General features: G+C 43.7%; 2 protein-coding genes and 1 long non-coding RNA gene across 21 annotated transcripts in view; all 3 read right to left on the reverse strand.

Moving 5' to 3' along the window:
* The window catches only part of LOC119707274, a 6,242-nt gene extending 438 nt beyond the window's left edge, over positions 1-5,804 (reverse strand). Inside the window, exons 1-12 of one of the 13 annotated variants that reach the window (XR_005258739.1) lie at positions 5,744-5,804; positions 4,608-5,666; positions 4,476-4,517; positions 4,049-4,381; positions 2,755-3,967; positions 2,329-2,660; positions 1,177-2,251; positions 1,033-1,074; positions 898-943; positions 751-794; positions 631-669; positions 1-549 (exon numbers count right to left, since the gene is read on the reverse strand). The exon at positions 1-549 is cut by the window's left edge and continues 438 nt beyond it. This is a non-coding gene — a long non-coding RNA (uncharacterized LOC119707274). Of the gene's footprint in view, positions 550-630; positions 670-750; positions 795-897; positions 944-1,032; positions 1,075-1,176; positions 2,252-2,328; positions 2,661-2,754; positions 3,968-4,044; positions 5,667-5,743 lie in introns of all 13 variants that reach the window. The other 12 variants (XR_005258734.1, XR_005258737.1, XR_005258738.1 and 9 more) reach the window with 12 other exon arrangements.
* A 3,828-nt stretch (positions 5,805-9,632) lies between these two features.
* Positions 9,633-64,472, reverse strand: MMP17 (matrix metallopeptidase 17). 3 transcript variants are annotated; one of them, XM_038151959.1, is made up of 10 exons: positions 63,948-64,472; positions 31,463-31,595; positions 29,734-29,860; positions 25,387-25,670; positions 22,438-22,614; positions 22,206-22,305; positions 20,515-20,597; positions 16,869-17,021; positions 14,509-14,766; positions 9,633-13,292 (listed from the first exon to the last, which is right to left on the reverse strand). In XM_038151959.1, the coding sequence occupies exons 1-10, from the start codon at positions 64,074-64,076 to the stop codon at positions 12,967-12,969; spliced, it is 1,770 nt and encodes a 589-aa protein (XP_038007887.1). In that variant the 5' UTR covers positions 64,077-64,472; the 3' UTR covers positions 9,633-12,966. The 3 variants fall into 3 exon arrangements, with proteins under 3 accessions (XP_038007887.1, XP_038007889.1, XP_038007888.1); XM_038151961.1 differs by lacking the exon at positions 63,948-64,472 and adding an exon at positions 47,371-50,471; XM_038151960.1 differs by lacking the exon at positions 63,948-64,472 and adding an exon at positions 34,312-36,998.
* Positions 64,473-96,971: 32,499 nt separating this feature from the next.
* On the reverse strand, positions 96,972-134,057 carry LOC119707275 (splicing factor SWAP). Of its 5 annotated transcripts, none has more exons than XM_038151958.1 (19): positions 133,644-134,057; positions 131,002-131,171; positions 130,343-130,480; positions 128,859-128,944; positions 128,260-128,485; positions 127,712-127,827; positions 126,728-126,863; positions 124,850-125,087; positions 124,406-124,537; positions 123,937-124,030; positions 121,548-121,722; positions 119,468-119,701; positions 117,734-117,924; positions 109,879-110,144; positions 105,660-105,815; positions 104,650-104,775; positions 101,729-101,899; positions 101,093-101,165; positions 96,972-99,217 (listed from the first exon to the last, which is right to left on the reverse strand). In XM_038151958.1, the coding sequence occupies exons 1-19, from the start codon at positions 133,895-133,897 to the stop codon at positions 99,152-99,154; spliced, it is 3,048 nt and encodes a 1,015-aa protein (XP_038007886.1). In that variant the 5' UTR covers positions 133,898-134,057; the 3' UTR covers positions 96,972-99,151. The 5 variants fall into 5 exon arrangements, with proteins under 5 accessions (XP_038007886.1, XP_038007882.1, XP_038007884.1 ...); XM_038151954.1 differs by lacking the exon at positions 105,660-105,815 and adding an exon at positions 105,461-105,490 and having other exon boundaries at positions 133,644-134,054; XM_038151956.1 differs by lacking the exon at positions 105,660-105,815 and adding an exon at positions 105,461-105,490 and having other exon boundaries at positions 131,049-131,171; positions 131,556-133,786.
* Positions 134,058-144,179: the final 10,122 nt, after the last annotated feature.

The raw sequence follows: 144,179 nt of genomic DNA on the forward strand, positions 1-144,179 counted from the left end.
ATGATGCCAAAGGAAAGAAAGCCCTAGGACAGCACGTGATGATGAAACGTAACTCCTTAAAAGAAGTTAGTGTCAAAGCAGTTAGGAGGATGCTCAAAAGGCTCAGTATGCCTAGAGAAGGAAGCGAAGACTGCCGGGTGACCGTGGCTATAGCTCCGGGCCTGAAGGCGAGCTCCTCGGGGGAAAGATCCACGACGACGCTGAGAGTCGAAGAAGGCTGACGACGCAAAGTTCACAGAGAAACGTTCAAAGAGAATGCAGAGATGGATCGGAACTGCCCTGCCCGCCAAAGGCTCTGCTGAGGCTGAGGACAAGGCCTATCCCTTTACTTCCAAAGGGCCCCATCCCACTACAGACCTCTCCGCTAAGCTAACATTAAACTGCCTCCTGTGATAGCAAAGGTTTTTCCCCTTCTCCCAACTACTTGCCCCAACACTTAGCTTTTGGAAGATGAGCGAACAAAATCCATCGTCAGCTGGATGTGGACATCGAGACGTGTGCTTTGGTGCAGCCATTTCCAAACTTTGCCTACAAACCTCCTCACGGTACCTAAGAGAAAACAGAAAAGGTGACTATTGCCCTCAAAATGAGTTATCCCCGGGACTCCTCCACACCACTGTCCCAGCTCACCTCAAATCTTGATTCGACTCGAGGCTGGCCAGAAGATACCTGCAAAAAGAAAAGGTACACACTTAGCATGCTGCTGCGTAACACTCACCTATGAGTCATCCTGCCTAAACACTGACTCACCCGCTTGCCTCTGTTCCTTGGCACACCCAGGGCAGCGACAGCATCTACAAAGAACCAAAGCAAAAAAGAGTATGCTGAGATACTGTGAAAACACAGCCACCCTAATCTGACAAGTATGCCACACCTATACTTTAAGCTAGTACCCACCTGGCATCGGGCATCCTTGGCCAGGGAGAGGTCGCAAGTGGACGACCTAAAATAAAAACAGTGGATGTTTAGAGTTGCACCAGAAATTGAGACCTCAACAATAACAACTGCTTCTGTCCACGGCTCACTACTCACCTTGCCCTCTTCCATTTGACTGCTTATATCCAGCTTTACTGCCTAAAAAAAAAAAAAAAAAAAAAAAAGAGCTGTAACAGTCACCATTTTTGCTTCCCCTGCAAACACAGATGGTGACTGACCTGCTCAGGGAAAACTCCTCACCTGGGACGGGGCGCTCTACCAGGGATTCTATACTTCTACATCTGAAAGAAACACAAGAGTCAAAGGGATGCAGGATAATATCACAGCTCTAAACATCTTGTGTCAATCTAGGAATACCATCTAGAGTCCAGCTACACCCAACATTACAAATTTCAAGCCTCCTGGACTTGTTCTATTGCGCCAGGCTATGCAACAGGACAGAGCAGCTCCAGCACAAATATGTGCAGTCACCCGTGACACGGGACAGGACATGACAAACAACGGGGACGCAACAGGGACAGAAATATCTTGGCAAGAAGAATGACTGCAAGAACTTAGAGAATGCAAAATCAGATGCCCAAGATGAGACCGACGGCGAGCTGATGAGGCTCAGAGAGCCCTGGAGGAAGAAGATGATAACTGAATGATTTATTCCAAGAACTACAAAGATGGATGCCTGTGAATCCTACGTTCAGAATCCTCTACCTCTTCACATTCCTACATTTCCTAATTGGCCATAATGGATCCTTGCAGAGTGCAGCTGTCCATACAGCTCACAAGAAGACCTGCAGAAGACATCTACAGCTTAAAAGACATCGGACTGGATGCTTCTAAAGAAGAATGCAATTCTGATGCCTGCCTGAGCTCCCGAGTCAAAAGTTCTATGGCATCGGTGCCTGGGCAAGGAACACAGATCACAGATGCTAAGAATGATGCCAGGGTTTCTGACAGGCTCCAAAGGGCTAAGCTAGAAGACAAGAGATATCCGAACAACACAGAAGACATGATAGACAAGTGTCACGATACACACTGGGACTGCTCTGCCCTGCGCACACCTCAGCGCTGTGATCAAAAGTGACACTTTCCCTTTATTTGGCCTAAGGGGCCACTTCTTGGACAAGCCCATCTCCAAAGTGGACTCAAACCCCTCACGGTGACTCCCAACCCAGCACCCCGCTTTCATCCCCTCTGTGGGTCGTGGCCCTCTACTTATCTCTCGGACATCTGGTGACGCCGGTCCGTGCCAGGTGCGAAGGAAGGCCGCCTCGTTGGCTGGGAAGCTCCTGCTGTCGCCGGGCTGCTGTCTCATAGTCAGCTACATTAAAGAAAACCAAGCATCAATGCATGATCGTGGCAGCACATTGGCCGAAACCCAACAATTCTGCTACTCACTATTCTCCTAAGAATGCCCGTCTCCTTGGGTTGCACGCTTCTGCCGCGCTCAGAGGCCGATACCGTCATCGCAGGGTCTGCCTGGTTTAAGAGGAGACGAGGTGATGTGGCATAGCTGAAACCTGAGTGGATCCTTGCTCCTCCTCCCTACCTCCCCGACTCACCACAACTTCTCAGCAGTTCCTGACGGCTATCCGGAAGAGACCTTGGAAGTCAAAAGGCAAAGGCTTCATCACAGAGTCCTGTCAGACTTCCCGAGGGCTCACAAGAGCAGCAAACCTGGTCCATCGGCCACTGTGTGACAGGGGCTTGGCATACTCTGAATAGATTGCCTAAAGCACACAAACGAGAATGGATGCTTAGAGTTGCATCAGAAATTGAGACCTCAGCAATAACAAAGGCTTCAGTCCACTGGTCACTGCTCACCTTGCCCTCTTCAACTTGACTGCTGCTATCTGGCTCGACTTCGTAAAAATAAAGAAAAATAACAGTGCTGAGACAGAGTCACCATTTACACTCCCTCTGCACAGACAGACGCTGGCTGACCGGCTCGGGGGAACCCCCTCACCCGGCATGGGGTGCTCTGCCACAGATTTCATCCTTCTGTATCTGAAAGAAAGTTAGAACAAGAGTCAAAGGGCTGCAAGATGACTTCATAGCTCCAAATATCTTGTGTCAATCTAGGAATACCATCTAGAGCCCAACTACACCCCACATTACAAATTTCAAGCCCCCGGGAATGGTCCAAATGCACCAGGCTACGCAACAGGGCAGAGCAGCTCCAGAACAAATATGTGCAGACACCCGTGACAGGGGACAGGACATGACAGATAATGGCAACAGAGACAGAAATATCTTGGCAAGACAAACGACTGCAAGGACTGAGAGAATGCAAAAATCAGATGACCGAGCTGAGACCGACAGTGAGCTGATGAGGCTCAGAGAAGCCTGGAGGAAGAAGATGCTAACTGAATGATTTATTCCAAGAATAAAAGATGCAAAGATGGATGCACGGGAATCCTACGGTCTGAATCCTCTACCTGTCCTCACATTCTTATAAGTCCTAATCTGCCATAATGCATCCATGCAGGTCACAGCTGTCCATACAGCTCAGAACAAGGCCTGCAGAAGACATCTGATCGGATGCTTCTAAAGAAGAATACCATTCTGATGCCTGCCTGAGCTCCCGAGTCAAAAGTTCTATGGCATCGGTGCCAGGCCAAGGAACACAGAGATCACAGATGCTAAGAATGATGCCAGGGCTTCTGACAGGCCCCTCAAAGGGCTAAGCAAAAAGAAATGAGACACCCAAGCACACAGAATGCACGATAGACAAGTGTCACGATACACACTGGGACTGCTCTGCCCTGCGCACACCTCAGCGCTGTGATCAAAAGTGACACTTTCCCTTTATTTGGCCTAAGGGGCCACTTCTTGGACAAGCCCGTCTCCAAAGTGGACTCATAAACCCCTCACGGTGACTCCCAACCCAGCACCCCGCTTTCATCCCCTCTGTGGGTCGTGGCCCTCTACTTATCTCTCGGACATCTGGGGACGCCGGTCCGTGCCAGGTGCGAAGGAAGGCCGCCTCGTCGGCTGGGAAGCTCCTGCTGTCGCCGGGCTGCCGTCTCATAGTCAGCTACATTAAAGAAAACCAAGCATCAATGCATGATCTTGGCAGCACATCGGCCAAAACCTAACAATTCTGCTACTCACCAACCTCCTAAGAATGTCCGGGTCTCTTAAGAATGCTGCACGCTTCGGCCACGCCCAGAGGGCGATGCTGTCGGCACAGGGTCTGCCTGGGTTAAGAGGAGATGAAGTGATGTGGCATTGTTGAAACCTGAGCGGACCCTCGCCCTTCCTCCCTACCTCCCCGACACACCGCAACTCCTCGGCCGTGGCCAAAGGCTACCCGGGTGACACCTTCAAATAGAAAAGGCAAAGGCTTCATCACCTAGTCCTGTCAGACTTCCCGAGGGCTCACAAGAGCAGCAAACCAGGTCCATCGGCCAGTGAGTGACGGGGGCTTGGCATACTCCGAGTGGACTGCCTAAAGCACGCAAATGAGAATGGATGCTTAGAGTTGCACCAGAAATTGAGACCTCAGCAATAACAACTGCTTCTGTCCACGGCTCACCGCTCACCCTGCCCGCTTCAACTTGACTGCTGATATCCAGCTTTACTGCCTAACAAAAGAAAAATAAATAAAAAGGAAAAGGACAGAGCTGTAACAGTCACCATTTTTGCTTCCCCTGCAAACACAGACAGTGACTGACCTGGTTGGGGAACCTCCTCACCAGGGATGAAGCGCTCTGCCGAGCATTGTATCCTTCTGCATCTGAAAGAAAGTTAGGACAAGAGTCAAAGGCATTTAGGATAAATTCACAGCTCTAAACATCTTGTGTCAATCTAGGAATACCATCTAGAGCCCAACTATGCCCCACATTACAAATTTCAAGCCCCCAGGACCGTTCCTATCGCATCAGGCTACGCAACAGGGCAGAGCAGCTCCAGCACAAATATGTGCAGTCACCCGTGACGGGGGACAGGACATGACAAACAACAGGGACACAGCAGGGACAGAAATCTCTTAGCAAGAAGAATAACTGCAAGGACCGAGCAAATGCAAAATCAGGTGACCGAGCTGAGACCAACGGTGAGCTGATGAGGCTCAGAGAGCCCTGGAGGAAGAAGATTCTAACTGAATGATTTATTCCAAGAACTTCAAAGATGGATGCCTCTGAATCCTACACCTATCCTCACGTTCTTACAAGTCCTAATGCACGATAACGGATCCTTGCAGAGTACAGCTGTCCATACAGCTCACAAGAAGACCTGCAGAAGACATCTGACTGGATGCTTCTAAGGAAATATGCAATTCTGATGCCTGCCTGAGCTCCCGAGTCAAAAGTTCTATGGCATCGGTGCCAGGCCAAGGAACACAGAGATCACAGATGCTAAGAATGATGCCAGGGCTTCTGACAGGCCCCTCAAAGGGCTAAGCAAAAAGAAATGAGACACCCAAGCACACAGAATGCACGATAGACAAGTGTCACGATACACACTGGGACTGCTCTGCCCTGCGCACACCTCAGCGCTGTGATCAAAAGTGACATTTTCCCTTTACTACTTGGACAAGCCCATCGCCAAAGTGGACTCATAAACCCCTCACGGTGACTCCCAACCCAGCACCCCGCTTTCATCCCCTCTGTGGGTCGTGGCCCTCTACTTATCTCTCGGACATCTGGGGACGCCGGTCCGTGCCAGGTGCGAAGGAAGGCCGCCTCGTCGGCTGGGAAGCTCCTGCTGTCGCCGGGCTGCCGTCTCATAGTCAGCTACATTAAAGAAAACCAAGCATCAATGCATGATCTTGGCAGCACATCGGCCAAAACCTAACAATTCTGCTACTCACCAACCTCCTAAGAATGTCCGGGTCTCTTAAGAATGCTGCACGCTTCGGCCACGCCCAGAGGGTGATGCTGTCGGCACAGGGTCTGCCTGGGTTAAGAGGAGATGAAGTGATGTGGCATTGTTGAAACCTGAGCGGACCCTCGCCCTTCCTCCCTACCTCCCCGACACACCGCAACTCCTCGGCCGTGGCCAAAGGCTACCCGGGTGACACCTTCAAATAGAAAAGGCAAAGGCTTCATCACCTAGTCCTGTCAGACTTCCCGAGGGCTCACAAGAGCAGCAAACCAGGTCCATCGGCCAGTGAGTGACGGGGGCTTGGCATACTCCGAGTGGACTGCCTAAAGCACGCAAATGAGAATGGATGCTTAGAGTTGCACCAGAAATTGAGACCTCAGCAATAACAACTGCTTCTGTCCACGGCTCACCGCTCACCCTGCCCGCTTCAACTTGACTGCTGATATCCAGCTTTACTGCCTAACAAAAGAAAAATAAATAAAAAGGAAAAGGACAGAGCTGTAACAGTCACCATTTTTGCTTCCCCTGCAAACACAGACAGTGACTGACCTGGTTGGGGAACCTCCTCACCAGGGATGAAGCGCTCTGCCGAGCATTGTATCCTTCTGCATCTGAAAGAAAGTTAGGACAAGAGTCAAAGGCATTTAGGATAAATTCACAGCTCTAAACATCTTGTGTCAATCTAGGAATACCATCTAGAGCCCAACTATGCCCCACATTACAAATTTCAAGCCCCCAGGACCGTTCCTATCGCATCAGGCTACGCAACAGGGCAGAGCAGCTCCAGCACAAATATGTGCAGTCACCCGTGACGGGGGACAGGACATGACAAACAACAGGGACACAGCAGGGACAGAAATCTCTTAGCAAGAAGAATAACTGCAAGGACCGAGCAAATGCAAAATCAGGTGACCGAGCTGAGACCAACGGTGAGCTGATGAGGCTCAGAGAGCCCTGGAGGAAGAAGATTCTAACTGAATGATTTATTCCAAGAACTTCAAAGATGGATGCCTCTGAATCCTACACCTATCCTCACGTTCTTACAAGTCCTAATGCACGATAACGGATCCTTGCAGAGTACAGCTGTCCATACAGCTCACAAGAAGACCTGCAGAAGACATCTGACTGGATGCTTCTAAGGAAATATGCAATTCTGATGCCTGCCTGAGCTCCCGAGTCAAAAGTTCTATGGCATCGGTGCCAGGCCAAGGAACACAGAGATCACAGATGCTAAGAATGATGCCAGGGCTTCTGACAGGCCCCTCAAAGGGCTAAGCAAAAAGAAATGAGACACCCAAGCACACAGAGTGCACGATAGACAAGTGTCACGATACACACTGGGACTGCTCTGCCCTGCGCACACCTCAGCGCTGTGATCAAAAGTGACATTTTCCCTTTATTTGGCCTAAGGGGCCACTTCTTGGACAAGCCCGTCTCCAAAGTGGACTCAAACCCCTCACGGTGACTCCCAACCCAGCACCCCGCTTTCATCCCCTCTGTGGGTCGTGGCCCTCTACTTATCTCTCGGACATCTGGGGACGCCGGTCCGTGCCAGGTGCGAAGGAAGGCCGCCTCGTCGGCTGGGAAGCTCCTGCTGTCGCCGGGCTGCCGTCTCATAGTCAGCTACATTAAAGAAAACCAAGCATCAATGCATGATCTTGGCAGCACATCGGCCAAAACCTAACAATTCTGCTACTCACCAACCTCCTAAGAATGTCCGGGTCTCTTAAGAATGCTGCACGCTTCGGCCACGCCCAGAGGGTGATGCTGTCGGCACAGGGTCTGCCTGGGTTAAGAGGAGATGAAGTGATGTGGCATTGTTGAAACCTGAGCGGACCCTCGCCCTTCCTCCCTACCTCCCCGACACACCGCAACTCCTCGGCCGTGGCCAAAGGCTACCCGGGTGACACCTTCAAATAGAAAAGGCAAAGGCTTCATCACCTAGTCCTGTCAGACTTCCCGAGGGCTCACAAGAGCAGCAAACCAGGTCCATCGGCCAGTGAGTGACGGGGGCTTGGCATACTCCGAGTGGACTGCCTAAAGCACGCAAATGAGAATGGATGCTTAGAGTTGCACCAGAAATTGAGACCTCAGCAATAACAACTGCTTCTATCCATTGGACACTGCTCACCTTGCCCTCTTCGACTTGACTGCTAAAATCCAGCTTTACTGCCTAAAAATAAAGACAAAGAACAGTGCTGTATCAGAGTCACACTTTACACTCTGGCTGCAGAGACAAGTGGTGACTGACCTGGTTGGGGAGCCTCCTCACCCGGGATGAGTTCTGCTCAGGATTTTATCCTTCTGCATCTGAAAGAAAGTTAGGATGAAAGTTCACAGCTCTAAACATCTTGTGTCAATCTAGGAATTCCACCTAGAGCCCAACTACACCTCACATTACGAATTTCAAGCCCCCAGGACTTGCCCTATTGGATCAGGCTATGCAGCAGGGCAGAGCAGTTCCGGCACGGGTATGTGCCGACACCTGTGACACAGGACATGACAAACAAGGGGACGCTCAATACAAACAACACATTATGCTACAAACAGTGTGATGCAAGGATGAAAAAAAAGTTCCTGCCAAGATTAATAATGGCAAGGACCGAGAGGATGCCAGAAGAGATGACTGATGCTAAGGCGACAGTGGATGGAGGAGGCTCCTCTAAGGAGCAGAAGAAAAAACTGGAACAGAGTCACCTGTTATAAGAGCTGTTGGTCACGTTGATCAAGATGATACAATCTTACAAGCCCCAAGACTGTACAACTCATGGCTGGAAAGGATGGATGGTGATGCAACTGGGAACAAGGCCTTAAAAGACATCTGACTCGATGCTTCTCAGATGTGACTCGAAGACACGGCCGAGCCCGCCGGTAAAAGAACAAATGATATCAGCATCCTGCCGAGAAGTGCGAGAGTTCGAGAACCTAGAGATGACGGCTGATGCTTTTGGTAAGGGCCTCGAGGGGAAAAGGCAGAGATATCTGATCCAAGGCACCCCAAAGACACACTAGGTAACACAGTACACCAGACAACACAACACAGACCAGAACTGTTCTGCACTGCACACCCTACAGCTACAATCAAAAGTAGAGCCTCTCCCTTTAGCTGTCCTAAGGGACCCCTTGGAGGCCATCACTTTACCCTCTGCTAATTTTCACATCTGTCCCAGGAATTTCCAACCTGCTACTCTCCCATCATCCCATCTCCAGACCATGGCCCCAGACTTATCTTTTGGATGACCGGTGATGTGAATCCACATGGGACCTGAAATGAGTCTGCCTCAGAGGGCCCTGTGATCCCCTGTTAGCCTCTTAGTCAGCTACAATAAAGAAAACAAAAAACAATGTATGAGTTCAGTGTTATGTGGGCTAAATCCCATCAAGGCAGCTACTTGCCCTCTCCTGTGTGTGCCTGAGTCCTTGAGTCTCCAGCTTCATCCTGAGTCCAAGGCTGTGGCTGTTATTATGAGCAGCACCTGGGTTAGAGAGACACAAAGTTACATGGCATTTCTATGACTGCAGTAGATGAGCTTGTGTGCTTGTGACATGTGAATGCCTCTGCTACAGTTGTGAAAAGCCTTAGGGGGCCCTCAAATAGACACCATTGCTCACACTGCTGCCTTCAAAACCCCTCCACAGTAACTCCTAACTGGATACCTCCTCACCCTCCCTCTCCTAGTCACAATCCTCAACTTACCTGTAGCCTCAGTCTCAAACATTATCTTTGACACTGGGCATATGCCTTTTGTGACCTGATGAGTCTGCTGAAAAAACATTGTACTTGACACAACCTGGATTTTCTGGAAGTTGTGCTCCTCAAAAAAAAAACCAAACCAAAACAAAACAAAACAAACAAAAAAAAAACAACAAAACAAACCAAGAACAAACCTACTCCCTGCATTTAAGGCTGTTTTCTTCACAGCATCTTCAAAGCCTCTATGACTTCAGATGCCCAAAAGCACCTGCTGAAAACAAGCTACAATAAGCTGAAAGAGCCTCTTCACTGAAATGAGAGGAGACATCTTATCCCAGCAGATCCCAGAGAGGGAATGAAGCCCCTCTGCAAAAGCTGGGGTTAATATACCCCTGATGGTGCCCGCCTCTCATTCCCATGGCACCCAGGAAAAGGGAGGGGGGCAAATCCCACCAGGTATAAAAGCCCTCAGAGCAGCTGCAGCTGTTTGGCTCCTCTGCCTTGAATGCAAGGGGAGTAAAGGGCTTGAAATAGGAGAAAACTCTTCAGGGAAAGGACAAGTTTTTCTTTTTTGCTACAACTACTTAGAGCAAAAGGGCAGAAAACTGGTAAGGAATAAAATTTTGTGTTTTGGCAGCATAGCTAGATAAGTTGGATACTTTATTGTTGACTTAAATAATTATTCCTTAGTGTTTACTAAGTAGTACACCACATGTGACTAAGTAGGGTAGAGAAGAATAGTAATGATCGGAATGGCGTAAGTCTCAGTAGGGTCCCTAATTAAGGCTATCTACATTATAAATGAAAATAAGAATTATTTTGGTATTGGGAATCCTGCCCATATAAGAGATGTGAAAATTGGTATTCTGCAGTTTGATATTTTGATATGGGGTAATTTTGATCTTTTGAAAATTGATATTCTGGTATTTTAAAGTGAAACTATTTTATAACTTGGTTTTCTGATATTTTGGTACGGGATTATTTTGGAATATCTGAACTTGTTTTTCTGGTATTTTGAAACTAAGTCACTTTGGTATTTTGGAACTTAGGTTAGGTTAAAATTCTGGTATTTAAAATCTGAGATTTTGAAAGTTGGTTTTGTTTGGTATCTTGAAATTGGGTTTGCTATTATTTTGAAACTAGGTTGTTATGGTATTTTGAAATGTAGTTTTTTATAGGCTGGTTTGTTTGGTATTTTTGTAGGCCAAGTTTTTAGTATTTTTTTTTTGGCTGAGGGTTTAGTATATTTGTAAGCTGGGTTTTTAACATTGTTGTAACCTGTAGATTTTTTATTTGATAAACTGTGATTGGCAGGGATTGGGGGCATCCTAGTTCAGTGTCCTGATTTCATTTAACTTCTTCCACTACAATTAACCTGGTATGGGAGCTATTAAATTGCAGGATGTACTATGAGAACACTTCCTGAAAGAGATACAAATTCCAGCTGCAACAAAGCCCACCACCACATTTAGAAACCCTTCAGCAAAAACGTTAGAGAAGCATGTCTGCTTCTGATGATGTCTGGGGACCTGGAGCTCCAGAGGATTGAGGTAAACATGGGGAACAAGCAGACAATGAGCAGCTTCCGCTGCTTTTTGTTCCAGCTGCTACTGCAAGTGCAGCTTCCGTGCAATTTCATATCCGGCGTGTCTCTTCCAAGCTCAACAGAAGAAAAATGAAGTACTCCAGGACTGGAGAGAGGGTATCTTCTGCTACCTGGCTGCAGCTCCAAGAGGAATCTGTAACATGCTGATGTTTAGACTAAAGGACTAAAAGATGTGTCTTCTTGACTGAAGAGAAAGAAATACAATGGGAATCAATCAAAGGAACTTCACATCTACCACAGCCCCAGCAGCCTCTGCTTGGCCTGACTGGCAGAGGTGGGATGGGAAGCTGCTCTGAACAACAGAGGCAGCTTCACTCAGCAGAGGGAGCTGCTATGCCTGAGATTTTTTTGCTTGTATATTTTTTAAGGCTATTTAGTGATTTAATGGGATGTTTTGTTAACTCATGACCCATTAAATCACGTTGCAGCACGCCTGTGAGTGCTTGGGACTTATCAAAAGTGCAAATAGCAGAGGGAAACTCAAGGTGACCCCCTTTTTCTGTCAGGATGCAACTGTGCACTTTTTCTGCCTTTCCTGCTGTGCCACAGAGGGCTTTGTGTTACACCTGGTACCAGGGCCACCGGAGCAGCCTTGGATCATGCAGTGACACTGTCTGCTCCATATCTCCCCGAGAAGCTGGCCTCGGCAGGGCAGCAAAAGACATTTGTGCAGAAGCTTTGCAGAAGCAGGGTAGAGAAGAAGACAGCAGCCTCCACCCGTGACAACAGCAGACTCGAGGACCCTGGCTTCTTTGACATCATCCAAGTTTTCACTCACTATTTTCAAGGACTCTCAGATGCCCAAATCATACCACAGAAAACTGATAAACGGTGAGGAATAAACCCAAACAGGAGCATCCTAATGCAGCGTTTGACCTTGGCTTCTGCCACCCCAAACTCCTGTCAGAGGCATCAAAAGGAATTTGAGCTGACCGCACAACATCTTCCCTGCTCCAGCCCATCCTGTGCAGCACAGTCAGGTATAGCAGAGTCAGAAACAAATGCAATACACCTTGATTCCTCTCAAAACATAAGCCAACCCGACACAGGAATTCTGTGAGACCAAGAGTTTGTGTGTACAGATCAGTCTAGGGCAGTGGTTGCAACTGCATCTCATTTGGCAGCACTGCCCTCATCCAGAGGTGAGGCTGCTAAGAGCCTCAGCAGACAGTACCTTGCTGCAGTTATCAGGCTTGATCTGGCAGAGGACTGGGACATCCCCATGTAATCCATCTCCATCCATGTAATCCATATAGATCCATCCATCTCCAAGGTTTATTAGAGAAATTGTTAAATTACAATGACTCGTATACAAAGATAAGCTGCAGCGCCTTCTGAAAGGCAAAGGTGTTTCTGACCCATAGAAACTGATAAAGGTTACCCAGACATCAGTGACTACAGCAGGCTTGACAGTAAATAATGATCACCTTGCAGTTAATCTTAGTGGAGTCACAGTTTCTTCTACCTAGTACATCCAATGGGATGTGTACACTGTGTCAGCACGTAACTACTACCTCCTGCCTTCTCCCTTTCTGTCGCCATCTATCTCAGCGGCATCTCTTCTGTCCCCGCTCCATTCCGCGAGCTCTCCCCTCCCTCGTTTGCCGTGTTCAAACATCCAGAGCAACACATCTCTATGAAGCATTTCTAAATTCAACATGAGGTTGCTCTCCTCTTTAACTGGACGGGGGAATAAGAAGATGCAGAACTCACCTCTGTTATTAGACCTTTAAACTAAAATTAAGAAGCAAGAAAACCCCAAAACAAAATCACCATTCAATTCTCATGGAGAATTCAAACCCTTCACTGTCATGTTCCTAGGAATGTTTTTTTTCTGCTTGCAACAGTTAGCAATCACGGAGCTGTATCCCGGAGCACCGTGGTGTTGTCCTGCTGGTGAAATGAGCTGTCAGAGGGCCACACAGACCAGTGCTGCTGTCCACACAGCCAGCACGAGGCTGGCGGTCGGTCCGGGTATGGGGTGAGGGCGTAGGGATGGGGTGCCCGAGGTGCAGGAGCAGACCTCATAACCGTTCTTCGAGCGGCTCTCGTCGTGCTGTCCCGGCCTGGAGCGCGCCCCAGTCCTGCTGCTCCCGGCTGCCTCGGGGGCATCGGCCGGCATGTCACTGCACACCAGCCAGTCCCTGGCGATGGACTGTGGGTATCCTGGCTGCACCTCCAGCTCACTGTCCAGCACCTTCCAGTACTCCTTGCCCTTGAAGAAGTAACTTGCACCTGCAATGAGACCAAAACCCAAACACGAGGTGAGTGGCAGTGGATGCTGTCCCAGAGGAAGTTCAAAGGAGCACTTGGAGCAGCAGAGGAGCATTCCCACCCCAGCTGAGGCCCGGGGAGTGGAGGCACATGAGATATCACTGTTTGTTGTCAATATCCCCTCTCGCTGCAGGAGGGATGCTCCAGAAGGGAAGCTAACGCTGTGCCTGCCCAGGATCTCTCATATCAGCCAGGAGCCACCAGCAGCTGGAGGTGGATGGTGAGCCACTGCCTCTTCTGTGCCGAGTCCCGGAGCAGATTTGCCTCCCAGTACTGTGGGTGTGTAGGGTCGAAGCCCCGTGAACCCACACAGCTGAACACATCATGCACTACTCTCCTTCTTGTAACAGGGCATGGTAAAGCTGGAGACACCACTATCCATGAATGGCTTGAGGTGTGTGCTGCTGACCCTGGGCTCAGAAAAATAACCTGAGCCTGACAGGACCCTGGGAACCTTCTGCTTTCAGGTGCACGTTTTCCACTCTGAACTGGGAGGCTTGTGAATTCTCTAAGCAGGCCCCGCGCTCAGGAGGATTCCTACCTACGGGAATGTCACTCTCAATACTTTTGGAAATTCAGCTTGAAAAGTCTCTGGAAGTGGCCTTCTCCTCTGCCTGGTTTAATTATTGCTATTACACCGTTAGGTCGCCGGTAAATAAACCCCAGAAGTGCCACTTTGTTGCGAGTGAATAGCTGATTGTAAAATCTCCTGTGACAAAATTTTGGTGGTCTTTTCAGGGGAAAGAAACCACTGAGAAATCTCATCAGAAAATAAGTTGTAACTGGGAAAACATCTGTAGAAGTATTTTCTGTCTGCATCCTCATATATGCAGCTAAAAATCCAATGACAACAAGACCGGCGAGGAGCAAATTGGTCCGTACTAGGATAAAAATCACTGCGAAACAGTGACATCGCACGTCAGCTGTGTTCTTTTAACGAAGTGCAATAATTATCACCCCACGATATTTTTGTTGCCTGATTAAAATTACTAAGTCCTCTAGTGAGCAGTATGGGGAGCTCTGGCTAGAATCACACCTCTCTCTTCAGCTTCCAGTCACCAGGAGCATCCCATCAGGGCCTCAGCGTTTTTGTTGGTAGGCAGGGTAGAATGGGCTACAGCTCAAAAGACCACTGATTTTCTTTGCTGTGCTTTTTTAAACTGCCATATGGACTCACCATCTGACCACCTCATGGCATCATCTAAAGGGCTGGGTATTCCCTTCCACGGGATGGCCTCTGAAGGATAGCCGGGATCCATCCTCCGCTCGTGGTCATCGTAGCACCAGTAGAGATTGTCCTTAAAGAAGTAAGTCTTGTCATTGTGAGCCCAGGAGAAAGCAGCGTCGATTCCTCCCAGGGGCAGGCCAAAGTCCGAAATGGGCCGTGGGTACCCTTCCTCCACATTGTTGTCTTTGAAGACCCAGTATCTGTCTCCTGTGGAAAGGAAACAAGCACAGAATAAAATCACATTTGTTTCACAACCTAAACCAGTATTTCCCCACAGATGAGCTGAGCTTATGTTTTGTTATCTGCTGTGGTGACAAAGCCTCGGGGTTGAGCTCTGGGCACTTAAGGATGGGAATAGGAAGGGGTCAGCCCATGGGGGAACCTCTGTCCTCTCCCAGGTCATGAACACACTGACAGCATCAGTACAGCTCTCACTTTTATGCATTTGATGGAGGCATTTGGTTTTCTGCCCCCTGGATTTCTGCCTGATAGCCAGAGAAACAAAGCAGCCTTTGTGGGCAAACTGGGCACTTTCTGCAGACTATTTGGCTCCTGAGAAGCCAAGTGTAGTCCACTTTGGAAGAGACATCACCACTTTGTAGGGCCAGATGAGCCGAGAGACCTGTGCATTATGAGGATGCACAGGGACTGGATACATCCCATACGAGCAGCTCACTGCTCTTCAAGGGTCTTACGTAGCCGCCCCCTGGGCCTGAGCTTGGCCAGGAGAGAACAAGCAAATGAACCCAGATGTCTCAATTTCTTCATAGTTCTCTAACTACTGGGATAGTCTTTCTTCTGTTACAACACCTATTTAGGAACCTGCAGTGCCCTTTTGGCTATCGCATAGCCTATTTTAAGGATCAGTTTTTTCTCCCTTGGTTTTCTAGACTATCTGAAGAGGCCCTTAAATGCATGCCTATGTATCAGAAGCAGGATCTTAGAGGCCAAGGTAATTTGTGTTCTTTGGTTTCAGTCCAGGGATCAATGAAATAGCGCTGGAGGGAGAGAATGAATCGTATTTTTTAGCTGGAAAGAAAATTCTGAGTTTATGTTGGGAGCTAGGCAGGACTAACACACATCGAGAATGCGTGTCTTGGAACAAAACGCCAGCCGTGGCACATCTGGAATTCCAGTCTCCTGAGCAGCTGGGAGGAGCCCCTGGACCTGTGCTCTTGGTTGGTTGTCTGTTCATCCCCAGCAGAGAGAGAAGGGAGGGAGAGAAGGAAGTGACTGAGGACCGCTGTGGTCTGCAGACCTGACTGGGAGGGTCTAGAGCCAGGCATAAGGGGTGGCACGCTCCTTGAGCTGGCCCCATTCCCCCTCTAGGAAAGCAGAACAAGGCAGGCTGCCTGAGGCAGCTGGACACATATGGCACAGCCTTCCATATGCTGTTCCATGGCGAGATGCAGGGCTCAGCGTGCCGGCGTTCGGGGAGGGCGTCGGCTCCACTTGGAAAGGCCTTCTGCAAGCCTAGGGGCTTGTGTGGTACATGAGCCATCTCTCTGGCCTGGCTGGGGGAACTGAAAGCAAATTATTGCTTCCAGAAGTGCTTGGTTCAGCACTTCTGAAACCGATAATTGCGCCATGTTTCAAGCAGAACGGTCGGGAGACAAAAAGCAATTTCCAAACAGGAAAAATGGAGAGCTGGGATGCGTTCAGCACTTCAAGTGCACAACCTTGGTGAAACAAGAGTCAGTGCTTGCCAGGGTCTTGGGTGACATCGGGTGCACGGGTGGCATCTAATTGGCACCGGTAGATGGTCTGTGGGGACTCGGACATTTGTAGAGAAACCAAGAGCTAAACTGTTCCTACAGCTCTTCTGAAATAAAAGCTTACAAGTTTGTTTTTTTTTTTTTATATAAAAATAGAGAATTATACTACTGATTTTAAGAAAAAAAAACAACAGTAACAGAAATATATTTGTTAAAACGGAAGGTCTTAAGTTTCATTTTTATTTCCTCTCTGACTATTTCTTTTCTCAGCAACAAATACTGAAAAGAGAAAAGGTCAAAGGAGGAACACACCACCTGTGAGTGTAGGGGTGGTTCCTGCTTTTGTTTCATTCTCGGAAAGCTCTTGAAAAGATTTTTGTTACATTAGGCTGAACTTTATCTTCAATGATATTTCCCTCATTTTCTAGGGAGTGTGATCGTTACCTTTTGCTTGCCCTCCCTGCCAGCTCATTTCTCCTGGCCTTGCTCACAGACAACAGGACTCAGACCAGCACTCGAGATGCTTAACGTGTGGCACTGCTGTCTCCTGCCTAGCACCACATTCTATACCTCCAGCACCATGTTTGCTCTCACCTTTGAAGAAGACGATCTTGTGGTCGCTGGTTCTCTCGTAGACTGCGTCTAGGCTGTCCAGGTTGAGAGGCAAGCCCCGCCAGAAACGATGAATCTGAGCCGGCTGGAGGGAGACCAAGTGCTTATTGCGAGTCAGTCTCCAGAAGTACTTGCCTGGAGGGACAGACTGGACATTACTGAACCACACTCAACCCACCTTCCCTGGGGGGTGAGTGTCGGGTGGGCGGCAGCAGCAGGAAGCAAGGTGTGTGAGATGGGAGCCATGATTTAGAGCCATCCTGCTTTCCAGCAGCAGCTGTGACTGCTTTCTATTTCTGGCAGTCATTAGAAGAAATCCCTTTCTTTTTGGGATTAAAATAATCCCCTGGACATTGCGCTGGAGCTGTTATACTCCTGGCCACAGCGTGAGGCCGTGCCGCTGAGCCGGGGCAGGAGAGAGGAGCCTTTCGTCTCCTCCCTCTCTCTCTGCTCGGGACCTCCTGCAAGCTGGTGGGACCAGGTACTGACAGCCTTAAGCAAGAGCTTCCAAAATACACCCCTATTCCTCCTCTCCTGGAGCAGCCAAAGCTTCCTGCACACAGGAAGGATGTCCAGTTGCTTTCATGTTTGGAAATATCTAGGATGCTACAATGAAATACAGAAATACCAAACGGGTTGTTTTGTAATGAAGAAAAGGAGTGACAAAATAAAGGAGGAGGAAAACATCTGAATATATCTGGAAGGGTTGAGGTGGGGAAGGAGGCAGTTAAGGACTTTGGTACCATCTAGAGGTGCAGGATACTAAGCAGAGACTGCAGTCCTGTGGAGCTTCCAGGATGAATGTACTGGTGGTGTCAGCAAATGCACTTCAATGCCTGCAGCAGCACTGCCCCAGCTAGGAAAGAGTATTCTGGGGATTTCTGAAATATTTTGCATAGTGTAAAAGAAAACAGATTTATCCTTTGTGGGAAGGATGGCAAACTTTCTCCTGCCAAAAGAGCGTTATATGGGATTTCTCGAGGAGTCTTAATGGTTTTCAGGGGCAACTCCAAACCCGCCTCTGTGTTGGCTCTGGGATTCTCAGCCTTTTTGCAGCACATTTCATGCTGTGTTTTCTCCAGAGAGCTCCACGAAGTGATGTGAGCCAGAGCAAGATGTTTAGGAGGCAACTCTCAACTTGTATTTGTTATTGCCCACCAGAAATTATCGCACATTATTTGCATCTGGTCTTGCATGAATTTCTTGCATGAAAGCAATAGAAACCAAAGACGCATCTTCAGATTCCTATGCCCTACACACTCAGTTTTTTTTCTACAGAGCTAGCAGATTGTGACACCAGCTTTTAAAAGTTTATGGAAATTGGGTCTTAGCCTAATAATGCAGGACACAAAACTCTAACACATTAACACCCACAGAGAGGGAGTTTTATTCTAATTATAAGGATTTCTATCACAGTCTCATTCTTCTGCACCAGTTTGCGTATTTGCTCTATCAAAATTAATAATACATTCCAATATGGTGAGAATTGCCATAATTACGGATTCTTTTTAAGAATATAAAAAAATCCCAAGGATTCAAATTTGGTGGCATCACACGGAAACATATGTAATTAAATAAAGATGATCTCTGCATCTGTCATTAGCAAGGCACTAGACGAGGTCAGATTTGGACTTTTTTAGCAAGAAATACAACTCAATTCCTTCTTTAGCAGATCAACATCTGGACTTCCAAGTGCCCTGGGCTCATTGGAGACACAAAGGGAAACCTCAGTACTTTTGACATTTTGTCCCTTTGCAAGTGATGGGCTCAGCAGGTGAGCCGCTGCAGCAGGGAAACCTTAAATCTACCCCAAAAGTCAGGAATAGTCAGCTTGAGCTACTGGTGACTTTGGTTGTGTTTTTATAAGCTAGCAGGAAGAAGAAAGAAAATGAAGCATTTAAGTAGCAAGGAATTCTGAACAGACAGCCCCAGTCTGCCTGGGCTCATGATCTGCCATGGCCCAGCCTGCTCACCAAAGTTCTCCTGTTGTGTGGATGATTATCGGCTGAAGCCAGATCCATGGGAGAACTGCTGTCATCAGCATGGAGGAATAATTTAAAAACCAAAATCCCAAGCCGGTATTTGTTTAAAAAGCTCAATTTAAACCCTCCTCTGAGCTGAAAAACTGAACACGATGAAAGCCAAGTGTGAGGTCCTGCTGCACCAAGAGGTGGATGATAGGTTGAGGCAATTGCTCTCTTTAATTTCAGGTAATTTTGATCCCAGATGTGTTCCACGCTATCCAGACTTCGGGTGCCTTTGGCAAGACTGCTGCACGGACCATGCAGACGCACACACAGGCCCAAGGTGTTTAGAACTCCTGTGATGAGGCACCTACATCAAAGCAAGTGGTGATTCCAAAGAGCAGAGAACCCACCCTTGCCTTCAAAACAACAAGCCTGTGAGGTCTGGGGAGCTCCAGTCCCAGTGCCTTCGCGGTGGCTTCTTTCCCTCTAGGGAACCAGCAGGACCAGCTCAGAACAAAATGCTTACCAAGGTTCAAAGCTCAGCACTAGAGATCATTTACTCTGCCCCAGAGGTGACATCACCTCTCCTTGGTGCACAGGATGGTTCAGGGGGCAACAATGGGGGCTGCAAATAAAGTGCTGGAGGCAGACATGCAGCCACTGGTATCCACTGACCCAGTGCTCTTTACATCTGCTTTTCGGCCTGCAATAAATATGTCCAAAAATAGACACCAAGATGGATTTCTCTTTACTTCATCAGTTTTTCCCTTCAGAGGGACAGAGACAGCCATTTATCCTGACACCAGTTCATGTCTTTGAGTTTCCCTTCTTCACTGTGGCTTTTTGGAGCTGGCATCTGAACAAATAATGTTGTGGAACAGACCCCATATTGTGCTTCCCTCAGGGCACAGGCAACACCAAATTCTCTGGAGCCCTTTTGCTATTCTTGCCTGTGACCCAAGGCTCATGCTGTGATACCCAGATGCCAGGACGCTGCTGCTCATCTGTGTAGAAAATGCTTCTGCTTTTTCTACCCGGTGGATGGCTTTGGGGTGGCCAGGGATGCAAAGAAACACCCACGGGCATTTTTACATCTTGGAAAGATGAGAAAGCAAGCCCAGAGAGTCCAGCCTACACAGGCTCTGCTCAGCTGAGAGGGCACCAATGGGGATCCTCATCAACAGCTGGGCATCGTGGGAACAGAGTGCCAGCAGGTGTTCGCTGGCACAAAACTAGATGGTCCTCAATTATGTACACACTGTCCTTGAGAGATGTACAGCAAGCAGAATTAGGGAAGGTGAAGTGTGGGAGGAAAGGAAGACTGGAGGTATCCAGGAAGAAAGCAGTGGTGGGTTGTTGCTGCTCCGCTCATCCTTGGTTCGGCCTCGATTTTGACTTCTTGGTAGCACAAATATCAGATTTTAGTCCTTCGCTGGGCAGTCCAGTGTGACGGATCAGAGTAAAAACTGCTGTGCTGGATTGTCACCATTCCCGCCACACACTCAGGTATGAGATGCCTCCCTGGGTCTGTGGGAGCAACCCACAAACCCCTGCCAGCTCATCCTCACCACCCACTCCAGCCCGTCCCACACTGCGCTGCCTCTGGTGCTGCCACATCAAAGCCACCGCAGGGTACACAGGCACAGACCCCTGGCACTCACCTTTGAAGAAGAAAGCCTCTCCCCGGATCTGGGCCACCGCATCGAAGTGCGTGTTACACCTGTTGGGCACGTCCCGCCTGAGCCTGTGGAGAGATGCCCAGGTGAGCAGGGCCCAGGCAGGCAGTGAGGGGCTGTGTGCTCCCCCGATGCCTCCTATCCCACGGACTGAATCACCCCTGCTCCTGGAGAAGACTACAGGCTGCACCCAGCTGTCACTCCTCATGCACAAGCCCAGCCACGTGCACAGGGATTTCCAAGGCGAGCTTGGGCAAACCTCAGCCTGAAGACAGCTTGGGCTGACAACCCTGAGCCACTGGACACCATTGCTGGGAGTTGAGCGAGGACGTGCTGTGCGTTCACCAGCTCGTGTAGCTGGTGAGAGCTGAGCTGGCTTCCCGCTCCCAGTGGCACAGTGTGGCTTGGCCAGCTGCCCCAGGGCAGCAGGACATGGAAAACAGCCAAGCAGCCTCTCACTCCAGCAGCTCAGGATGCCACTGCTCCAGGGCTGAGCTCCAAAGTGCCAGTGAGAGGTGACAGAGCTGCAAAGCAGAAAGCAGCGGAGCTTAAACAGAGGGATCTGGAGGAGCCATGTGATGTCCAGTGAAATCTACCTGGTGAAAGCCACCTGGCAAGTGGCAGCTGAGATACTGAGCTGCTTTAACAAGGTGGGTGGGGAAGGCACAGAATATGAAGGACTGAGAGAGCCACAAAGCCCACCTAAGAAATGATGACTGATGGAGGAATAAGGAGAGGATGCTGGGAACACACACACAGAAAAGCTGCTGTGGGTGACAAGGAAGCGCAAATCTATTCTGCGGACAGAAAAATTGTGCTGGACTACCAGCACCAGCTTCTTTGCTCTTTGGCCACAAATGGCAGATGTGGAGGCAAACTCCATCCACTCTCCCAGCATACAAGGCAGGAACCAAGGGGATGACATGAACAAGTTTCCTGCTGCTCCTGCTGCTGGTAAGAGGTGGTGGCCTCTTACAACAGTAGGGAAGAAAGGCTCTGGTATATCTAGGTCAGAACATGGCCATAAGGAGCCTGGTGGACAAGCGCCTTTAGAAGCTATGCGCGGAGAAACGTAACTAATGGCATTCAGCATGTTCAAACAAAAGGCGCACGAGGTGAAGGTGACCTGCTTCATCTCTGCCGCTCTCAACTGGGGCCCTTTTGGTGTCTGGCACAAGTGTGTGTGACCATCACCTCCTGCCTTTTTGTCCAGTGTCCCCTCTTCTCTTAACTGTCCTGCTGTCTTGGTCAACATTAATGAGCTATGTTCTGCACTTCCCTTAATGAGGCCACATTGGTTGCTTGATGACAGTTGGTGTAAGTGACCCTTTGCCAATGCTAACCTGCACTGGAGTCAGGCTATCGGTCCACTTGTTCCAATATTCACTCTCACAGGTACATTAGGCAGTTGCTCACTGTGGAACAATTTAGGTAAGTTATGCTTGTGCAATTCAGGATACTGCTGAGGAATTACTGTTTAAAATTCCAGCAAGGATGAATTTACCTAAGGGTGATGGTGACAACTTTCCACTAACTTGAGTAAAAAAATTGAGTTTTAGCGAAATATCCAGAAATCCAGAGAGGAATACCAAAGCCAGAGTGAGCAGGCGAGATATGGATGAAGCAGAGCTTCACTACTACACATCCTCTGCAGGAAAGAAATAAATTTGACTTACGGGACACTGGAGCGGTTCTCTGGCAGCTCTGGCAGGATTGGATGGTCATCTGTTTTGCTTACTTCAGGCTTGGCTGTGGGGGACACAGATTCCCTGACTCCTGTGTAGAAAAGAAGCAGTTACGAGGAACACCATCCTCCCTACCAGCTCCACTCACCCCAGAGAACAGCTAGTACAGTGTGTCCTACCATGGCAGGAACAGGCTGCAGCCAGTTGAGGGACGCAAACTTACCATAGAGCTGCCAGATCCGGACTTTGTCCTCGTAAGGCAGGTCGTACTTGAGAGGATCCCCCACTGGACCTTGGTAGTACGGTCTCATGATAGATTCTATGGCAGAGATGTGGGTCAAGCCGATGGCATGGCCAAACTCGTGGACAGCTACAGCAAATAGGTCCATCCCATGAGTGTCTGGAGATAAGGATAAAATTGAAATAAAAGTCACTAAGTGCTGAGAGTAATTGGGGGATTTGGGTCGGCTGCAGGGGCAGTAAGAGAAAGTGTAGGTTTATCTTGAATAAACTGGAAAGAAGGGCTTTGGAATAGGTAAAGTTTGAAAAAGAGATTTTTTTTTTCCAGTTAGAGAGTGGGGTTGATCATATGAAAATGGAAAGCAAGCCAGACTTCAGCCTACACCAGCCTGGGTATCACCCCTCTTATTTCCAGATCACTGTTGGCACCTGAGAAAAAGCTGGACAAAGGGCTGAGACAGCAACCACATCACAAATATCTGCTGAGTGGCACTGCAGAAGCTGGGCCACAGCAGTCACTCCCTGAGTCTCATGCCTGCTGCAGCTGCTGACACAGCCTTTGCATTGCCCAAAATACCAGATTTCTGCAGCCACCAGCCAGGAGCTCATCACATCCTGTGACAATGACCCAAGCCATGAGCCAAGGAGCTGGGGAGTGCCGGCAGTGCTGGCCCGCCCACGGCACTCGGCGGGGCTTTCCCTGCCAGGCCTCGCACGATGCTGCCCCCGCCAAATCCATCCTTCAGCCTTCCTGTATGCACACAAATGCAGCAATATTCATCTGCTTATCGACCACCAATCTGCTCATCTCATTGCTGCCCTGACACAAGTAGGCGACTGTGTCCAGTTTGTTTTTAGAGGATTCACCATCTTCTCCTGTTACACATCTTGTGCTGACCGGGCTGCAGCTCTTGTGTCTGCTGCCTTTGGCGATCACTTTGATCCTCCAGTGCCTCACACCACACCCACACACAGACCAATCCTATCTTCTCCAGAGCCTGAGACACTCATGTAAGGGGTTAATGCTCATTTCCAAACATACGCCACTGCTACCGAAGCAAAGGAGGAGCTGCTCCCAGCTGTATGGGACTGAGCCTGTTTGGCGCATTCCCACTACCCAGCTCCAGACAGGCTGGGCCACATATCCATGCAATTTCTGACCCAATCTGTGTGGCAATGTCCTGCAGAGCGATACCAGAGGGCAGCAATGATTTTGAGTGTGGTACTTACAAAGATCATGATGTAAAGTCTTGTAATAAAGAAGCAGTGAGTTGGAAAGATCCCCGTGGAGCTCAGGGGAGTGTCACACTCCCTGAGAATGACTGGAAAGAGATGGCTTCTTTGCCATCTGAGATGGCTACTTTTTTGCATAAAAGTAGCCATGGCTGATAGTGCCTAGTCCTTAGCGCTCCTCCCCCGGCTCAGGGTGCTGGAGCAGGGAGGGGATAGCCTTTGCTGAATTTTGCCTTTTCCTTCATGACTATTATTTACAGTGTCTGTAACCAGGCGAGATTTTTATAACCTGTGCTGTTTTCCCTGGCACTAACAGAGAACAAGACATATGCTCTCTGACATTTTAATGCCAGACTGACAACCTTGGGGATATTTTTATATCACCTACCAAGTTGTTGGTTTTGAATCAGTAGAGAGAACAAAATAAATAAAAGATGAAGCTCGGATAGCTCCAAGATCTTCAAAATAGAGGGCAGCTTTTCACTGGCAGGCCCATCCCCTCATCCCTTGGTGGAGCTTGGAGGGGGGACTCACTGTGGGAGCGCTGGCTCTGAGCTCGCTCCTTCACATTGGAGTTTGTTTCATAATGAGCATTCCCAACCACTAGCTGCAAAACTGACTCCATCATTAACACATTCCCTGTGGCAAGCTACTGACCACAGCGCTTGCCCCTGCCCTGTATGTCTGCAGATCAAAACTGCTGCTTTTTTTTTTCCTTCCTGATAAGAGCCATCAGTTAGGGCTAGAAACATGAAACAAGGAGCATGAAACAAGGAGCAGGCGTAATTCTCAAGGATCAGCCTGTCCAGACCTTTAACCCTCATCTCAAGACCTCCTCCAGCACCCCTGGTGAACACTCCTGCCCATGAACACTCAGGGGGATGGATGCAGGTCAACCGGTGGGCTTGTATTAGCTTGTTTCAGAGCAGACAGTTAGGTTTAAACAAAGTCATTAAGCTGAGGCAGCAGGATCCCACTAGGAGGCTGGTGGAGGAGGTGGCATGACAAGTAAATTAGCAGCTGGTGGCTGCAGAGAAGACATTCTGTCAAAACACGCCTGACACAAAGGCTGGGGACCTGATCCCCACAGATGGTTTTGCAACTGAGGAACACTTGCCTCTGATACTCCCTCTGCTAATTAAAATTCTGCTTTGGCCAGATAAGATGAGGATAAAAAAGAAAAAAACTGCAACTTGTAATCATCCTGATGCTAGGTAATAGACAGGAGATGGCAGGAAAGAACTAGGCCTTTTTCCCAGCACAACACAGAGCCCTTTATATGTAGGTCAGCTAACAGTATGCTTTAAAAATAGGAAACTGGGACATGTGGCAGTGAAGGCACCCAAAAGGTGTCAAAGTCAGAGAATGCGGTCCCCATCCAAGAGCTCCAGCAGCTGCATACCACCCTGCAACCTTCCAGGTCTCAGAAGAGACGGGGACTGTAGTTGTGCCATGGGGAGCTCAGCAATTGCTGGCAGGATAAGGAGAAATATAGAGATGCCATTGAGGCTTCCAGGAACATAAGAGCATCCTCAACACTGCCTGGGTTGATTTTGCTAGCAAGAGGAATCAGATGACTTCAGGGATCCTGAGGCCTAGGGTGAAGGTGTGGCAGAGGCTAAACCACTCCAGCCACCAGAGCAGAAGAGGGAAATTGTGAGCCCTTGTGCTTGGCTGCAGCTCTCCCACCCTGACCTACCTGATGATCGGAAGGTCCAATATTCGTCATCGTCAAAATGAGTGTCCCCTGCTGTGTGATGGTCTCCGGGGAAGAAAGCATGTGCCACCGTCCCACCAGGCCCGTCAAAGGGATAGCCATCATTGTGATCTGCCTTGGAGAAGTCTATCTGGATGTCAGCACTGTTTCCGGCCACTTCATGGAAATTCAGCGGAGTGATGTCACTCCAGACCTTCAGGGCATAGTACATCAGGGCTCGGACAGTGTCGTGGCCCAGGTGGGACTCTTTCGGGAAGGTGCGAACTCTGAAACAAAGAGGGCAAAAAAGACGATGGGTCAGTAGCATGAAAGATCTCCAAGAACAACCAGAACTGGCTCTGCAGGTGCCTGGTGCCTCAGAGGCACAGTAAGGCCTTCAGAGCTTTTTGCAGTTTTGGGCTGAGCTGGAATGGAAAAAAAGGCAATTTTTCCTGTATAACCTAGCTTTGAAAAAGAGTTCCTAATATTGTTGATTTAATAGAGGAGATGAAAAGACAAAGATGCAACAGGGCATCTTGGCTTCTAAAGGAGTATATTCAGATAATCTTTTGTTGGCAGTTTTGACAAAAATATACACGCTTTCCAAGCAAATGTACTGCTGATTGAGTAATTATTGACAAAAGCCTGTTCGGAAGGATAACTTCTGGCCAGCTCTATCTATAACAGATACTTGCTTTTTTGTGCACCAGCACACCAGCCAAAGTGTTTTCATGGTTTGACAGATTTTTAAAGGCTGAAGCAACAATTATGACCACATCACTTACCCTGCTGCATAACACGGCTGTGACAGCATCACTCGGTACCACACCACTTCCCTTCGCCAATGGGCAGTGATGACCTGACTACACTTCACGAGGTAATTACAAGCACCAGAAGGGGATGTCGCACCGCTCAAGCTCTTCCCGAATAACGATTTGAGTGCTGAGAGACAGCATGGATGTGAAAAGGGGAGTAGGAGCAACTTGCTTGCTGAGGTTAGGAACACATCCCACACCCTCAAGAGACAGGCAGCCCAAAGCAGGCACCACCTTCGGGCCAGGACAAAACTAGTCAGGGTTGAATCTCTGATAGAGAAAAAAAGGACTCCTGAAAATAAGAAGAAATCTCACTAACAGCTCCTCTGAAGCACTTGGGAAGCTCATCCTAGAGACAGTGGGAATGAGTGGGTGAATCAGGAAAAACACATCATAGCCAAATGAGAAAAAATCATTCATATCTTTGCCTTTGCTATCCCTTGACTCTTTGGGCAAAGAAAAACCTTATTGACTAATCTAAATGAGTTACATGCATGTAACACCAGATGATTGCAGGACTTTGAAGAAAACACATTTGTAAAGGAGACGGCACAGAGGTACAAACAGTATTAGCATGGGATTAAAAAAGACAATTTTCAGGCAATTTTCAACTTACAGAAGAGATTAATGTCCGGATGTAATCCTCTACAGTACAGAGAAAAAGGCCACCTGGATTCCAGATATTCATTAACTAGCTGTCTTCATCTTTCACAACACTCCTCGGGACTCAGGTAAACCCTTTGTTGTTTTAATTTCTACTGAGTAAGTCATTATTCATGTAACACACACCATGTTTAGCCCAGGAGTTATGACCTTTCTCCAGGTTCATGGTGCCTAAGGCACAGAGTCACATTTAGGGACAGTATCTGCTCTTTCCTCCCCAAGCTCTGCTCACCATGTGAGCTATTTTCCTTTCCTTTTCTTTCCAGCTGTAGAATGAGGATAATAAATCAGACCTCCCATGTACAAGGATGGTGGATAAAAAGCCCTGTCTAAAGAAACAAATATTATTAATATTCATCCCAAGATCTGACTCCAGAAGCATTAGATTAAGAAACAGAATCAATACCTATTTTAAAAGTCCTACACCTCTGAGCTTATCCACATTTCATTCATATGCTGCAGGTGTAAGTGAAAAGTCCCTTATCCTTTATTCATTATCACTGTCATTTTCTAAGGGATTTCCATCAGTTTTTTTTTTTTTAATTCAGCATCTGATTTGATTGCTGGAGCTCTGCTAATTGTTTTCAATGAGATTAGGAAAAGACTATTATGCTTGTTGGCCTTGCATCACCCAATTCCACTGAAAAAGAAGCACATTTCTAACAGCAAGCAGATAAAAAAACCTTCCTCCTACCTTAAATTATTATTAGTATTAGTAGTAGTAGTAAATGGTGTTTAGGTTTCCAGTGATAAGAAGCACTCCTTCTTCTTGGATGTACATCCCTTCTGAGACTCCTCTTACAGAACTTGGATCTTTGGCAAAATTGGAGAGAAAGCTCTCTGCTCCAGACAGCCTCTGCCAGCCAGAGGGAGGGTGATGAGGACTGGACTGCTCAGTCCCTCCAGCCACCCCACCAACACTGCCCTAACCCTAACCCTATTTCTGACGCAGTAATTGGATGCTACAAGACTGTACTGTGAGCTGTGCAGGATGCAACCTGTATTGCTTTGCTCCTTGGGCCCTCCAGTCTCATGGGTTGGTTGTACTCAAAGGTAAAAAGAAGAAACCTGAATGACCTGTATACTTATGCAATTTTGTTTGCCCAAAACTGCCTTCTCAATCAGTGCATGTGCCTGTTTTGAGGCCCTCCTTTCCTACAGCTCTGCTTACCTGTTTATTTCAACCTTGCAATTGGTCAGGTTTTTCTTCAACTTTTAAATCCATGTCAGAGTAGCATTTAGTTTTGTTTTCCCCTTTTAAAATCTTCAAACAATGAGTAAAAGGTAAGAGAGTAAAACTTGTGTCTCTGCTGGCCGACTTTCAGGGCAGTTTCCAAAAAGGCAGTTTAATCTCAAGTGTTGGATATAAATACTGCATTGGAGTTTCTATAATGCTATAGCGTTCTGCTGGCTACAACCTGCCATTGTAAAATACAGCCCTTTCTTGGACAAAAGACAAGATTTTTGAAAGGATCACAGAATAAAAAGCAGAAAATACGTTGTCAGGAGATGGATGTTTTTTATGCCTTGCCTATAATATTGTCTCAGACCTCAACCCCTTTTTATGGCAATCCTTGCTGCAGCATCAGTTTCCAAGGGAGTGGGAGGTGGGGGATATCCCAGGGCTGCATCCACCAGAATAGCCGGACCCCGTTTCACCTCCACATTTCTCTCCAGCCTGGATCTGGGGATACTGTGTCAACACATCCAAAGTCCTGATGGCACCTGCAGTGCCATTTCCCTGACAGTGCTGCCCAGCCATGGGATGTCATTTGGGTTTGTCAGGAGCTGCTGGGGTCAGGCTGTGCCCTTGCACTGGCTCTGGCAGCACCTAGAACACCAGGGCAGGTTTTCATTTTACCCTCAAAGGATTTTCTCTTTTCTGAAATGTGAAGTTCTTCCTCTTTCCCCATAAAGTCAGGCCTGGGCAACAGGGAGACAGGCTGAATTTTTATAACACGGGTCACTTCACGGCATGAAGCCGTCTATGAACCTATGTTGTTTCTTACTCAAGTTGAATTACGTTTATCTTTTCTCAAAATTAAGTCTCAAAGGAGTCTGCTGGAACATAGACCAAATCTCTGCTAAGTTTCAACACGTGTTGACAGCAACAGCCAAGCTGAGATTTGCTACTGCAGTGGGAAGAGGACTCTCTCTAGGGGCTATGCCAGGATCAAAGGAAAACTTATTAATAATAAGTAGAACTTTTCATAAGATCCACATGTGTTTTCAGCACGGTACAAGCACCTTATGCTGCACACTGTTCTCAGAGGAAAAATCACTGCAGCACACGGTATTTGAGGGAGGAAAAATGAGTCCCAAAAAGCACAAATCTTGGTGGGACAGGGATCAGTTTCTTGCCAATCCTGACCTGCAGAATACTTCTGAAAGATGGACCTGAACTTCTGTGTGTCACAGGTGCAGAGGGATCCTGACACTGAGGGAAAAATACTTGCCTGTGGCAAGGATTAGGAGAAAAAAAGAGTGACTTCATTACCCAGAAAATGCTCCTGCCCTTGGACTCGGGCAGGGCAAGAGAAGAAGCTCCAGGCTTGGCAGCTGCCTGAGAAAGCACAGAACTAATGAACTCAAGAGAAAAGATGCTCTAACAACCATTGCAGGCAACAAAAAGCTCACAGCTAATTCACCAGCCAAATCTGCATCATTCTCAGGCACTCCAAGAGGGTCCAAGAAGTCACTGCTGAGACGGTGAGGAAAGGAGTAAAAATAAATAGTCTATGAGGTCTTGGGAGGCCATAGGGATATGTTTTAACCAACACCCTAAAACTCATCTCAAAGCCATATTTAACAAAGGTGACTGTGGAATTGGTCTTTTGCTGTAAGATTTCAGCAGGGATAGATGAATTCCTACCTCCAAGACAAGTTCCTTTTGCTCCACTTGGTGACAGCCTGGGCAAATCGCCTCCTCCTGGTCTCTTCAATGGTGAGGTCAGGCAGAGAACAACGAGGGGTCTTCATCAGCTCCAGGGTGGCTTCATCTAGGGTTAGAGAAAAAACAAGAAATCATGGGAATGGTGGGTTAAGAAATCCCAGGGGGACAAAGAAATGGGAAATGAAGTGCTTAGAATGAACCAGTAGAGCAAAAGTGGATACTCAGGAGCCCACTGGGGCATGGCACCAGCCCCAGCATGTCGTGGTGACACCTACAGAACACTGAGCCCCCTACATCCCACTGCTGCTCCCACCACTGGACAGCAATTCCTGCTGGAAGCCCACCTGTGGCTAGCTTTGATCATGTTTTTAAACATATTTTTTCAAATATTCTGTTTTTTTCTCTCTTGATGAATTTCCAAGTATTCCTCTGTCAAGGAGAAACATTCACATATAAATAAACTCCATCTCCGTTCAGCTAGGAGCTTATTTGAAGAGTGTCCATGCTCCTTCTTAATAATTTTTTTAAATGAATGAAAGCTTAAAGTGTCTATTCTCACCAGCTGAAATGCAGAAAAGTTGTTCCATTCACTCATTTCCCTGCTGACTTTAGCTCTTAAACTCTTTTCATGAACAAACCTACAGCTATGACCTGCGCAGGGCAGCCAACCCTCCCACCCCCAGACTGTTTCGAACACCCCCTCTGAAAATGAAATTTGAATGGCCACTCCTCTTCCCGGGTCTCCTGCAGATTGTGATGCAGTGGAAGAGAAATTATTGCACATGCTCAATTAAGACCAGAGAAAGGAAGTCCGGGTGTTGCGGTGCAGCTGTGCCTTCAGGGGACCAGCAGAGGGATGCTGGGGTGTTGGGATGGATGGAGACTCGCCTGCTAATTAGCTGCTACTCCTTCATTGTGTCGAGAGCAGCAGAAGCATGCTGGCCCCACGGCGGAGGGTCACGGAGGGGAGGAGAGCAGAGAGGCGCCCTTCTGCAGGCCAGGATAATGCTGGCTTTCTCCTTCCCTCAATGAAGGCTTTGAGAGGAATGACCCCAACCACGCTGGTGAACTCGTGCTACCTCAGCCTGCCCTTGGACTTCTCCCTCCCAGGCAGATGTGCCTGTCACACAGATGCCACTGCCTGCCTCTTCTGGCCAACGGAGCTGCTGGAGCAGGTGATGGGCTCCCAGCTGACTGTGCATGACTGGGGAGTACCTGGAGCTGCTGTGGCTCAGTGAGATCCCAGGAGACCCCCGGAGAGCCTTCTGGCTCTATGCACTGTGGGCAGGAGCAAACAGAGTTGGGGTGGTGCAACATCATCCTTCTTCCTTCCCTTGCCTGTGCCCCAGCAGCAAGGAACCCAAAATATCTTCGCATATAAACGGGAAGGCTTAACCAGGGTTTTTGTTTTTTTTAACACACCAAGAGCTATTTTAATCACACTGAGAACCCCAAGGGTCTCTGGGTCTGTTGAAATAATTGCTTGCCTCAGGTTCTTGAAAACACAAGGCAACAGAACACCTGAGCCATGTAATTACTCTTACAGCTGCAAACTGGGCCATATGCTCCACCCACAGTGGAGTTTTTTTTTTTCCTGCTGCTGCTCCAGAACACAGGAGAGGGAGAGTTCCTTCTCCCTCATGGACCCGCAAGAAGTCATCCCTGCCTCGCTCTGCACCAAGGAGAGGAGGGGTCATGAGCCACTGACCTAGGACTCCTGTGGCCTCAAGCCCCCCGAACCTCTGCATGGCAGTGATGGCCTTGGTGAGCTCCTCCTGCGTCTGCAGCTGCCCCGTGACAGGGTCCGGAGGAGGCAGATACCCAAATTTTGTCAGCCAGTCCTGTGAAACAAGGTGAAGGGGAAATGAGAAAAGGAAAGGAAGGAAATACAGATACAGGGAATGATGCTCTTTAGGTCCTCTCCCTCCACTGCACCCTGAAAGTTTGAGGGCCTTAGCTTAATGGTCGGACTAGATGATCTCGAGGGTCTTTTCCAACTTAAATGACTCTGTGGTGGTGGCTTGTTTTACCTTGCTTGGCTCATCCGCCTGGGCAGAGCATCTCACAATGGAATGATGTAAATTTTTCAGTCATGCAGTGAGATTCAACGGCCCTTTAGTGGAAGAGATAAAGAAAACTCCCCCACCTGGTTTAAACAGGCAGCCTAATTAACAAAAGATAACCTCTTAATAGCCACAGAATACACATGCCCAGCCACATCTTGCATTTGCAACCAAAGACGCTTGACTTTCACAACACCAGGATTTTGTTTGGAAATAAACTCAGCCAAGAAGTCTCAGAGCCCACTTTGTGTGCCACACAGTCATCCAAGATCTGAGGCAGATGACCTCAGCATTGACACAAAACAGTCCTTCTCTCCAGCATTTCCACACTCCGTGGTTTAATCATCTTCCTGCCAGTTGACCTAAAGTATTTGCAGCCAGCTGTGGCTCTCTCAACCACCAGAATGCAGCAGGGACCTGTGGAACCCCTGGATGTCTCTCTTTCCCAAAGCCTAGGCAAGTGCAGCCATGTGCCAGTGATCCCCTTGCCACAGGCATCTCATTAAACCCAAACCCACTGTTCAATTGGAATTTCTCTCAAAGGACAGTATATCGTTATGAAGATTTTTCTCTTTCTCTCTTCAGGCCAAAAATGATGGGAAAAAAATGCTAAATGCTATAAATCTCCTTCTTACAACTGCTTTTTAAAGTGAATTACCTTTCTAAATCCTTTCTTACCTTCCTTCTCTCTCCTTCCCTCCCCTTGGCAGAAGGATGAACAAGGAATAGTAATACTGCACACAGGGGATGCCATAAACACCTGCTCTCTATTTTCTTTATCTGTATCAAACATTGATCTGTTGAGCCTCTTGAAGACTGATATTGATCCAGACTTCCACTGCAGCTAATACACCACAAATTGATGGTAGCCAGAGTAGTGCCAGAAGCCAGTAGCTACTTATCGCGACATTCTGAATGTCTCATAGTTTGGTGTCACGTGCAGCTGCCACCCTGAATGCCACAGAACCCCCAGCCCCTCTCTGCAAAGTCCACTTACACAGATTCACACTCCCAGAGCTTTATGACAGATCTCCCCAGACTTGGTGCGACTCTCCACTGTGGAGCATGGCCTGCTGTGCTGGGTTTCTAACTAGCATTCAACTTCCCTCCCAATCCTCTTTCACAGTTGTCTTATTTCAGTGGGATACTGTGCTCAGGAAACAGCTTATCTGGCCATTTCTTGTTGATTAATGCAACTCCATTAGCCACCACCTTGCTGGGATTGCATGAGCCCTTCCCTGCCTTCGGGCTGATGGCCAGGCGCAGTACCGTCCCCTCTCCTCCCCTGTTACTATTTGTCCCTTTGCATAGCTAAGCCATTTGTGACAGAAATTAGAGATACAATTCATCTTTGATTTTTTTGTGAGAAATTGGCTGTGACATGGAGGTCGGCAGCTGGCCCATCAGTTGCTGCGGATGGTGGAGTTTAATTTGGTTTCTTCTCTGGCCATGGAGACAGTGTCATTTATCCTCTAATGACAGTGGAGACACTGCTACACCAGAGACAGGCACAACTCGGCTGTCCTTGGAGGCTCCTGGGGATGGAGGTGGCAGCAAAAGGCTGGGGAAAGCAACAGCAGAGGGATATCCAACAACAGTTGGACAGGTCTTCTTTCCATCCTAACCCCAAGGGATAGAGAAAGCACAAACACGAACAGGCACCCCAAAGCAAATCGGGGACTCTCTACATAAAAGATGGAATGAGTGATCAGAGATCACAAATCCTTCACCTGATCTACCTTGCCAGCACCGATTTCCCTTCATGTGATTTCTCATCTGGACCATCAAGTTTATCCTGCTTTACTCAAATCCTCCTTAGTTTTATAGACCTCTGTGATCTTGCTCTCATTCAGCTCTTTTCCATGTAGAGGTTTTTGACTGGTTTCCTCTCTCCTGATTCAGTGATTCATAACATTTAACTTCAACATTTAACATTCTACTTTTGCTGTGGCAGAAAATTTCATGAGGGAGACTGAAGCTGGCTTGGAGATGAGAAAGAACAGCAGAAATTGTCTGGCTAATTATCTGTGTGCCCCATGAAAGCTTCTCAGATATTTTCTTGTCCTTAATAATGACAAAGGCGAAATTGACATACTTCCATAAATAAAAATATGAAAACATTTTCCACTGAGGTAACTTCAACCCATCCCTTTCTTACTTCCACCTTAATAAAAAAACACCTTTTTTTTGCCAACTCTCATTAGCTTAAAATGTTTAAATGAAATAGTGATTTCACCTGAAAGCTAAAATTCTTTGAACATATTTCTTGCCTGAGCTTGCACTATAAAAACTTTTCCTTAAAAGTGTGCTGTGCTAAATGAATTGACCTACTCCCACGAGAAGATTCAGCTTTAACAACTATTTCAAAAGTAAAAAAATTGCTTCATCAAAAAAATTAGATTAACCTAATGTCTAACCATCTTCTGCCTCTGAGAGGAGCTGGGAACAAGTGGGGCTGTGCTACATGACTCATGCCATGCCCCAGGGTAGGTACCTTGGTCTGAGGCTCACATGATCCCGGCTCAATTTTTGTGGGAATCACCACCAGCAAAGATGGTCTGGAAGCCAAGTCCGGAATGAATCTTCCGATCCAGGTCCACCACTGAGCAACACAGAATTAAAGGCTCAACACTGCCTCAGGTTAAAATAAAAAAAAAATTAAAAATTAAAAAAAAAAAAAAAAGAAAAAAAAGAGGAAGAACTACATGCCTAGCAGAAAGGTCCAAAACCACCCACTCCTCTGCCCTTCCTCTCTGCCAGCTAAACACTGCTCAGAGCAGAGCAGCAGCAACACATTGCCTCCAAAACACAGGGGGGATGTTTATGGACAAAACAGTGTCCCTTCTGGGGACTGGAGGGCCCTCCTTGCCCCATTCCAGATTGTGGAACTTACACCATGTCCTCAGCAGTGGGAAAAGCCACTGCAACTGTCTCAGGACAGTGGTACTAGGAAAAGTGAAAAAAAATTTTAAAAAAAGAATGTTTTTATTCCATTTCCCCGAGGTTTCATGGGTTCATTTTACCGTCCTACTACGGGTGGTATGCAATAAAAGATTTACAAAGTCTTCAACCAACTGCTCCAGACCAGAGTCTGCCTTTGCAAAGGGACCCTGTTAGCAATGCCACAGTGTCGTTCCTTCATGGAGCAGTTCCACATGTGTGTTTGCAGACAGATTATTCACTTGGCTGGCTAAAAATAAACTGTATTTTTTTCCTCATCTGGATTCCCATCTGTAATGGGGAAAAGCCTGCTTCTTGTCTTAAAAAAATGTTTAACGGAATTCAAAACTACAGATATTTTTCGCTTTTATTTTTCCCATTTGAAGAAGCACAAAGTTAAGAAAAAATGGTAATGCAGTCCTGCCCTCTGCAAACAAGCTCTGCTTCAATTTTGAATTATTTTTTGGCTCCTAAACCACTTGAATGGAATACCAGGTAGCAGCCAGGGACCGGAGCTTTCCAGGGTCAAGCGATCACCCAGAGCAAAGCGTTGGCTCCCAAAGTAGTGAGGCCTCTCGTATTACTTATGCAGAGACAATTTTCAGATTAAAATGGCAATTTCATTTCTTTCATCTCTCCACTTCCTTTGTATCAATATCCTTTTGTTCTAGAACCTACTTACCTGCTTAATTTTAAAATAAACCTAGATATTGCCCCTCTTTTATGGAAGATTTATGAGCGCTGTAGGTCTTTTACAATATTAATATTATATAAGATGATGGGCTTATTCAAATGCCACAGGCAAAGGAAAGACTCAGTCAGCAAGTTTTCTTCCTGATGATTTCTTTTTAAGGGTGGTAGGTTGGCATTTTCAAGAAGACAAACCAGTTCAGGATAACAAGGAGAGGATAAACAGGATAAACAGCAAAACAGAAATCAGGATAAGCAGGAAAATGATACTCAAGCTGGCTCCACAATTCTGCCTGCTCTTGTCATTAAAATGACCATCTATCTAAAGCTTAGCCCTAAACCATCAGGACATTTGTTTCTCTTGGAGAAAAACAGCCTTTAATCCTGTAGAGGTCGTAACATTCCCTTTGCTCAGGGATGGAGATTGTTATCCTCAGTGTACCCAGCCTGTTGCCGAGCCGAGAGAAGAGCAGAGCAGAGCTTTACCACAGTCCCTCACTCCTTGGCAGATTTGTGAACTGAGCTTTGCACCACTATCCCAGACCGTCTCCGTGCCCATCTCATCAAAGCTGAACGAAGAAACTGGGGTAACTGGGGTTTAATTGAGGACACTGCTGGCAGGGGTACAAGCATCGCCCTCAGTGCTCTGCCTGAAGGCGATACCCATGGGCTCTTCTCCCTGGTCTGTGTCATGGCCACCAACATTTCTCCAGGCACCTCTTTGCAGCCAGTGACTAACACACCTCCAGAGATAATCTGGATGTGCAACATGCACCGAGAAGATCTCAGCATATCACAATTTCCAAATCTTTGCGGCAGTCCAAGGCTTGAGCAGAAGCAAGTTGTCTTCCATTGAAAAAATCCCTTTTAGTAATAGTCTTTGAAAAGCTTTACCAAACTCCACCTTTTCTCATTAATCCAGTGACAAGTTGGTTTTATTCATTTAAAAAGGGTGTTGTCATGGCTGGGAGGTTAAACCCTTACCCTGACCTGACCCTGGCCCTTGGCTTTCTGGCAGGGGCACCCCACTCCCTTAACCCACCGTGCCCCATGCCCCGGGCTGCAGCAGGAGCACAAACCACCCCACCACTCTTCTCCACAGCTCATCTCCTGCCTCCCACGCTGGATAACCACAAAAAAACAGGCCTTGTTTCGGTGGAGCTGCCCAGGGATGAGAGGATTTTCTAAGTTCCCTTTCCTGCCGAAAGTCCTGTTGTACCCTGCAACCATGCTTCACACACGCAAGGGAAGAAAATCCAAACATACTATTCAACAAAATTAATGACCAGATTAGTAAAACAAAGCTACAACTCAAACATCTAGAACTAATTTCCAAATTACACTTTGCTTTATCTCTGCAGCTACCATTAAATAGGGTGGAAGCTTCTAAAATAATAATAATTTTAAAAATCCCCAACACCACAAGCTAAATTAAAGGAAATTGCTGTGAGCTACTTGAAGTTTTATTCCAAGTTATGGAAGGTTTACAGTATTACAGTTTTTACAGTCATTTTCCTGAGATCAAAAGACCCCAGGAACAACACCCATTAATTAGAGCAACATATATGGTCCTGCAATACTCAAAGCAGCATGTTCCTGCAATGGAATGGACTCCAGGCGCCACAGAGCCAGCACTTCCCTTCCAAAGGTTGCCACACACCTCTCTAATGAGCTATCGCACGCACGTAATCAGCTGATTAATTCATTCAGAGAAAAAACCTGCAGTTTGGATTACAACCAGGATTTTAGCTGATGCCACTGCTGAACTGCAGGACCAGTTTCATTAGCTGCCATCAGAGGAGTTGCTTGAATCCAAACAGCTCTCTTTAATTTGAGCAACCATTGTGTACAGAATCCAGGGTGGAACTTAATGCAGCTGCTAATGACTTCCTCTCCCTAACCCTAGCTTTAAATGTTCCATCAGTAGAACAGCAGCAACTGGATGCTAACGTGGCTGCCTGTGGGTCCTGTCAGATATGGTCAGGTCTAGAATGTAACTTAATGCTCATTAGAACAGTTCTGCTCATGTTACTGCTCTCCTGGGTGTTGGGGGGAGGATGTCCTTCACCTGGCAAGCTGGGCACAGAAGAGGGCTGTGGTGACCTGGAGACAAGCTTCAGCCACCATGCAAGAGCTGTTCCACAAGGTGTAAGCATCTCTTTGGTTGGATGGATGGATACCCAGAGCCTTCCCAGAAACACAGACTTAATCACAAAATGTTACAGAAGCAGAAGGAAATTCTCTGCAGACCACAGAAACAGCCTTATCGATCCCTTTGAACTGAAGATCAAAGAACCAATTCCCACCCATAGAAGGGGGACAGAGCAGTGCAGCACAACACCGTATTCACTGCAGATGGCTTAGATTTCTTTTCAGAGTACCAAAGAGTGACAAAACATATAAACAAGATACAGTTTATTCTGCATTTTCAACATAAGTGTGTCTTTTTCTTGGTGGAGATTTAATACACTAGGGCTTTAGGGAGTCCTTCAATCACTGTGTGTTTTCCAGCACATCCTAAAAATTTCCACTTGAAGTCAATGAACAATGCAAAAAAAAAAAAAAATCTGTGTGTAACTGAAATCCCACATGAACATCAAAAAGTGATTTCAACAGTAATCTGTTTCTGTTTCTACATCAGTCCTAGTTTTGTACTGTGCTGCCTGTCGTGGTCAACATGTCAACACTGAGTTACCTAGGAAAGAAAAGAAGAAATGCCTGGTGTATAATGGTCTCTTGAACTGTGATGGGAAGTTAGGTAAGTGACCGAATTAGCATCCTTTTATCTTGCTACAGAAATAGCTCTAAATCACATAACTCATGGCTGGTTTATGAAAATAGCCCTGCTACACTGAGCAGGTGCGGTTGGAGGCTGCTTGTGGCAGGCACAGGAGGCTCTCACCTGGCAATGCCATGTCTTGGTGACAGATGCCTATGGTCAAATCCTGTGCTGAACAGGAACCTTGGGACCTTGGCTCTCCCCGAGTACCCTCAGCACTACTCACTACAAAGGAAAATGTAGTGGAAAATAAAACTACAATGAGTTCTGGTCCTCTGGTGGGCACAGAGGCCAGTAACATCACTGGAGGGGAGCTAAACAAGCCCTGTGCTCTATTCCATCGATAACCATTGCAACATATGGCTCATAAATACAGGCATCAGTTTGGATGTGCTTTCAGACCCACTTTAAAACATGCGTGCAGCTGGTACCCAGGTTGTGCCCGGCTTTGCATCCTTCACTGTGGTAGCTGTTGGATTAATTCACAGACTTGCTCCACCTCCATTGACACAGGATGAACCATGAGCGTGGTCTTGATTGATAAATCCAGTGGCTATTGCGGAGTAGAGGAAAACTCAACTCCAGTGTTAAGAGATGGAGCAGCTGGAATCCGCAAAACCTGTTAGTCACCACTCTTGAGGCGGCTGCAGATGATGATCTGTGATGTTCACAGCTCACACAAAACCCCAGGACAGGCAGTTCTGGATGCTGGCTCCTTCTGTGCTGGAGACCAGCAGCCAGCATGTGCCCAGATCTGGGAAATCCTTTTCCCTGGCATCTCCCCTACTCTACCAGCATCACCCCCTGTTGTGCTCTGAGCAGGTATGACAGGATCAAATCTAACCTCAGATCTGCTGTGACAGGACTGTATTAAATGTTACCAGATCCAGATCTGACAGCATTTTGTAAGCCCAGAACATCCTCTCTGTATGACAAAAAGTGAAAGCCAAAACTTTGTAAATTCGGGGTTTTCTGGGCACAGGACAGGACTACCCATGGTTTCCTGGAGAATTTTGTGCAAAGGTCATCCGAGTCCAAAGCTGCCTGGGAGCTGATGTGAGCGGAGTCAGCTGGACAGTGCTCCTCAGGAAACATCTGCTGAAGAGGGACTGAGAGAACAGAATGTGCCCTGACCTTCCTCTCCTCATGTTCCTCCACCCTGTCCCATCCCATACACCAGGGAGGGCAGCTGCTGTGGCCCATGTCCAAGGGAATTCCAGCATCAGGAGGCTCCCTGAACCCTCTCAATCACTGGAGTGAGGACACCTGGCTCTGTCAGCACACCGATGTTTGGATTTTTACTTAAAATCTCCAAGCCTCCCAAGTATCTGACATAGGGCTATTGACATCACCCAAAAAGACTGTGCAGAGAAGTTGTGAACACTCCTATCTTCCTGCTGGATTGAGACCAAGATGAGCAAGAGAATGATGCATTCTTTTAAAAGAAGTACAAATTGCGCTTTACCAAAATGAGACTACACATGGAGGTTCTCTTAAGGGATGAAACGAGAGGTTCTGATTTTGCTTAATGAGCCTGGCCATCTCACCAGACCTGAGCAGCATATGGCTCATGGTGTGTAGGGAAAGTGAGTGTCACACAGAGAGCACAATGCAGTTAATCTATACTCTCTCGCAGTCTCACAGAGATGAGCTCCTACTCCTTCGGTTTCAGTCACTAAACAAAGCATATTTGGCAGCAAACTGAACAGACTGCTATACATCAAAACAAATCCTTGCTAACTCCATTTACCAGCTCCTTTGTTAGGACAGCATCTTCTCCAGGAGAGACTCCAGACCTGTATCCCTGCAGAATGACCAGGAACACCAGAGTGTGCATTGGCCTGTTCAGAGCTCTCAGTCTCCATCCCAGCCTTTAGAGTTGCACCTCCAGCATGACTCAGCTTACTCCCCATTTACAGCAGCCAGCAACGGTTTACCTCAATGAATCAGCTCAGCCACACATTTTTCTTCCCGTCATTAGTTCGCGTATCAGTGCCTTCCTTTCTTGCCCTCATAGCATCACACTTTTCTTCAGCCAGCTAAGCTTGGTAGCCTAGCCCAAGACACCTCAGGACACAGGCTGCCTGTTGAATTTTGCTTGCATGGCTCAATATCCCTTTCAAGAGGTTGTAGAAATTCTCCAGTCCTCTACAAACTGGGAATTCAAATGCTGTTATCACCACACTTGGTGCTAGGACTGGTCCAAGGACTGGTAACAGCAGGTATTTACATCAGGCTTTTAGATCAGGACTTAGCTGCATCTTCCCATTTAGTTTTTTAGCAATGAAAATCTTGTGATGTAAAGAAATCCATAAATCAGAAGCTGTGCTGGGGTGTGAAATACAACATCCATTTGGGAGTGAATTAAACTCTACTTATGTCTCCTGTCCCCAGATCTATGTGACTCCAGGAACAACACATTTACTTTTTGGTCTGCTTTGTTGCTTTCCCCCGTCTCTTTAAAGCAGTGGTATTACAATGAGCTTTTCTTGTTGACAGGTTCTTTCTATTAGCTGTACAAGTGTCTCAAATAATTATTGATGCTGTGGGCAACTAGTGAACAGAACAAAAAGGATCCTTCTGGCTTCACAAGCAAGGCTATTAAACCAGAGGAAGTAATAATATCCCAATTCTCAGGTGAAAGTACCAGGAACTCTGCAGAAGTACTTCAGGAGCACCCCACAGGCTGCATGAGCTGGAATAAATTACTCACAGGTAGAAAAAGGAGCCCTACTACATCACCACAATGTGTTGGACAATTTTCAAAATGTGACAAAAAGAAAAAAAAAAAAGAATCTTTAATTATTAAAACAAACTAACTGAAATTGATAATTTAACCCATTATGACCAGTCCAGAGCATTTTCCTGTGGCTGCCAGATGATTCTGCTTTCAGTGAGAACTTATTGATCCATAACCCAGGACCAAAACTCAGGTTGCTTGCAGAAAACAACCAGAAGAGAGCAGAGACCAAATAAATCCTCAGAGAACATTTCTACCCAGAAGGAATCAAATTATACAGTGCGCTGGTCTCCCAAACCTTTCCCTGGCTTGGTTTGACTTTAGCATCATAACCCCTATAGCATAAAGAGTAAAGGAAGATGACATTTCCCCTCTGTAAGGGCTGTATGTGTTGGTGGTTATGGCATGATGAGGCAGATGGCTGTAGTTATGGCCAGCCACTACTCTGTGCTTAGAGGAGTTATGCAAAAATTCAACTTCTGGTCCCTTCCCAAGATCCATTCCAGCAAGAACAATTCTAGACTATCTTTGGATACCAATCAAACTCATTAAATGGAGAGAACTCACATTCCTACATAAGCAGAATATGAAATGCAGAGAAACTCCTGGAAAAGAGCATCCTGCACAGCAGAGCAGAAATCCATCTAGTAAATTGGATACGCTTAATCACGCCAGGTTTGTTTTGCCCTTTTTCTTTTTTATTTTTATTTTAAAGAACCATATATTTTTTACTTCTACAGCTTCATGATGCAAGATCTGTCAACACATTCGATTGAAAATGTCGAAGTGGCGATCTCTATCATGTCACAAGCAGACTCCTTCTCCTTGCGACACCAGGACAGCTCTTCATCAGTAGCAGAGACAAGCCCTGGCATGTTGAGTGGGCCACTGCTCTCTTTGGCTATATCTATCAAGTACCATTTATTAACTATATGGGAGCCAACTGCCCAGACCTGCTGTCTCCTTCCCTAAATACCACAAAAACAATCTCATCTCCTACTAAACCTTGTTCAGAAATGCAGCCAGCATCACCCTGCCACTACAGAGTCTATAGGAACTTCCAGTTGGACTACACAAACTGCCCACAGTTTGCTGACATACCTATTTCGAACGCTGGGAAAGACACAGCGGTGAGGACCCACGTGTGGCCATGGCTGCTGCACCCTGGGGCTCAAGGACTTGGAATGGTGATACTACAACAGAAAGACCAGCAAAATCTGCCAGAAAGTTTGAGGACAACAGAATGTGCATGTCCTTGGAGGCATCAAGGCAAAGCACCAGGTTCTGCTGACTGCATGGCATAGGGTTTTGCCTTGACCACCAATGACCTCATTCAGAAATGCAGGTAATTAGTTTCTTCCCCCTAAAAAGCAGGGTGAATCCTGTCCTTCCTGCTTTGCTTGCAAAAGGAAGGATGCTGCTGCGCTCAAATGGCAACTGGCACAAGAGAGCCATAAAAATATTAGTATGTGTTACTCCCCTCTTTACCACAGGAATGAGACAATTTGGTCTTTCCACCAAAGGTGGAAACAACTGACCTGCCATAACAGTAAAGTCATCCCATGGCAGCCAGATATCGGTCCCATCCTCTCCTACTGCACTTGGCCTGACAACCCAGAGAGAGGTGGCCCCCCACAGCTTGTGCTGATCTCAGTCATCCCAAAACTCCATTTTGAACCTGTCTTTTTTCTTGCTTTAATACAAAGCCCTCACTTGACTTTGACCAATCTATCCATCAGGCTGAGCTTTCAAAGCAATAAAAGGAGATGTCAAAAGCCCATCTATAAGACAAGAGAAGAAATCTCACAGGCAGGACTCGTCCCATGTCAGGATACCATCGTGACTGTGAATTAATGCCTTTTAGCTCAGCTAGTAAAACATGAATCTTTTCCAGCCCATAGGCTCAAGGCTTTATTAAGAAGCAAGTACAGACTTTTAAAAATAACTAAGGTAATTTTATGACCATCAGGAATATTTCGAGCTATACAAAGCTACATAATGGCATGGAGAGAGAAGAAAGAAATCAAATCAGTTAATATATATCAGGCTTTAATTACTGACTGACAACAGCCAAGAAGGAATTCAGAAGCAGCACTTCATACTGGTTATGGGTTATGGTGGTTATGGGCAGAGCTGTCTGGAGCTGAGAGCACATCCACCCTTCATAGGACGGTCTCAGAGTTGGAGCAGCAGGACCTGTGCTCCCACCAGTATTCCAGGAGTTAGTGTCCTTCCCTGGTAAGTGTCCTCTCAACCACCACACCAGACGCATGAGTCCAGCTGTACACTGGATAGAAGGACATCCTTGTTTCTCCAAACTGCCCAAATAAAGAGGGAAAGCCACCAGCACGGAGCTTATCCCACAGCTCCAGAAGGAAACAGGGAGAAAGCATGATGTGAAAACACACAGGATGCCGTTTCTCTGCAACCAACTCAGGAAATAAAGATAATACACGAGCCCAAATCTATCAGACAAAAGGAAGGGAGCTCTGCACTGAGAGGTGATGGAGCCAGAGGGATGGAGCCAAGCGCTCCACCCCACCCATCCCTGCAGAGAGGAAGAAGAAGATCAAGTCCTTGTCATGGCAAGAAGGAAAAAGGCTAGAAGATTGTATTTTTCTCTCAGTCCCATGGCTATAAGATGTCTTTCTCTGGAAGGCAAGCACTGAACACAATCCAGCACTTCCACTGCCACAATCTTCACTTCATGGGCTGGGAGATTTTGGGAGAAACAGGGTAGGCAAAGAAAGGGTGAAATCTCAGCTCCTCTGAGAACAGTGCAAAACTCCCACAGCTCAAAAACAGTCAGGATTTCTCCCCGACACGTGACCACCCAGGTCTGAGGAGTCACTTTCCTTCTCCATTATCCCAGTCACACCCAGCTTCAACCATGGCCACAGCTCGCACCACGTGCAAGTCCAAACACGTCCACAAAAGGCATCCTTTGATGTATGGCTGGATGAAGAGAAAGGAACAGAAGACAATCTATTCAGATTGCTCTGACACAATTTAATCTGACTAAAAGCTACAACCAGAAAGGCAGCAGCAGGCAGATGCCTATAGTAACCCCAGCAGGGCCCGCTGTAATGGACTTTGTTTGCTCTATGTCTAAGTGAGCACATTGTATGCCATCATCTTGTACTACAAGATGCATTAAAGCAGCTTCCCAGCTCTCAGGGCATGAACAACACATATGACATCCTGGGGGGCCATGCAGTGGGCAGGCACCACCAGGTCAGCCCCAAAGCCTGGCATGTGGAAAGGCAGCCTGCACGGTGGGTTAGGAAGTGCAGGGAGAAGGCAGGAAGAAAGTATGGCTCACCCTCATAAAGACATCACAGACTGCTTGGTAAGAGAAGGGAAGTGTCAGCCAAGAACAAAGAGACCCCAATGCAGATCTGGCTGAATAGAAAACTGCAGCAGTGACCTGCATTCCAGGGATTACTAAAGCCAAGACAGGTCCAAGAAGGAACTGGTGCTGACATAGGCCTCATCCCCATGGATGCTACCCAGGCTGTGTAAGCCCACACCTGCTGCTGTCCTCCAAGACCCCAGACCTTCAGCAGGCAGGGGCAGGCACATTGCAAGAGCCTGGGGTCTTCCCATGGTGTGCTGTGCCATCCAGGATCATCATTGGTGCAGTTATTCCCCCACCAGCAACAGCCCACGTGCAGCATTCGCATCCCCCTTGGCTAGCCAAGCGCTCCATGGCAACGCTGCCTGCAAAGCCAACACGATTCCCCTTGAGGATCAGATACTGACACATAGGCATGTGGCTTCTTGCTCTCTTGCCTTTGCACCCACCACACCCATCCTCTCGCCTGTGCCCAGAACACTAGAGATGATCCCTGCCAACTTGAGCATCCCAAGGAAAGCATTTCCAACAATAAATCCTCCACTGTAGCAAATTGAAACTATTAGGGGAAAGCAAGCAAAGTCTTCAGACAAGAAAAGTTCAAACAACTTTAGGCAGAGTAAATTCAAGACGCATTTGATCTGAACAGCAAGAAAAATAATTTAAGTGTGTGGTCTCAGCCTCCTTTTGCTGCTGGAGCCTCCACTCGCTCCCCGCACACAGCCCCAGCAAACAGGACTGAGCACCCTCCTGGCCAATGCAGGCAGGATCTGGGCATGCATCAGCCATCACAACACCAGAGACCTGAGGACAGCAGAGCCAAATTCCTCACTACTTGGGCAGATGAAGCTGCAGGGAATGAGGCAGTGCGTAAAGGAGGAGCATCCAGGGACAGGAGCCCTCCTGAGAGTCCCAATGAGTAAGTGCATTTTAATGTTATGAAGGGATGAACTTTTACAGCAAGGCTCCCTCAGACACACATCTTGTAAGGGAAGGTTAAAGATTTAATTATTCTCTGTGAATGCAAAGGTTCACAAGTCTTCTATGTATCTTGAAGTACTGGAAGCCAGACGTGCAGCCCTGCATGGGGTCTTGCACTGGCAGGACTTCGGGCTTTGAGGGAAAATAGAAAGTTTGCAGGAAATTATGTTTCTTTGTATTTGCACATTTAACACAGTGCTGGCTCCAGCTGGGACCAGCTAGAGAAGTGGTGAAACCACATTTTTTTAATTAAAGAGCTAGCTGACTATGCTGTTATTCAAACTCATTTTGTGGCTTTTCTGGCCATGAGTCTCCAAGGCACCCCAGAGCAAATCAAAGCAGCATTCTCAGGCACTGCCCTTCCGTGTCCCTTTGGTTTGTTAGAAGGGAATGAGGAGGTCCAGTGTGGCCAGACGCTCCCCGGGGCTCTTTACCCAAGGAAGGCACCTGTGGGGCCATGATCCCTCACTTGCCACTCACAGAAAACCTGCCCCACAGGAGCAGGAAATTGCATTTTCCATTACGGGTACAGGATACTCCAGGATAGTGTTTAGGGAGGTTTTTGGTCCAGCTTCTTCCAACAGCCACTGCCCATCAATTACCCATGCCTTCAGCAAGAGCACCCTATCCTATGAAAATTACTCCCGGTCTAGCCTCCTGCAGTTCAGTGTCTGAACTTTACATCATGCCAAGAAATAGACAAGGAGAAAAGATTTACTGCTTCTCACAAGGGGATGTCTGAACTGCTTAGTGCACCCTCAGAAGCCTCTGAGCATCTTGGCACCTGAAACAGGAACACACTAGTGAAATGATATGATAAAAACAGCTTCTTGAGCAAATTGAAGATTCTTTCTGCCTTACCATATGACATCCCACTCTTCAAGCCCAGAAATTGGGGAAAAGGGGTAAAACGGGACCACTGTCCCCAAGGGACCAGCCAGGGCTCTACTCAGGGCAGCTCTGCAGCATCCTCAGCAACAGCAGGAGCCAAACTCAGACAGGGGCAAGATTCGGGGGCTGATTACTCAGCCTAATAAGTTAGTTGAGATGCTGAAGCAGCTTACATAAAGAAGATATTGTTATGTATAATTTTAATTATGCATATAATGGCTTTATCTTTTTGTTACCTTATTTTATTATTGAAAACCTTTTCTCACATATACATTTTATTCTGAAATCCAATCACCAACAGAAGAAATTATAAATAATGTAATGCACAACAAGGCACCAATTCTTCTAAAAGCAGCAGTCCTGGAATGAGGCCACTGAAAGCTCTCAGCATCTGATATTTTAATGTCATACCACCAGTATTGCACCCAGAGGGTAGCAATATACAGGCTCATTTAGAAGCTGCAGCTGAGGAGCTTGTGCAAGAAAAACATCTCTTGGTGATCATCAAAATAAAAGAGAAGTTTTTGGCATGCACCAAGGCAAGGAGAGTCTGCCACTGAGTTTGTAACACCAGCTTCTGAGCTGCACAGAGAGAAAGGAAAGAAACCTCCAGCTGCAGAGTCCTCTCTGCCCTGGAGACCCATAACCAGCTACAAAGATTGGGCTGGGCAGGAACATTCCCCTGTCAAAGCCCTTTGGCACCACACACCGTATTTAGGATGGAGAAATTGTTACAGCACATCAAACAACACCAACAAAAGAAGTTCTCGAGCACTGAGAGCAGCTGCTTAGCACCAGCATCCCTGCAAAATGAACCCAGGAGAGCTGAAGCAAGACCCTCACCTCCAGCTGCTCTTGAAGGAAACACTGCTAGTCATCCTCGCCCACAATCAGTGTTTGCTTAACAGACAAATTTTTCTAATTATGTTTGTCAGCTTTGCTAATTACATAAGAAATGAAGCACAACACCTTAATTTTTCATGTATCTGCCTCCTTGTTTTTCCTTCCAATAGAATGAAATTAAAAACACATTCATCCATACAGCCTCTACCCTAGCAGAAGTCAGGCTTTCACCACAGGTATCCACACAGCTGGGCTTTTACATTTTACTTTTTCGTTGCATTTATTCCTCCCAGTGAAGCTGTATTAAAAATGTATCAGTTAAAACAACACATACCTGGAGATGGAAGTCTGTGCTGTGTTTTCTTGGGTTATTTTCCTCTTTCTTGGTCCTGCTACATTCGTGTCTGAACCCCAGTGAGGTCAATGGGAATAAGCAGGTGCTTAAGTTTTACGCATGTGACTAAATTAGCTGTTGTCAAAGAGCTTGCTCAATCAAGCTACCAAATTGGATCAGCCCAATTACCATCATAAACAACCTTTTTGCTTCTCCATTACTGAGCCAAGACCACCTTAAACTGATAATTTTTGCATTGCTCAGTGGAAAGGGAGAGATGTGGAGAGCCTGTTCCCTGAGCCCCTGCTTCCACCAACCCTTCCCCTAGACCCCAGTGCTCTGTCTTGGGCTCAGGTAAGGGACAGATGTAAAAGGAGCTACTGAGACAGCTCTGCAGCACTGCAAATGGGAGGCAAGTGCATCCACCTGCTGTGGGATCACTCTGGATTTGCTGCTTTTTCATGTGTGTGGTGCAAGGAGCATGGGCAAGCCTTCTGCTCTATAGTAAGATGGGAAATTAGGACATATTCCAAAGTACCACTGGGTTTTGCCAGTAATGCTAATGAAACCACAGCTGGCATTAAACAGAGAGCAGAAAACAGTCCAAACTGGTATTGCAACATGGTGACAAAACATTTGCTGCTAGTGGTGCCAAATGAGCTGCAGGCAAAACTTGATCGGAATGACCACCTGGATGATGAGTTTCCTCCAAATCTCTCCCACAGACAAACCCAAAGCATTTGCTGATGTTGGTAAGGGGGAATGCTCTGGATCAGCCTGTGCCAGCCTGCTCCATGATGACCCAATTCTACATCCTGCAGGCAGGATCCTGCTCTAGGTGCTGTGGGCAGGCTCCACCCTTACCTGCTGAAAACTTCCCTGCCTCAAAAAACAAAGGGCTGGCTGGTTTTGCCAAGGATATCCCAAATCACAGCCCCCCATCTTTCCAGCCCCATTTATACACAATTAAGGAGGTGTTGCTGCAGGGTTAATTCCTGGTTTTGGAATCCTCAGGGCTTTCAGGCAAAAGGTCCCATGGCTGTGGCAGGCATTGCTCTCTGCTCCTCTCCCTGCTTTTATCTGGTGTGGGAGGCAAACAGGAGCAAACAGCCTCTGCAAAGGGACCTTATCTTTGCTGGCAAGAAACCGTGAAGGTTAGAAGGCAGCAAGGGAAATCTGTGCTGTCAAAATCAAAGCCGCAGTAATTAAACAGGCGTTTCCTCTGTCCTGGGGAGGTGGTTGTCAGAGCAGTAGTTGTGAGCAGGGACTCGAGGGACTGCATACATACAACAGGAAATCTCAACCCACTACACAGCGCACCGTCTCAGTCCCAGGGCTGCAGCTGGTGCCAGAAGCAGGGTCACCAGGCTGCTGAGCCTGTCCCACTCCTATGTACCAGTGCAGTCTGAGGACCCTCACCCTGCAACAAAGTTCATCTTCACCCTGCAACTCAAAACTCACCCTTTCTTTCTTCAAACCTAAGAAAATCTCCCAGAAAGAAGAAGTAGGGGATGAAAAGGAGCAGTTTGTAGAGCACTTCTCAGTCTGATGTGCAAAAGCCAATTACCTAAAACAGAGGTGAATCAATGGAAAAGGCCCTTGGGTGTGAGGGAAGGCAGCAGCTGGCCTTTCCCACAGCCTGGATCGATGCTGCTCTGCACTAGCATCTGCTCGCCAGATTTCTGTTTGTTCCACTGATGGGTTGCCAAGGTGTTAAAGTCAAATCATTCAAATTGCTCATAGAGTGAAAGATACTCAAGATTCAAAATTACACCTTGACCCAGTTGGGACATTTTGCAGCAATTATCACCAATTTCTATGGTGGAAGATTGTAAGAGTTCAGAAGAGGAGAATAAAAGAGTCTCGTCCTTTGTTCACCTTGCATACAAATGAAAAACAAAAGTGATCTTGCTCTTGACATAACCATGCTTTAAAGAGCTTCACAAACATCCATTTCCTCATTTGAGCTCACACAGAAGACATATTATCTCTTTTAAATATGACTTTTCCTTGGCAGTGCACAGCCTGTTCTCTATCTGTAACACTTTAAGAAGCCAAAGAGTGGTTATTTGCAAAACTGATGGTAGGAGATGGATATAATCTATTATAAACCTCAGCAAAATCAGCCAATTTAATGAGGTTTGACCATACGGCCAAATTAATCAAGTCACACGGATTATGAAATGTTAAATACAGCTCCCTGAGCTCTCCACCCACATGGGAATGAGAGAAGAAAAAAAAATCAATAGTAATATCAGTAATAATATCAATAATAATATCAATAATAATGCAAACAATTTCCAACACACAATGGTTTCTCAAGCCCTGATGCTCTCCCTGTCAGAGCTTCTCTGTCTCCTGAGTTTGGCTTTCTGTCATTGCCATGCTCTGCTCTTCCAGTAATGAAGCCCAAGGAAATCGGGAGTGACGTCTTTGGGCTCTGGACCCACTCACTTCTGCCTCTTTTGCAGTGGGGCTGGATCCAACCCTTTCTTCCCAGATGCTTTGGCTACCTTCTGCCTTTCCCTGTTGCCTTCTGCACAGGTACTGGCACCACACATTCCACTCTCCAGGAAAGCTGGCCCTGTTCTGTTTGGAAACAACTTCACTCTTTACAGGAGAAATAAACCCAGGAAAAGGCACTTCCTTCAACATCAAAATTACAGATTCCTCTGACTTACTTGATCTTGTTTGTGAGGTCATTTGGAGACTGTTTATTGCCTCTTTCCCCCCTTTTTTTTTAATGGTTGAAATCTGTTTTAACAGACAATGAGGGGAAATTATCCATTCCCAGGCAAAACTGCCTGGAGCTGGCTGTGGCTTCCATCCTTTGCTAAAGACAGGGCATCACACACTGAACACGCCTTGTGGTGTATATCACAGGGTTGGATCAGGGACATCAGCAGAATGAGGCCGTGTTATGCTGGTACTACTGAGGGAGCTGCTCACTGGATCTGGATGCATTGTTTTTGAGGGTGCAGACAGTAACCTCTCACCTATGGACACCTTCTCTCAGGTATCTGCACTCAGAGCAGATTTTCAACAGTGACAAATACAGCACACGCAGAGCTGGATTGAGCATTTCCTTGCTCCTGGGACAGGCAGCATTTGCCAAGTGCCAGTGGCTGTGCAAATCCAGGGAAGGCTGGATGTGGCAGGAATGCAAACAGGCTGGGATAAGAAGACAAATGGTTCTGAGGGAAGTATGATGACTTCCCCAGCAGTGTCAGGAAACATTTCTTAAATGGAAGAACTTATTACCTGTTTCTCTGCTCACCTATTGGGAACATCACCAGCTGCTTCATGCAGACCTGACAGGGCTGCTTCTACTGGAGTCAAGGTCAGCTCCCTGCTCTGGGTGGCAACAGCCATCTTTTCCAGACACAAGCTTAGCCACAGGTCCAGGCACCCCTGACTCTGCCCCTGCCTTGCTGATGGGCAGCAAATTGAGCCATGCCAGAAAAAAACTAACTGGCTCCTGAAGTGCTCCTTCCTCTTTAAAATCATAAGGTTTTGTTAAAGGCAGAAGGCTACTGCAAAGCCTTGCACAATGGGTGGGAAGCCAAAGACCTTAGCAGGTAAAGGACTTTCTTAAACTCCATGAAGAGTCAATGCATGTGCAAAGGTTTACACACATACCTAAATATGCATTCACTCAATGCAATTTAATACATTGCAAATAACATTCCATCACATCTCAAACAGGGCACCAATTATTTTCCAGTGCTGCCAGCATCTCCCCAGAGTCCCAAATTAGCAGCTCCGGCATAGGGGGCATGGCTCAGCAGGATGTAAGAGCCCAGCCAAGAGCTCCCTTGAGAGGCTTTTGCCCTGCAATTGCCTTAGAATAAAGGAATTCAAATAAGTGCACTTTACCTGGAAATGGAATATTACCATCAAGGGTCTTTTAGGGGCAGTGAGGCCCAGAAATGGCACAGATATCTGAATCAGTCAAAAAGGGTGGAGTGAGAAATGAAGGAGGCTAATCCAAACCTGGGTGTCACCAAGGGACGCTGAGACAAAAAATGAACTCATGTATTGGGCCACTCCACAAAGATGAGCTTTAAATGTAGCATGACTGAATCAAGATGCATTCAAGATAAGATAATCTTCTGCATTATTTCTTAATCGTGAAGACGAGGTGGTATGCCCAGGAAGGGCAGCCATGGGGGAGGTGACCTAGAGGTGCGCAGCAGCATCAGACCACTGCGGCACTGCCTCCTTCAGTGGGATCACCAGGAGACCCTGCATGAGACCCAGCCGTCACTCCACAAACTCTGGCTGTTTTTGGTCCTCCCCTCTGCTCAGAGCTGTCCCTGCAGACAAGAGGACAGTGGCAGGGAAGCCCTGCGAGAGCCTCTCAGCCGCAGAATGTCTGTGCATGCCATGCTGGGCACCCTCCTTCCCCCACCCCAATGCAGGGCTGGCATACTACCAGGGAAATTAAGCAGGCTATTTCTAAAGCTGAGAGAAGAGCAGGCACCTGGGCCCTAGTAGCCAGGTCACTTCATGACCAAAAGAAATTTTCTAGAGAAGCCGGAGAAATGCAACAGTAAATAAAAGAAACATTAACTGCTCTGATGCATTCAGAGATTGCCTGGGTAATGCCCAGTCCTGCCTAATTAAAAGATGAAGCAGGAGATAGCTGGAGTAGTGGGAAGCAGGAAAGAGCAGGGTGGGCTGGGGCTGAAGTTCAAGGTTTTCTGTGCCACAAAGAGCCAGGATAGCTGCCCATGAATGGCAGAAGCACCCCCCTGCAGCCCCTCTGCCCAAGCACTTACTGCTGCACCTATGGGAATGGCATTTACATCACCAACTCTCCCAGAAGACTTTATATTGTAATTCACGGCATATTCCCCTACACGAAACGATCTACGCTCATATGACAAAGTAAAAGCACAGGTGAATTCCCGAGGTCACAGCTCCAAAGTTCAGGATGCAAACCTGGCACCCTTGCCCTCACCCTTTCACATCCACCATCAGCAACAGACACCACCTCTCCTTTCTGCTCTTTCTCACAGGAAAACCATCATCACTCATAATTCAATTTGTAAGTACTTTTGCACTGTACAGCTTCATGCTCTACCACATGTCCTAACCTCCTTTGCACACTTGCAGGCAGCACTTCCCCTTCTCCTGGGGCTGGCAAGCTGGTTTCTCCTGATGCTGTTCCAGGTTATTGAACTACTTTGTCAATGCACCTTGTTTCCCATCAGTTAAGGGCAGAGTGCCGGGGACATAATTTATTTTCCATGTTTATTTATGTCAAGAGAGTCCTTAAAGGATTTGTTTGCTGTTGCCTCAGTTGCCGCTCGTGCTGAGGTTACTGCCTGCCCTGCTGCATTACCAGCAAGTCAGGCTTGGGGAGACTGGAGTCCACCAACTTCCCTCTGCTTTTCTGACATTATGGAAACAACTAATTTCCCTTATGCTTCCTAATTCGGAGCAGAATCACCCTTTTCACTGGCCAATAGGCCCTTATGGCCCATGAAAAAAAAAGGTAAGCTGAGAACCAGCAGTGGTTCCTCAGCTGAGCACTCTGTTTCTGCACAGTCACCAAAGATGGGCCAGTTCTGGTCACCTCCTTTCAGGATAGTTTAAGCATGTCCTGTCTGGACTGTGATAATACAATGACAGCAGAAAGTGCTGTTGTTCCCACAATGGAGTGACCCAGGAATGAATTCCTCCTCCAGAACAATGTGGATGGAGACCTGAAGCCCTTGAATAAATCAGGTATTGGGATTTTCTCAACAGAGCAATTCCCCCTGCCCTCATCCTCATAGGGGAACCAGCTGGGTCATATTTTACTCCAGCTGCCACTGCCTTTATTATTACAATTTCTCAAGGCTCAGTCATAGCTGCAGCAGTCTTTTTGCTTATAGCAAAAAAAAAAAAAAAAAAAAAAAAAAAAAAAAAAAAAAAAAAAAGCCAATTTGCAAACTGAGATATTCTCCTCTGCACCAGCCCATACTCAGGGCTCCCCACCAGCCCAGCTTCATCACTCACAGATGGCAGTGAGACCCTGCACCCTTCCCCAGGTTGTCCAAGCCAACACGTCACCCCACTCACTCCCAGCTGCTATCCAGCAACTTCAGTTCTTTGAAGCACCCCAAGGTGATGTGCTGGTGACCTGGCTGCCAATTAGTTTGCTCTTTAGGGTTCAAAGCTACCCTGGGGAAGGGGAGCATGCCATATTGATTATCTCTGGTTGCTGTTCTTGCAACTATCCAGGTAAAGAAACATTTGCTATTCTGTAACAGACCCCTGTGGAAGTCATTCAAGCATCCTACCTGCTGCAGAGCAGAGCTGGCAATTTTGCCAGAAACTCTGTATTGAAGGGGTTTGCAATGTTAATTAAACTTTGCAGTTATATCTCTTCGCCCTGAATAAGATCAGGGCCTCTCTGAGAAGTTGAGCTCAGCTTCTTGGCCCCGTTCAAGCCTGGCTCTCAACACCGAATTCCCTCAACACAACATCAGAAATATGTTATTGTTCCTCCACAAAAGGAAATGAATTCAGGACTGTCAGGGTTCAAACACAGTATTGGTCCAGATAACCTACAGGCTGAGAGATGATCACAGAGCTGCAAAAAAATAGCAGATGTCCTTGCCCAAAGAACTGATTCCTCTAAGCACACAAGCAAAACGAGTATCTGTGATCACACACACAGGCGCAATGCAGGAGGGACAGTGAGTCTCCGCAAGGACTCTGGATGAATTCCACACAAAGTTCCCAAAACTCTGGCTTCCTTTCACCTCTGATGATGCACAGCTCCTTCCTGGACTGGTACTGGTGACGTACCCAGCACAGATGGGCTTTTATAGACTCTGCTTTCCAGGAAAACATGGAAGGGAGAGGAGCTGCCGAGTCTGGAAAATGCAGGAGACAAGTTGGTTTTAACAGTTAAAATTCTTTAGACATTTAAAAGAGGCAGGTTTTTAAGGATATTAATAAATTAAATAGAAGAGAATCATGGAGAAGATAAGGAGAACTTGAACTCAGGGGAGCTGTAGGACTGGGGCTCCTGGGCAGCAGAGCCAGATCTATTGCCAGGGCTGTTCTGCAGCAGCAATGGGAGACCAGCACGTGGCTCACCAGTGCCACAGGGCTGGAAAACCAGAACAGAGGATGGAAAACACCGATGGTGCTGGGCTGGCATTTCCTACCCAGCACAGCACCATTTCTGCCAGGTCTTACAAAGATGCTTGGGAGCGAGGTGGGTGGCAGAGTCTGAAGCCACTTGGCACCTGCAGGTTTGCTCCAGAGCTGCTATTCATCACCACCCTTTGCAGCCAGAGCTGCTGCGTATGACTCAGGGCTGGGGTTTGTGAAGGCAAGAGCCAGCACGTCGGCCCTGTGGTCTCCTGGGCACATTCACCCACTGACGTTTTCAGAAGATGACCAAAGAAAGCAGCGTGATGTTTTCTCAAGAAAACAGCAGAGCTGCTGCAGTTGCCAGGCTCAGTGCTTCTTCAAGACGAAAGTTTGTACCGCTGTTAATAAAGGTGTTTACTATGAGGGAGATGGGAATTACTGCAGAACAACAGCAAGGAGGTGCAGAGGCACTTGGGGAACTTGACCCATTTAAAGCACAGACAGCTGACACCATACAGGGATTCAAGCACCAAAGGTGTGCACAAGATGCAGGATTTGAGACCTGGGAGCCCCTGCCCACAGGCTCAGTTAATAGCATCTCCCACGGTGTCAATACCATTGACAGCAGTGACAAAGGCTCTCGGGCTGCAACTGAAGGGGGCACGGTGCAGCTCCAGGGGACCACCCAGCACTCCTCCCTGCTCCCACGGGTGGGCTTCTAACCACCGCTCCCAGCCCAGCACCAGCATATTTTCTCGGCTATTTTCCCAGATTCCACAAGAGGGCATCGGCACGACACCGACCAGACGCTCCTATGTTCCTCCCCCCGCGAGCGGCGCCGCCCGGTCCGGTCCCCGTGGCGGCGGGAGCCGGGGCCGGGGTTTCACCCAGAGTTTTGGCTGCAAGAAGAAAGCGGCTGATGCACATCTCCCAGGAGATCTCGATTCTGGTGCCGTGGTTCACCACGACGTTTGCTATTGCAGAAATAAACTCCTTTTGCTCAAAAAAGCGTGCTTCTTGAATAGCTCTGCCAATACCAAGGGGCTGCAGGGAAGGGAACAGGCGTTCCTCGGGGGTTGCGGAGGGGCTCCCACTGGCACCTCGTTTCTCCAACCTCCACATCCCCGTGCACAGACCAGGCAGGGAGCATGAACCCTCGGGAGCTGTGCCTCTGGGGAAAGAGCTTTGTCTGAAGGGTGTGCTGGGCTCCTGGCAAACCCTGATGCATGGAAAGACTGTGCTGGCAAGAGATAAACCAGCGAAAAGTAACTCCTTGTTCCCTCCCTCAGTAATAAAAATCTGAATGAGAAATATACAAAAGCCACCCAACTCCAGTCTGAACTGGATACCTTTCACAAAGGAAGCTTTTGGCTCAGAGACCTGGAGCTCAGAGCTCAGGTCACCTTTCAGGGAGTGATGAAGCCACTTGGTCAGGAACTATATATACCTCATGCCACAGAACCTGGCAGATCAGGCACTTGATGCTGTGGACTTTAGATGGAGAAATAAAAATTCAGTATCTTCTTGGGTGAGTTTTTAACCCAGGTGAGCAGGTAGAAGACTGCTCAAATCAGTGATGGCCTCTTCACTGCCCATACAGGACTCTGGAGCACAACAGTGGATCTCCTCTAGATTATCTTGATCTTTCTGAACACCGAGTGTGTACCAAAGCACAAAGTGTATCAGAAATGCCAAAACAGCAACAGATTGTCTGACAGGACTGTCATTCTGTCATGAAATGTGACATGCATCCTGCCCAAGAGGAAGGACTGGACTGCTGTACACTTGAGAGCTGACTGAGGCCCGGCAAGATTCCTCATTTTGGAGTCTCATTGATCAGACCTGGAGGATACATTGCTGCAGCATAAAATAAATGTGGCAAAAGTCCCAAACTACCTACCTCTCTTTAGCTGTGCCTTCATATAAAACATGCTGCCATTTCACTGGCATGTCTGTGAGGAATTTCCCATTTGTGAATCCAATATCCTCTCACTTTTGAACATAAATGCATCTCTGATGTGAAAGATGCAAAGGTAGAGAAAGCATGGCTCGGTACAGAGCCATGGGGAATTTGCCAAGCAGCATCAAAATGGAGAACAAACAAGAAAAATAAAAGCCCAGAGAGTTTATCAAAGGAGCAAAATACTTCTTGAGCATCATCACTGATTGTCCTGCTGTGGCAGATGCACCAGAGGGACACTGTGAACACGACAGCAGGACAGAAATGACAAAGTAAACACAAGTAACAAGGTGGGAACAAGCCTATGGGTGAGTGGGATCTCCCATGCTCCCCACCACACGCCTTGTCAAAGACAGAACCTTGACCAAGCACCAGCCAGGACATGATTAATGTGGAATGGATGTGCTCTCTCCAGAGAAGATAGCATGTGGTGGACTCAGGAAAAACATGAGAGACTGCTGGCTTTTTCTTGCTCGGTGGTAAATGAGACCTAACACCCTTGCCCAAAGACCAAATACATCAACTCCAGTGCTGCAGGTAATTAGGTCTGGAGTGATGGTGAGATTGTCTCTAGCAGTCATGGTATCATTTTGCTCCTTGTGCTTCTGTTGGGGTCCCCATCACTAAACTTCCCAGTAGCTACAGAAAGACTAAAGGAGCATTTTCTTGTGTTACACCTTTAATCCCAGCAGTCATCCAAGTTTTCGGTAATTATAGCTGTGGAGGAGCCCAGCAGAGTCACCCAGCAGCTCAGTGAAGTCACAGCTTCCATTTTGAGGAAAGCAGGAGAATCTGTCTCCTGAAATGTACTTCAACCACACTATCAGCAGTAGCACTTTTGCATGACAGCATCTCACTGAGAAAAGCAAATCTTCATGAATGGTTAACTGATACATAGACAGTCAAGAACAAGCACTATAGGCTAGAACTTGCAGTATTTTGGAAAGTCTACAGCTGCCAATCAAGTGGATGCTTCCTCAGAAGAGTGTTTCCAGGTTTTCCTCTCAAAAGAGATCCCGTGGGAACCCTTTCCTCACACGCTGGTCTTTTTCATCTTTTTATCCCACTTGGGACCCCTGCAGGGTTCAGCTGCTCCCTTGGTCCCAACACCATCCTCAGATATGCTTCCTCAGCCCTTGGACAGTGAAATGTCCCCAAGTCTGCAAGCAGCCCCTGAAGTTTCCTTTTGATCTCTTAGTAGTCTGCCATCTCCAGCCAGAGGCATTTGGTAGAAAGTAAGAAAATCCAGAGCCAGGTGGTTTTGAAAGCAAGCCCCAGGGAAGCTGCATGAAGGCTAAGTGCTCCTACCATGGTGCATAACAGGCAAACGAAGACAAACCTCTGAGTAAAGCAGTCCACTTATCTCCCACTTCTATTTTGGATGAGGAAGACTTTTGTCCTGTATTCTTAAAGAAGGATGCATATAGCGGGCTGTGTAGAACACTCTTCGATTTCAGAGCAAACCCAGGATGCAACAGCAGCACCGGCACTGTTGGATGATCTTCGGCAGCTGGGAGCTGAACCACAAAGATGCCAGTTGGGGTTTGTTATACGACAATATAATCTAAACATGTACATCACCTTGGAGCAAGGGCCCTGTGACACAGGTAAAATTGCTTTTGTTCACTCAAAAGATCAATATTGTCAGGATGAAATAGAATGTGAGCTGGTGTGAAGAACTCTGCCTGACCACTGACTGTCAGAAACAGGCAGAAACTCCCTCTTGTAAAAACAATACAAAAAAAAATCCTGAATGTACTGCCACTTCCCAAGTCACTGTATTTGGACTGTTGTCACCAGGAGCTGCAGGTCATCTCTAGATTTCTTGAAAGAACAATTTTCTGTGCACATGCTATATTCTGATGCAGGAAATTCCTCAGATTTAATTGGGTTCTTTTCCATTAAATCATCACGGCTAATTAAAAAGCCAGAATCCCGTCTGAAGACCACACTCCTCGGTGAATGTCAGCAGTTATCCATGTCAGGTCTTCCCTCAGAACAAACCTATTGTCAAACGCGGTTTCTCATTCTGATCTAAAATTCTCTGGTCCTCCAGCAGCTCCTTCCCCTCACCCCTGGCATGTCTGCTTTGTTTTGCATTGGATTTAACTTTGCGTACGTGGTTTGGTGTGGGTTTTTTTAATATAACATCAAATCTCTTAATTCTCTGACCCAGAAAACAGAGACAATCCTCATAAAAATCTGGGACAAAGAAGATGCAGCTGGCACGTGTGCAGCAACAAGAGATTCCAAAACTCTCAAATCTACCCATTTAAAGTGATTTTGATAAAAGAAAGAATTTTGAGAACTGTTGCTGTCAGATCACAGGTTATTTCGAAAGAAAATCCTAAGCTTTCAAGTGGTGCTCTAGTCTGAGCGAGACCCTTTAAAAAGTGACAATGTGGTGGCCCATGTTCATCATCAGCCAAGATGTGACAGCTTTTCCCTTCCAAGTTGTCACCTCCACAGGGCCAGCCAGGACACGAGACCCACACAGGGTACACAGCTGCTCCCACAGGGTCCAGAAATTCCAGAAATAAAGGCTCCCTCAACCACAGCATGACCTTTCCCAGAGCCACAGAGCCCCATTCCTGCAGCACTTTTGACAATGAGTAAATAATGAGAAATTAGTGCATGGCCTGATGATGAGTCACAGTGAGCCGCCACTGGCAGTTATGAACCTGCCAGGACAAACAGGGTGTCACAGACAGCCCTGTCCTCCAGTCTCATGAATACATCACCCATGTCACCCCTGGTCCTCCACAGAGCCAACACACGCCAGTCCCACTGGTGAGTCACATCCAACACCAAAACAGGAGAGCCCTGGCCAATGCTGGGCAGGGATAGGAACGCATTGCATTTGGTGTTGCCTCTTTTCAGGTTTAATTTAATGAGGAAGAATACCTACATATTCAGGCTGAGTCACACAGGCAGCGATCTCCCTTTGCCACAGGAGATTTTAGGGGCAAAAGGAGAGGATGGAGGTACAGCCACACTACGTGCTGCCCCCAGGGAAGGGGGTGCCTGATAGCCAGGAACATCTACCCCCAACACAGCGCCAAGGATAAAGAGTGAGGTCAGTGCAAGAGCTCACTGCTCCATCCCCAGCACCAACTGTAGGGAAGTCCCTGGTGACAGCAGGGTTTCATCCACTGGCTCTAAACACTTCGCGAATTTCATTAAAGTGGGTAATTTAGCCTGACTACCCTGGCTAGTTCCCACGACTGGGACCACAATAGCAGCCAAGCCCAGGAGGAAATTGCATTACTATACACGGAGGTCTCAAATCTGAAAGGGAAGGAGCGGCTCACACCAACAAGGGCTTTAATACCAGATTAAATGCTTTCACAGCAGCCTGGCTGTTTGAAAGCTTCCAGACAGTCTTTTGTCAATTTAGTTTGCATTGCACTTTGGCTTCAAGAGGTACTTTAAAATGTAACCAACTTTATTTTTTATTTTTTTTTAATATGGTAGCTTAGCTTTCTTGAAGGGAATTCATGGACCTGGGATGGGCAGGCGGAGGGGCCAAGCAAAGCTCCTCTCTCCAAGGCTGTTTAGGGACTCTATTAAGTATTCTGTCCTTAAAGACTCACCATTTTAGAAGGCTGAATGAAGCTCCAACTGAAATTATCAATTTTTAATTTCCCCATTAGCAGAAACAGAAGAAGTACAGTACTTTCTCCTGATACAGGGAACAGCCTACATTTGTACAAGGATTTTACTTTGAGAGGCTGATTACCCCAATCCTTGAACCAGGAGCTAAGCCATGTCTCAGGGACACGCCCCACTGGGTACTTAAATGCAGGAGTTTAGGGAAGTTCTTGGCTAACTCCGGGAAGATTGGAGCAAAAGGGCAGGTGGACCAGGATGCGGCATGTGGGCAGCAGGATGGTCCTACCCTACTCAGGGCTGGGAAAGCACCCCAGAAACAGCAAGGATGAGTCTTGGGCTGGCTTCTACTCTGAAATTTGGCACTTGGGAGATGCAGGGCACACACTCATAGGAAACTGCCGTTCCTCCTGTCCCACTGCTCCCTGACATGGGGACACAGAAGAACCTCTGTCTCTCCCCTGGCCCACCACAGGGAGCGCGGGGGGGGGGGGGGGGGGGGGGGGGGGGGGGCACAGCCTCGAAGGGCTCTGTGCCACTATGCTCTGCCCACAAATACATCCTTATCATTCAAATGAGAAACGACCACAAAGGCGAGGGCCCTGCCCTGAACAAAGAGCCACTTGGGCACTTGGGATAACGACAGAGAGGGACCGCGGGTCCTGGTCTCCACCGATGAATGCAAATGCCTCCAAACCCTGGAAGCAACTTCTATGGGAACAACACAGACAGGGCTTTGTGAGCAGGAGGCTGTGCATACGAAAGCCCCCAGGAATGCCCAGCAATCCCCAGCTGGAGAAAGGCCTTGGGGGCATGCATAGACTTTCCCTCTCACCCTTGGCCACAAAGTCAAGAAAAAGCTGCTCACAGCCTTCTTTTTTTCACCCATGCTCTTGTTACCACACTTAAACTTTCCTGGCACTCCTGCATCCCTCAGCCACTGATACCAGAGCCCACATCCACACAGGATGATCTCAGTGATGCTACCACCACCACCCCACTGTCAACTCTTCTCTAGCAACCTCTGTGCCAGGCAAAGCAACTCCCTAAGGCAAAACATCTCCCTTGGGGCCAAGCTAACCAAGTCACAGGTTTTGCCCTGCATAGCCATGTCCCCACAACAGCAGCAATGCAGCCCACTGGGCAGGAGCTGCCTGCAGGAACAGCCCTTACAAACCAGCCAATCTCCACGTCAGCACCTTCAGTGTTCAGGCTCCACACGCCAGCTATTTGGAAAAGCGCAGCTTGAAGGTAGACCTCCCCCCAGACCTGGTACAAAGCTCAGTGAAATGAGAGCTCTCCTTACTAAGTTACTACTAGTGTATAGGAAGTTTTTGCTGCCTGCGCCCCTGAGACACCCGAGCTCCCCAGCCATAAAAAGATACAATTTGTGAATGCTGTGGTGAGAAGGGGTTTGGGGGTTTACTGTAAAGGCAGCAGTGCAAAATGCAAAGTCATAAATCTCAAAAGCAGTGTACTAAAATTCAATGGAATCACTCAAGTCAAGCTCTGTTCCATCAGCTATTTTATGTCCTCTTTGTCAGGACAGCTAATGGAGAAAAATAAAAACATTAACAATCAAGTTAGATTTATAAACTGGGCAGGATATTCCACTAGTAATGAAATCTGGAGAATCATTCCATGTTATATTGCTTTGGGCAGGATGCTAACAAAAACTGCCTTTGAATTTTAGCCTTCTTTCATTTTGCTGAACTTTAATTTGGCCCACCACCATTGTTTCATTTAAAACAAACTCCAAGCCGGAGTGGAGCAGAAGACAGAGCTCAGAGGCACAGTCCAGTTCAGCACTGAAAACCTCCAGGTTACAAGAGGTGAGCATTTGGGATACAAAAGCTCTGTGGACATTATGCTCTGTTTACTGCAGAGAATTGCTGGATATAATTTTCCAAGGTTAGCAGAGCTTTCTATTGGCATGGTGTCATGTTTCCTGGATTTCAAATATTTGATTGAAATGCCCTACAGATCTTTAATTTTGTAGTTGCTTCGTAAAGTGGATGTCAAATCATTCTTGAGGCTCTCACTTCCCTGAGAGTGGTAGTTTTCTAACAAAACCTCGGAAAATATTTGGCTTCTGTGCTCCCTGCTGCTCGGTAGAGGGCATAAGCTTAAACCTGATTTACACTCAACCCCTTTGGAAACCCACCAATGCTGTCTCAAGCTGGAGAGATTCTTTGCCCCAGCAAGAACATCAACAGGAGGGAGACAGCACCCTGACATCAACTGCACATCCTAAATGTTGGATTCCCAGCCTAAATAAATCTTGGTTTAATGTAACCCCCTTCTCCCACGGTTCACTTCTACTCTATTACCACCATCCCCAGCACCTTCTGCTTTGCCAGGCAGCCCCTGCTCTTCACCAGGGGTTGGAGAGAGCGCTCAAATCTACTCCAGGACTAAAAAAGTACATTAATGCCTGAAAGTGGTCATCAGTAACTAATAAGCCCCTCGAGTATTAACATTTACCCTGTAAAAGCTGAGTGCAGTTTATTCGGTAGCGAGGGTAAAAGCAGGTCAAAGACAAAGTTTGAGTTAAATTGACTGGGGCAGAATACATCAATCTGTGTGCTGTTTGCATGAAATATTAATTCCAGCTTTAACATCTGGTTACAGAGGAAAGTGAATGCACCATAATGATGCAGGTATACTTTATATTCACGACATTTTCTATTCTCTTAGGAACAGATGGGGAACGACAGGCTTTGTCTTCCCTGGCAGGTGTCTGAGCCGGAGCCTGTGAGCGGAAGCACACGCTTGGAGCCGGAGCCTGGGCGTTGGAGGCAGCGTCCTGGCGCACTGCTCTCAGCAAGCCCTGCTCATTAGATAACCCTACCGTGCGGCAAACCCTTCCTCCCTCCCGCCTTCACAGCAGTGCACTGGCATTATTTTGAAATGCACTAAATTTCAGGGAATTTCTCCAAACTGGCAGGTCCAGCCCCAGGACTGCCCACCCACACCCAGCCACAGATGGCTTTCTGACACGCAGGTTTGATACAGTCGCGGGGTGTCTCTGAGCTACAGCTGGTATAAGCTACAAGAAACTTCTCATTCAGGAGAAATCCCTTAATTTCTTCACTCTCAGAGGGGTGAAGCTGGACAGACCTGCTGGCACCGTGACCTGGCAAAGACAAAGACATCACCTAAGCTCTCCATGTCTGCTGAAACCTGTTATATCCCTGCAGACTAAGCAGGCACCTGTGAGGGGAGAGGCAGGACCACAAGGATGCCCGCGCTGTGCGGACCCTCGCAATGAAGCCAACCCTCCACCTGCTGCCGGCACAGAGCAGCCCTTAACACATCCCCAAGGCATGTCTCAGTCCTAGGGGATCGCTCTGACTCAAAACGCGCCGTTTTACCCTGCTTGCTGCTGGAGTTTGAGTGGCTCCACGGCAGGCAGGGAGCCCTCGAGAGAGACCAGCCCGTTCTCAGCGCCTGAGAAATCACCATCCATGTGTAAAAACTGGTGAGGCCATCGCGCCACGATGCTCGGCTGGGGGAAAGTTGGGCCACCAGGCTGGGGTGCAGGGGAGGCACCATGCTCTGGGTGCTAGGGAGGGGGACTCTGGCTTCCAGAGGGCTCGGTGCAGAGGGTATGGGTGGGGGGAAACAGACCCTTCCGCGTGCGCGGGAGGGCACCAGCTGCAACGAGCGGCGCCACGTAGATAATGCTGGAGGGGACACAGGGTGTAAAAGGGCCCGATCAGCGGGAGCAGGACGGAGGGCACTGGCGCAAAGGGGGTACTAGGCAGCGGGGCGCGCCAGGGAGCGTTTCCAGCCGCCGAAGCTCGCCCAGCGCTGCGTGGGCCCGCGATGCCCGAAGGTGGGGGAGTACCCGGCGAGTCGGGTGGCGGGGGAGCGGGGAGCGGAGAGGAGCGGGGGACCGCGGGTAACTCACAACTCCCCGGGTGATGTCCTCCGCCGCGGGGGTCGGCGCCGCGGGCGCTTCTTGCCACGCCAGCCACAGAGCGAGCACGAGGAGCATCTCCCGGAGGCGGGCGCGGTGCCGGGCGGCGGGGCTCAGCATCCCCCCGCTCTTCGCGGCGCCCGGCCCCGGCCCCGCGATGGGCTCCGCCGGGCTCCGCGCCGCATCCGCGCTCCCGCCCCGGGCTGCGGCTGCCGCCGGGGAGGGAGGAAGGCAGGCAGGGAAGGAGGAAGAGAGGCGGGGAGCTCCACTCCGTTCCGCGCGGCTCCGGCGAGGATGCAGGAGGGGGCTCCGCTCCGCCCCACCGCGAAGAGAGGCTGGGGGGACTCTGCTCCGCACTGCTTCGCGCTGCCGGGTGCGCCGTTACATCGCCCCGCTTCCGCAGCCTTCGGAGCGGCAAAGTTGCTGCGGGCGCTGGCACGGAGCAGAGCGCGGCTCGATAGCTGCTGCCGCCGGGAGCCGCCGAGGCTCCGGCGCCGCTGCCATGCACTCCTCTGCGGCCGGCCGCCGGAGGAGGCGGAGGAGGCAGGGATGCTAATGAGGGAGGCGGTGTCAGCGCTCCGCCGGTGCTGGGGGGGGGGGCCTCGCAAGCGCGGTCGGGCCGCGGCGCAGCGCCGGGTCCCGGTAGCGGTGCGGGCAGGAGCGGGCTCAGTCCCCTTCCGTTTTAGTATCTGTGTCTGGCTGAAATCCCTCAGGATTCCGACACAGTTTTTTTCTTAACATCAACATTTCTGTAAGTACCAGCTTCATCTCCGAGTTTTTAAAGGGCTATAGGAAAGACCGCGTGGTTGTAGCATCCCCCACTGACATACTGTCTCAGCGAGACAAATGTCTGGCTTGTCCCCATAAACAGCATAATGGGATCCTACGGCCTCTACAGCGTGTCCTCCCTCGAGAGCTGTGAATCTGCCACATGCTCCGACAGGCCAGATGGCAGGGGACGCCCTGACAGCTCTAGCTCCTGCTATTTCAGAATGAACATGTACTTCCTACTCAGCATCTGCCTTCCCCGGTTCCTACTGGCATGTTAATACATTCAACAGCTTTGCAAATGATTTTTAAGTTTGGGGGCTTTTAAAATAAAATTGGAGTTTCTGTTTTTAAGATGAATAATAAGTGGAGATAATGAAGAATGGACAGAGATGAAAAATTGCTTCTAGGTGTTGCACAAGCAAAATTGTAATGGTCATTGATATGACATCTTCTGCACAAATAGATTAATCCAGCAATGAACCATAGCTGCTTCTGGAGATATTAAATATCAGACAGGATTGGAGAAAACCAGTGGGTAAGGGAAGAAGAAATCTTTGTCCAAAAGAAATTGATTAAAGAGAATTGGCAGGGAAATCTCACTTCCTGTGGGTGAGTTTGCACTACCCTGTGTCCCTGTAAGCAGGACTGAAGTTACTGTTCCAGCACTAGAGAAATCAGAGGGGAAACGCCTGAATTACAGAGCTCAGAGCCCCACCAACAGCTGCCTGAGCTCAAGAGCTATTATCTCAAGAGCTTTGCTCCATACTAAAACAAAGAGCATATCCATTTTCAACAAATGTAGAATGTGCTGAACTTACGTATTGCAAGAGAGTATTATTGTCACATTTGTTTCTCACCCCACAAAAGCCTCAGCATTTTTAGGGGGCCAAATGTCAATGAATTTCCCAACCTCTGACCTCTGTAGATCTCAATGCCCTGTTTCCCTGTCTGCTCAGGTATTAGTTATTAGCATCTGTGCTATGTCAGCACCTCAATCTGTTTTGCACCACAAGAACCTGCAATATATTGTGGATGAGTAGTTGCTTTGTCCATACTATGTTGAAAGTAATTCCCAACGTATTTATAAACATTTTTAGCAAGCACTTACAAGAGACAAGATGGCAGATTTCTGCCATAAATTACAAGACCAAAAGAGTCCACAGCCCTGCCAGGTGCAAAGAGCCGGGAAAGAATCTTTAATAGTTTAATTTTATTGCATGAGTCTTCCTCCTTTAAAAAAACACAGCTTGACCTTCAGGACCCAAAGAAATATCAGAGAGGCTCTAAACACTGTATTTGAATGTATATACTATATATACTCAAAGTTCAAAAAAAAAGAGCGTCAAATTTAAGATCTTAAGTAATCACGCTAACTTCACTTTACCATAATGAATGTAATAGAAGAGCAGCTCTCCCTGGGAAAGTGGAAGCTGTGCCCAAAATAATGAGACACATCGTGTGGATGCCATCAGCTCCTTACAGCTATAGAGAGCAGAGCTGGGCAATAAAAAGGACCTGGTTATAACAAACTGAACTGTGAATATTTTCCCTCTCTTTCCTTTTCAGTAAACAAAAAAACCCACTTCAATGGCACAGGTTTAAATCTGTGTTTATGTCATAAGAACTATATGAGGGTAGATGGAGTTTTCATGCCATTCATTACCCAGGTGAGTTGCTGAATAGAATCAAGGAAGGAACAGTGTGATGATTTTGATTCTGTTAAGCATAGTTTCCAAAAAGCATTCTTTATATTTCATTTATTGCAAATAAATGACTCAGTTAAAACAGCATTTCAACACACTTTAGCCAAAATACTTGCTTCGCATAAGGATACAATAGAGATAACTGCAAGCAGCTGTAAGAGCAAGCAAATAGGCACCCAGGGCAGAGAGCTGTTTGTGGTGATGCCTATGGTCTGTTTTAGCACAAAACTTCCATGCTAAACAAGAAATGCTAGTAAAGCTGATTTCCACGTTCACATTTCCCTGATCTGCCCATTATTGTCACTGTTCAGAAAAACCTGTAAACAAGTACACAGTTTGTTTTCCTTCCACATACATTCCAGCCAAATGCCCATGCTTAAAATATTTTCACCTTTGTGCACCAAGATGACAAGTACAAATCTCAAATGTCATTATCTTCTAGCTATGCGTGCCTTGTGGAAGATGAAGATTTTTCCTCAGTGTCTTTAGCATAATTAGCATGTATGACAACATCCAGACAATTCAATTTCCCAATTACACAGTTATACAGAAAATATCCTGTGCATTAAATATGCAGGAGTTCTTATCAGTAGATACTATACAACTTTTTCTGCCCTGTTACATCACTGCAGATGCTTGTATTTTAGCAGGTTCAGAAACAAGAATTTTCTAGCCCTATCAACCAGGGAGACAGAAACTGCTGTGCAGAGTGGGAGCCAGGCTGCTGCCATTGTCCCTCTCCGAGCAGCTGGTCCAACAACACACACAGAATTCCCCAGGGGCAGCAAGGACTTCCTCCCAAGTCCAAGTGGTGAATCTCGGACCCTGCAAAGTCTGAGAATGAGGACATTTGAGATATTATCCTGGTGTTCTCTAGAGGATTTGGTAGCTATGGGATAAAATAGTTGCTGGAGTATAATTAGCTTACTTGTAATTAATATCATCCAGAAAGTACTTATTTGCATTCCTACTTTTAAGATTGATGGGTGACCAATGAAATTGGAAAAGCAAGCAATTACTTTTCCAAGACCAGTGGTAGACACCCAGTTGCACATATGTTAAGTACTACTCATGGGAAGTTTAGAAATTTTTCTTTTCCCTGAGTAAAGCCAAGTGGATCAAGGCATTTACATCAAGGCATTAAGATGGCTTAGGAGTATGCACCTTTTTTACTTCATTGTCTTCCAATTGAAAAATCAACCTGACATTTTTTCATAGCTTATACTAACCAAAGTTGGAAGGGGCATGAAGACCAGTATTTTCCTGCAGGGCAGGGCTCTGGAGTGATGCTGCAGAGATGCTCACAGCGTTCTTGGCCACAGGACTTTTGTTCTCTAATAGTCACACACTGGCACAAAGAACCTCCAGCATCTCATGGATGTCCATCTGCCAGCTTCAGCTTCACAGGCTGAGACAGCACTAACCATTATTCTACCGGTGTCCACTATCGGCACAGCTTAGTCCTCTCTAACTCACTCTAATGTCTAAATCTTACAGATTTCTCTCATGTAACACCTGAAAAGTGCAGCCTTCCTGGCTTCCCCTGAAGCTGCAGCTCTTCCCAGCCTGCTTCTCCTCTGCTGCAAAATCCCTTTATCCCCCTGCTAGCCACATTCCTGCAGGTACCCATAGCAAATCCTGTTTCAGAGGTCTTTTTCCAAGTCTAACACTCTCAAGCAGTTCTCTGTGGAATTCTTTAGATCAGATAAAACCTCTTTAATTCAAAGATTTTCACAGACAACCCTGCTTTGTCTTTTGTTCCTCATTTAGCACCAAGAAATCAGCTCCTTTGTGCACCTGGCCATGAAATCCACCTCTTCCTTCCTTGCTCAAACACCCATGCTCACATTCTTGCATGCTGCCCCTTCTGCATGGGAATATTTCCTTCTCAGCAAGCTCGAGGCAGCCATGCTATCCTCCCTTTGCCTCTTATAAATACACTGTGCACCAGGACACCACCACCCAATCCCAGTATATTTTTTCCACTAAAACTGTGCTTCAAGAATTTGAACTATATTTTTCTGTAATTTCCTTTATTTCCCTTGCTTGCAGACATGTCTCCTTTTCCATCTTCTTCTCTTTATTCCAGGTTTGTGATGCACCCAACACGAGGTCATCTCAGTCTGCTGCTGGAATCCCTTGGCACTACAGAAACGTTGGTGGCAACCCAACAACACCCACAGCCTCAGCTCAAGGCCATGTTGCTACTGAGCAGACATCAGCACAGACCATCTGGAGCAACACTGGCCACTTCTGCCTCCCTGCTGCAGCATGTTCTTCTCACAGAACAGTGTTTAAGGCATTAACACCCATGAATTATAAAACAATACAAAAGAAGATCATGTTCTGCAGGCTTAGCTTTGCTGCAGTGTCCCCAATACAGAAAAGCCTCCATCAAGATCTTGTAATAATGAGCCAGGCAGAAGGATGGGTCAGAACTGCCATGTTAATGCAAACCAAAGTGTAATTTTCTCTTCACTAGCAGCATTCCTATCCTCATTCCCATTGCTTTTCAATAACACTCCATGAAAGGATGTTGATGTCTTGTTTAAGCAATGATGAGAAGTTCAGAGGTTAATTAACAAGAAGTAGAACACAGTCACTTTACTGAGAAAAAGTCCAAGAAAAAAAAAAACAAACAAAAATTTTTAAAGCTATAAGGTATCATTAGATTGCCTTTTCCAGTGGAAAATAGTACTAATTTTAACACTACTCAGACACTAAAGACTGTGCTTTGGCCAGGGAGAACCACAAGTCCTCTGACCTGTATTTTGTAATGCTTTAATACATGTTTGTGTTTTCTGTCAGTCAGGAAGACACCAAATGATGTGGCCTACATCCAAAGCCAGCAATCTGTTATATGCACACCTACTCTGTACCCTACAGAGGCAGATACCTACTTTAGCAATGTCAGAACAGCTTGTCAATTAAATCTGGCCGTATATCTTCTTTCGGCTTGTGACATGTTGATTGACAACCTATCTGGAGGCCTGGCCCAGACAACCGGGGGATTTTGCCAGCAAGGTCAGGAAAGCTTCTTCTGCAATGCAATTTCCATATGGAGCCCTTGGGGACATGTTAACAGACCTCACCTGCACTCTGTGCTGTAGGACCCTCCTGCAAACAGCACATCCCTGGCATTGGCTTCTTGCTCTGCTCTTCCTGCTTTACCTCCAAAATCTTCCTCTGCTCAACCCTTCTTATATATATCCTGTCAGTTCTGTGAAGTCCCTCTTAAATGGTTTTGACCATACTCTGCTCCTCACTGAGTTCAGTTTTTTTTGGAGGGCAACAACACTTCAGGGGGCTGAGAGCCCTGGGTTTAAACTCTGGATAAATTCTGGTGTCCTTCCCCTTCCAGTTCTGTGAATCTCTCTGAGGCAAGGATTACTCGGTGTTAACAGAGAGCAACAAAAAGCATTCAGACATTTTATGGGAAAGAACTTCAGACTGACCATACCCAGCATTCTTAGGGAAAATGTTACCAGAAAAGGGACAGAAATCATTCATGAAGATGGGAGGCAGAGAGGAGATTAAAACAGAAGATGTGAGATAAATGTTATGGAAAGCTGACATATGGAAAGCTAACAAAGCTAAAAATAGTAAAGTATTTAACCAAATTGCCTGGAAGGGCTATGCAATCCCCACCAGCAGACCAAGAAGCTCTCAGGACTAGCTCAGACAAATCTGATGCAGGAGAATGGAGAACAGTCTCCTGATGGCCTTCCTATTCTTGTTTTACATGTAATTTCTTCTGTTCCTCATCTGACCTGTATCTTCTTGCATTTAAGATTTTCATTAAGAAGTTCAAAAGGTGAGGAAAATCAGCCATTAGCCTAAAGCCATTACTGCACTTACACAGCTGCTTGCCCCATATAATGGGATTTTGGAGCCTGAGTTTATAAATACAACTTTTTCTTCAGTAAGCAAGCAACCTTTAAGATATGTTTGAGCCACAGGTCTGCATTCAGAGCTAGACACCAAATTACATGTCCAGGTGTTTTTCCCAGACCACTTGCTTACAAAGCCCAGTTGGCAGCCATGGAACCTGTTTTGAAACATCAGCAAAAACCCAGGGATATTTTGGAGCTAATGTTGCAAATTCAGGGCTTGTTCTTGCTATAAACAATTAATGTATTGGAAATACAGTGTCCATGAATATGGCCCTTAGCAGAGCTAAGCACAGCCTAAGGACAGCTGCCAGTGGTGCCCAGCTTCCCTGCTAATGCCCTAATGGGAAAACCCTGCATTTCTCAGACAAAGATATTTCAATGCATCAAATCCAGACAAAAATTTACCTGCCTTCTCAGCAAAGCTACAACCAAAGGAAAGTTTCACACCCTTGATCAGTCCTCCCTGCTTGAAGCCTGAAGGAAGAACATCAGTTAAATCCTTACTAGGAAAACTGTTCTTGGTGGCAAAACTCTTATTGCCTTTGCAGCTATTCTCACCCATGGCAGTTTCCACCAAGCTTGAAAGTTAAGTGTATTCTCTTGGAAGAGGAAGGATTCACTACTGGAAATTTGAGACCAAGTCCCAGGAGGAACATCATTCTCTTAGTTTGCTCTCCCCTGGACTCAGGAACGTGAGGAACGAAAGCTCCATTTGGACTGGATTATGCTTCTGTATGTCAAAGTCATGTGAAATAAGCAACATATTTTGTGGAGCAACCATGGGAATTTAATTATTTCTCAGGATACAATTTTAATGAGTCCTTTCTACACAGATCTTAAGCAGCTACTGGTGTCGTGTTGCATTAGAAGCTGAAGTTGCAGCAGGCAGAATGGCAGCATGACAAGAAGAAAAAAATAAACCTCTGAATGGTTTTCCCAAGAGCAAAAAGGCGGTAGCACAGTGTTTTGCTTTGGAAGTAAACTGCTCATGAACCTTCTGGCTTGAAGCTACCAATAAATATCTCTGTTTGCAATGATGGCCAGTTATAAACAGCACAAAATCTCACTGCTCTATTAAAGGCCTTACTGAAAAGTCTCCCTGTTTTACAGGAAAGCTCTTATTTGCCCCGTGTCCTAAGAAAAACAGATTACCACAGCTCCTGTCACTCACAGCACAGCTCAGCTCTGTGTCTACATCGTATACATTAAAAGCTGTTACATAAACCAGATTTTTATTATTATTTGAACATGAAGTATTCAAAGAGATGGTTTATAAACAGCCTCTCTCTTAATCAAAGCACAACCAAACGCATTTTTTAAAATTAAAGCTTCACTAAAGAAATGTTTTATTATTTTTAAGTAATCCAATACTTTACCCACGACTTCCTTGTGTTATTAAAGCTTGAACGGGAGACTAGGGTCTAGCTCCTGCAAATCCTCAGTCAATTGAGTTTGGGGTTTCTAAAGCCTCTGTGCTGAGTGCTCCAGACATGAACTCATCACATCTGAGCAACCAGAAGAGAGCTGCCAGTGGGCAGGAGGCTCAAAACGGCCCTGCTCTGCTCATTATTAGCCCTATTTTGTCCTGGGAATGGGCAGCTACATGATTTGGGAACAGGATGGAGAAGGTGGTTGAGCAGGTGGCCTGGAGATGTCATGTCTCCAGGCACTTTGGCCTGGAGATTGGGCACAACCAGCAGTGCCCAGTCACCCCAGTCTGACAGCAGCATCGTGTCTCTAAGAGGCTCCCTGAGGAAGATACGGGACAGAGCTCAAGATGTTTGGTTGACATGGTCCTGTGCCTGTGGGAAGGAAGGAGGCTGCTACAGCAAAGGTCTGGGGTCCTAGATCCACTGGCTTTCAGGAAACACCCTAAAACTGACCACCCCAGTGGATGATTGTGCTCTGTTCAGCTGGCCTGAGTGTGGAAGCAGCCAGAGTGTGCAGGGACAGGGGTGTGGGGGGCTCAGTGAGGGGTGTGCTGCTTCCAGCACCTCAACACCCACCTTCTGCCCCACAGCATGCGCGCTGTACCAAATACCGACCCCTCACCCTGCCATAGCCATCACTCAGGAGCTCTCAGTGAACACAAGTCCTCACCCAGGGTACAGGAGCAACTTTCCCTGCCCAGGACAAGTGGAGTGCGGCTGGGTTATAGCCAGGCACTTTGGGCAAAGATTTTGTGCCTTCCCAAATGCCACAGGGCTGCCATTCATCAGGTGATGCCCCCAAAACCACCCCACAGCTCCTATGGTCCATAGGAGCTCTATGGCTCCTATGGGACAGGGGCACTTCCTACCTATTCAGGGGCAGTGTGGTTATTTGATACCAAACCCTCACTGAGCACAATATATTTTCTGTTCTCAAACACTGCACCAAGGGGAAGAGAGGTGCACAAAACAGACACAGCTGAGTGGGCTCCTAGGGCAGCACAAGTCAAAAAACACAGCCCTATGAGTGCCCCCCACCTGGCTGGAAAGGGGCTGCTGCCCTTCCCAGTCAATGCCAGGTGGGAAGACACCACCAGATGACCCAAGCACAAGGTGGTGAGAGCAGCTCTGGGGCTTCAGGTAACACATTTCTCCCACAAGGAGGACATCTAGATAAGAAGACAAGCTGAGCACATTTGCAGCATTAATAAAACATTTTGGAGTCAGGCAGGTGACAACACATTTGACGTGGTTAAAGCACCCATTCTCCCCAAGCTTAGCCGAGTTGATAAGTACATTTTGGTTGTGCCAGTCTGTGTTGGACGCTCAAATCTGCCCCCAGAACTCTCTCAAATCCAGGTTATTCCCATACTTGAACTCCAAGAAATCCATGTAGCTGGGATGAAAGGATGGGGGCAGGATTTGGAGGTGGCAGTGTCCCAGAGGAGCAAGTAGCAGCAGGGCTAGATGCTGCCAGAGAAGCAAGAGAAGCAGCAGGGAGGTTGAGCACACAAAGGCTTTGGCTCATGGCTGAGGACATGCCCAAGGCTGTTCTTGGTGGGGAGATGGAGCCAAAGGAAGACCAGAGCCTTTCCCCAGGCAGTGACCAGATGGAGAGGGAAATGCAGCTCCGACATTTGTGGAAGCCATAAAGAGGAGGCACTCTCTGAACTAGCTCGTTGCACTGCCTGTTGTGAGCCTAGCTGTGATTAAACTGCACAAGTGGGGCCCCAAGGCAGCTGTGTGCACTTTGTGAGTCGGGAGCCAAACAGCAGCTCCTTGCTGCTGGTAACACCACCACAGGTTTACAGCACCTTCCATGACTCACCCAGAAAGCCACTTCAGGATGTGCCAGGCCACTGTACCCCACCAGCCTCCACATCTCCATGGCCAGAGCCACCCAGCCAGGGGCACAGAAACATCTTTCATCCTGGGGCAGCTTGGCCCTGCCATGATCCTCCTCTGCACCTGTAACTGCAGTGCTGTTTCACTTGGATGTTTTTCATTTTTCTCTCCACCCCACCATAAGATTTTTGCTTTTCCTCACAGGCCTCAGGACCTTTACAGCAACAATCAAGGGGACAGAAAAATTTTGTTATTGTATAAGAGCTGGGAATTCTTTCAAAGGTAGCAGAGAGGTCTCCTTTTATTGGCACCAATAACCAAAAGGAGGGAAACAGTCCCACTGCTTTATGGAACATTTATGTACATAAATTGTGCAGAAACACAGCAGAAGCCTCACTCAGCCCTTGTTCAGCTGTGCACAGGGAATAGCCTGAAGAGCCTTCCTGCTGTTCTATAGCTCCCAGCTGGGCTGTCCTGGAACCCCCAGCATGCAGCTAGCACCAGGCTTTCCCTCTCAGCACCTCCCAGCTGCCTGCAAGAGATTTGACATCCTAAGGAAGCCAAAGAAATGGCAATTATCCAGACAGGTAATGGGACACAGCACTGGCTGCTCTAGAGTAGTGTCAGGGAGGCAGCGCATCACACACGTGGGGACACGCTGTGTCACACACCTAGGAACATCCTGCAGCACCTGATGGCACAAGAAAAGCTGGCCTCATAGGATTTTTCCAGTTTACCAGAACAGAATGAGGAGGTAGTGGTGAAACAATGAGGTTTCTGCAACTTCTTAGCACCCAGGTGTCCCTTTGCTTGGGCAGAGCTGCGGCCCTATCACTCCAGCCCAGGTACAGTTCTGCCCGGCTCCCAAACAAGATATATCTTGCTTCAAGCACCACAAATCCCCAGCAGAGGGAAGAGGCTCCACTGCTATGGAGTGCTCCAGGGAAGGAGCTGTCAGGTGTGTCACCACCATAGCAGCCAGTGACCAGCCCCAGAAAGGACCGAGTAACAAAACAACAGGAAACACAACCATGAAACCCTGTGCAAAGTTTACAGAAAAAAAGTATCTGATATGCTAAGAACCTAGTTTAAAGTTTTTGTTTTATCTGAGAGTGTTAGATGCTTGAGAAAAACCTCATTTGGGAAAAAAAAAAAAAGGTTTTTTTAGCTTTAGTAATTTTCTTAAAAGTTTTCTTTAAAGGCCAATTCCATACATCTAGGGAATAAAATTCCAGCCTGAAAAGGCAGAGTTACTTAGAGCTACTTCATTTCCTGGTCCCTTAATAACTGCTCTTCCAGATTACTTTTCCCCCTTCCCATGTCACCTTGACCTTTCAACATTCACACACCTGTAGAAATTACACAACACACATGTTCAGTTTTACCTGTACCATTTCGCTGAGACACATTTCCACACCTGCTTCATGCCTGCCCTCTCCTGTTGTGCAGGGTCCAACCAGTCAAGGTAGAGAAGGGAGAGAGCCATCAATCACATAATGTGCTCTCAGCAGTTTACTGGGAATTCTCAGGGTGTTTTCCCTCTGCCCCAGAGCAGCTGAGCTCCATCATGATCCCTGAACTTCCAGCCCTAGCTGCACAGGTAGGGAAAGAGCACACAAACTCTGAGATGCTGAGCACATTTATATTTCAGGGTTTTTGGTTTGTTTTTTTTTTTCAAAATAAATAAGAGAGTTGAATCAAGCTTTATCACTTTCCTTTTAAAATTTGGCTTTTTAGATTATTTCATTTGGGAGGGGAAAGAAGCACCTCCCAAGCAGGGGAAGGCTGAAGAGGTCAGCACCAGGGGCATCAGCTGTGATGGGTTCCCATCCATCAGATGCAGAGCAGCCAGTGGCGGAGGCAGCTGGGAAAAAAAGTAGAATATCTCAAACGCAAAGTCCAATTCAAGAACCACATCATGTCCAGCACTGCTGAAAGATAGGAAATACCTCCAAGGACATCTGAGCCCCGGTGTTCCAGTTGGCTATGGCAGCTCTTTGCTGGGTAATGACTCCCAGTGAGAGTCCCAAGCCGGGGTGAACCTGCTGGGTCTGATCCTGACACTGACAGGTTGAATTAAATCTTGTGTTTTGAGCTGGAATGTATAAAAGGAGCTGAGGAAAATGAACCATGGGAATAAGTGATAAGGTGAGAAATCTGCTCAGCAAAACCAACTGCCTCGGGGGTCTCCTTCACATTAAAGGACTTGAGATGGTGCCATAGCGATGGAGAAACAGTGGAGTTCCAGGAGAAATCCCAGAGAAACCTTGGTTAAACTTGCCTACTTAAAAAAACAATAGCAAAAGTAGTACAGAAAGCTTTGTGCCCTGGGCCTGCTGCTGTTCTTACAGGTCCCTGTCCCCTCCCGGGGTCCTGCTGCTCCCATGGGGGTTGTGTGTGTGTCAACATGTGCACAGCCTGTGCTGGGACTGGGCTGCTGTGATCTCAAAAAGTGCAAAAATGCTCAGGAACTGCTTGAAAGCTCCTGGAAAGCTGCTGCCTCCATTCTACCTGGAGTTGTGTGGTGGGTACCTGTCACTGCTGTGTTAAAAAGGTTAAATGCACCTGTGGAAACCTGTCCTGGGTGTGTGTGAGTTTTGGTGCAGTTCTGTTGAAGGAGACATATAGGCCTATTCTTCCCACTGCTGTCTGCAGTGTCCCCAGGCTGGTGGCAAGGCTGCGACCTCAGCTGTGGGGAGGGGCCACCCTGGCTGGGTTGTCCCAGTTCTCCTGCCTGCTGAGCAGGGGCTATGCATGTCTTTCCCATGTGCATAGTCAGTGATGCTAATGCATCCAGCTGCTATTTGGGTTTCCCACAGGATGCACACTGAGTGCTTGACACTGTGTTCACAGCAAGGAATGGCACAATAATCTGAGCAAGAGGTGTTCAGAGCTCTTGGAAATGTCAGCCTTATACAGCTCAGGCATGCATTTTCCTGTCTGCAGAGCAGGTAGGGTGTTGAAGGTCAGTACTTGTACGTCTTCCTTGGCAAGCATCCAGACCTTCCAGTGCATGGATACCCGCCTGTTCTTCCCCAAAGCTGGACACTGCAGTCCCCATGCTTAGGAAGGAGGAGGCGACCTGAAGGTTTCCAGGATGCTGGAGGCACCTGGGCAGTCACTCTAGGCTTCTTGGCTCTGTAAGCAGCTCAAATCTAGCTGGATGTGCCTGAGTGTTTAGTCAAGGTTTGTCCTGCAAGGGATGTGCCCTGGGCTTTGAGAAGCATGCCCAGGGCAGTTCCAAAGAAGTGAGGGATGGCAGGCACATCATGCTGGTACTTGGCTCCTCACCTCCCACCCAGCATCCCACTATGTCTCACTGAAACCAGTCCCCAGCCCTGACCATCATTGTAAGTCTGGCTTTGCTGCTGGAGGGCCATGAGGATGGGAACAACCCTTCATGGAGCATGGGATGCCAGAGCCTGTAGGGTAGCACAGCAAATGTCCCAACCCCCAGCAGCATAGCCTCTCCAGGCAGGGGCTGTGCAGAGCTCAGCGTGTTCTAAGAAGCTTCAAGTTTGTATCGAATACTGGGCTAGAGGTCTGAGGATCACGTCTTCTGGCAGCTCAACCTCCTGCAGGCTGGAGATCGATGTGAACACAAGGAAAGGCGTCTGATCCCCATTATAATGCTAATCTCCTCCAAGTCCCAGTAGGAGCCGAGTAGCATCCTGTTAATGAAATTATAACCATGGCTCACACGGTGCATTTCTGCTGAACACATCTGAAATCTCTTTCCCTCAGAGGCTACATAACCAACGCCTGGGAGTTATCTTGCTGCTGTTATAGTAGCAACACGATTAGAGTGCTGAAGCTAATTTAAATCCTGTTGAATGCTATTGTAATACAGTGAGTAAAGCTGGTATGTGACATGTTTAGATGTCTTTAGAGTGGGCACATCAGGCTGATCCCCAAAAGTTTAAGGGCTACATTCAGAGACTTGAACATAAATTGCAAATCCTTCTTGAGCAGGTTCTGTTTGATGAGACTTTCAGGTGCTTAAGGTACAAGTCTCATTTAATTGTGTGATGACTCCAGGACTCTTAGCTGGCCCCATACTGAAGTACTTTCTTCAATCTTCAGTTATCCTGAGCATCTTCCATTGTGAGCAATGGGTGTGGAGCTGTGGGAAACTACTGTGCTAAACCTGAGCACTGGCACTGAGGCAAAAGTGGAGCTTAACTGTATAGGTCAGTTGTGTTGGGGACTCTTCTAGTCTTGCTTTATGGGCTTAGTAGGGATTTGGGGTGACTGTGTGGGTTTTTAAGAGCTGCATTTTGTACCTCTGAAAAAAATGTCTCAGCCTCTGCCCTGTCAAACAGCAATGCAGCTCCCATGCACAGCCAGGACATCACCCTGGGAGTTACACAGAGGCCCCCATGCCCCGTGCAGGGCAGCCCTGGCAGCCCAGCTACTAACAAGCAAACCAAACACAGGGCTGAGAAATTTCATCTTGACCTTTACAAGCTACCGCAACACCCCAGAGCTCCAGCAATCGCCACCTTGCAGAGCCTGAGCAAACAACTCTGCGGTGCAGCAGGGGACGGAATCGGTCCCTATCCCAGCATGAGAGCAGAGTGCAGCCTCCAGCTGCTCTCCTGACGAGTGTTCCTGATGAGCATTTTATCATTGTTCCAGTGATATGGAGTAGGATTGAGTTGTGCCTTTTCTCCTGTCTTCTCCAGCACACCTGAGGGCAGATCACAGGGATGCGGTGGAGCAGAGGGCTCCAGATTTTACCACTGCCCAGACAGTCACAGAGCATTTTGTCCCAGTTCAAGTCAGCCCCACCTCTGGCTCTCGGTCATGCCAGACATGGATTTCACACCCCACTCCATTCTCTCCCTTCACCTGATGCTGTCAGGATGTTCTCATAAGGCCAGCAGGCAGCATTGCACTGGTTTCAGCACTTTGTGGGAGCTTTGTCCTGATGTCGCTGCCCTCGGTCCAGCCTCACCATGATTTTCTTCTCCCTAACTTAGCATCCTACCCCACAAAAATATAAGTGTGCAGAGGAGAAGAGGAAAGAGAAATGTCTACAAGGAGCAGCAAGGGAGGGATCCCTCCTCAAACTCTGTGAGGAGATCATCTGTCACCTGTCTTTATGGCAGTTTCAGAAGAAGATATGGCAGATTTAATAGTGGCAGCTGTATCTTTACCAGGCTAAAGCAGCTCAGCTCTTTGCCCCAGCACAGGTGTCCCTTTGCAGCCCCAGACTTGTCTTGGCTGTCCCCACAGAAAGGTCAGCTCTGGGACTCTCTGTATTCCTCTGAGCCAGATGTTCCCTTCCTGGGGCCATAGCCTGCAGAACACAAGACTCCTCCAAACTGAGGTATCAGCCCAGGGTTGTGTGGCAGAGCTGGAAACTGAGTTCTCCTGATCTTTAGAGCCTTTCCATTGCTCTTCATCTTGGCCATCAACATTACCCTGCTCTCTGAGGCTTGCTGGGGCCAAATGTACCAACTGTGATTAGAAACAGATAGTGAAGTATTTCAGGAGGGGAAGTAACATTGCCCAAATGAACTCATCCTTTCAGTTCATGTGCTAGCAGCACAGACTGTCACAGCTTTATTTTTAAATGGCCTTTCCCTTTATCACCAGAAAAATTTCTTCCTATTGACCTGAAGAGCACCAGCAAAGTCAAGTGGAATATATATATTCTTTCCTACCCACTGAACGTGGTCATTGTTAATCTGAGCATGTTAAAACCAAAAGGGACAAGACATGGAAGGTGTTTAACACTAACTTGATGGGAGCAAAGGGGAAAGGGTGAAGACCAGCCTTGCTGAAGGTACAATTAGATGTTTAAAATGGAAGTGAAGAGAGTATCTGTCTTAGACACGTGGTACCTGTCTCCATATCCCAGAACACAACTGCGGCACAAAGACTCTTGACTGAGAACACATGGACAGCCACAGGTCTGGTGGAGTTAACAGCAGCCTGAGAAACATGGCAACATGTTCACATGGGTAAAACTGGGAGATTCAGAGTAAAAACCCAGCAAAAGCAGCTTGCACAGTACTGTCAGGTCACAGGGAAAACTCTTTGTAGCCATTTTGAGTCAAGATAACAGCCACTCAGGGACTCTTAGCAACTTTTTAAGTTAGATTTCAAGGATAAATTCAAGGCCAGGGGAAGGCAATGCAGTTTGAATAAGCAGTGACTTATTTTGGCCAGATTAGCATCGATAAACAGCCATTAGCCGTGCAAAGGAGGTTTTGCATAAGCAGCATTTGAGGGCCAGGTTATGGCGGGACTGTCTCAAGTGAGGATGAAGAGTGGACCAGCCCTGCATGTAGAAGCTCTCAGCCTGGTGCCGATACCAAGGTTCTTGAAACAAACAAATTCACCTGAAGCCTTTTCTCTGAAGTGTGCTGAAAATGATCCTACAATGTCCTCCATTCTGGAAACAAGGATCCTGCCTAACCCTTTCCAAGGAGAGGGGGAAGAAAAGCCCAGAGGAAGAGTTGGAGCATTCAGCAAACAGAGGCAGGAGAGTTTGAGTAGCTGAGAGAGGACAAGCACATTGTTCTTTCCATCCTGACCATTTTATAGAGGTGAAATGTATCTGTATAATGCACCCAAGGCTGGACAGCACTTACATCAGCCTGTGGTAACTGCTAGGAGGGAGAAGGAGGAGTAGGAACTTAGAGAACAGAAGGAATTGAACCGAACACAGAAGGCAGGCAAGTTCTCCCCAAAATCAGTCACCACCAGTCTCCTCCTATTGGTGGTTACATGGAAAAATTCAAAAGCAGGGGCTAAGGTTGTGCCTTGGAATGATTTCTAACACAGCAAATCCCAATTTTAACAGCAAACTTCATCTACAGGGAAGAAAAGAAAACAAGTAAGTGCCAAATCACACCAATCCACCAGTCATAATTGTCTTTGCTGGTACAAATGTGTCTCTCTCATTCACACAATGCTAGAGGTTTAGAGCACAGCAGAAAATCTCTTGCAGAGTTTTTTTGTTGTTGTTTTGGTTGTTTTGGTTTGGTATTTTAATAGTATTTTAACTATACCACAAAATGTCAGTCTAATTAATCCCTGAAAATGGTGACATTACACTTGAAATGAGCCTGAGGAGGTGGGAAAGCAAAGAATAAAAATATTCATATGCTTCTATTTGATTCCAATTCAGCCAAAGACCCATCAAACACAGTTGCTTGTTAGAGATAAGCCTTCATTTAAAAGTTAATTATAACAGTACTGAAAAACTTAGGGGCTGAAGATGGTAAAGGTGAACTTTATTGAAGGTTTAATCACTAGAATGACTGTGAAGTTCTTTCTCTGCAGGGCCTCTGCAGCAGCAGGGACATTTCTGTATCTCTGAGTACCACAGCCAAGAAATTGGGAAGAGAGTTGAATGTTACACGGAACATCCAAGTTTGGAAGTCCCCAGCAGACAGGTCTTTGTAAAAAAACCACCCACAGTGCAGAATGGAGCCAGCTGTGTTTCATATATGGGATGATGGTTGCTCTGTTGCTAATGGGTTTTTCAACACAGAGAGCCAAAGCATCCCCATTTCTGACAGCCATAACCCAAGGTCCATTTGGCCTGTAATGGTAGTTGAGTGCGTCAGTACCTGTACCTCATCTTTAAAAATGTATGTTATTGTGCTACAACAAATTTCCATAAAGAAAACAAAAAGAAAATTAATATTTTAATGAAAATATTCAGTATTTTATTAGTAAGAAAAAAGGTTTATTTTTCTTAGGCCCATCACTGGAGCAGTCTCTGAGGCTTTGTAATTCTTGCCCCATCACCTGTTTTGCCAACAAGTCTCTCTGTCCCCAGTTCAGCTGTCTCAGCCTTATCTCCTGCCCATGAGCAGATAGGCTCAGCCCTGTGCAGAGCTTAGGGGTCCTTATGGGATAAGTACAGAATGCCACAGGACTGCTGCCACTTCCCAGGCTCACAGCCAGCTCCCTGTCTGACAGTAAGTCTGACCCTGACCCTGACTCCTGCTCCCAGAGAAGGTTCCTTTCCCTTTGGGCACCGCTCTTCCAGATGGAGACTGGGAGATGTTTTAGTGCATTTTCCATCTGCTACCCCAAAACAGAGCACACTTGTGTTTCTTTCAGAATCTATTTCTTCAAGGATTTCAGCTTATCTGTCACAGGTTGTGCAGAGAGCAGCAGTCCTTTTCCTGTGGATGCTGCCCAGCCCCACAGCCCCAGCCACTTCCCAGATGCAGCTCCAGCATCCAGCTGAGTCCAGGAGACACCTACTTACCTGCTCTGCCAGCTAAGCTGCCTTTGACAGTCACTACCCCGATCTGGTATCCCTAATGATTTTAATAACATAATATGTGATGGCAAGAAAAACCAATAACCCAAACCCTGATGTAAGATGCTTTTGTCACAGTCTTGAGACTCCTGCTTGGAGCAGATGCCTTATTAGCCATTTAATTCTCAGCTCCATGGCAAGGCACTCAAACGAGAGGAAATATAAAATCAACAAGGCAGCTGCAACCTAGCTTCATGTTCTGTCTCAAATTTAATAGAGATTCATGAGGCTTTACACTAATGTGCTAAGAGAAAAGGATTACAGGCTTCCTGCACCTCGCTTGGGTCTAAGGGAGGTGAATATCAGCAATCAGCATGCAGATGATAAATGTCTGGCAGAAGTTATTCCAAGACCCAACTGTGTTAATATCAAACAAGGCACTTCAGCTCATGTGGTGTGTCCAGTCCAGGCCAACTTGTCTAAAAACCATGTGCCCAGAGGTAAAGGAGCAGATCCGTATCAGAGGACAGTGGTATCTGCTCTCTCCAGACTGTGCAGGATCCAGGCTGGCTCTTGTTCCACCATGAGGCTTTCAGCCCTTGCGCACTGGTGTCCCTATGCTCTCAAGCCACTGTGCCGGCAGGCTGTGCCCACCCCATTGCCCCCTCTCCCCTGCACATCAGCACAGGGCTCAGGGCAGTGTCCCCAGGGGCATGATCAGACCCATGTTTTTTCCCCTTCCCTTTCCCCAGCACCCAGCTGATGGCTCCAGTTGTGCCCAAAAACCACTGACACAACTGATTTCACTGTGCCAGTGCCACTCACTCATAGTCACCGTTTAGTTCCCTTAACTCCCATCTCTTGGGTATTTCATGCAAGACAAAAAGCAGCTGAGCATTAATCCTGTGGTTGCTGGGCTGTGATACTGAGCCCTCCACCTTCCATGTGTCCTCCTCCTCTTCTGCCCCTCTCTCCAAGTGCATTTTCCCATGGGGATCCCAGGCTCCCATCCAGGTCCTGCCAGCAGCATTGCTGCCTGGGGGGAGCAGGAGCAGCTTGGGGTGTGCTGGGCACATTAACACGTCTGGCTACTGAACTCAGGTCTGAGTCAGTGAGCTGCCAGGCCCGGCAGTGACACAGCAGCAGATGAGAGAGTCCCGTCACGCTACAAAATGCAGCCTCTCTGGGAGGTAAAGCCTCTGGAATAGGGTCCCCAGGTAAGTGGTCAAAACACCAAGCCTGATTTCAAGAAGCATTTGGACAATGCTCTCAGGCACATGGTGGGATTTTTGAAGTATCCTGTGTAAGCCCAGGAGTAGGACTCAATGATCCTGATGGGTCCCTTCCAACACAGATATCCTCTGATTCTCTGTGCTTTCCAACACATAAGGGAAACTGACAACATTTTTACTTCAAAATGCAGTTCACTCTAATGAAAATGAATGTACCTTAAGAAAGACATGCCACCTTGCATTCTATCTGTAGCCTCAGTAAGTCATAAAACTTGCTGCTACATATTTTCTTTACCAGGCAGGGAACCTTGGCTGCCATTCAAGAGTGTGACTGAGATGTAATGGTAGCATCCAGCCCCAAAGCAACCTGGACTGTACTCACTGGTACAAAAGCAGCCCTGAAAGGGCTTGACTGAGACCAGGCTGTACCATAGCAGTTACAGGACAGCTACTAAGAAAGAATCCTGAACTTAAAAATCTTAATCAGGTAGCCGGCAGGAGACGGGAGTTATTTTTGCTCTGGTTTGTTGGTGTGGAAGCTGTTTGACAAAGGATGACATCAACTGCACAAACCTTGAGCTGAGCCAAGAGAGGAGCCTGAGGAATGATGCCGATCTACTGCCGAACCTGCGATTCTCCTGCCGCAGTGTGAGCAGGTCAGGGCCACTGGCCATGCTGCAGGTGGGGACACCTGTTAAAAGTGGGGACATATGTTACATGAGCACATAGCCAGAGCTGCTGTAAATAAAGCAGAGCATTATACAGGAGTTAATCCAGTGCTGTTCTGCTGATCATGTCAAAGATACCGACCTGTTTATGCTCTCCACATCTCTTATTGAAAATAGTGGGGCAGGTTTCACCTCAGTGGTATCCCCCCCCAGAGCCAGCCTCTGTGCCCTCAGTGAAGGATAATAGCTGCCATGCCATTGTCATTCCCATGCAGTAAAGCATGTTGGAAGCTGTTCCCTCCTGTTTGTTCTCAACATGGATCATTGCTCCTTCCGGCACTGCAAGAGCCAGACCAAAAGAAAAGCCAGCAGAGGTTTCCCAGCAGAGGTGTTTCATAAATTTACCACTCTGCCGTGAGGAGATGCAGGCACAAACTGTCATCAAAGGCTCTCAAAGGCTTCAGGACTTCCTGTTGCTGGTGCGGAACAGATCCCCAGCAGGAAGGGGCCACCCCAATTAGCCACAGGAAAGCACAGAACATTGGGCATGTTCAGTGCCAGCCAGGGCTGAAGGCACAACAAGAGCTTCTCTTCACTTACTTCTCCAATTTATCAGAGAAAGAAGGGGTGCATTGTTGGTTTTGTACATCTGAGGTACTGTCAGCCTTAAGCCAACAAGATATCATGCAAGAATTATTTTGAGGAATTCAAGGTTAGTTTTTGTTGCTTTTTCCTTTAACTTTCCAGCAGCAATCCATTTTCATTTTGCACATGGACACATTCAATACCATAGGCACTGAATGCTCTTAGGCAAAGCACAGGCAAGAATTCAGATAAAGAAAAAAAAATCTGGGTTTTTGTCCAGTCTTTCAATTAACTTTGTCGGCAATCTGTAACAAAGAATTCATAAAAATCTTGAGGCACTTTTTACAAGCAAGACGGAAAGTAGTTGTTTGGGTTTTTTTTTTCCATCTAGCAGGAAATTTCCTTTTCTGTCTCTAAAGCAAGAGAAAACACATCAATAAAGAATGAATTTCCCAAAATTTTCTTTGACTCATAGCCAACCTGAAATTATACAGCCTAATTCACTTTAAGCACCCCTGGCTCAGCTGTGCAAGTGTCATTCCCAGAGGCAACTGCTATGTTTCTGAACGACAATCCATTAGGCGCCACCACAGTTCCCCTCCCTGCCTTCCCACACTGGGCTCGACTGCACATCCACTCAGCCTCCTTGCCCCCTTGGCACGCCAAGTCCCTTAGCTCAGCTCTGACTGCTGGCACGAGCAGCGGAGTTGCCTATGAGCATCACCATCCCTTGATTTCTCTCCTACATGCCCAAAATCTCATAATACAGAAAGAAACCCAACCGTTCCTGCTGCAAAATACCTGCAGAAAAAGAGCTGGGAACTTTGCTCCCTCCCTGCCCTCCATCAGTGTCTCTCTCTGGGCCTCAACATGAATGTTGTGATGGATGTTACTGGGTAGCCCAGCGGGGACTGCAGTCACACCACCACCAGCTACCGCTCTCCAAACATTTTGGTCTCATGAAAACCTGCCAGCAATTTCAGTGAATCCCTGGAGTTCTGGAGGGGATTTTATTACTGAGAAAGAGTCAGATGTCATCTCCTTTACAAGAAAAGAAAGTGTCATAAAAAGGCACTTGAACTGCTCAGGTGGCCTCCAGCAGCCAGGAATGTGCCAGGTGTGCCAGGTCACAGCAAGCACCAAGAGGGGCACTGGTTTTGTCTTTGGCTTTGCTCAGATAGAAGCATTCGGAGAATGCTTAAACCACTGAATCAGGCTCCTGTCCTGGCACACTGCCCTCAGTTCATCAGCCTATGTGATTTTACCAGCACCTATAGAAGTATTTGTACAGCAGAGTGGGTGAATTTCTCCACTGAGTCACTCATCTGTTATCTCTTCCGGAAAAAATTGCGTACATTGCTTCAATTACAGAGAGACACATTGAAAGAAGGTACGAGGGTCACCAGATCTGCTGTTAATATCACACATGTATGGAGATGAAGGTGGCAGCCATTTGCCACTCACTGAAAGCTGTCAGGAATGTGACAGAACAACGGGGTCCTGAGAACATCAGATTCTGAACACTGGCACCCACTGCCAGGTTTTCATCAAGAAGGAGACAGAAAAACAAAACTCTGCTTTGGACCTGATAAATGGATGTCCCTGGAGCATTCCATGAAGATCTGCAAGAGTAAAATAAGCACAGACTCCTGGACTTACATGAATTATGTATATAAAGAGCTTTGTGAGAAAACAGTTAACTTTCATAAGAGTAAGAACAGGCAGGCAGTAAGCTTTTGAAGATTGTAACAATGGTATAAAGTGCCATAGGTATAGTCATGACTGCCTTTATTTTCCTGTTTATACATATCCACTCTGGCATCCATGAAAATTTATGCAGGCTTTTCCCTAGCAATGCTTTTTTCTCCTTAGACTTCTCAAGTTTCCCTGCTCCTGATCCCACTGTCCCTATAACTTTTCCTCATTGCTGCATCCCTGTCTGTGTTCCCTGTTACAAATTCTTCCCTCCTTTTGATCTCTTTCCCTGTCTACTCTGGGATATCTTGGCAAGTGTAGGGTTTTCCCTTCAAGAAGGTTATATATTCTTAGCGCTACTTGATCAACAGAATTCAAACTGAGTAGCCAAGAACAGAGCAGGGATACTCAAATTCATTGCTCAAAAGGTGTCTCAAGCACAGCACTACCTCCTCCTACCACCACTTAGGGCCAACTACGTCCCAGTATCAGTTTTCTGGATGTTAACAGGCTTCTTATGACTCAAGAGTCTGCAAAAACAGAGCACTGTTGCTCATGCTGACTTTCCTGGTGGCCCTGCAGCTTGGGGTACAAGCAGAGATATTGTGTTGATGTTCATAATAATGGCTAAATGCTGAGCCATATTCCAACAAGCTCCAAGCACTAACCAGTTTACTACCAAGGAGATGGAGATTCCATCACACCATCCATATGCAGCTGTGTTTCTCCAGAGAAAGCCCTGGAAAAAGCTGTTGTGTTCCTCAGTGAGTAGCTCAGAATACAAAGAAAAGCATATGTTTAAAGCCCAGCCTGCTGATTATCAAATTCTTTGATAGTTTGAGAGAACACAAGTTGAACAGAATTAATGAATTGTGCCAGCTGCAAAACTTCTGGTAGATGGAGTAGAAAAATAGCAGCCTGGGATGCTGGGAATGATCTTTACCGCTTTTGAAGGAGATGTTTCTACAATGAATATATTTAGGCGACGAAAAAAACTCTTGTGCAAAGATGATCTAGCTTTTTCTTCCATCTTTCTTTGAAATAATTATTTCAAACACAACAGCTCTTCAGAAGATCAAGAGGTAGGATTATAAAAATATCCCAGCATGGACCCATTGCTGCTGAAGAAAGAATGATTACTAAGGCTCAGCTTTCACTTTTTTTTTTAATTTTTTTATTAGATAGACACTATTTACAGCCCTGAAAACTCCATGTTTCAAGATCTGAGATGTCATTTTTAGCTATGCATTCATCTTTTTGGTTCACATCAACCACCATCATCTGTTAAGCCAATAGTTATCTTCCCCACCTATCTCCGAGATGTCCTGAATGAACCCATCAGTCAAGGAAGCCTTCAGCACTCGTGATGTTGGGAAGAAGAAAAGGCACACACAGAGCAGAAGGAATCAGGCAGAAAAGGTTTCTTCATCCATCATCACTGATCTTGTTTTGTTAATCAAAGTACAAACTTATCTCCTTATCTATGTGAAGGTATTTAAGATGCAGAGCCAAAGAAAGCTGCTGTGCCATATTATGTGCATACACTGTTCAGATTTCAAAAGCCAAGCATTGAATCTATTTAAAAGTAAGTCCAAAGGCAATTTTAGTGGTAGGATACAGCTGAAAATTGGGTAAGCTAAGCTCTAGAAAAGGTTAGAGAAGTCTTATACAGAATCTCTGGCACTGGGAAACCTCAGTCCACATCTGCACTACCGGAAGTGCATTTCTTATCAAATGCTGTGTATACAGAATGTTGCAGTCACACAACAGGGGTGCAGACACCTCCATGTAGGATTGCACCTGCATTCCAGTGCAGTCTACAGTTTTTAATCTCATTGCACAGAAAAACAAATATATGACCTTACAAGTTGAGAGTAACGATCTGCAACCATACATTACAACCCAGCATCACACTACTATCTCTCTTGGCCTCAGTTTAAGCTTTTCTTTCTTGTCACCTCTGAGCTATGCTCAAAGGTTTCAGAAAAAAACACGCTGCCCTTAAGCTCTTGGTTCTGCACCACTGAACAAAGCAAAGAGGTGAAAGTACCTTGATTTTTCTTACACAGAACCCAAGTGATCCATACATCACATAAGGACACAGCTGGAGAGCTGAGATCTGAACATGCTCGCACCCAGAGCCAGCCCAGTGTTCTGGCTATGCCATGGTTCTGCTTTACTTCTCAAGCTCCAAAATCTTCAGCTTCATTTTTTCCTCTTTCAGTTGCCCTGCTTGTCATGTTAATGTGCTGTTATAAGGAATAACACAGTATAGTGACAGATGACAAGCACATTTTGTGAACAGTCGCTAACTATCAAAGCCTTTTGATAATATTTATCCGAACAAACTAACAGGTAGAATGCTCAGTGCAATTAGCAGAAGTGCCCAAGGCTTGATGCTGTGCACTTGGACAGAGTTTAATTAGTGACACAGCAACATTTTTGTACAAATCCTGACAATTAAAGCCAGCAGCTAATAACATTAACAATGCTAGGCTAAACTGTGCCCAGATAAAAATTGTAATGAATATAAACTAAAACTTAAGCCATAACACAGATTTCTAAAGGCACTTGCAAATCTCTCTGACCAGCAGCATTTGAGAACAGCAGAGCTGTGTGCTGATACAGTTCAGGTTATATTTTGGTTGTGGGAGGATTGCTTTTCTATTTTTCTTTTTGCTTTAACTCAAAAAGCTGAAATACTTCTAAATTTTGTAGTGGCCAACACAGGAGAAACAGCACACAAATAAAGAACCCTTCTTCATGCCTTTACTTGTAATTTCTGCGCTCCTGTTTTTGCCTGCGGCCTGACAAGAATCCTTCCAGCCAGGAGCAGCACGCCCACAAGGACACACTAACTTAATGTCCTCTTTCATCCACGGAGTACGTAGGCTGAAGGACACAGACAGCTGAACTCCTCTCCCTGCAAGCCAACAAGGCAGTGACAGTCTGCAGGGAGAGGGGGAAAGCACTCACAGGATTCTCCAGTCCGTGACAGCAGCAACTCCCTTGAGCCTGCAAGTGGGAACCTGTGTCCCCCTCCAATCAAGCTTTTGTTATGAACATAGGTCAATAAAGATAACAGTAGATTCTGAAATTTGGAGCTCCTCTTTCTCACCAAGTTTTGTTACAAAAACTCCAAGCAGTGTAATTTAAAATATTACATAGAAAAGGCAAATCCCTCCACTTCTTCTGCAGCAGCAGAGAGCTTTTGCATTCCCTTTGGTGAGGGTAAGCATTTCTGCAGAACATATTTCAGTGCTACTGCAAGGGAATGAGATGGTTATTTTCACTGACAGCACCAGCCCCTCTCCCTGTTTCCCACTCCATGCAGCATCTCATGAACTTCACATGTAAAAATAAAAAACCAACATTTTACAGCAAGGAATTAGCCTGTTATGGTTTCTGTTGATAGGGAGAATCGAAAGGGCAGACTGGCACCATGCTACAAATTAGCTGCTTAATGTATTCATTTTCTCCCTTTTGAGTTTTCATGGGTACTTCTAGACACTGCAAAGGCTCATCCTTTAGACAGTCCAATTAAAAAGAAAGATTCAGTGGATCAGTGTTCACTATAGCACTGTTTACAGCATTTTTCCTTGTTATTTCAGGACATCAGTGGCTGATAGAATAAAACCCAATCGATTTGGTTTGCTGGTCATGGGGCTCACTTTCTCTCCATGTGCAGGCTGCTGACTTTTTTGAGGGAAAAATTTTTGTATCACAATATGTCTCACTTTCTTCATAAAACCGGGGTTCCAGGTAGCTGTGGTTACAGTCACACTTGAACCAGGCCTATGCACTTTAAGATTTAACCCATAGCTGTCCCTCCTCTCTTAAAAGAATTGAAGTCTCCTGAATCTTTCAGTTGTCAGCACTGCTTTCTGAAGGCAGTCCTGAAGTTATTTGTCCCGTAAGTCAGTAAGAGCTCAACGCCAGTGTGAAGAGCAGATGTGCCAGAGCAGTACAACAAACAGAGGCAAGATCTTGTACAATTCATCTTTACAGTGGGACAGCACCACATCCTCTCCTCCCCAGCCCTGGGCAGGCAGTGAATGGCCTCATCCCCAAGGGGCACTACTTAACCTTTATTTTCATATTGCTTCGACTGGTAAATAAGGAACACTTCCCTGTTTTCCTGCCATTGTCTGAAGCCGTGCCTAACAAACCCACACATGGCACTCAAATTTACAGCTGCCTTCCAGCAAGCAGCCGCCTCTACGCAACATCATTTGGTAAGTCAAATGATCATTTGGAATGCTTTCAGAGAGCTGAGCTACATGCTGAACACTGAAATACCCCTCTAAGAAGGTGGAGAAAAGGAAGTGTGATTCACATGTCAATATTATTTATTGGCAGATCATTCACAGTCCTGGGCACTGTGGTATAGACAGGAGGATTTGGAAGGCTTTTTTGAAAGAGCCTCTTCTGCAAAGATCAGGCATTTTCAAGGAGGTTCTGCACAATTTCCCCACTATTAATTTCTGCCAAGCCACTAGACAGTGCATGGAGAGATTTGTACAACAGACTGAACAAGATTTTGGCTGAACTCAAACTATGTGATATGAACAGAAAAGTAACTATGTAAGAATAAGTAAAGGGAAGCTGTTTCTTAAGGTAACAGGTCATTTATAGAAGACTGTTGAGAAGATGCTTTTGTGCTGCTGACAATGCCCGAATGAAATCAGAGACTCTTCAGTGACTTCACAGAAATGGCAGATATAGCCTACTTTGCTGAAGCATTTGTTAAGGTGTAAAACTCATTACTAGCAAAGGGCTAAAACTTTGGTCTTGAAAGTTCTAGAGTTCAGATGATGAAAGACCTCAAAGAACTGCATTTTGAAAGAGCTGTCAGGTTCAGAGTGAGAACTGAGCTTTGAGGTACTCATTAGAAACACAGAAACCCAGGATAGGGTACTACTTTAAATGGAACAAGCTGGACCAGTCATAAGTGAGTCAGCAGCCAAGCAGAATGCACATACCACAAGCAAAAAAGTAGTTAGAGGCTTCTGGGGACTTGGTGCTTTCATCCATCAGAGCTCCACTCACAAACAGAACAACAAATCAGAGACTGTATGGAGACCAGTATGTTAAAGGACCAAGAATGCATTTTCCTGAGCATCAAATCAATTAGTGGCTGCCCAAACTTGTTGCTTTTTCCAGACTTGGCAAGATATTTTTGAGAATCTTCAGCAAGGTGAAATGGGAAGGGACAACTTCAAAGCATGAAAAACAGCAGCCAAGTGCATTAACTTGAGGCACAGCTACAGAACACTGGCAAACAGGTCCAGTGCAGGCAGGCCACTTACAGAAGGAAATTTTCCATAACGTAAATCTTATTTATGGGTGAATCGTAATATTTACTGTATGCATATTCTTAAAGCATAAAGGCAAAGAATATTCTTTCTTTATAAAACAGTTCATATCTTGTGTTCGCTTGCGGCTTGAATAAGACCACCACATTAGTGCTCTTCTGCACTGTCACAAGGGAATACTGAGGTCAGCAAGATAGAAAGCCTAAATTTCAGGGGACATTTCAGCACACTGGATGCAGTTAAGAGAGCAAGTTGAAACTGCGCAGCTGGGGAATTTAAGTATTGCCCTGTCTCCTGGTGAGCAGCCAGTCGAGAGAGCAGAGGTCTCTCACCCATGCACATCCTCAATAGCTGTTTCTGTCTCTCTGTGAGATGGCACCACTTACCCATAGCAAGGCTAAGCTGCTTCTTACTTCAAATAGAGACATAGACAATTAAACCAACCCCCTGCCTACTACATGGCATCCAAATGATTTGCCCTTACCAAAAAAAGATCTACCTAACTCAGATGTTACAGAAAGCATATTCCTAGCTTTCCTAAATCAGAACCTCTGCCTCAGGCTGGGAGGACTGTCAGAAAGAGGAAGCAAGTGCAATGACTCTGAAGGCCAGTAGTTCCATCATTTCCATAAAGAAAGTCTGATTGCATACTGCCTATTATCCACAGCTCCACATAAAGTAATCATTATTCTGGGAGAAAACACAGAATTGCTTCTGTCTCTGAAGATATAGGACTTCATTTGTTGGCAAAGTTGCACTGGCCTTAAAATCCAGCAAATTTTCTCTGTCACAGTATGAGAACAACAGCTTTTCAGCACCCATTATTGTGCCCAAGCTCAAAAAACTATCACGGTATCATCAAAACCATTAGGCTGTCAGACTCGAGTGAATGACTTTTTGCCAGTGAAGAAACACTGGATGATCTCCATCAGATTTGCCAGCGTAGGTCACTCATTTTTACAGTATTGTCTTAAATTCAACACATAACATCACTCTTTGTCCAATTTGTTTCCTTGTCTACAATGCTTTAAAACAGAAATAGCTTTAGGAAAGGATGAAAGATGTGTTTAATTTCTGCCAAGTGTGATACCATTAAAGTCATTAGCCAATATTGGTTCCAACAGGAGATTATGAACAGTGAGAATTTAACATGCTCCTTCTGTAGAATTAATAGATACATGTCTCAGTGTTTCTGTGTGCAGTAACAGCTTAGGGCTGTCAATTTACACCATTTCCTGATTAAAAAACATCAGACAAGCTTACACCTATTTCAGAAGTACAAACAGAAGATGCAACTGAAGACAAATTTTTACATGATGTACAAAGGTTTAAAGCATAAGAAATTTTTTGCAATGGGATGTGTGGATTCGAGGAGTGTTTTAATTGGATCACAAAGCTGCCAGTGTTCAGATAAGAGATTTCCCAGATTACACTGGATATTATTTTTAAATATAACTTTTATGAAGGGGAATGAATTTAATAAAAGCTACTTAAGTCCACTGGTTTTGACCAGACAATTTCTACCGCCTGTTGTGGTAACACACAGGGCATTCAGCTTGGGACTTAACATATCCCTGCAAAGCTAGTCCAAAGACATGGGGACAGCTTCACTGAGGATATGCAAGTGGAGGCAAACAGACCCCCTGTGGACAATGACAGCAGCCGGTGAACTAGACTCAAGCAACAAGCGTCATGGAGCATGAGGTCCCTGGAGGAGGGAGCTGGGAGGTCAACACAGCAACACAGCTGGCAGGGCAGGGACGTCTCCAGCCTGAGCACAGCCCTGCGAGCCCGGGAACGGCACCTGGCATCAGTGGGTGAGGGTCTCACACAGTCTGCTCAGGACTACTAAGGTCTATTCCTGTATCCAGGGCCCTGACAGTGAGAACACAGATGAGCTGGAAATATCTCCCCACTAATAAATAGCAGCACAACCCTCAAAGCCACTGTGAATCCAAAAAGAGAAGGGAATCACATAAGACCATCTATTGCTTGCAATGGCAATTCCAAGAAAACTATTAACTTACTCACAGGCTTTCACAACTCATGATTACACCGAGTAAACGGGTGGCTTCTTATTATGCAACTACATTAAGTGTTTTGTTCTGGGAATATAAAACAATGCACTGGGGCATCTAAAGGACTTTTATTCCTCTGTCTGTCATTATTACACCATTAAACTCAAATTCCGCACATCTTACCACAAGAATCCAAGGGAATAAGAGGTTTACAGCTGCAACTGTATCTCTGGAGTAGATCAGAGAAAAGTCCTAGCACGTCTTTTCACTCCACGTTGAGTGTCTACTATGAGAAGGTTTCCAGGTGAGGTCAAGGTGATAAAGCTCTCTAATTCCTCTTGAAGCACAGACATCTTACTGAAAAAGGACTGCAATGATACCATTGTAACACAGGTTTCACCCAGCCCATCATTTTCTTAAAGCAAAGCCTTATGATTTTGATAAAAATCTTTTAATCATTGCACTTAGTGATTTATAATCTTCCCCGTGCATAAGCTAAAAAGCTCAAAGACCTGCAGACAGTGTACTTTTGATTGCCTCAACAGCTTAAGGCTGAAATATCACCTCTCACTTACGTGACTCAAGGTGGAAAAATGCCCATATTTTCATCAGTCCTTACAATATAAATTTTTCCTTTCCATTTTGTCTTAGAAAATGAATTAGAATTTCAGAAAGGAGTAACTAAGGTTACAGATTTTGTTGCCTTTCTTGTTATAGCAAACCCTCTGACCTATTTCTTGATCAGTTAAGGGTAGGTTTTTTCCAAGCCCTAGCATTTTTGGAGTAGTAAAGCTGTTATAACAAGCTGGAGCAGTAATTTAACTGAAAGTGTCACAATCACCCCAGGTGCCATATCCTAATAAATAATGTTGCAGATACCCATCTTAGGATTGCATTTTAATGAGAAACCCCAAATCCTCCTACATTTTAATAGAGGAAATAGAAGCATACATGCAACTTCTCTCTGGAAAAAGACATCCTTAGGATTATCTTACAGGAAACAGGAAAAGAAAAATCGGAGATCCCCAGATAACACCAGTTTCCCTGTAGTGAGGCATCGTATCTGCCACTCTGTGCTGTCTGGGGAGATCAGCACCTGCCCTCCTCCAGCCTTGCATACTGGGATTGCTTGTACCGAACCAGGCAGCTGTATCTGTAACACTGTCAAGTATCAACAAGAACTCATCTTACTTCCTATGCAGAGATCATCATTTTAAGACTCAGTGTAAAGAGAAAAATGGGTTTGTCAGCAGGCAACCATTGCATGTGAAGCCATTTTGTCCTTATCAGAGAAAAGTCCTAGCACATCTCCCGAGGAAAGTGTGGCAGCAAGCCAGAGACAGCAGATTATCACCGTCACTTTTTAAATGGTCTGGCAGAGCTTTTTATAATGTTTGTCATGCTGCATGTTCAGGATTAATTGTTGCCAAGAGATTATCATCTTCATCCAAATTAAAGATATTAAGTTAATACCAGGGAAGTTTCAAGTACCCTGAAAGGTAAAAATGGATTTGTTATAAATGCTCACAACTTGCTTTAAGATTTCAGAAAATGCAGTAGGGTGAATATACCTCCTCTGTAATCCAGAGCAGGGAAAATTAAAGCAAAAAGCAAAGACATGCTTTGCATCAAGATTTATCAGGAATCCTTCGATGGTTCAAACAGAGTAACAACAGCAATACCACTCCAGCTGCTACCAGAAAGGCCAAAAGCTCATCAGCATGCAGGCAGATTTTAGTTTCCAACTAAATGCTCCAATACAGCCTTTCCTTTTACATGTAATACTTCACTGAACTACACTTCTGTGCTGAAAGGATCTGTCTAAAAGCAAAACAAGATATTCAGACCGTATTTGCATTTAAATCAAAAATGGAAAAATAAAGAAACATTGAACTTTCAAGATCTGCCTTTATAGAATTTCAAACAAATTTTCATGTTATAGCCAAGTTATTTTCATCTTGTAAATTAACACTGTTAAATTAGTGCAATGCTGTATTTTATGCTTTCAGATCATAATAGCAAAAGGAAAACTAGCAAAGAAGATGCCTTAGCAGTTTACTAACCTCAATCTACAGGTCTTTTATTTCTTTGCTTAATATAATTAGTTGCTGGCTAGGGGTGGAAGAAGAAGAATAGGTAATAAATGCAATTAAATTAAGTAGAAATTTAATTAAATAGGATTTCCTAATAGAATGTCTTCGCAAAAGATAATAGTCATTGCCTTAAATCCAAGAAAACATTCTAAATGTCATCATTTGTTGCCCCACTGAAAAATGAAGAATATAATTTTGATGTTTCTAATGCATGAAGCTTACAAGTGAGAACAAGTTCCAAAATAACTGGTGTCAAACAAAATGTTGTAAAAGTGGCAATAGGTATGAAATAATGAATAATACCAAGAGACCATTCACCTCTTGAACTATCAAGATTGGACCTGGGTGGGCAGATTAAGAAAAGCTGTGGAAGTGGCAGCCTGTACTGAGAAATCTGCTCAGAAGGAAACGGCAGCAGGGATTGCTAGACAGATGTATACAAGCACCCAGCCCTCACCTATTTCACTGCTGTTTAACAAAGAAAGGTGAAGAACCTAAGGCTACACACAACCTTTGCTGCAGCGATGCCTTTGTGCCATTAGTTTTGCGACATAAAGCTATCATCCTTCTCTGAGAACATCTGTAACATCTACAAATATGCCTGCAAATAACTTCAGTGATTCAAATAAATTTCAAGTACTTTTTGATATCTTAGTTGAATGTGAATCTCCAGAGAAAAGAAACTTGATACCTCTTGGACAGCTCCTACTGTCTGTCCATGGCATTTCTTTGTTTTAAGAGGCTGCTCTGCATCAATACAGAGAATAAAGCTGTGTTAGATAACCCAACAATTTTAAGTTTTTGTTGGTTTTTTTTTTTTAATCTTCAAAATTATGATCCTTCTAAGAGAAAGAGAAAAGATAGGCTATCACATTACAGACAAAAAGGCCCTTCCAAAGTTGTTTGGAAATCCAATATTAACATTCCAAGTCCTAGTTCGTTACACTTATGCAGAGGAAATAACTCAAAGTACCTACAGCTCAAGAATATGTAGTTTTCACACAACTGAGAAACTTGGAAAACCAAAACTAGTTACTGACAACTCAACAGTTGCCACAGTGCTTTCCTCATGGCTACTCAGAGCCTGCTTTCCTCCAACCAAAGTGCTCCTGATTTTTTAACTCCCTGTTGGCAGCAATCTTGCCAGAAAAAAAATTCTGGCAATACAGCCAGGTGAACCAGGGCCCTTTTAGGCCTGTTGGTGCATGGAAATGTGGCAAGGAATTGAGTACATACAGTTTTGTGGACGGGAAGTGGGCTGTGAGGTGCCATCTCATCCAGAACCAGACCTGTGGTCCCAGACGCTTAGGGACTGGTGCTGCAAATTCATACCTGGAAAACAGACATTTGAAAATTTCCCAATTTGAAAATTTTAAGACATTCTCCTGATACTGATCACACATTCTCCAGATATACCAGACACCTGAAATTGCACTCGCTGTATCACAAGCTCCATGCTATATTTACAAGTAGTTACAATACAGCCGGTACCTGTGGTGAGACCTGTGAAATTATTCTGGTAAAGCAGTACAAGCCCTTTTAAAACCTCTTTATATTTTAGGAAAAAATAGCATAATGAAAACACCACTACTTTTTAGAGAATTCAGCTCCCCATGAGATTTCTAAATGCAAACAAACCTCAGTAAAAAAATAAAGACTGTATAAAAATGCAGTTTAACCTAAATTTTTCTGAAGCTAAGCACTCCATCTCCTGACATATCCCAAAAGGGATTAAGGAAAAGAAGAAAAGAGGAGACTAGAAGACTTGCTCATAGAAAGAGAAAATATTCTAAGAAGTCATAAAAGCAACAACCTTCCCAAAGAGAATGAATCTGCAAAGCAGCAGCCACACAAGCTGCCCAGTCTATTTTACCAAAGAGCTGGGATTTTTTCCTATTACTTAGCAAACAACTTGCATCCAAGCTGCCAAATATTTAACCATGGTGGCACTTTCAACTCCATTTAAGGGAGAAAAATACCTGTAAATTCCAACGCTGAACTGCAATCTACGACAGCTGTCTTGAAATCTACTTTATGTCCTTTTTTTTTCTCTCTCTACTAGTACTGTTTCACCAACTGGTGCAGAGGAAATGGTGCCTCTCTGATACTGGTTGAAAGTTATTTTCATCCTAGTCAAAACACTGCAAATAACTTTGAAATAATTAGGTAAGTGGTGGATAACGTCATTCTAAATGACCATTTAGATGGCTCTGTTTCATCACAGGTTATATGCACAATATTTCTTTGCATCAGACCCAGCATTTTATATTGTTTGTATGAGAGCGAATTTGGCTAATTATTAACCAAAAATTGAAAAGAAACCTGATCAATTACCGTTCCCAATGGCTTAAATACTGCGCTTGCATTCCAAGGGAGCAACTGGCATGCCAGGGAACATTCAGACCATCATGTTACCAAAAATTTGAATTGTATCAACATTGTTTCTCCTCCCCTTGCTTTGAACAGGAAGATTTTTGCATTGGGGTTGTTTATCTGTGTCATTCTATTGAAATAATTTACCAACTGGTCTGTGAGGATGTGTGAACTTTAATTTCTATAATCCGTTTCAATCCTCCACCTACTCTTCATACAATCTGAGAAAATCAGGACAGTGAGTCACTAAACCCAGAATCTTTCTAACTGTAGATCACAGACTTTTTTCAGGGATCACTAAAAGCCATGATCCCATTCTTTATGGAATTAGACAATTGCTAATAACAGCACCTTTGGAATATAACCAACCATTACAAAGCAGGCTTTGGTAAAAATCTACACATTCTTTGGTACCGATTTTAAGAGCATTTAAATTAAAACATTAAAACAGTCTCAGTGTGGAAAAAATAATGCATAATAAACAAATGTGCAATTTTACTGAGGACACAAACTTTCTGAAAAAAGTTAATAGGTCTATGTCAGTAAAATGCAAGTTAGTAAATATCTTTTTCAACGGTACGTTGAATCAGAAAAATGCTGGATTTCTATACAGGATGCCTGATGAATGCCCAAAAATACCCTCTTTTCTGTACCTAAGTAGAGAGAACAAGGTACACTAAGACAATGGGGCTACTGACCATTAGTTATTGACTTTCAAGGGCCAACCCCTCACATGGAGGCTCCAAGATCTTTCTAACTCATGGACAGAAAATCACATCGCTTGTTCAAAAACTGTCTACTACTGACATCCAAGTATACAAGCATTTTTCTGAGATTATCCTGTGCATGATGGAAGATAAACAGAATTTCTCAGCTTAAGGTGATCAGCAGGCAAGACAGTTGTCAAATTTAAAAGCAGAAAATAATAAACAACAAAAAATTAATTTGTAACAAAATTAACTGGAAACAATTAAGAACTCCACAAAACCTCTAGCTAATGAAAGATGTTTCCTTCTTTATTATTGTGTAATACTTTTCACAGAAACATAGTATTTACAAATATACACATACAGACTGCTGATCATAAAATGTTATTGAAGAGTTAGTCAAAAAAATCAATTTACAAAACCCAAAAACTTCTCAAAGATATTCTGGCTGAAAAAATTTAATGAAATTTCAAGGAGATGCTTCTGTACAGAAAGATAGGTTTTAGCTTCTTGAGTTCTGGTAAATTAGGCGAGTTGTGAACCAAGTGAGCCAAGCTCAGCTGTACATTTGAGATGAGGCAGTTCTTTTCCAATTGCTCTTTTCACACAATTTCTTGATGGTCAGTTCCAACAGGTCTCAGGAGGCACTGGTTTGGATGTTTTTGGAAGCTGCAAGCATTGCTCTCACTTTGGCCATAAGATCCTGCAGAAAATAAAAGGAAAATGATCAGACATCTCTGAGCTTTGAACAGAGCTTAAACACGTGACTGCAAAACTCCACATGAAAGGGTTAGTGTGTATTCCGGTCATGTGGGATACTTGGAGTCATGACTATCAAATGTTTAGCTCCTACGCTAAATGAGTCAAATAATTTGGAGAAAGTTCCTATGACAGCAACTGAATTCTGGTTTTACCAAAATGCAACAAAGTGCTTTGCATAAATATTTCAAGCAGTTTTCTATACATCAAAGCACAGAAATCACACCAATTGAAATGGAAAAACTATGACCATAACTTCAAAGAAACCCTGTAATGAACACACAATTACTAACCACTGGAGGTTTAAAATGGGAAAACAGAGAAAAAGAGAGCTGGTAAGAAAAGAATGTAACAATTAAAACAGAAAGGTTTTTTTCTTGCTTTGTACATCCGAACCAAAAATTTACACAGCAGAGGCATTTTCTCATATGACAGAGTGACTGTGAAACCAAACAGATTCTCAGTCTTGTCTGAGCATCCAGTTGGAACAGCATTACAAAAAGAAATGAAATTTCATGTAAACAGCATTGAATAACTGGGCTGCAAAAAATGATGACAAAATAAAAAGTGTGTACCAGTAACAAATCCAAGTTACTTAAACATTTGTTCACAAATGCCACATAAATAAATTCCTTAGTGCTTTTAAAGCATTTTGCACTTGAAGTTCTCAAAACACACCAGAGGGGAATTTAGCATCATTATTCCTTCTGCTTTACAGACGGAAGGATCTGAATGAGAAAAAATACTGACTTGGTTAGGGTCAGACAGGACAATGGCAGCACAACAATCTAATAATTAGTAAAATTCCATTTTTTGGAGCCTTAATGATCAAAGAGATGCTAAACTCATCTGTATTGGGAAACATCTTGCAAATTCATCTAAGTTTCATTCCTATTTTTTACTTATTGCAAATAGCAACCAAGAACTGTATTTTGCTTCAGTAACCATTCCTTCTCTTACAGCTGTACTTCAAACAAGCAGTCTAATATTAAACTAGGAAATGCTATGCCATAAGCAACATTTACCCCAAAAATGCATAAACCAATGACCGTTGAACAGTATTTGAAGGGTGGAATGTTTACTCTCCTTTAAAGACCATGCTGTAAGTTTGTATCTCATTTCTCATACCAGGAATTCCCATGCATTTGTTTGGTAGCATAAGAAGTACTGTGATATTAACAATCCTTTTTCTTTCTCTGCTGCCTATACTTGCTATTTTTCCTGAATAATCTTGTTTAGGGTTTGTCATAAGAAATGGATCAAATTTTGTATGTAAGGTACTAGACCACTAGTATTAATTTCCAACTACCACTATTTCCATAGCAGAACTAAATTTTTGAACAATATTTATTTCTTGAAAGAATAACTTATCCACTGAAAAAACATCAGAATATAAAAAGCAGCTCTGATTTTCTACTGTAAATTTTTCAAAGCATAATTAAGACAATTTTTCCTTTAAAGCTGGCTTATCCAACTGAAAAAAGTTAAATATTTTCTTCTTCCATGAAACTTGTTAAGAGCTCTACATGGTAAAATGGGCTGTTGACAAAGGGAGTACTGCAGCATAACGTGGACTTTAGCATCTTTACAGTGGATACAACTGCAGCCTAATGAATTTAGCTTGGTCTTTAGAGGCTTGATTAAAACTGAAAGGACAGCACCTAGAGAAGCAACAAAGAAGCAAACAGATTTAAGAAAGACAGTGAACATGTCTCTATATCATACGCAAAATTCAGAATTGCCCAAGGTGGTAAGAGAAGAAAACAATATGTTGGACATACTTAATTAGGCAATATACTCTGAATTTGCCTATTTGTACCTGAGTGATTTTACTCTGCACTGATGACACAATTGCTGAAGAGATTTGGCCATCTTTTTCCTGAGAAACTCCCCTGAAAAATAAAATTAGAAATTTATAGTAAAAGTTTTGAAAATGCATTTCACTCACAATCTTGATTTGGGTTTTATTGTACATGTTTCTCCCATGTTGGTCAACAGCTCTCTCAGTCAACCAGAGAATGTAAGTCAGGGTCAGAAAAATCACTTGTACAAGTGCTCAGACAAATCTGAACAGCAGCTTGAGAATTTTTAACAGGGCTGTTCTATATTCTAGAAATAATTTAATCATGAATCTTGACACATGTTACAATTCAAACCACTCTATTAAATTCTACTTCAAAGAGTTATCCATTTCATGAAAGCTTCCTATTTCCAACTTAGAAATAGGTTGCAGAGTTTTCTGCACCAGTTTTCCGGTAAGGTTGAGAAATTTACTCCAGAAAGCAAAAGAGATCCAACATGTTTATCAGACTGATGCAGATAGTGCTGTGCTCCCAGTGACTTTTGATAAGCACACATTGCACACACACACAGAGTTCCTCACCCCACGCCTCACCCCGACAGTCAAGAGGCAGCAGCACTGCAGTAAGACAGTAACAAGTAACCAGCACGGTACCTGGAGCGTTCCTGGCTGGATTCCCTGCTCTCCACAGGAGAGACACTAGTTGAATGTACAGAATTTTTGTGTGTCGATGGTTTGCCTGGTGACATGGATGGCGAGGGAGACCTAGCTCTGGATTTAGTACGTGATCTAGACCGCCTTTTCTTCTTCTTTTCATGGGGACTTCTGTGAGAAGAAAGTATTTTATTGAAGAATATTTAAAGCAATTATACTAGCTAAGCTGAAGTTACTTTGCACACTTCTGAAAGCTTATGTACCCTCAGGATGTTTCTCTTGCACTCAGCAAGCATTAGTCTTACCCAATACCGCACGTTTATGGTTGTACAAAATATTTTCTCAGAAGCTCTTTTTAATATATTACATTAGGCAACTACTGGTTCCTGACGTTCTCACTTGGAATGCAGGACAACAACAAAAAGCCTTTCATTGGAGATTTGCTGAATAATTTTGCTAGAGGGAAGCTCCTTCCCAAACAACGCCAGACACTAAGCATGCAGTAAGAAATGTAAGAGTTTATATCCCTTACAATTTTCCTAGGCTATAAAATAAACAAAACATGGAATTATGGCTATGTAAAATATCTACAAGGCAAATCCACAGTTTGTTTGGTTTTTAAAACCAAAAAAAAAAAAAATTCCCTTTCCTTGTGATCCAACCTGCAATGCAACAAACCACAGGATCAAACTTTTAAATGAAATGGTGTATTACACTCAGACTAATATGGACTTAACAGTGTGCCTAAGTGAGAACTGTTTCAGACAGTTTCAGACCTGGAAATTAGATCCACAAATGTTTGTCAGTATGAAAGCTGAAACAAAGGACTTATGGGTGCCCAATGTGTTCATTACTGACAGAAAGGAACAGAGATAGTCACCTCACAAGCAATATTAAGCTCAAAGAGAATTCAATTATAATATATTAAAGATGAAACTACCAAATCTTTTTACCTGGCTATGAACTTATGTCTGTATTATTTACACACTACTATTGATACTACTATAATTAGAATAACTAGAGTGATGCCTTAAATTACAGGTAGGAAATATCTCACTGTAAGCATCTAAGCATCCCTCTCTAGTATGCACTCCAAGAAGTCTATTCAGAGGAATGTTCTTGAAGCTTCTAGAACATCTTAGAACACTAAAACTTTTAGCCACCTTTTAAATATCATATTATTCATTTCTTCACTTTGAATTTTCGAGGGAATTTTCTACTTTAAAAGGTGCTATACCGTAACGCCTTGAATTTCCATATAAACAGCATACAACTCTGAGGCTTAGAATTTACCCCACCATTTTTTATACAGAGATATAATATATTTTATATAGAGACATATTCTATATATTTTCATATAGAGAAAACACTCAGGATTTAAAATTGCAAAACCTCCTTGCACTTTTCTTGAATAAAAAATGATTAAGTGGCAGACAAAAAACTCCAGAGTCTCTAACATTTTCATGACTACACAAAACCAGCTACAAAGTCAGCTATTCCTTGACTAGCTATGTACTTTAATAGCTTAGTTTCTTAAAACACTTCGCGTAACCAAGCTGTGAACAGATCTCATATTTGACTCAAAAATCTTGACAAACATTTGTCATGCAAGAAAAGTATTTTACTGTAAGCTTTTTCAGTGCTTTCCATCTCAGATTGTGATGAACAAATAGAACAGCTGAATGATGAAGAATCTGTTCCATAATTGAACATGGAAACTGGTCCATCACATTTTTACTTGAAAATCTAACATGTCGGCGCTGAAACAGTTTCTGATTTAATTTCTGCAATCAGAGCTGCAAAATATCCTTATCTATGTTTAACTACAATACTCCTTCTTCAGTCTACATCTTCTGTACTTAGTGCCATATTTTATTGTGCCACTTTCTGATTTCCTGTTTGAGGCCTAAGAGAAGTTTAAAATTTTGACCTATATAAGCAATATTATTCACAAAGGAATGTAATTTATTTCACAATTACCATTATCATTTCCAACTCGGAGTAGCAAAATTCTAAAAATACTTTATAGTTTTAAATGCTGAATGGTCAAGCAGCAGACACACCAACACAACATTAAGAATGGCATGGAGATGTGAAAAATAAGTCTTTTGTGCGTTTATAGGAAAACAAATATTTTAAGCTTCCGTATTTTCCACTTAACCAAATTTGCATTAATTCCACAGGAGCCACTATTATCTTCATTTGATGAATGTTAAAAACTAAATAATTTGAAGTATACTTAGGAAGTTCTCAATTATACCAACCACACATCAATTAATTACAGGCTATCAAGAGATGTGGTCGTAAGAAACAAAAGAATTTTTTTAATGAAGCTGAAAGTGATCTCTTTCTTTCTTATTCCACAAGACATATGGAGAAAGAAGCTGAAGACTAAATGCCATTTTGATTATAATAGTTTAAGAGTGACTGTATGCACGATGCTCTCAAAATGACACCATGATTCATACTTCACATTCCAGTCTGCCAGTAAAATAACTGTAAAATAACTGTTTACTAAATCAGCATTGCCCTTATGCAGATATGATGTGATGTCAAGAAAGCTGACATCATAGTTGTGCTATGACCTGTACAGAGGTCATACAGCTTGCACAATCACAGCATGAGAAAATGACCCAACAAGAGGGAAATACAAAACTCACAGTGAAATCTGAACTCTCATGGCCAGCAAACAGCAGTGTATTAACATCCACCAATTTAACTGTACAGCTGCTGTTCAAACACATGCAAGAACAGGGAAGAACGACAAGTGCGTCCATTATGATTCTTTTCCCCCGAAAAAGTATTTTTCTATCAAAATAAATCTCCAGAACATACAAAGGCTAAGTTCTAGCTAAGGAGTCTACAAGACATCAGGCTGTTAGGATGCCAAGACCCCAGTGTCCAGGATCAGGAGCCCTTACTTGGAGCGGGGCCGTTTCCTGCTGTTGCCAGGACTATTGCTGATGCGATACGCTGTGGGAACGCTTCTCTCGTCTCTCCGCCGTTCTGGTGTGTGAGCCCTTCTCCGGGGTGACCTTGATCGTGACCTGAGCAGAGTAAAAATATTCAAAAGTTTGCTTTTTGTTACTTATTTCAAAACTTTTACTTCAGTGGAATTGTGCTTCACCAAATGCAAACACCTATTTTATATCAACATGGTGCATTTAGGCTCCAAGACTTGTCAGCTACGTAAAATTTTCTTGCCTGTCCAAGACATTTGAGATGAAGTTATCCATTGCTTTTCACTCCCAATAGGGGGCTAAAAAAAGGAGTTATTTTTTGGTCTTGTCTGCTATGACAACTTCTGTATTATTTGGTGGAAAAATTTTCTTTTAGTCCAGCCACCTTTTGTGGCAACACATTTTCCTAAAATTGGTATGCAGAATTTGCGTGAAGCCTGGGATTGGCAGGCCTGACCTTGTCTTCTCAAATTAGTGGTGTGCTTCTAGAACTGATGTCTCACAGAGGTAAGTGCACATTCTTGATGCAGTGGCTGTCTAACACTGACAAGTCCAGGAAATGTCCTGGATGCTGCAAAACAATCCTAGCACAGCCAATATTTTTACCAGCGCAAGTGACCAACAACCAATTATCACTGTTGTTTGGCACTAGCACTTTGACTTGAAATATTTGTCCTAGAAAAGTGAGGAGATCAAGAAGGGAAAATAGAAAGCATGCCCAGTTAAGATCAGAGATCCTCAGATTCAAACAATATAGATAACATATACACACCTACAAAGTCCTGAGCCATTTCTGTTACACCTACAACAAAAAAAGCCCAATTGAAAAGAAATAATCACAATGGTGGATAACTGTTGCAAATTAACTGCTTTGACACTTATAAAATCTGATCTTTACCAAGCCATTCAGAAGGATTAAAAAAAAAAAGGAAAAAACCAACAGATTATAAAACTTGGGTTCAGTCAGACACCTTGACATTTTACCAGGATTTCCCTCAAAAGAGCTCCAGCAGTCAAATCTTTTCATTGCCCAAGTTGCCTGATAATTTTTCCACTCTGCTGCTGCTGCCACTGATGAGCTGCTCAGACTCTGCTCCATGCTCAGTGTCGCTGTGGATGCTGTGAGTCTGTGATATGGAGGCACACACTTCACATCCAGACTAAAATGTCCTAGTTTTGGTATTAACTAGAATCCTGAAAAGGCTTAGTCCCTTAACCAAAAGCTGAACTTTAGTGAAACACGCCTGTATGGACCAGCCTAAAAAAAGTCCAAACAATCAGAAAGAAAAAGACATTAGCTTTATTTTTATGAACTGACATTTGTGGTTCTACAGCATTCTTCCAATCACCAAATATTAAGAACTTTGGCCATTTGCTCCAAATAATTAGAAGACAGCTAATCAGTTTTACTGCAATATGTAAATTGTAACTTTCATTAGACTGTAATTCCAGAAGGCACTTTATTCCTTTATGACTTATGCTTAGAAGGGTCTCAAAAGTTCCAAGGATTATGAAGCTTGGCATGTCTCATTACAAAACTAGAATTAAAATTATGTGGCTAGACACTGTCTCAGCAATAAGAAAATCACTTTTGTAGGAGAAAAAGCCCCAACACCAAACAATCTTTGTTAACAAAGAACAGCTACTTCCAAGTCTACTGAATTCCCAATACTGAGGCAAAAGTCTCACACAAACTCCCACACAGGTGCACCCTATCCAAACTTACCGCAAAGTCACCTGTTAACAAAATAAACAACTAATTACTGCTAATGTTCATTAACTGGATATATTATATGCTTTAATACTACTCTATTATTAAACAGTATAAAGTAAAGCAGCAGTACTGAAAAGAAGCTTAGACTTTCCACTTCCAGTTCAAAATGAACATCCAAATTTCACCCAATCAAATCACTAAATCATTTGGTGCATAACAAGTGCTTCCACTTCCCTTCATCTCCTTTCACACTCACAAACCAGTAGATTTATCTATGGGTAGGAAACAGAGATTGAGGTGAACATCACTGTTCTTCACAGTTGCACACATGAGCTGGAAGAGCCCACTGCCAACTCCAGTTCTGACACCCAGCATCACCGCCAGAAACAGCTCAGACCCAATTCTTTAACGGTGCTTTGAAGCCCATGAGAAATAAAACCAGTGATTCAGCATTTACTACACTTAATACTAAGATACCAAAACCTTTGTTTCCCAAGACAGATTTAATAAATATGCCCCATCTTTGATATCAAGTACTTACTTGTAATAACTAATTACCTCTCTGGAAATGACAGGTCTGTTCTGCAGTACCTTACAGAACTCTGGGACACTGTTTACTGTGTACATGGCTTGTTTAATCTGTCGGGTAGGTTTAGAATTAAAATTGTATGACACTGAGCTTTATAGGACTAATTTGGTACCAGAAATTAACAAGCATTTATACAGAGAAATGCTGTTAGCACACCACATGCCACAATTAAGCCAGTATTATCTGGGTTCTCTATATAGCTACGATTTTTTAAACTTGTTCCTGTAAAATAGGTTTGGCTGTTAACCAGAGAAAAGAATATGCAAAACATGCTCTGAATCAACTTCATGTTATTGGAACAGAATTTTTCAACTTTATTACGGCTGAAGATGCTTAAGAATATATAAAAAATGCAACAGTTTCAAAAATTGTATCTTATCACCTAAGACTATTCTTAAAGCAGCAGAGCCTCTAAACCTCTAACAATGCAAAAATAAATGATAAGCAAGTGATGTAAAATGGTATACAGAGAAGTATACTGCAAAGTTCATTTGCAGGATTTCTAAGCACAATATGCATTTTGGAATAAAAGAATAAGATGATAAACCAAAAAGGAAGAGCTTGGAAAGTATCCTGAACATTCCTTGAATAAAGAGGAAAGAGTATTATTGCAAATTTTGATGTTTATCTACACTTCCCACATTTTATTCCCCATTAACTTGTCACAATAAGTTATATGGTAAAGGTGATTTTTAATCTATATTTTGAACAGATTAAAATAAGGCAATATCATTAGACTGGGGCATTCAAATACCGCACAGATACTCAAAATAGGGCTGTTCCAAAGTAATTTAGCATCACTGTCCACACAGTAATGACTGTCTCCAAGTGCCACCCACTTAATACAAGATGAACACATTAACATCCAGAAACAGTTTATACTTTATTCCAGGAGAGGATGGCTCTTTACGTAACTCTTCTTTCAGCTGAAAGCTGTAATATCCAGTGCTTTGGGAAGCTAGGAAAATAAAACTGTTCTAGGTGAAGCTGAAGAATACTGTTCTAGGGAAAACTGATGAGCAAAGATATGTGAAACACAGCGAGGTTTGAATGAAGCAACACAATGCACTGAAATTATTTTATCTGAAACCACAGTTAAATTAAAACAAATAATAATAAAAAAAGGACACGACCCAGTAATATCTTCTATCTAGGCAACAACACTTGCCTTTTTTTGGCAATTACTAAGACAAGGTACTATTTTTGCCTAAACATTTGAGAATCAAAACACATCAGTATCTGAGAGGGTTATGAATCAGCCTCTTGCTCTTGATTATTCAACAATTTTTCTGTTTCAGGAGCAAGAGCTCTAACTTTGGAAATACAGTATTTTAAGGCATAGCAAACACCTTCAATAAAGCACACCTTCGATCATCACCATTTCTTCTACAAAGAAGCTCAGCTTCTTGTTCAGCTCTAACTTCTACGAAGTTGAAATATGCAAAATGTTTTCAGTGCAAAATCTGGTGCTGTTTTTCTAAATAATTTTAAAATTCAGACAACCAGCATCAAGCTTATTGGACTTCTGAGATTTCAGAATTCAACAGCTCATCAAGGAAATATCTAACCAGATTTAATCAGGTGTTGTGGTGATTAAGGATTTTCATGCTGTTGTGTGCTTGTCATTTGATTTGTGCCAGGACGCAAACTCAAGTCAACAAAGACAGATTAACTCCTATAGATTACCTACTCTTGATGACTTTTGGTTAAGACACAGCACGTCATGACAACTTACTGTCAAAGGTCATCAAATAAGCAGCATGTCAGACTGATTGTTTCAGTTCAAGCTGTGCTCTTTTAACTCCTGGCATCTCTGAATAGCAGAGATTTCTGCAGCAAAGTATTGTTCTTAAACTCAAAAATCAAGTATAAACCACTAAGTTGTAACATATTAACACTCCTGCTAGTGTAGTTAAGACACTTCCTTAAACAAAAAAGCACAAGAAAACTAAGAAGTTTTGGCACACTGTCATCAGGGGCTACCAGCTTTTGAGAGGCATGAGCCATAGACAGAGACACAAAGAGGAAGTACTGTATGGTTTCACATGCATCACATACTTAAACAGCTGTGGCAGTATTTATATACAATTTGCTTGAACTACAATCTACATAAGTAGCTACACTGTTCTGTATGCTGATCCATAGAATGTACCCTCAAAGCCCTTCCTACTGACCACAGTATCTTCTCTGCAGTAGAGCATTCAGATATGACAAATTTTACAGACGGTAAACTTTGAAGGCACCTAGACCCAAATACCTTTGACAGAATTAAAAGTATCAGTAAAACACAATATACATCATCTTATAGCTGGATAATTAGCATTGTGTATTTAATCTCATTAATGATTAAGTATACAGTTAACAGCACTGGGTTACATTCTTCTGTAGTATCTCTCTCTTTCACCTCTGTTTTCACTCTTCTTGGATTCCTGCCATATCATCATATTTTTTCACTTGTTACTCAACTGCTTTGTTTTCTTCTGAGCATTGCTGCTCAACCACCTAGTACTCTACCTCTATTTCTTATCTGAATATTGTCTAAGTTACTTTGCTCCAGTAACAGCCACAGATTTATTAGCAAGCTCTCTTCCTGCTATCATCACATTCCTACATATTATCACCAGGTATTTCAAAGAAGATCAGGAAAAAGCATTTAGTGATAAAAGTTTTGTACTACGTAATTAGAAATGAACGATTCATTATTTCACTAAAAGGATTTTTAAAAGACCTGCCACATTTGATCTGTATGTGCCACATACTGCCTTCAAGGTGACTGTGACCTTTGCAATGGGTATAAAAACACCTATATAAATGGAAGAAGTGCAAAGACATTCTACGTGTTAACCCAAACAGAACGCTAAAGAATATGTTTGATTTCCAAACCCACCTTGAATGCCTGACAGTCCTATAGGCAGTGGGAAGTGAGTGTTTTGCTTTTGAATGTGATCTAGACCTGGACTTAGATGATGAATGATACTTGAATGGTGATCGAGATCTTGACCGAGACCTTTTCTTGTGTTTTTTCCTTTTCTTTTCCTTTTCTTCATCCCTAGGAGGATCTCTGCTTCTGCTTGAAGGCCTTTCTGCTTGTTTAACTTCTAAGGTGGGCAAAGTTCTGACTGCAGTCACAGGACATGGTATACTACTGACGCTCTAAAATCAAAGATAAACAAAGAACAGTGATCAGTTTCCAAAGTTAGTCAAAGTTAGATAGTGCTGCATTGGGATTATGTAAAGCGTGCAGAAGTAAGGCTGACATCTTCAAATACATGCATCCAGAAAAATTTAATGGAGGCCTGTACAGTTCCACAAAGATACACAAGTTGGTATATGCATACTAAGACTGTCAGCTTAACCAGGACATAGTTCTGAAGTTTTCATCTTTAGTTTTTAGAAGAAATGCTTTCTAAAAGAATGGGTGCTATCAGGTATCTTTTAGTCTATTTACATGTTTAAACAGGATAAACCTGGAAATACAATCAGGAACTACTGACATTCAAAGCTAAGTTTTAGTATCACTTTCCTCCAAGAACTCTGCTGTTTGGATGACAATTTCAACAGCAAAATGAACCAGTGCTGATAGAAATTATGTCTGAACTTTTCAAAATAAATGTTCTAAATGTAAAGGACTGGGAAGATCACAAAATTTATTAATCTCAAAGACAGAACAGGTCCATGCACAGTTAATGTTCAGTGAGTAATTCCAGCTGAAGGAGAATAAGCAAAATCATACCACAACATTTTCAAATTATCAGCTTGAACCCCAGAGAATTCAGCTCAATGCCTTCTTTAGAACAATTCAAGTCAGGCACCATAGTTATGCTCCTCATTTCAAAGCCTGTCATTCCCCCAGTGCCATTTCAAGGTAACTGGAGAAATCAGTTTCCCTGTCATAATTTCTGCTCCACCTCATCTGAGTTTCACTGTTTGATATAAGGATACTTACCATGACTGGAATAAAAAGTAATACATTAAAACCTGAAACAACCAAACTAGAAACAGGTGATTTTTTTTCTTTTTACCCTTCTCCTACGATGAATATATAAAGAGAGTAACTGAACAATCACATTTGAATAATCAAAAAGGCAGCTCAGCTTCAAGTTAGAGACATGACACTTTTTCATGCTTTAACTGATAACTGCTATCACAATATTTACAAAACCAGCAACAAAACAGTACTAAAGAAGCTTGCTTCAAAGATTATAAACATTTTACAGCATGATCATTTGAGTGGTTTACTATTTCCAGTTTCACAAACTCCATGTGTAACTGCAGACACCTCACAGGCACCTCATCTCCAGTTTCCTAAGAGGCCACCAGAGTTGACTTTCGTTCCTTTGACAACATTATTCACCTCTTGATACGGTACCTGAGCCTTTGCTTTGAACACTACTGAATATGAAATAGCCCAGCCTGCCTTGAAGTAGACACCTCTAGTAGCTTCAAATGAAAAAGCTGTAGGCAAAGCAGCGTTAAGAGGAAAACAAGAGAGGAGAAAAACCCAATGGTGTTCACTCCTCAGGTTCATTTGGCCACATAAAATACAAGCTCTCCTACCACCGCCAAGAAGGAAGTTAATAAATGACTGACACATTTACTTTTAGCTCACATGTAGAGATATTTTTCAGCCACCTGAACAAAGAACCACACAATGCTAGCCCAACTATGCTTCCACTAAAAGCATCCACTGCTGACAATGGGCTCTCCTTGACTTTCAGGAAGCTGACACTAAGGAGTGACAGCGCTGTCCAGTTCTCTGGGAAGCACAGACAAAGGCTGGCTGCCTGGTGGTGGAACACCACTGCTGCTTCAGGCTACTGAAGAATCACATCTGGAGAGCCACACAGAAGTAACTTTAGCTCAGATGAAGTATGAAGATTCTTCAATGAAATACAACAGGTAACACACAGGGAGAAGTCACTCACCCATCCACCACTGTGCCCAGATGCTCTGGTGATAGACCACGCCATTGTCATGTGATTATGACAATCACCTGAAACAAATGGGCCACTTCCCTTAGTGGCAACTCCAGCTGCCTTTAAGAAAAACAGCACCAGCAAAATGACTTGATTCACCACCAGAGCAGAACACAGAGCTCAGTGAAAGCAGTCAGCAAATTGCTAGGCCACAAATAAAATTTCTAGGCGCGAAAATACTAATAAATAAACTGTCTTGACAAATAAGGTAATGGGAACTGAAATTGGAGGCATGAATGCAGAAAATAATAAAAACAATAAAATAAAATCACAGTAAGCACAGAACTGGGAGATTACAAAGCAGTCTGCTTTAAATGATCAGGCTCTGCCAATACGCAGGCCAGCAGAACAGTTTCGGAAAGCATGGAAACAAACCCGTTACCTGATGAAATTTACTACACATCTCAAGGGATGAGAGATTTACATTGTCTGAGAGCTCTTCTAAGAAGTTAAACTGCAAACATTTAGATAGCATTCACTGAATCTCACTTCTTTGTCTGTTTTTTTGGCCTACTAAACAGCACGGTTTTTTTGGCCTTTACAAAATGCTACACTGTCAGACAAATTCTCTGGCAGAGTTGTTCTTCAGCATTTTATTTGCATGACTGAAGCAAATCTGACAAAAGTAATGCCAAAACATGATTTGACACCTCTTGTTTAGCAGGAATGGATTAGGAAAGAGCTCTGTAAATAGGGAGAATTTATAGCCATATGAGAACAGAAATGAGTACTTCAGTGCATTTGCATATTTGCAGTATTCATAAGCCCAGAACACACATTAGTTATTCTGGGATTACACTACTTAATCAATACATAAAGTCAAAACTAGAAATTAACCAGAAGATGCTTATTGCAACAGAACAAAACCCTAGTACTGCATCTGGTTCCCACAAAATCAACCAGCAAAGGACATTATCAATAATATTACAAACAGCTTATATGCCTTTTACAGCAATTGGAATCCTATGCTAGATCAAATCCGCAGAGAGTGACAAATGTCAGAACTGTAAAGAGTTAATCAACAATTCTTTCAGTTCACTAAAATCCAAAAGTACTCCAGATTCTTTTCTACCACTGTCTCTTTTTTACTCCAATTACAATTTGCTCAAAGCTTATAGTGAAGTATTCCCTGACTGACAATTAATAAGCAGCTGTCCACCAGCAATGGAAACGTATTATTTGTGTATTCATTGTTTTGTGGAACAAAGCAAGCTGCTACTTCTATTTAGAAGTTTGTCAGTCCTAGTATTTATAAACTGGCCCAAAATATTAGTTTGAAGAGATAAAACTATTTCTCACAGAATATGCTCCTACAGAATTTGTTCCATAGGAACTCAAAGACTCAACAGTTTTATCAGGGTTACTCTGCTGCACTAAAAAACAGCTATTAACAGTACACTGACCATGGTACGGTCTTCAAAAACAGAGAAAATTTTGACAGGGCCAACTGCAAAGAAATTAGTGGCTGTGAATCTGTTTGTTGTGTGGATCAATACACCCTTTTATTTTGAGTGCTTTGAAAACTAAAAATCAATGCATAAATATTCTTACCTCCCCACCTATCTTAATTTAAATGGCAGTTCCTGATTTTTACCTTTGTTCCCCCATTTAATAATGACTGAAGTATTTATGCTGTAAGGAATTAGAACCATGTAGTAGAACCATTAGAATCATGTAGTTTTTGATAGCAGGGTTATTGCAATAAAAAAAAGTTCCAAATGCTAGCAAGTTATCTACCCCCTAAATGCCACAATAGCACGTGACATTTATGTTTTTCCTTTATCTTGTTTTTTCAAAAGGACAGATAAATTTACAAACAAACCCAATCCCCCCTCCCATGGTAATCAGAAGATGTAAATACCTATAGTCTGCGAAAAAAGTAAGGAAAGAAGTGAATGGCTCCAAATATTCTAAAGATTTTTTTTTCTTTAAATACTTATGGGGTGGTTTTTATTAGTCAATTACATTTTGCTCAAAAAATTAACAAAGAAAATACACATAGAATGATGTTATACACTATTATTATTCCAAAAAGGCATGCAGGAATATCTGCAGTCCATTGCTAAAAAAGTAGGATAAACTACAGCAGTATGAAAGACATACACTACCTACAGCTGTTGATAACCCTGTTATGCTGGACAAAACTAGAAGAGCATCTCAATTTTAAAACACAGCACACTTCTATTTCACTCGTAAATAAGATTACTTTCCACAAGAAAAAAATAATTGTTACATACAGGACAAAAGTAAGGACAAGTCATCTAAAGAAACAAATGACAAAACAGGGCTTCAAAACCTGGGAAGATGAAAGAGCCAAAAGAAAGAAAGTTTTGCTTTGTGCCACAGAATCTATACATTCAGAGGTGCAACAGCAGATGACATCTGGGACAAGCTATTAAAAAAGCATCACTTTCAAATCATGTGCTTGTCTGATTTTGCAACATAATGACTGCAGATTTCTCTTCTGTTTAAATCAGATACTAAGGTTTAGAGGTAACAGTTTGGGTATAACCAACTGGCTTTTACGTGGCTATCAAAGCACTATCACCACAAAAACATTTCTGACAGAGTCAAAATATGACATTTGAACATGCAGAATAAAACATGCCATGTCCCACTACCAAGGATATATAATCTTATTTCTTAAAATTTGAATTAAATAATTTTGGAAAGAGATTTGCATTTCAAATCATGAAACACCTTACTTTATTTCTTCTAAAGTAAAAAAGGTCGTTCAGTGAAGCACTCCATATAACCTGGCGTATTTCAGCACAGGATGGAAGAACTGCAGTTGTTCGCTGTTCCAGGACAAGGAACCTACATTCACTGCAGAATGATGGCAACTTCTCAGTGACACTGACAGATGTGCCAAAGAGTCTATGTGTCTATGTGAATTATACATGTAAGCACAAGAAGGAAAACAACATCCTGTTACTTTTGTCTATGTTCTGAAGAAGGGCACAGACTTCACTGGCCACAGTATCGCTGGAAGTTCATCAGTTTTGCAAACTGAGATAAGCTCCATACTTTCCAAGTACTGGTTTGAAGAAATATTATGCATAACTGTACTGTTCTAATGCATGCAAGGATGGTAAGGAGCCATTTGTGAAAAGCTGTGCTGCTTCACTGCTCAAGCTTTTTCAGCCTTTTGTTTCTCTTGCTTGATTTCACTTTAAAGAAAAACAGGAAGCCATATACAAGAAATAATTCAGCTACGGAAAACACAGAATGGACTAGTTTTAAGATTCAGCTCAAGCCAAAACAGCTTAGAAGTGCTCTGTTCTGTGGTACTCACTGTCCTTTACCTGCAGTTAGCAGAACTGACTTCATTCAAAGATGCAGTGTACACTCGGTACCAGTGATCCTTTCAATAAATACAAGGTATGAGGAAAATCTGACAGAGGTCACAAAAGCTTTGTGCATTTAATGTATTTCTGCACATCACAATAAACAGATTTTCAGTGGAACTGTACGCTGTATGTACACATAAATAGCATCACTGATGTTTTTTATATACTTATTAGCCTGGGGCAATGTAATGGAGATTATGCATCTTCCATAGATATTCTCAACTTCTCTTCATGCTTTATTATACAACTCAGTCATCACTCCATCTTTGAGACAAATTTTAAGTTACAAAAGTCATGTCACTAAATTAACTCTGACCAGTGTATATCAGTCTTTGTTTCCTGGACTCCTCATTGGATGTTCCTACTCCCAAGACAAGAAATGAAATACATTTAGTGATGTTTTTGGTGGACACAAGTATTTAATTTTTTTTCTTTGTTTTCTGATTTAGTTTTCTGATTTAATTATCCAAATTTGTTCCATTGAGCAAACTACAAAATTTTACAGATCTTTCTTGCTCAACTTTTTAACACACTTTCTTTATATTACAGCCACTTTAGTTATCTCCTGTTACATTTGCAACCAGTATCTTTAACAAATCTTTAGTCTGAAACACGGCTGAAAAAGCTTTAAAAACCAAACCAGTGCCACATAGTTATTTAGAAGCGGATTTAGATATCATAATGCAGCATACTGGGTTCTCAGGGTAAACAGAACAGAGGTCCACAAATCTGCAATATTATTTCACTCATCTTTCTTCAATACAATTTCTTGACTCAAATGGGCTGTTACAAATAGGCAAAAGAGGCAAGGAGAATAAAAGGCAGATTATTTGGAATGAATGGAAATGGAGGGTTTTTTGATTATGGCAAATGAAAAAACAAGCTTGAAAGACATTTATGTTTCAAAATAAGCTTTTATCTGCAAAAGTCTATATACATGTATCTATGTAAGTGTGTCACTAAGCAAACCACATTTAGCAAGATTATTACTTCCAAAGACATTATGGCACTTTTGACTGTTCATTTAAACAGTACAAGCACTCCCAATACAATAGCCAATTTTATTTTTAAAAAGCAAGGTCACATCAGAAAACATTTAAATACACACCTGAAATTCTAAATAAACCCTTTAATAATGAAAGCTAATTTCCAAATCATTTCTACTGGCAAGAAACAGTGAAACTGGTTACTTTTAAAATTCTCAAATACACTGGAATTTTTTGTGGAAGAAAAAAATAGATGCCTTCTCTGAGGCTGTACCTCTGTGGAAGAAGAAAAAGAAATTTCTAGAAAATCAGTTTACTGAGAAGTGGGATAGGTTGCAGTTTTTTGTTGAGAAGTTCACTAGCAAGTTCAGCTAAGAACTTCAGTAAGTTCAGATGTGAGCGAGAACATTCATCTGCTCTTCTGAAAAAGAGTCAGCTGTCACTGGTTATTTCAGGCATTCTCTTAAAGAAAAATATCAAAGGATCCTTAGCGTAGAAATATCCGTGTCCTTGACAAATTCCCTTGGGAAAAAGAGCAGAACCGCAAATATGGGGAGTTTTGCATTGTCATTGTCTCTTTGCATTCACTCTTCAATATATAACTGAAAAGAGCAGTACTGAATAATTGTGTCACAGAAAATTTGTTAGCAGTAGCAATGAAAAACCCAAACAGGTTCTCTTTTGGGATGTGACCACACTTAATTCATATATCTGCTACTCTCTGCTGGTATGGATCATCTGAACTGCAGGTATGTCTCTTTCAACTGCTCTCTTGAAAGTGTTTTCAGGGGTAATCCATGATTTATTTGGCAAAATCGAGAACTGGGCAATGAACTACTTGCTAGGTACTGGAATTCTTTCTGAGGGAAAGCCATGTCATTCCTTCTTGTAGCCAGTCTGTCACAATCAACACCTTAAATTTTCCATCAGTATCCAGAGATTACATTTTGCTTGACTACTGCAACCAAGATTGATATTACTGGCTTTTCTGAAAGCAATGTATTTCCAGGAACCCTAGATTCTACTTCAAGAATCTTTGCATTTGTAATGTACAGCAAAACCATCAATATACACATCAAATAAGAAAGTATCACAGCTTAAGTAAGCCATCCCAATACTCTTGCAAGGTGAGCATTCCAACACTTGGTTCACTAGTACATAAGTAAAACATGGAAGCTCCTTTTCCGTTCTGAACCTGTCTAACTGACCTAAGAATTGTGCAGCCTACTTCTCTACCAGTTCTTTAATGACAGATGAGAGACATATGTAAGATAACAGAAAAAGCTTTACAGTGTTTAAAATTCAAATTTCTCCCCATGTAGAAAAGCTTCTATTTCATCAGTCAAGTTCATAACACATTGTCAGAGTCACAATCTAGAGGTAAGTTTTCTACCAGCTTTATGGGAAAGAGAAATTTATTTCTTGCTTACCTCACTACTGAAGGAATTCTCCTCAATCTTCTCAGTTTCTACCTCTGCCAGAGGGTTTTTCAGGGTTTGCAAGAACAAGGCAGCTTTCCTTTTGCGTTCTGCTTGTAGCTGCTTCTCCTTTGATTCTTTGGAGGCCTGTGCAAGCTTCTCCCTTGCTGCAGCTGCTAATCTATCCTCTAGTTTCTGCTTTGCTAAGAAAGACAATTAAGCATTAAGTTTAGTCCCCATGCTTGGGGAACTCAGGCTTCCTTAAAACAAACACCCATGCCGCCCATCACAAACGAGCAAACAGCCCCTCCAGCCATTTTCAAGCCTTTCCAATATAGCCATTTAATGACATGATAAGAACATCAGGTTGAAATTAAGAAACTCCATGCATCTTAATGAATAGATACATCATCTGCTTAATGTAAAGCAGATGTAAAGCAGTGCAGGTGAAGTAAAAACTTCTAACTTAAAATCACAAGAAAATCCAGTCCTGATTATTCAGGATACTTGTCCTTTTCTATTTATAAAAGCTACCTAAAGAAAGTAGCTCCGTAAATTCCTAATAAAAGAAGCTTTTTCTTTTAAGTCCTTAAGTGATGCTAATTCTCCAGTTTGCTCTTTCCACTGATGTGATCTTCACAGTTTCCAGCCCTATTTAAATATATGTTTATAGAAAGAGCTGCTCCAGAAATTTTCAGAAACTGTTTCATCACTGCTATAACCAGCAGATTTTGTTTTGTGTGATTACATGTTGTATGTGATTACATGAAGAGAATAAGCCAATTGATTTAACTATGCACCTAACAGCTACTTTGTGTCATGTTTTTCATCTCACACTTTCATTTTTGTGCTTTGTATATGTACAAAGCAACTGGATTGTTTTGTTCACAGGTTTTTCAACACCGAGATCTTTCCAAGTGTGTTTTACACTTCATTTTTATTATGATACAAAATACTTCATATATGCTTCAGATATGTAATGCCACAGCATACTTTGTACTATTGTAGTTTACAAAGCAACTGCTACTTGGAAGCAAAAAAACCACCATTTAGAAAATGAAAAACTAAATACCTGTGGCATACTCATAGTTGTGAGAAATACTGAGTTTTTAAGCTGGTAAATACTGACAGAACATCCACTTTAATAAGCACACTCTGCTGTGAAACAGCCTTGGGGAGGGATGGGTGAAACTGGATTCTTTTAAAACATTATTTCATTCAAATTCACACAGCATGCCCTTCTGCCCTAATATACATTAACACGGTAACAGGAAAAACCCATACAAAGATTTAATGGCATTGCATTGTAAGAGCAACAAAACATCAACAAGGCAATATCAGTCTATATGGCAGTGCTATATAAATGAAAAATAGCTCGTAGCAATTCACTGTTCACTGAAAAAGATGACAAACAGGTATGTCTTTTCTGGGCTTTGTTAATGCAATCTGGAAACTACACAGTCAGTGCTTTACTAGAAGGTTGTAATGCAAAACCAAAACAAAATTCAGAAAGATCAGGCATTAGGACAAAGCATTCAACCACCCCTGTGTGCTCTAAGTCTGATTTTTACTGAGCAACCAATGAAGATTTCATTGTTAAAAATAAGAAGGAAATTGTGGGAACAAAATTCTGATTCTTATTAACATGACACAAAATATTCAAAACACCTAAAATGCTACACATGGCAGTTTTGCCGTTTGTGTGAAGGACTCAATCCATTTTGTTTTCAGTGCTGCATGGAATACCTTGTTTAGCTTCCAACTCCTCCTGTGTAAGTTGAGGCTTTTTCTCTTCAGGAGCAGTACAAGGAGCGGCAGTTGCTGGAGTATGGTTTGATGCACTGCTAGCACTCTCCTGGCCTTCCTTTCCCTCCTCTTCCTCCTCATCACTGTCATCATCTAATTTAACACGGTTTTTCTCTAAAGGAAGAAGGTCGTTTTCTTTGGCCTTGATTGCAAAGCTTATTGGAGCAAAGGATGCTGTGAATGAATGGGTAAGATTTCACACATCATTAGACTACAGTAGAAGGCAGGTTCAATTTCCTGACTTTACCCACCATTCCTGCAGACTACACCACAAAAAAAAAGTCATCATCCTGTAATGTTAATTATTTTGGTGAAAAAGACAACATAATCCTTTTTCTCCTCTTTCTGTATTTTAAACAAACATTGGAAACTTCATTTGCTGTGTAAAGATCTCAAAAAAAAAAAAAAAAAACCACAAAAAAACCAACCAAACAAAAAAACTCACCAAAAACCCCAGCATTAATCTCTAACCCATTTATCCAAAATGACACTTTTAAGAAAAAAGAATGGAAGAATAGAATTTCTCACTACCTAGTACCATACAGTCTGCTGCAATACTTAAGTTCCTCAAGATGCCTTTTGCATATATGCCCTATGAGATTGCAATTAGGGAAATCTAAATACAGTAATTAAATTACATACCAAGGCTTATAAAAGATAAGCTTTGATTCTAGTAATCCTAGGGTAAGAAAATATGCTCAGAAACAAAGAACTCCAGAATTCCAAGAGAAGGAGATAACTGTGATTTCCAATTTTCTCATGGGATTGAACAAATCCTAAAATGGGATTTTATTTCCTCAAAGGCAGAAGAAAAGTCTACTATGGATGTTATGTCTGTCTTGGAGGCAAGTACTGCATTTAGGTTATAATAAAGTGGGATTTGTACCATATTAAAGGAAATGAAAATAAGTTTATAGGAAACAGATTGCCACGAAATGACTCATTGGTTATATTCCATTATGTAAATTTGAGCAGATTACTTACTATTAAAGTACGGGCTCCAGTTTGCCACTTACTAATAGCAGGACAACAGAAACAATACCTATTTCTTGGTGTACACTGCAGCTCTTAATAAAGCACCTTTGAAGACAGGGAAGACTGTTCCTTCCCCAGGGATGCTACTCAGGCTGCTCAGAGAAGAAACTGCTGAGTCTGCAGAGTCAGCAACAGCAAAGAGCCCAGTGTTTGCTGGTTGTGTAGGAAATGGGATTGCAGTGAGAAGCGGGAAGAGAGAATTCCAAGGAACCACAGGGAGTAGATAAAATTATCAGTAATTAGGTAAGCCATTCAGGTGGCAGGAAGGAAGTTTCCATCCATTGAAGCCCAGTCAAAGAGTGCTTTTTTCTGGGTTTTTTGGGGTTTTTTTTCCTAGTGGCTTCCAGTTCTAGTTAAAAGATGCACATTTTTAGGTTTTACTGAAAGTAAGAATTTTTAACATATCTTCTCCTGACAGGACCATAAATCAGCTCCCAGATATAAGCAATAATTTTTCCAACTCAGGACATTAATAATGTGCTAGCTAGCTTTGAGTGGCTTCCAGAGAGATCTTCCCATTCTGTCCCTCTCCTGCCATGACTGCAAGAGTAAAAACATTTCATTTAGAAATGAAAGGGGCCTTTTCTTCCAGCATAACTAATGTCCAACAGAGGAAGAATGAGCAACAAGGCTAGAGTACTTCCTCCACGTGTATCCTTTCAAATAAGGCCACTGCTTTTCTTCAGAATGAATGATTTCGCTTTTGCACAAAGCTTGTAACTGTCAAGTTGAAAATGACAAAATAAGAATTTACTGGCATCATTGATGAAAGCCTTCAACTTTGCACAAAACCGTAAATACCTGATAGTTTGATAAGAAAAATATGAAAGCAATCAAATTACTTATTGCAGACATTTTTTGATGCCTTTAGTGAAAATGTATTTTTCACATGATGAAATTATTTTCCCTACTTTCCCCTGCCTTCATTTCTTTCTTTATGTATATGTTATCAAATATCTTCATGCCCTAAATCATGTTACCATACCTTTCACCAGTTTACCATCACTGACAGCTTTAGGAGGAATATCCTTTTTAGTTCCTGGAACTCCCTTAGAACTCAGCTCAGATGCATCTTCAGGTGCCTGTTCATCTGCAAATTGAGTCTCAGTCGGTGTGTCATTGGCAGTGTCTGCTGGAACATCTTCAGAAGAAGATACTCCCTTTTCAAAAGAAATGAGCAGAATTACTAACAGGATTCTTATGAAATCATTAATACAATGTCTGTGGAGCTGCAGTTTTGTTAGCCATTTGAAAAATCACACTATCAGCTAATCACACAACAGCTGATTTTATATCACTCAGCACTCATGACCATAATTCTGCCTCATGTAAACCCACAGGTTGTAAAACCTACAGACCTACAGTAAGAACATGTTATTTTACAGAAAAAAAATGTTCTTCAGCTGATATACTTTTGCCAAAAATTGCTTTAAAATTATATTTTTAAAATTAGACCCTAAAAGCATGTACTTCTTTTGTATATTTATTTAGGTCTTGATTTCCAGGGTCCCAAACCAAATTCATAAAGTCAACTCCAAGGGAGAGGGTGAAAGCTTATGACACTTTTTCCTCATGTCCAACTGCATGTAAATTTTTCGCAGAATCAGATTTCACAGGAATAATGTTTGATTTGTTCCAACATTCTGCTGAAGAACACCGGGCCTATCAAGGTTTTTTTGTTGCAACAGATATGCTGAGATTTTCAAGGAAGTAAAGAATTACTGGTCTACCATTACATGACTGAATCATTCAGCATGATTTCTGAATTTACAGCAAAAAAAATCTCAAGATGGATATTATAGAACATTTGAAGTATTTACACGGCGAGTCATGTGGTAACATTAAGTAATTTAACATAGTCAACCAAGAGTTTGGTTGCTCTTGCTGTTAAGCATACATGACATTGAAATTGAGGTATTTATCACATCTTCCCTGCAGCTATTCCCTGACCAACAGAATTGATTTCTGAAAGTCCTCAAAGGGGAAAAGCACAATGAAATCAAGTACTTCACCCTGTATTTACTGAAGTCAGTAGTACGGTTTCTTATTAATTTTAATGGCCAAGAAGAAAAGCATCAGTTGCATTAGTTGCCTATACATATATTACTAGAGCATAAAAACAATATAAAAATCATTATTTTACTAAACTGAAGAGAATGGCATTATCTACGAAGCCATGCAGTGCAAAAATATGCATTGCTATGCTTGACCTCAAGGCACTTAAACCAGTTTCAGTTCCTTTTTAGCTGTACTCATTTGAACATTTAAAATGAATCCTTTACTATTATGCTTTGGTTAGTGTACAATTTCCCCCCAACTACATGTTAACAAGTCCTTTTTAATTATGTAAGTATTATGAATTCAACCCACTGGCTTGCAAATAACACCTTCTAGAACAACAGTCAGCATTGTGGCACAGGACAATTTTGGTTGTAATTTATCAGCTGAATAAGATCATATTTACCACAGCTTATCTTTATAAATAATGTTTTCAAAACATTTTTTCACTATTAAAACAAAACATCAGACACAAGTGTTCCAAACAGCAACCATTATTGAATTTCTTCATTTTCCACAAAGCAATTCGGAGGAGTTTACCCACAGGCCTACCTTCTTCAGTTTAAGGCTCCCCAATCTAAGCCTTGAGATGACAAATGACATAGGGCCTAAAAAAAAAATAGCTCTTTCCCATGAAAAGTTAACATCAGATAATGTAGTTCTGATATTATTTGCAATTTTCTTTTTTAGTAAGAGAACAATCTAATTAGCTAACATGAGAATAGCTAAAAACATGGATGCCAAGTCTGGCTACCACCTTCTAATAACATGGACTAGAAGAAGCAAAGCAAGTAGGAAACTGCTGTGAGATTCTGAAGCTCCAGTACTGTTGCAGTCATGACTGGACTCTAACAAAACCTCCCTCAGAAAAAGGCATGTCAGAAAGCTCCTCCAGCCTCTGTGCTACTGTGGTACAAAGAAGGACGAGGCATATGGGAAGGTATGGGGGTTAAGAGCCATAGCTAACCTTTCTGACAGCAGAACACTAATCACAATCCTACAAAGCTCTAAACCTACACAAAGCATATTTTCCCTCGTATAGAAAACCAGAAGATTTTCAGGTTGTCATTTTATATTACAGCCACAGTGGAGTGGCATATAGTAAAAAGCAAGAATTAAATACCACACCATCTCACAGATCCTTACTTTAATGCTGTACAAAACTAAAAAACAAAAAAGCATTCACATCCTTTGCTGATCAATTTCTTCCTAATTCAGCATTCCACTTTTAAAATATCTCATGGTAAGACAACTGGTAAGTCCTTTTCTCACATTTATTGCATTTTTAATAGGAGTATATATAAAAATACATGTACCTGGCAGTTGTCACCGCTCTCTTTTTGAAGGAAGAACTGTTTTTTAAATTCATAATATGCATTATACTGGTGCCATGGTTGCAGGAATTCAAACCTGTTGAAAGAAAACTGAGCATGTGAAGATGCACATGAACATACCTAATACTAACAATCCCTTATCATCTAGTCTTCTCTAGCAAATGGAATGTTATTTGATGTTTGGAAGCGCTCTTACTTAAGCCTAAACTTCAAAGGATACTAATTCAGAGCATGCTTACTTGAGACATTTTTGACAGGTTGGTTGTTTTGACAATTTGAGCCATAATGCTTTCCCATTGCCACTAAGTAGGTCCCTAAACTTCAATTAAACAAACAAGCAAACAAAATATAATACTTCTCTTTTCAAAACATGCATGTCCTGTAATTTAATATCTTAAAAATTTAAAACCTTAGGTTTTGAAATAGCAGTTTAAATAACATTTTCTCTTACCTGAGATCATTCTTGGCACGAACACTAGTTTCGAATTTTACCCCATTCCTAGCAACATACTCAGCTAGCTTGTCAATGACAGGTTGGATATCTGGAGGTGGAGGTATAATAGCAACCACTGGAGCAATTGTGCTGAAAACATCAAGAGTAAATGTTTTTTAAAAATAGACCATAAAAATCTTCCAGACTCTTGCTTTAACAAAAAAACCAAACAAACCCAAAAAACCCAGGCAAAAACAAACAAACACACCACAAACAAACAAAACAAAAAAACCCCAACAATAAAACCCACAAAACCAAACAAAAAATAGAGAGAGGTTTGTTCTCTGTGTTCATCATGCAGTTAAAATAGCTTGATTCAATAACAGAACCCCCACTAAACACTCCGTATTGAAGTGCAGGAACAAGACCCCCCCAGTCATCCAGCAAATGTGTCTGAGGTACCTTGTAGATGTTGAGGTGGAAGCCAACCCACTGGTGCTGTCACTGGTGTCTGGGGGAGGCGGGGGTGTGGTACCAGGAGGGGGAGGAACCGTGGCCACCCCTGCAGTGCTGGACACAGTCACCCCCGGCGGCAGGGCGTTGTAGTAGGCAGCAACATCAATTCCCGGAGGTGGAGGCGCCAGGCAATAGGTTCCATCAGGGAGCATGTAGTAGCTGTAATACATGGCTGCCACAGTTGCTGCAAAGACACATTTAAGAACAAACTTCTAGTTAGGAGAAAACCATCCAACGCAATGCATTATTACATCAATGCAAACACATTGAGAATCCAGATTCACACAACACACTATGAAATGGCATATCATTTCTTGTGTAAAAAAAAAATCCCAAAGCAAAAAAGGAAAGGCTCATATTAACAGACTTAGGATGAGTAAGAAATATGCAGATTAAGGGACAGAATGCAAATGTACTGAATAACAAACTAAACCACTAGAATCACTATATACATATTAAACCCCTATATTACTATATATAGAGACACACCTACTTACTTAAACCTCAAAAAGTAGACAGGTTTGGAAAATCAACAGCAACGTAATGAACCATGCATTTGAACACATTTTTCACACCTCTGATTCTAAATATTTCTTGAGAGTGCAAAGGCTTATTATGTCTTTCTATCTCCCTTTAAGGACAGTATTTTATAATGTTCTAATCAGCTTAACAGATTTACAAGAAGTATCCACCCTATAAATGTGTTTCCTGCAGAAGAACTATGTATAAAAAAAATATTAATGTAAAATATTTCAAATTAATTACAGTAAGAGTTTGCATTTCTGGAAGCAAGGTTTAATCAACGCATTAGCTTTCAATGAATTATTCTCGTAAAAGTTTCATAAACATTCTCATGTGGCAGTGTTTACTTTTTTCAAAGAATAAATTGTCTGTAACAAGAACAGAATAAAGGTCTGTTAAGTTTTAAAAGCAGGGAGAGGAGTTGCCAACTGACCTTGTTTTGGTACTAAATTATAATCTCCCAGTTTCTATCACATACATTCAGGTTCAAACCTGACATGAAAGTAATCAAAAAACTGACTAGCTCTGTTTTACTAAGATACCTATTCTGATTTTCGTCTTTCTTGAAATAACCAGTGATTTTCAATTTCTTCACAGAAATCTTACTTTGATTTTAAGATTCCCTTATGGTAGAGTTTTAAATACAAATTACTTCCTTGCATATACACATTACACTGACAACACCTGTAATCCTTTGGGGGTTCTGAACCTATAATCCATAAAAATCAACTCAGATTATTATGGTGATAACTGATCTGCAGCAACGTTACTGAAAAACCAAGAAGTCAATCAGCACCACACTACTCATTACTTACAAGTGTCTAATAACATGAAACTCTACTGTAGCGAAGGCTTCACTACAGATTGTCTTACATCTCAGTAATGTTATATTGTCAGTCCCATAAACGGAAGGGTAAGTTACACTTCTATATTTAAGGAATCAAGGACTTTCAGAATTCTGAAAGCTGAAAAGAATTAAGAGGCACATAAACTCATTTAAGCTTGACTATCTTTTTAAATATCAGAAGTTACAAAATCTGCAGGAATAAAATAATATAATAATAAGGGTATTGTACTCACAGACTGGAGACTTGGCCTCCTGCCTGCCCACCCCCCACACCAATCCTGGCTTTCCTGAGCTGCAATTCAACAGATACTCAGAACGGACCTCCAAAGATTCAGGAGATTGCAAAAGAACAAATACACAGGATGAAGCATGAAGCCAATATACTCTCTTCCCACCAGCATCTACACGCAATTCATCAAAACACACCACCAGCTGCCTCCTCACAAAGCACTTACAATCAGAGGAATATTCTGCCTGTGATGTCTGCACAGCTGCCCCGTCTGTTGACTGTGGCGTAGACGAATTATTATCTGATTGTGCTTTGCGCACCAGTGCTGCAAGGGGGTGATCAGGGTCTACTACCTTCAAAGGCTGAAAATATTTTGAAGTAGGAAAAAAGATTAAAATTTGAAGTACATATTTTAAGAACAGTAGCATCAACATATTTGGGAAAGCAAATGTATCTATGTTAATAGACATCAATAATTATGTGCAAACTCTAAAGTTACTGTTTTCATAGCTCTCACATCAGAATCAATGTATTTGAAAATAAGAAAAACAATTCAAAAACCACTTTCATGGAAACAGAAATTAATGAGAGAAAAAAAAATAGTGGTTATTACTGTTATCCAATGACTGCCATGTCTGGAATAAGGCACAAAACCTGCCTTGTCTAAATATGAGATAGCACCACAGCTATTCCTCTGAAAGCCTCAAATACGTACAACTGTCTGTAGCTCCCATTACTCCATCACTGCCCAGTCTCAGAAAATAAAAACAACTAACACATCTAGCAAAATTTACATTTAATGAGTAGTAAATTCTGGTGAACTATTATTTGCTGGAACTGCTATTTCATGTCAACATTTTATCTACTAAAATCTAAGAAGAAAAAGATTCTCTCTCAGCTTATATACAGAAGGCATTAAATACCTTAATCTCTTTGCTTCAACATAGGTTCTGTGGGATAAATCCTTGAGTGGTGCCCTCAATACCAGAGGGCATCAGAAACAGAAATATAATTCTTGGGAACATAAAAATAATTTCTGTACTAGAGAAAAGGTAACTCAAAAGTTTTCCAAAACAGACTTAAATTACAGTCTGAAAAGAACCCCAGACCTTTGTCCATAAAAGACCTGAGCACCTGCATATTAGTATTTTTGTGTCCATGAATCAGGTGTTTTACAAGATAAAAAGGTAATTTTAATAATGCCAAGTACCTTCATGAGCTCTTCAAGCCTACTGCATTTTTTAGATGCAAAAAGACTTGGATGAAGATAATTTCCATCATCGTCATCATCGTCATCATCATCTTCCTCAGATTTGACTCTTGAGTCTAAATAAAAGCAATGTCTGAATTTTACTTGGGTTTGTATGATCTTGCTTTTAGGGAGAATGATGATACAGGACAAGCATGAATTCTTAGGAAAGCATCATTCATACAAATCAGCTTAGTCACAAAAGCATAGATCCAAGATATTGCCCAACATCAATGAAACTAAACCCTAAACAGACAAACCAACCTTCTGTTGGACTTGAGCTATATGACTGTTCCTAAAACTTCCACATCATAGCAGCTCCTGTAGCTGAAAGTTTCCATGAACAATATTTTTTCTTTTAAATCTCCAATTTAAGCAAAATTTTGAATCATCACATCAATCTCAGCTGCAGTGGAATTCCAGAAAAACGTGGCTATTTTAACAAAATGACCAGCATCTGTTTCACTGGTTCCCATCCTGAAGCCAGCATTTGCCAAGGAACAACTCACGTTTTTTCTCATCAGCTTTACTTTCCGAAGGAGCCGCATAGCGTCCTTCTTTCATGGCCTTCTGGATGAACTTGTAGTAGGGATTGAGGTAGTGATCAAACCGCAGAAAGTCAAACTGGGAGTTGCGTGCTTGCTTGGCTTTCAGCATGATCTCAAACTGGGCTCCCTGCTTGCACACAAAGTTTGCAGTTCGCTCAATGATCGCATGCATTTTTGCCGTTGGTGGCTGTGAGAGTAAAATAACACATTTGTATTTTCACAAGCAGCTTCTACAGTGTGTTAGAACTCCAAAGGGAATCAGAAAGAACAGTAGTTCCCTGTCCTTCTTGGCTTTCTTTAGCAAATTAAGTTTCATAATCACTTAAAACTAGTGAAAGTACATCAGCCCTAAAGAAATAACCCAAACAGTCTCAAACTTCCTCAGCTGCTCATTCCGTATATTAGAATAATTTAAAATGTAAAACGTACCACACTAAACGTTAATTGAAAAAAAAACAAAAAAAAAAAACAAAAAAAAAAACCAAACCAAATCCCCAAACAGAGCACCATGACTGCTCAAAAGCTGGCAGAAGTGTAGGCTGCATTAAATGTACACATACCAGTTCCACATCAGAAGGTACATTCAGTCCCGGAGGGGCAACAAAAGGTTCCTCATTTTCCTCTGTATTTTCTGTCTGAGCTGTTTCTGCAAGAAATGCCAGAACAAAGTATTTAGGAAAAAACCAAAGTACACAAATGGTTAAAAAAAATTGAAATAAAGTATTTCTAAAATTATGTGCAATCAAGGAATTAATCAAATGCAACTACATAAACAGCATTTATACTGAAAACATTTAAATATGGTTAAAAAGAATAATAAGTATTACATTCCATTATTTGCTGTAGCAGAAACATTCCTCTGAAAGTGCTTTACAGATTTTTATAATAATTGAAGTAAAAAATTTACTTTTTAAAGTTACTTCTAGTATTATCTATTCCACTAGCCTTAAGAGAAATTGCATTCCCCTTTTCCCTAGACAGATTAGAACAAGTGCAGGAACCCCTGACGACGGGACCTGTGGAAACAGCAGAACAACCTCATAAGGAATGAGATGTCGCAGTGATTACTGAGGACAAACCATGCAACAAAGGGAATTCCCTTGTTTGGTTACTTTCTGATGGGTTTGCTTTTGTTTTTTGTAATGAACTCAAATAGTTTAACTCCGCAAAGGTACAGAGAAATTTTAGCCACAAAGAAAGAAGGGAAGAGCAGCAGACAAGAAGAATAGACTGTTTCTTTTGGCAGCAGCTCCAGCTAACAGTATTTGATTATAGAGTCTTAAATTAATTAAACCCCAGAAAAGACAATCAATTCTGTTTCAGTACAAAAGTACACAATCTCTCAGACACAGCAAAAAACACTAAATAAACTTTAGCACCTAAAATGATCTTTCACAGCAACTTGGGGGAAAAAAAACGCATTTCATACCACAGTAACCCACCAAGATGTAGCTAGGCAACCCAACTGTTAATTAAACAATCCTCACTTTACTAAGACATAGTTCAACAACACTTGAAACCTTCCTAAAGAATGTATGATAAAAATATGATGTTACTCGAATGACAGATGACAACATGAAAACTGAATTCTGTATTTCTGAGGTCATGGAGCAGGGCACACTAAGCTGAAGACAGACTCATTTGTAGTAATTAAGATGACAAAATCAGAAGTTAAAAATATACATTCTTATTAATTACTATTTTATACTTACAATGATATTTTTCATCTTGACTGAGAAACACAGTGTTAGCAGAGAGCCAATGTAAGGAATTGCTATTCTTTTCTGATTATGAATCTGCATGACAGCAGAGTTAAATTCCCTGACTACTGCAGTATTGACTGCGCCATAGCAAGAAAACATTTTTAAGCTCATCAAGAACAAAGTCTGCAAAAACTCAGCAACAGAGTCCCATAAAGACTTTGATGAAATGCTCTCAGAATTTTTAACTGCTTTTTAACAGCACATATATTTTAAACCCTGAAATGCAAGACAGAAATGCTATGTCCCCCCCCTCAACTACCCTTGTTATTTTAACCCCTTACCTCTTTGTCTTGCAGGCTGATGCTCCTCCTCTTCAGTGGGTTCTGAAGGGTCATAATAATCACTGCCATAACGGAATCCCACTGCATTATAGGTACCATCCTCTGCCAAAGCTTCACTGAGTCTTTTATATTCCTCCTCTTGAACAAAAACATGATTACCAACATTAGAACATATTCAGAAGCTAATTTATTTTTTAAAAAGTAATATTTCTTACTTTAGTTTTTTAAATTAGTAGTTTTCTCCTGATCATTTTAATTTCATTAAAAACTGAACAGAAAAACACAGCATGTACACATGCTGACCATTTATTTCTTCTCAAAGAGACAAAGGCTGTGGATTAAGACATTCTAATGCAATTAAGCATATAAAAGCACAGAATTTCCTTTAAACAACACTAAAAGTGAAGCAGAATGTGTTTATTTTGGGGGGGTCTGAAATCCCAGTCTGCCCTCAGAATCTGGGCAATTTCTGTGTGGATCTACAGTTAAACTATCCTGAGGTCCTCTCACATATGCAAAGACTCCTGCTTTTCGAATCCACTGGATACTGTCAAGATAACATCAGAAAAAGAGAGTATAGAATTAGGAGTAAATTTACTTTCATAACAATTTATTTAAACCTGCTTTTTTAAATAACCACGTTATTCCTTCAGCAATACCTTGCCTTGCCTCCTCCTCAAGCAAGTCCGTATGCAAGGCTAAATACCTCTCTTCATCACAGAGGGCTTCTATTCTAGCCTCCTCTTCGGACAACTGATAATCTCTGTTCCAGGTGGAATATTCAGCATCATATTCAGAAAGGTCATGCAGGTGACCACGCCCATCATACCTGCAGGATGAAACAGCTGGTCAATGCAAAGAACTTAGGGCTTGGGTTTATGCGACTACTTAAATACTTACCCAATAAAAATGAAAAAAAACAAAAAACAACTTATACGTTAATGCATATTCCCTTTTAGAAGTTACAATTAATTTTGCTAATCATTTGTCACCAACTATCGAAAATTTGTTTAATAGTCTAAATTCCTCTCAAAGAAACTAATAAATTATTACAATTAAAGGCAAAGGTATCCTTTAATAGTTTAAGTGGGATCCACTTCCTTAACAGCTCTTACCGTACGTGCTTCAACCAACCAATCAATGCCACTTGCAAAATATGTTTTTCTGGAAAGTCAAATAGCTTACATTCACACAAACCCGAGTACATAAATACCTATCCGTAAGAACCAAACGGTCGAAATTTCCTCGCTTCTTTCTGCTAGTCCCGAACTCTCAGGAGAAATCTTCACCATAGAAACTTGCGTCCATTGGAGGTAAAATCATGGCTAGGCTCGGCCCCTAGCCATTTGGCTGAGGAAATAAGTTCTGGGTTATGTGATAGAGAGACACACATACATAGGAACAGTAACATAAACATGCAATTTAAGGAGGTTCACTGCAAAATCGGCAAAGATCAAAGATGTACAGTTCCTTTCTACTAAGAAATCACTTTATTTGTAGGAAAAGCACTGCATTGGGATAATGTTTATGCATCAGTAAGAGAAACTGATTGGAAAGTAAAGTGACAGTAAGCTTGACTCCGCTGAGGTGTCTTCCCACACACAACTCTTGACTTGTGCCAACTTGCTAGACCAAAAACAAAGAAAGTAAATATTCTTATAGCAAAAAGCAAATGAAACATAGGTCTGGTTAATCAAGCCCTGTCCACAGGCAAACTTGAACCCAAGTCTTCTCATAGCAATGTGCTTTCCTCAAAATGGTGAAAATGAAGACTTCCTGCTGCTGGAGATAAAAGCAATCCTAAGCTTCCAAAGGAGTTCATAAGATTAGCAATTGCAAGCTGCCTTAACTCATAAATGTCCGTTATTTGGTATTTCAGTACGTGTGCACAGACATGCACACGCTTAGTGTTTGCTCCCTACAATTTCTGTAACACCTGTGAACAGGGCTCTGCTGCAGAGCACCCCAAAAACCGCCTCGACCTATGAATGAGATCAATCACAGTAATTATTTTAATTATTATTTTTAATGTTTTAGAAGTGTGCAACACAACACTTCCATTGTTGTATGAGTGAGAAATGAAACAAAACTACAAATATTTATGGTTGTTTTGTCCTGCCTTTGTGTCTATTCCAATTTAACAAATTTATTTCAATGACAATGATCATTAACGGTGTAAGCACCAAAACAGTGCAAGGGCATTTCTTTTTTCTCCAGTCCTATGGAAGGCAATAAAAAACCATCCCCTACTGACACTTTTCCAAGACAAATACAGCTTTTAAGTCAAAATAAGAAAATCTTGTCTAGCACCAAAGCAGTGATGAAACTGAGGGAACAAATATCTATAGTATGTTATGTGATCCTTTTCAAGCCAAAATCCTCCCATCTTTCCCACTGAGGTTTTCAGGGTCAGCCACAACTCGTAATTATTCTTTCAGTGCTCCACTCAAACATAACCAACCTGATCTCTCATCTTCACTTTGTCCAACAAAACATTCAGGTAACCCTTTCTGAATGAGTTTATTTCCAAATCCCACCCTGCAGTGCTGAAACAACTCAAGAGACCAGAAGGAACATCAAAGCAGATTCTATTCCTCTCTGTGGCCACAAACCTGGACCCATTGCAGAACAACCAAAACAAACCAGCCCTGACATAAAATTTCAAGAGCAAGCACCTAAAATCAAATCCATTCTGTCTAAATACAGTAAATCATGGCACCAGGGAAAGAGACCAAGAAGTGCTTTTGGGGTGTCCCATCAACAGCCTGCAGCCAGATTATGTAGGAGAAACAGGAAATCCCCATTTCCTTTATGGTGGATGAACACCTTTGCACTCCCAACACTGCCCCATTCTCACCTACAGAACATAAAATGTGCCTGATAAATACTCCCACAATCAGGCTCCCTTGGATTCCAAGTGAAAAAAGAGGATGCTTGTGGTTTGCACTGAAAAGGAAAAGATCATTCCCACTCTCGACCCTGCCGACCCTGCCTTGACAAGTGGAGCAGAAAGACCCATCACAACGCTGACTGCCAGGAGGAGAGGAACCTCGCAGCGCTGCCAGAGCGGGAAACCCCAAGTTCCCGCAGGCGGGGGGCCCTGCAGCGCTCCCAGAGCACCCTCGGAGCGCTGTGCCGGGAGGAGCTGCCTCCAGCCTCGCCACGGAAGATCCCGACGCGCCTGTCAGAGCGAGCCGTCTGCTCAACCCCCGCCCTCACTGCCCACAGCACAAGGGGGGGAACAGAAAGAGGCTATCACAGGAGATCTCGCAGCACAGTCTGGGGGTTGTGTTACACCGACCTATCGATCATGATCTTGGGGTCTCCCATCCAAGGAATAAGGTGTCGCCCCTGCTCCTGGTACTGAGCCTTCTCATCATCCCGAAACAGCTTGCAGGCATAGCCGAACACCAGCAGCTCCACACGGCTACTCCCGCCTCCACCTCCACCTCCTCCGGGGGGGCCGGGCACCGTTCCCCCGCCTGACAACAACATTAGGGGCGGCGGGCCTGCTTCTTCTGCAGTCCGTCGAGACCCTCCGAGCCCTCCGTACATCACCGGGGAGCGCAGCGAGGCGGAGGCAGCTGGCAGGAGCACCGACTATCCGAGCAGCGAGTCCCCGCACGGCCAGGCCCGCGCTAAAGCGCCCGGCCGCAGAGCACCACAGCCGCCATCACCCGAAGCAAAATGGCGGCGATTCCGGTTCCGCTGGAGGCGCAAGGGTAGGGGCGGGCTGGCTTTTGGCGACCGCAGATTCGAGTCAAGTTCCGCCAGCCCGAATGTTGAAGCCGAGCGTAACGCGACTCCGCGGTACCGGCGAGCACACCACGTGTTCGGTGGCAGTGGTCGAGGCCCGGCGGGGCGGTGGAGCCATGGGCGCGGCCGTGAGGAAAGTGCAGCACGGCGCCGGGCGTGCTGAGGGCCCGAGGCGGGCGGGCAGAGGCGTGCTCGGCCCGAGGAGCCTAAAAGCAAAACCCAAATGTATCCCGGTGTCCGCCACGCTGCCTTGGAGCATCAGGGGAGGCTGAGGGGCCCCAAGGCAGTGCAAGGAGGTGCGGCACAAAGCGACGATCAAGCTCAGGCTGCGCCCGTGAAGCTCGAGGGGAAGGCCTGGGAGGCAGGGTGGGACTCACAGAACCCGTGCGCCTGGGAAAAGAGCTCTCAGACCATCGAATCCAATCCATGAACACCACCTTATCGAGCAGACCAGGGCACCGAGTGCCACGTCCAGTCTTTGAAAGGGGAGAGGGAGGACTTTGAGCACTGACTAAAAATATTTTAAGAAAGTTTATAAACTAGAAAATTTTTTTTGCTAAAATTGTGACCGGGGCTGAAATTTTTGTGTGCTTTGCAGTTATTACTTTGATCACTCTTCAAGAAGTATGAAGAAACACATTGTTTTGTGTATTTCATAATAAAATTCTGTAAGGAAGCAGATGATGTTTTGTGATTCACAGTGGGAATTATTCCACACCCTTGGTTTCTGAGTGCCCATAAATGCTGGCAGAGCTGGTGGAATATGTGAAAAATTCTTGGCATCATTGTACAGAAAGGGTTAAAATATGTAAAATAGCAAGGGAAGAAATGTGGGAGCACTGGAAGAGAGGTGGATAGTTTGTATCCACTTTTAGAAATATGTCCTACCTACCGTGTAAACTTATCAGAGGATACCAAGTGTAGGGATGGGAGCGCACTTGATCATTGTGGAACAATTTGATACCAGCTGGAAAAAAACTTGGAGTAAAAAAAAAAAAAAAAGAGTAGGAGAAAAACATAAAATGAACAAAACAAACAAAAAGTTTTTGATGGGGAGTATAAGAAAGCAATGTGTGGTGATGATTTTGTGACTGCCCTAAGTCCTCTGGTAATGCAAAGGATGCAGCAGGAAGATAGTGGAGCACAAAAAGGGCTCTGTGCAGTAGAAGTGGCAGCATTATAAGATAACTTCAGGCCATTTTCCTGGGATATCAGCATTTGAGACAAGGACGTGAACAGTGCACAAGTCAGATAAAGGACAAAAATGGAAGACCTAGTTAAAAGAATGTAATTGCAGAAAGATGGAGGGAGTATTTTATCCAGTAAGGCATTTTCCAGACAGCTAAGCTATTTCTAGAAGAACAGAGGTGACCAGAACACCCAGGAACAATAAAGCACCAGGTGTTGATAATGTTCCCACTGAATTATTTTAAATGGAAGGGGGAAATGCCTTAAAAATAAATTTGTGCTAATTTTGTAGCTTGAAAACAACATAAAGAAATTGTAAAGGGGAATTGTGTGTCTGATATTGAGAAGCTTGAGGGCTGGGGCAGTATCTTTCTGTATATTGCAACATGTGATGTTCTTGGCTCTCTGTTCACATGTTGTTAGCCTGTCATCAAAAGAGGGATTCAGAAAGGTTCCTGAAATAACTGGACAACTGCACCACAGCTCTTTTCTGATTTTTGTGTGCCAGAGGGAAAGAAGAGAAACATAAGCAGACTGCATACAGATTTTCAGTATGTTTAAGCAAGTTTGTCATAGTGCATTATGAATTTGCATTGGAATAAAAAAACACCCATCCCTTCCTTTTTTTCCCAGCATGAGTAAAAAATTAAACTTTTTTCCCTTTTTTTTTACTCTACACCAACACTGGGGAGAAAATGTGGTGCTGATCATAGCACATAGTATGTTTTTTTACCACATTTAACAATACAACCAGTTTTAATATCTAGTAGTAAGAAAAAAATACACTGAGACTATAGACTTGTAAAGTCTTTATATGATAGGATGACCATGTTTCATTCAGATCCTTGATTAGTCCCGGCTGTTTCTGACTGTTGCAGAGAGGGAAGGTGTAATGAGGAAAATTTACAAAACTAATCTCTATCCCACTATCCCACTCACTGTATTTATTTTCACTTTGCTATAGGCAGGGAAACATAGACAAGCTGTTCTTTCCTAGGCTGATAACAGTCCATTTTCCTCTATCTTAATGGAAGTGTAGCCATTTAGTATCAGTTTGCAGTTTAGCTAAAAGTGGATAATAACACTTACTCTCTAGGTTTGAAGTCTGAAAAAAAGTGTGTTGTGCTGATTCTGAAAAAAAAGTCCCATTTCTATCATGTTTCATCAATATAAAGGAATTTTCACCATACCGAAAGAGTGCATCAAATGTAATGCCAAGCACAGGAGAGCTATGTTCTGCTGCTTTGGGCAGCAAGCTGAGGTTTCATTTATACCATTTTGGCAAATGGCTTGTCAGCACTCAAGCTGAATTAATATCTACCTTTTCACTCCTCTTTTCAAAGTAAAGAAGGGCAGAAGACAGATATTTGGAAAGAGGGAAAAGCATGTGGAATTTGAAAACTAATCTGTAAGCTTGAATCTCTAAAGTGCCTCTCAAAATTTCCCTGTATTTAGCACAATGCAATACCTCCTTTTTAAAATTCACTGTGAATCTGCTCAGTAATTAGGAAAAAAAAAGTTTAAACTTCCATATTTGACATTTCCCATCAGAAATAAATACTTGGTTTTGCTTCTGCTTAGCATAGAAATCCTAAGATTATTTCTATTTGTATTCTAGCATGATCGCTTTAATCCCCTGCGTTGAGGGGACAAAAACTTGGCTGTTTTTCCTGAAAAATTGGAAGCTGTGTACAGTAGCTGCCAACCCTTACAGAGTTTTGTTCCTCTTAAACCATCTTGTTACAGAAACATTGCTGTAATTTAGTATTACTTTATGTAGGACTGTTTACAGAAGTCAGTATTTCTTCATTTTGGCCTTGGTCAAAGAGGCTAAAATTGTTCACTAAACTCCACCATTTAAGACTATTCAACCTATTGTCATTTTTTGATAACTTTCCATGCTACATCTAAATGTTCCCCTCAGCTGCATTTGCCAAAAACCAAGGTCTGAAAAGTGTTTTGTCAGCTTCAATAGAAGAAGGAGGCTCATACATTTTGTTTTTCATCTCAGAAGATACATTTTGTTTTTCATCTCAGAAGAAAGGCAAACACCATAGCCAAAATTAAACATTAGGGTTCCTCCCCCAGCCTTTCTTTGTTTCCTACATGAAAGTTTTTCAGGATTAATAACAGACACAGTTTCTGTGCAATAAAGGGTAACATTGCAGCCTTGAGTATAAAGAAATTTCTTCTACCAGAAGTTTCTCTCTACCACGCAATCGGTTACTGCTTAGATTTCTTTTTAGCTGTTAAAAGAACAAAACCCTGAAGCAGAAGCCATTCGCCTTTCTAAAATTTGTTGGTAACTTTTACTCCAGGAGGAGGAATGCCATTAAAGAAGCACTTTTTCTTTGTCACAAGGTTAAGTAGTAAGAGCTTGCCATTGCTTTTCTGCTTTGGTGGAGTTTTGAGCAGCATGTTTGATTTCTGGTCTAGTTTGGCTCTTTATGCCCTCTTCACCAGACCTTAGACACCTAGAAATGTCCAAAACCTTTTTCAGAGGTGGAGAAAGCTGCAAACTTAGAGGGTTAATTTAGCTTGCCTTGACTATTGGCTGATCATTGATGCTTAAGGGGTCAAAAAAAAGGCATTGGTTTGATCCAACATCCATCTGCCTGGAGCATGCAGCTCTTGGGATTGCATCAAAAGTTAAATAAAACAAGCAACCAACCAAAAACTTCGCAAAACAGACACCCTTCCCCCAAACAAACAAAATCAAGCCAAGAAATGCACAGAAAATACCAGGAAATTAACTTAATTTTCATAATTTTATTGTTCATTTAAAGGATCCTGTGTCTCTCTGCAGAGCTCTGTTAGCTATTTGGGTAGGTCCCATATAAACGTGTGTCCCTATAATTAATTACTTCATTCTTTGATTTTTTTTTCCATTAAATGTAAATTTAAGGACAGAATCAACTGTGTTTTCAAACAAATTAACATTTTTATAGTGAATGTTTTCATTATTATGCTTCAATGTATACATTTGTAGAGTCAAATTTCAGCTTAAAATTTTTAAAACCTCAGATAAAAGTTCCCAACTAGGAAGAAGTAGCTTATTAGCCTGACATGGCCTCTTTTGATTTTGGATGAGTAGAACTGGATTTCATCCTTAACATGTTATTTTAGTAATGTCCTGTAATTAAATGCTTCTTCATGTTTGAGCAATAAAAAAGCCTTTGCTAAAAAGGCAGAACCTCTCTCCTGACAATGTAATGTAAAAAGCTTCTGTTGTTGAGAAGCAATTCCTTTTAAAAGTAATACATGAAAATTATTCTTCCTTGCCTCTCTGAAAGCCTCCTTCTTACTGTCAGCTGGCAACAGGAGCGGTGGTCATTATGCACAAACCCACAATACAGAGCTTTTGGACAGACGTGGGAGGAGTGGCCAATACCCCTGGGTTTGGGCAGCCCTTCAGATGGGTCTCAACAGGTCAGAGTGATGGGCAGAGAGGAACAGTCTGGAATTCTACAAAGGCAGATGCATGGTCCTGCACCTGGGGAGGAGCAACCCCAGGCACCAGCACAGGCTGGGGAGGCCTGCTGGAGAGCAGCTCTGCAGAGCAGGACCTTGGGGTGCTGGTCCCTTCCAACGGGATCCCTTCTGTGATAAGGGGGTTCCCATGTTCCACGCTGGAGCTGATGCTTACGGTTTGGGACCTGACCTCAAGCAAATGCTGGTGTTCAGCACTTACTACGTTGCTGAAAGTGGCCCTGTCTGTCCAGTGGTCTACAGTAATCTACCCCCTTCTCTCCATGGGAATCTGTAGGACAAAATATCTCTCTTCAAAATACTTTCAATGTTCTCTTACTTACCCTGGGTGTTTGTCACTGGAAAAGAGTGAAATAAACAGTAGTTATTTTGCAACTGCTCTGTCTCTGGACAGCTTTAAACATAAAAAATTGAAGGTTTCCCTGAAATTTCCAGCAGTGTCTGCCAGAGGGGATTACAATCACAAGATACCTGCTGCAGGGTTGCTGTGAATGCTGCTAGGCATCAGTTGGAAACTTGTTGTTTGGGGGAATTAAAGCATAACAAAAAACGTATTTGCCTAATCCCAGTTTGGATCAGGAGTATAGTTTGGAAATGTGAACAGCCAGGATTGCAAGTGTAATGTGAAATGGGCTGAGCTTTTTGATTTTTAGTGTATGTACTTATTAAAAATATTGAAAGAGGTTTCAATTTCAATGAAGTAGTGTTTTCATGGAAAAAGAAGCATTGTGTCCTAAGTAGTATTTTTGTAAGGATCAGCAGATGGAAACTGAAGCAAGACATATGCCAGTTCAGAAAGATTGAACATACATAACAACTGCTGCAATAAATCCATATTTCTATGCCCTGAAATGCCTTTGAGTTAAGCTTAAGTATCTTTTTGGAAGATTAACTTTGTCAAAGTATGTGTTAAGCTTTAGTCAAATGTAAATAATAGCACTAAGTCAAAGAGTGATACTTACCCATTAAGCCATTTGATTAGACCTTCTGTGTAGCTGGCTCCAGAAGGAGTGTGTCTGCCTTCAAGAGGGCTGGAGAGGTGTTAGGCAGCTGCACAATTCTGAATGGAAAGCATGTTTCATGTTAGATTTGAGTAAAGTGTGAGTGGAAGTTGTGATGGGCCCCAAGACAGTATTGTGTGTATCGAAGTAGCTAATCAGTGAGCATTTTGGGGAGGCTGAGCAATGTACATATTGCGTGCCATGCAGAAATAGTGTGAGCACAGCTACCAGGCTAAGAACCTGCTGAGAAAACATCTTGAAGATGATGGGAACATTGCAGCTTCACATTTGTGTAAACTAATGCAGTCTCCAAAACAGGATGCTTCCCCATCAGCCATTAATGGTAAAGAGGAATCGTACTGTTCTAGAGACTCCTTTTCCCTTTACAAGTGGCAGTAATTGAATGGCAGGCATTCAGAGGACACAGAAGGAATTTTTACAGGTTTATGTGCAATCCAGAGCATTTGTTCAACTGTTAACTTCTGCTGGTGGTGTGTTCCGGCTGACTCAGAGTATATAGATGACTCACCTATAAGGGTGCGACCTCTGCTGCCTCCTCAGAACGTTTGATTTTACTTTCATGTCCATGGATCCAAACACATGAAATAGATCACTGAACACCATTCACTGATGATTTATTGGGCTGCATTCTCAGAGCTGTACTTAAGAAGCCAACAGCATAAATGCAATAAAGGATCTTAAGGTGTCCACTGGGGCAATCCAAATGCTTCCATACTCACACAGAGCAGACAAGGTGCTGTGCCAACACCCATGGTTTCATTTTTATAAAAATGTATTTTTGTGCTCTGAACTACTCTTTATTGTCTTCAGTGGTGATAGCACAGGGAAAGGATGGCACATTTCCTATAAATTGGCATGTGACGCTGGCTTTCTGTTGAGAGAAATATTGTTTATTAGAGGAACAGTTGGTCGCATTTACTGGCAACTTTTCTCATCAATTTAAGTGATACATAGAAGCAGCTTTACTACATGGACACATGCATCTGTGGTTGTGTGTTGTTTTGTTCTTCATTTAGGAATAATGTATCATTTGAGTCACTTAAGAATGTGTTGTGGCCATCTACAAACCCCAAATTTCCCAATAGTTAAAACGTATAATTTATTTTAAGGTTTGTTTCATTCATACTGCACAGCTTGTGGAAATTAGGCCCTTGTAAAAATATACTGATGACTTCTTCAGAGAAATGTGATTGTACCATGAAAATACAAGGAAAATGTATTATTTTGGATAACTCCTGCCTTCTTTGTAGGAAAAGAAGAAAACAGGCAAGGTGTAAGAAGGACAAGGGGGACTTTTGTTGTCTTCCTTGGTCAGATGATTATATTCAGTAGTGCATGAAGTGTGTAGTAAAACCAGAGAGGAGCTACAGATTTTAAGCCCTAGTCTAGTCTTTTGAGCCCAGGCACAATTTTTTAAGCTACTTAAAGCTAGCTGTCCCCCTGTGAAGGCCACATAAAGGTTTTATCCTAGGAAGGTTTTGAGCTACATTGATTACTACTAAGTTTAAGAATGTGTCAAACACTGAATTTGCTGAAGAAAGAGCACAGAAATTAATGTAATTAATGTAACTGTGAGCTGAAGTTGAGTGATAAAACTTGGCTTCTGGTCGAGGTTAAATTATACAAAAATAGAAAAAATATTTTGTGATCATTTTGTCTTGATCCTTTTTTTGCAGTGAAAAGCTAATGTCACATGAAAAGGGGAGATTTCTTGACACCTAGTATTTAATTTTTGTGTCAGCACTGAGGTATCAAATTATCTACTTGCTGTACTGCCTCAGCTAAAACAAGAGCACAAAACCAGCTCTTGACTGCAGCAAGTGTAGTGTCATAAGGAAAAAAAAAAAAGCACAGAAATTTGCATCAAACCAGAATAACATTTTGCTTAAATGAGATAAAAAATAAGAGGGAAGCTTATTATTCTTCCAGTAAGCAGCTGCTGTGATTGTTAATTGGGGAAAGAAATGAAAAGCTGTCAGTTCATTTTGGCACTTTGTTTCTAATGCACCAGCAGAGGAGCAGACACACCAGAGCTTGTGAAAGGTTTTTCATTTGAACTTCACAGAGCAGGGGAGTTCTTCACTGAGGTAATGCTGCTTCTAGTATCAGGTGTGAGCCATACAAATCCATTGAGAACCTGCTTATTTCCTTTTTTTAATTATCTAGTTTTAGGATAACAAAAGAAATAAATCTATAAGCTAATCTACTCACTCTAGGCTCCTTCATTCTTGCTGCACACATGTGTGGCATTACTGGGAACCTACTTAAAATGAAGCACACATCAGTGACTCGTAGGACTGCATTCACAAGGCTCTTCTGATGAACAAAGTGACAACCTCTGCAGCCACAAACGCAAGCACAGATACCCGCTTCCATTAGTCTGTACTGCTGAGGAGCTCTGTAGATGCTTGCATGGTCAATAAAAGGATAGCCTGACCTGTGACCAAATCACAGGACCAGAGGTCAAAATCTGGTGATGTCACCCACTTGTGCCACCACTGCTATTTGTCACTGTGCCTTGCTGTACTGCTGTTTGTCACTGTGCCTTGCTGAACCTCTGCCAATCAGCACAGCAGCTTCTGGAGGCATCCGTGGCTGAACGAGACTGGCTTCAGAGGCTTGCTTGCAGAACCTCTGGCTTTGCAGGGCTTCAGCACAGCCTGAAATGCTTGAGCTATAGGAAACAGAATTAACTGAGGAAATTAGTGTGAGTCTGCATCAGCCACACACAACTCCTTGGAAACAGGAGCTTGAGAGTCTTTGCTGGCTGGTGGAATCTTTTCAGAGGAAGAAGCTATTATTGGACATTGAATTGCTTTCTAGCTATGGGTTTTTTCTTTAAAATGATGCTTTATTTGTGCCTCTTGTACAATCTTCCAGCCAGATGAATTATGATCATGTCAAAGTCTCAATCATAAGCATTATAGAAATAGAGGACTAGCAGAAATTTGCATAATTGCTTTATGCAGTGGATCAGGAAAAGATTTCATTATTTGAAGTACCAGTTGAGGTACAGAATTTTATGCTGTCTTAGAGAAAAGCTTTTGCAATAGGTATAATCTCTTTCTGTGTATACATTATACATTCATATAACACTGACATTTCTTATGCATGAATTGTCTGAAAATATGCTGATTATAGCAGTATGTTTGCCTGCAACAAAGTATTGTTCTATTCCTGTGGATTACATATTAAACAACTTTAATTAGAGAAGATGGATTAATCTGAAATCTCATGCAGTTTTATACCACAACATGGGTGACACAGTGTTTACATGGTGTGGTGCCCATATTGAATTAGAGCCAGGATGCTGAACTACACCTTCACCTGCATGGAAAGCAGAGTTCTGTGTAGTGCTCTTGCTGTATCCCATTGATAGATACAGTCCATTAAAAAAAAAAAAATGAACTGTTTTATTGTTTAGACCTTTAGATTCATATTGTGTTCAATAGCAGATGAAATGGAAGGAGAGGCACTAAAACTGAGTACAGCAGCTCAGCATGGACTAACTTGGATCAAGAAGTGTACAACCCTTCAGCTCACATCAATTATGATTTTGGCTTTCTTTCTCTGGGATATATAAAACAACTTTGTCTCCAAAACTACTCTACTAAGTTTCCCTAAACCCTCTGATTCCTGCTCCTTTTATATTTGTGAATAAAACACTCTCATAATGCTGGAAATATGCAGCTGAAGAGCCCTTAGTAAACGCAAGAATCTTTGTTTCAGCTGCCTTGGAGAGGACATCAGACAAGTACGTGGTCTAGCTGTAACACCACCAATGCTCAGTCCCTGTCCTGTGAGGGTTAAAGTCGTCCTTCCTTTCCACTTCCCCACTCAAGGCCTTGGAGAGAGATCACATCCCTGTTTCTGTCATGTCCTAGGCAGCTGGCAGAGCCTGGCATGGGCCCAGAGTTCCTTATGCCAGGCATGGTATTCTCCCTGCCGTGCTGTGTTTTGCACAGGATGTGGTGGGAACAGGCCCTTGGTTTACTCCAGGCAGTTGTCGGCTCTGCAATCAGCTCAGGGAGTGGAACATGCTTGCTGAATTTGCGTATATGCTTTTTTCAGTCTTCTGTAGATACGTCTGTGCAATGAAAACTCAATAAAATTTTAATGGTGAAAAAGCCCCCAGACAGCAAACCAACCCTTTCATCATTATCTCATTGCAGGCAGGTCACGCCAAGGTGCCACTAGTCCAGAATCTAAACAGCATCTAACCAGCAGAAGCCATTCTTCAAACATGAATCCCAGAATGAGCCACTGTATTATGTAACATTTATGAATTATTCACTCACTCTGGTTTAGCATTCATCCTGACACTTAAGCTAAAGCCAGCCGTGTATTTGCAGGTAAAAAATAACAGTTTCTATTACAGCGCA

The sequence above is a fragment of the Motacilla alba genome, chromosome 15 (genome assembly GCF_015832195.1).
Source record: "Motacilla alba alba isolate MOTALB_02 chromosome 15, Motacilla_alba_V1.0_pri, whole genome shotgun sequence".
Lineage (NCBI taxonomy): Eukaryota > Metazoa > Chordata > Aves > Passeriformes > Motacillidae > Motacilla > Motacilla alba.

What these genes read in the sequence shown, in the direction of transcription:
- MMP17 (XM_038151959.1), bottom strand. Translation starts at nt 64,076, where the DNA reads ATGCTGAGCCCCGCCGCCCGGCACCGCGCCCGCCTCCGGGAGATGCTC. An exon ending in TGAGGCCACAGGAGTCCTAG is followed by an intron (nt 29,861 to 31,462) that starts GTCAGTGGCTCA and finishes CTCTAACCCTAG; the next exon opens with ATGAAGCCACCCTGGAGCTG. An exon ending in TGCCATGAGGTGGTCAGATG is followed by an intron (nt 13,293 to 14,508) that starts GTGAGTCCATAT and finishes GTCTCATTGCAG; the next exon opens with GTGCAAGTTACTTCTTCAAG.
- LOC119707275 (XM_038151958.1), bottom strand. Translation starts at nt 133,897, where the DNA reads ATGTACGGAGGGCTCGGAGGGTCTCGACGGACTGCAGAAGAAGCAGGC. An exon ending in GGCTTGAAGAGCTCATGAAG is followed by an intron (nt 126,864 to 127,711) that starts GTACTTGGCATT and finishes AAATATTTTCAG; the next exon opens with CCTTTGAAGGTAGTAGACCC. An exon ending in GGAGTTGGAAGCTAAACAAG is followed by an intron (nt 117,925 to 119,467) that starts GTATTCCATGCA and finishes TGTCTTTCTTAG; the next exon opens with CAAAGCAGAAACTAGAGGAT.